This window comes from Larus michahellis, chromosome 21 (genome assembly GCF_964199755.1).
Source record: "Larus michahellis chromosome 21, bLarMic1.1, whole genome shotgun sequence".
Lineage (NCBI taxonomy): Eukaryota > Metazoa > Chordata > Aves > Charadriiformes > Laridae > Larus > Larus michahellis.
The window spans coordinates 2,201,943-2,324,422 of record NC_133916.1 but is presented as its reverse complement, the minus strand read 5'-3'; the positions used below and the strand labels follow the sequence as shown (position 1 = coordinate 2,324,422).

Sequence of the window (122,480 nt, the reverse complement as noted above, 5' to 3'; positions counted from 1 at the left end):
ATGGTGTCTGCACTGTCTCTCCCCCTGGCCCAGCACAGTGCTCTGGGCCCTGCCCACAGCCTGGCACATGGGACCCGTCCCCAGCTTGGTACACCAAGACAAACGCAATAGGCCATGGGATGCTCAGAGGGCTGTGTGGCCTCAAGGAGAGAGGCTGGGGAGATGCTGGGATCACGCGGTGTCTCCATCCATGGAGGGAAGGAAGAGGGAGGCGGACTGCAGCTCACTTTACAGAGAGACCATCCTGCACCGGGGTAGAGATGGACAACCCAACCTCTCCAGGTCCTTCCAGCCCAGCATCCCATCAATTAAAAAAAATACAAAAAAAACCCCAAAACTTCAACCTCAGCAACCATTAGATGCTCCAAAACAAGGTCTCTGCCCTCTTCCCTTCACGCTTTTGGTGTGACGGGTCTGGCTCCAGGCTGTGGGTGGTGGCACCCGCGGCACTGCAAGGCGCTGGTGCCGCAGAGCAGCTCCCCAGGGCACGAACCCCAGGCAGCCCTTCGGGACGCTCTCCTGGAGGTGGGTCTTCCCGAAGAAGCTGTCGCACGCCGTGGGCAAGGTCCATCTCTGCCGGGCCTGAATTTTTCAGCCGAAATGGCTCGTCGCCAGCCGAGCGGGGGATATTTGGGCTGCGCAGGTTGCGTGGACGGAGTTTGTGGCCCCGTCTTTCGGCCACCTCTGTCTGGAAGGGGAGCGAGCTCATCCCCTGACCCCCCCCCACCACCACCACCCCGTAGAGCCTGCACCCCAGATTTCTCCCGAGGACGCGGGTGGCGGAGTCCCCGTGCTGCTGTCACACAGTGCCATCTTGTGGGTCCTGCAACACCGGCTGCAGCCAAAAAAAATAAGGGGGGGGGGGGGGAGGAAAAAAAAAAACCAACCCAAAACCAACCAAGCGGCGGAGGGTGTCTGAGTCCAGGGGAGAATCTGGCTCCATCCACGGCATCGCTGATGCAATTTTGCTCCATAAAAGCAATTTAGGAGCGGGAGGAGGCTGGGCTGGAGCGGGGACGGCGGTGGTGATCGTCTGCCTTTGGAAGGACCAGGAGCTGTTCCTGAGCCGGTGCTGTGCCTCGGTTTCCCCGTCTTTAGGAGCCGGGATAACTGCTCTCTGGTTTTCTTTCTGAGGCGCTCGGGGAACCCCAGCAAGATGCCGCTGTTAGCAGCTCCACGGTGCACCCCAATCCAGAGCGGATTTGAGGTGGGACACCCAAAAACCACCCCCTCCCCCCCCCCATCTGACAGCACCAGCCTCTGCCTCCCACCAGGCTCCGAAGGCTCCCTGCCTCACTGGCATTGGAAATTCAAGATTATTTTTTTTTAAAGCACGTGTTTGGCTTTAATTTTACATCTGGGTTCTTTTCTCTGCGTCTTTTTTCTAGCCCCACAAGAGCCAGAATCAGCCTTTTCAGTTTGTTTTGCAGGGAGCCCCTGGCCCCGGAGCTGGGAGGTTTTCTGCCCCCTACCCCCCAGACCCACTCTCAGCCCCCTGTGGGGCAGATGGAGCCGAATCCTGCCCCTTTCTCAGCCTCCTGACCCGGGGCTTTTCCAGGCCAGCAGCTCGCCCGGCCCCGTGCGACACCTGCAGTCCCAAAGATGCGTCTGATGCTGCTGCTGCTGCCTGGGGGTTTTGCTGGTTTTGGGGGGAGGAAAAGGCCCCTCTGCACTTGGGGGTGGCCTGGGGGCAAGCTGGGCTCACAGCAGCCTGCCAGCACCTTGTCCTTGCCACAGTCCGGCAGTGGGGACACGTGTCCTCTCCCTGGGTTCGGGGTCTGAGCCTCTTCCCAAGCCCAGAGCCGCTCGGCACCGGGGTAAGCTGAGGCCAGGCAGCTCATCACAGCAGTGAGCACCACATGTGGGTACCGCAGATCCCTGGGTGTCACCCCGAGCCGGGCTCGGTGGGTGATGTTCCCAAAATCCTGCATCCCCCTCACTGAGGATGAGGAGAAGCACCTCCGTCCCTGCTGGGGTCAGAGCCGCCCTACGTGTCCCATTGTCCTGGTCATCGCCCCTGGGGGATGTTCCACCACCGCCCCCCCCTGCCCTCGAGCCAGGTCCTGGAGGGACTTTGGGCAAAGGTAACCCTTGTGCCACCTCCTGCCTCCAGCGTGGGCAGTGCTGCTCCTCCAGCCCCAGTCGCAGATGTTCTTCCACATCCTACACCAACATCTCCAGACGGTGCAGAGCTGCTCAGAAAAGCCGCCACCGCAGGGGGACGAGTTCATTCATGGCCAAGCGGTGCCCCGATGGCATCCCCCAAGCTGGCGGGTCTCGTCTGGTCCCATCCGTCCTGTTTTCCTTCCCCCCTTCCTCATGCTTCCTGGGGATGGATCGGCCCTGGAGAAGCCAAGCGAGCTAGAAAAGCCAGGAAGGAAGGGAAGCCACAACCCCGCTCCCCACCGGGCCCGCTGCTGAGCTAATACCCGCAGCTGGAGTCATCTGGGGCTGCTGGAAATCTCCAGAGAGGGTCTCCAGGCTCCCAGTACCCCCAGTGCTGGCCTCCAGGCTCCCAGTACCCGCAATGCTCAGGATAAGCCACCAGCAACGTTAGCAGGGCATTGCGCAGAGGAGCAGACGCTGCGTCTTACCAGTCCATACACCGTGTAAAGTCGGTGTCTACTGGACTGGTCGAACTGGTCCAGGATGGAAGATCATCTCCACGACGCTCCTGAAGCACCTGCGGGCAGCCAGGCCCCCAGCGAACCTCTTGCAGGGGCTGATGGTGGATGGAGGAAGGGAATGAGAGGGTGAGGGGAGACAGAAGGACGACGGTGGTGATGGGACGGGACGGGGAAGGACAGAAACATCGGTGCCCGTGGGTGCCACCAGCTCCGGCTGTCTGCAACCCCAAACCCCAGAGACAACCCCGAACCCCGAGTAAAGGGAAGGGAGGCAGAGAAGAGACTTGGCGAGAAGAGATTTGGTAAGAAGAGACTTTTAATGGGACTCCGTTACAGCTGTTAGAGGGTTTCTCTCGACTGCCGAGGAGTCCGGCCGGCACGGCACGCGTGGTAAATACACCGGTTACGAGGATACATGGGACGAGTTACTACGAGATCTGTGCTTTTACCTGTACAGGAGGGTTTCGCCAGCGCTGTGCTTGCCCGCAGGGGAAGCGGCCGCATCCTGCACGCTGCCTGGGCTGCGCCGTGTCCCCCCATGGCCACCGAGGCCGCCCGGCTCTGCCCCCCGGCTCCTGCCAGCGAGACCCGGGCTGGGGGAAGGACGGGGGACAAGAGGGAGGCAGTGGGAGCTGCTGGGGTTTAATGTCACCTGCCGGGGTCTGGGCGGGGGGGGCAGGAGGTGAAGCAGGAGGTGTTTTGGAGGGATCAAGGGGAAAGGGCCAAAGGACACCCGGGGAAGGTGCAAATCAGCAGAGTATCAGCAGATCCGGCCATCCCTTCTGCTTTGCACCAAGGTCAAGGGCAGATCCAGCCCCCGCCTGCAGCACCGGCTGCGGAGCCCGATGCTCCGGGATGGAACATCCCAGCTCCAGCCCAACGGGGACCACACGCACCCTTGAACCCGCAGCATCACCCTGAGGAGCTGGGCACCCTCCTGCCAAGCTCCTTTCTGCCCTCGGCGCCAGCTACCCCCCCCTCACCAGACCCACCACCGACCCCCTCCCCAGCTCTGTCCCCAGCGAGGGGACAGGGGTTTGACCCCTCCTGATCCACCCAGAGCCTCCTCGTCCCCCAGCCAGGGACACCATCCTGCTCCCAGCAGCAGGATAGAGCTGGGAACCCAGCGGGGAGCTGGTGGCGGGGGACAGGAATAGTGGCAGCAGTTCCCCCTCTCCTTCTCCCCTCCTACCGCCCGGAGGAAAACTGAAAAGTGCCTGTGCTCACAACTAGCAGCTATTCCCTGTGCCTCCGCTAAGAGGGGAAAAAAAAAAAAAAAAAAAAAGAGGGGGAAAAAAGTGATTTATAGGGCCAAAAAGCCACTGGGGGTTGACCCCATCCACAGCCCGGGAGGCCGAGAAGGTGCGTGGAGGGAGAACCTGCCCCAGCGAGCGGGAGAAAACCCCAGCGCAGGCTCCCAAAAGTGACCGAATCCGGCGAGAAAAGTGAATCTTGAACAAAACGCATCCGCCCGCACGCACGCACCCACCCGCCCCCACGCACGGCATCTACGGACGAACACGCGCACGCTCACACGGCGACGACACGGAGCACTTAACAATTTAACACGCCCTCCCCACCCTCCCCCCCCCAAACACACACGCACGCACACACACGCACCCCAACACCCTGTGTCTAACACCGAGCAAATGCCACGAAAGAAATACAGTATTTCCACAGATAAAAGTAAAGGCGTCGTCCCTCCTCCTCCTCCTCTTCCTCTCTGCTGGATCCCCAGGGGAGCTGGACACCCTGAGGCTCGGGGGGGGGCTGGGGGCCGGGGAGGGGGGGGGGAACGACAGCCGCCCACCACGCACGAGAAATAAAAAGGTAAAAATACGTCCCGATATACAATGAGAATTGATCTGTACAGCACTGGGAATGAAAATAGGTCACGGGCCACTTTGGAATACGTTTTGTCATTTAACAGCATTTACAGTGACATTTACAGAATAAATATACAATAGAAATAGAGAACCTCTAGGTTATTATTCCATCTCCTCTCTCTGTATATATTTTATATATATATAATATAGCTTTTTTTTTTTTTGTTACCTTCTTAGTGACTTTGCCTCTTATTGACGCTGCAAGAAGAGAGGAGGCAAGCAAACGCCTCCCTGGCTGGTTTGGGAATGGTGATGGGAGAGACGGAGGGCCAGATCCTTCCCCCCCACCCCCCCAGGGTTTGGGGAGCAGCACCCCACGGAAGTGGATGGGACCGAGCAATTTGGCCATGGAAAGTGTCCTGCTCCGGTAACTCCATGGGAGTTACGGTGGGAATCTGGCCCCCCGGGCTCAGGGGCATCGGGAAGGGGACGTTGGGCAACGATTTGGCTCATGCTCTGCTTTGCTGGTCGGGTGGAGGAAATTGGGGGCAGCGGGAGAAGTAAGAGGTGGGAAGGGAACGCCTTGCCTAACGGCGGGGAAATGCCCCAGGGTTTGTGCTTCTCCCATTCAGGGACGACGTGGCGGGGATATTTCCACGTCCCTCCGCGTGGGCAGGGGAAGGAGGAAGAGGATGGTGAAGGGGGGGGATCGCTGGAGGAGAGGCAAGAGCGTGGCTGGTCCCGACCACACGGGGCTGGTGCTTCTCAGAGCCAACAAACACTGAGCTGCTTTGGTTCAGTCCGTGCCTTCATTTTTCCTCCCAGAAAAATGGTTAACGAAGGGCCTGAGCTAATTGGCCAGGAAGTGTCTCCAGGTCACCAGGCAAGCCCATGGAAGAAGGACTATAAAGGATCACAACCCACAAGAGAAACGTCATGGCAGGGGATCTCCTGGACTCAGGGATGCTGAGAGAAGTCAAGGACGTGGCGAACGGACCAGGTACTTTCTGCCTTCGCCTCCCAGCCAAAAGGAGAATCAAGGTGGAAGAAACCCCCTTGATAGGAAAGCAGAGGAGAGAAGAGCTTTGTGGGCAAGCACCCACAAACCTGACCTTCAGACTGGCTCGAAATACCATCACACACGATCTAAGCCCAGCAGGACCAAGGATGAAGAGCTCCCTCAGCTTTTGGAGGCCATAAAAACGTGATGAGAGGGGGCAAGCAGGTCGCTGCTCCCACGTCCCCATAAGGAAAGGAGGAAGATGCCCCATAATACCAGAATCCTTGACAGAAATGCTCAGCTGCGAGTAGGATTCAGGGAAACGACCCCGAGTCCCAGTGGGAGAGACTCTGGGCTGGGAGATCCCAACCTTTCCTAGACGGCGCGGGGAGAAACAACATAAGGGCACATTAATCTGGTCCCCTGATAACGTGGATGGGGACGAGAGAGGGCCCTGCGCTCTAACAAGGGCTCACCAGCCTGGATCGAGAGCTAGCGGGGACACCGGGACCTGGCACTGACTCCCAATAACCGCTGCTCAGCAGAGCCCTGCTGTCCCCAAGAGCTGGTTACCCCCATCCGAAGGCTGGTGAGCCCCTGTGGAGACGTAACGGGAGGCAATGCAGACCCCCTGGCTCGCAGCTAGGAGAAATGAGGACGTATGTCCAGAGATAATCACTGCCCAGCTCACCTCAGCTGGTGGGTGCAAGGGAGGTAAGTCAGAGGGTGGTTTCCTGAGAGCTAAACCAGGACTGTGATGGGCCTGGACACCCCACAGCTTCTCTGCTTGTCCCTCTGGGACATCTAAAGAGAGTGGCAAGAGGAGACGATCACCATGCCAGGGATTTTGGTTCAGCAGAGCATCCCATGTGTCAGGAGTAACCCCGGGAGGGCGCTCCTGACCCCCATCATGGAAACCCTACCCAGACCCCACACGCACGCTCACACATCCAAACCACCCGCATTTCAGAGGTTCTTCTGCCACTCAGCACCGTAACTGCCCAACCACCGAGCATGCTGACCACATCGTCCCATGGACGTGACATCTCCGTGTCTCAGAACAACCCACAGACGCCATCCCCATGCTGGTGGTAACAAAACAGACACCAAGGATCCACCATCCACCGTCTCACACATTGCAACGTCTCAGCCAGCCCCGCGCTGCTCCCTGCCAATCCTGGTCAAAATTTTGGGGTTATTTGAGTGTGTCCACAGCTATAAAAACCTACAGGAGATAACGACAACAACAACGATGGTGACAACAACGGCACCCTTTTGTGCTATGAACATCGATGGTTAATTGTGCTCGTTGGAATAAGGCCATGACTCCTCCCCGCTAAAGGATGACAGGCTGGGAGGGAAGAGCGCCGGGTTACAGGAGGAAGCGTGGTTGGCTTTCCACCTGACGCCAGGTCCTTTTTCCAACCATCAGCTCCTTAGAAACGAGAGATTCTTTGCTTCAAATTGGAGCTGCATGAGAACAACTCTTGGGAAGATATGGCAGCGTCTCTTGTTCCTCCTCCCTTCCCCGAAGGCGAGCCCGGGGGATCCTGCCTTTCAGATGAGGGTTGTCGGAGGAGTCCTGCCCCTCCCTTAGTCCCTTCTTCCTGATGTCACCTTAGAAATGGCTGCTTTTGGTTACGATTTTAAGAGGGGTTTTCTTCTTCGTGAATTAATTTTCCTGTTGCCTGGACAGCCAGGATCCACTCCCCAGTGACTTCCTCTCCCGGTGGGGGTGGTGGGCAGGCAACCATCACAGTTCGGATTCAGGGGTGCTGGCCAGTAGGTACCCGCTCCCGTATCGTCCGTTGGGGGCAGTGCTCATTTCCATGGGGGAGTTGCTCCCAGGACCCAGGTAGGAACGGTGCGTGGGCATGGGGGAGGGGGTCTCACTGGGCACTTTGCTCAGGATGAAGCGGGTCTCATCGTTGTCTTCCAAATTGGAGATGTCCTTCATCATCCGGCCCTTCTTGTAGGTGACAGAGAGGGCGTTGGAGCCGTCCGACACAAGGTGGAACTGGCGGAGGATGAAGACCAGAGGCAGTGGGAGGGATGCCAGGATGATCAGAGAGATGAGAATAGCCATGGCCCAAGTTGGGTAAAAAAGGAACTTTTCTGCAGCCTGGAAGAGAGAGATATTAGCGTCAAGGGGCTGTTACACCAAAGGTGACGCATCAGGTACAACGTCTCCTAAGTGCTGGGCAATTGGACAATTCCTGCTGCCTCCTGCCAGACTTCATCCTCAGGGGCACCACATGAAGCTATCAGAAGGTGGGTTCAAATCAAGGAAAAGGACACGGTCCTGCACGCAGCATGTAGCTGTGAAAGCAAATCAAAATCTGAGCTCCAACTTCATCCCATGGTCGGAGCTGGCTGGAGACTTCTGGGCGGCGTGGACAAACCTGATTGCCTGCAGAGGACGAGCGGCCACAGGCAGGACATCTCCCAGCAGGAGCGGGGAGGAGAAACGAGCGGGACTGGGAAGAGCAGAGTGGTCCGCAGCTCTCAGCCGCCCCCTGCTCAGCCTGGACCTGGGGTGGAGGTGGCGGTGGGGAAGGGAGCTGTGCTCACCTCCTCTCTGATCCACGCACTGTAGCCCGGGGGGCTGACTCCCAGCTGGATGATGCTGGCGGTCATGAGCACGGCCATGCAGATGGGAGAGACGTACTTCCAGGTGTAGTAGTAGAACTGATAGGGCCGGAAACCCAGCATTTCCGTCAACTCCTGCATGAACCTGCCGAGAAGAAGAGATGGAACCGTGCCATTCCCCGCCTTCAAACGAGAAACTCCCTCCCAGGAGCCCCCGTTGTAAGTTATGCTCAAGGTAGGGACTGAAGAACCACCCAGCTGACCCAGGCAAGCATCTTGGTGTCCCTCGAGCCTGTAGGACTGGTTGGGAACCTCCTAAGGAAAAGGCCATTTGAGCATTAGCCAGAGCCTCCTTTCGTGTGGCCAACTTACGAACAACAAGAACAGGCACTGGGGGGAAGGTTCCCTTCCAGAAGGACCTGGAAACCTCGGACAAAAGGGCAACCACAAGTGATGGAGCACTATAACCAACAGAAGATACCCACTAGAAGGACCTACTCCTGGGGCTGGGTTACACCTAGGGCAGAGCAAGAGGATCAAGGTGAACTGAGTTCCTGCCTCTATAAGGTAGCTGCCCCTGGGGCATTTGCTCCATCAGAGCTGGCCTCCTGGGGAAAAAGTCATGGAAAAGAGCTGGAAGGAGGAGGGTTTTTTTAGCCAGACGTTACAGCACAGTTACTCTTTTTGTTCTACAAAGGCCTTACTTCTTGGTGCCATAAATCCAAGCAACAGCAATGTTCTCCAGGATGACCACCACCGTGAGTGGCAGCGTGGCTGAATAATCATCAAACATGGTGACAAAATAATTCCCAGAGCGCTGCACAAAGATCAGTCCCACCACGAAGGCAAAGATGCAGCAACCAACTGCGGGGAGCAAACAGGCATGGTCAGCAGAGCACCCCAAGGGGAACCAAGGCTTCCACCACAAGGTCCATTCCCTGCATTAACAAGGCCCAGTACACGTCCGCTATGTCCACACTCTTCTGGAGTGACTCCCCAGGGCAATGGGGACCCTCCACCCCTTCCCCAGGAGGTTGCAGGAGAAAAGACCTCACCTGTGAACACCTCCTTCCGCACCTTGAAGGTGTCGATGATGGGCGTAGTGATGCCTGACATGGTCCCGATCATGCTCCCCAGCCCCAGGTTTATCAGCATCAGGAAGAACATGACGGACCAAAACGGTGAGGCTGGGAAGTGGGTCATGGCTTCTGTGAAGGCAATGAAGGCCAGGCCAGTTCCTTGCACTGACTGTGCAGGGGGAGAAAAGACCAAAAGGTGAGGAGAAACACATCAGGGACACGTCCTACAAGCCCCTGGATGCCTCAGGTCTCTCCTGTCACACTAAACCTCTCTTCAAGGAAAGAGAAATCCCGTCTGGTACCCCAGCTTGGAAGCGGTGATGACCCTGCTAGACTTGCTATGGCGAAACCTTTCTCCCACCCCAGAAAGGACCACTGTGTGCTGGGGAAGACCACACGGACAGGCAATCCCTCTCCCTGGAGGGTCTCTAAAAATAGTTTTTCCAGATCCACGTGCCAGGAGTCACACAAGTCACAGGGCAAGGCAATGGGGTAGGTGACCTCCCCGTCCTACTAGGAGTGCCACCAGGTACCTTGTTGAGTTCGTCCTCCAACAGGCAGGCATCCAAGCCCAGCTCTTTGAAGTGCCCCTCTTTCACTGTCATGATCACCCTGTACATCTCATTGTAGTCCTTGGCTGTGAGGTGGGAGAAGTTCACGTGGGGTGGGATGAGGTCGTGGCTCAGCACGTTGGTGTTCAGGTAGCCCAAGATCTTCTCAGCGTTCCTACGGGAGAGCAGAGCCTGGTCACCCAGAGATGTCCCCTTCCTTCCAGGGTGGAAGATGGGCCCTGACCATGGAAGCCCTTTGCACCAGGCAGGGTGAACCTCCCTGGGTCACGTTACCCTGTTAGAGGATCTCTTTGCCATTTCCCGAGGTGTAAGTCAACATTGCATCAGGCCACATGCCAGAGGATGCAGATGGGGGACCACGAGAGAATGGGTTCTCTGTGCCGCCTTCTCAGCCACATGCTGCTGTGGCTTCTCTCCTGCTCTGGGACCCCACACTGCATGGCCACGGCTCGTATGGATTCAGCTCACTGTCTAAAGACAACACCGGGTGCACAAATTCCCCTTCCTCCAGCTGCTTCTAGGGTACAGCACAGAAGCTCCTTTAACCTTGCAGACGAGTGGACCCTACAATGAGCGGAAACTGGGGGAAACCCAACTAGAAATGTTGGATTTACCCTCAATTTGCAGACTAAGAGACCACCCTAGGGCTGGATTTTACGCTGGAGGAGCTGAATACCCAGCTCCCTCAGCTACAATGAGACATCTCTGGAGATCCAGGTCTTGACCATCAGGAACTCGGGTCCACCAAAACACAGGATCACTCAGCTCCAGAGCGCTTACTCCATTGCCTCCAGACCCACCACAATCATCAGCAGCAAAGACCTGCCCACCCCAAACAGAGAAAAAGCAAGTCTTACTCCACCACGCATTTCTCATTCATGATGTTGGCCTTGAAGCCCAGCACAGCAAACACAACCAGGGTGGCCAGGACGGACGTGAAGAAGTTGATGAAGGAGACAAGCGTGGCATCAAAGTGGCAGTTGTTGTCCTGCTTGTTGTAGCTGGAGAAGGCAATGACTCCCCCGAAGCCCAGGCCCAAGGCGAAGAAAACCTGCGTAGCTGCCTCTCGCCACACCTGGGGGTCCAGCATCTTGTCCAGCTTGGAAGGAAGACATAGTTAGGTGGCCCCACAACTCATCCCGGTGGAGCCAGAGCTAAATTAAAAGGCTGCTGTGCCTACAACCTGGGCTGGTTTTGGAGCAGCCATGGGCATGCTTTGATCTACCATGATCAGTCTTGCATTACCCAGCACTCGTAGGTCCTTTTTCTCTTTCCCACAGAGGGGGAAACTGAGGCATGGAGAAGGGCAGGCAAAGGTTTGACCTGACCATGTCCCTGGGTGCTCCATCTGCCCCAGAGCTCAAGCTGGGTGCCCAACCTCCCAGTGCAGAGCCCTACAGCTTCCCAGTGGACCACCCAGCTGCCCCAGGGAGCTGGTGTGCCCGTCCTCCCACCCATGTGCCACCCAGTGGTGGGTCTCCATCCTGCCCCGGCCATCTCCTGCCTCTGGAGCACCTGGAGCACTTGAAATCAAACGTCTCGGCTGGCGGGTCTGTTTAACCTCCCGTCCCCCCCACTGCACCCCCCTCTCCTGTGAGCCAGAGCTGCGGGCCGGAGGCCTCCAAGCGCCGTTCATCAAGAGATCATAATTAATATCCTCTAACAGCCTCGTCGGCTGAGCTGATTCATCTACATCTCTGCCTAATTAATTAATTAGCTGGTTAATTAATGGATGCATACCACCAGCGGAGGTTTCGCTGCCAGCCAGCATCTTCCCATGAAGTCTTTAAATAGATCTGCTTGGGCACCCCCAGTCCCCCACCCTGGTGTCTGGGCACCTAAAGGTGACGGGGGTGATGCTAAGGCTCAAAGCAGCTCCAGGGCGAGGAGTTTGTGAGACTTCTGGTGGTCCTGGCCACACCCCATATTTAGGGTGCTACTGGCACATCCTGATGATGTATCGGGAGTTCCAAAGCAGTTTGGGGTTGATACTCTGGTTTTTGGGGTGGGGACCATAAGGGAAAATAAGGCGCGACCAGCCGGGAGGAGAACCTCGTTGGGGTTCGGTGACTCTCACCTTGGGTGTGAACATGTGCATGATCCCATCCACCGCCCCGCGCAGGAGAAGCCCCCGCACCAAGAAGCAAACCAGCACCACGTAGGGGAAGAGCGAGCTGAAGTACATCACCTAGAGCAAGAGGGATCCAACGCGGGCACGATCGCACTTACTGTCCGCCGAGCTCAGCCACCCCCCCACCCAAACCCCACCCAAGGACAGCACCCCAGGGGTTCTCGTTGGGGGTTACCCTCCCCAAAACGCCGTCTGCTCCTCAGGCAGCGCAGGACGCTACGAGTGCTGAAGCTCAGGTGGATTTGCAAAGTGCCTGGACACGCTTAAGAGACAAAAATCTGCTGGGGCTGCTGAACGCGAAGACGCCGGCGTCGGCTCGGAAAATCCCTGAAACACAAACCGCTGGTACCCGGGGAGCCCCACGGAAGGACAGCTCTGCACCCCCCCACCCCATCGCCTTCCCCCAGCATCTGCCCCGGGGGCTGCGGGTGGCCTCAGCCGGTTCCTGCCATGGGGCGCGTTTCCAGCGCCCCAACGAGCAGATGTAGATGGGACTTCATCCTGGGCAGGGGAGACCTGCTGGGATGTTCACGTGTCCCAGGAGACCAGACCCTTCCCTGCAGCTGACCCCGCCGCTTACACAGCCTTGCTTGAAATGTCAACAGCCTCTGCGAGCTAACGGCATCCCTCTCCCAAGGCTTTCCGTTCCTCCCTGCCCTCCTTCTCCTGCGCAGAGTCCCAGCGAAGGAGGGCTCGGCTCTTGCCCCTGCATCCTACGAGCATCCATCGAGATGGTGTGCATCGGGGTATCGGAGAGTTGATGGCCCCCGAACGCAGGTGATTTGGCTAGCTCGATGCGGCTGAGCCCCGGCTGCAGGTGTCAGTTGGACTAAACCTCTTCCCTACGCCCTCTCTTTTGATCTTATTCTGGATCCCTCCAGAGATGGCTCCAATTCTGGAGCCGGCGTGAGCATCCCAGGGGACGCAGCATCCTCCAGCCACCCCAGATCAGGGCAGGAGAGCGTGGTCCAGGCAGGAGGTTTCTGCCTCGAGGACAGACCCCAGGCAGGCTCCCCAATACCCACCTTCCCAGAGGACTGGATGCCTTTGATCATGGCCAAGCCAACAAGGCTCCAGGCCACCAGCAGACACAAGGTCATCTTCCAGTTGAGCCCCCCGCTCTCTGAGATGGAGTTGGAAATGTCCAGGGTCTCCCGGTACCAGAAGTAGGTGGTGGCCGAGCTCCTCTCGCATTCGGTCTCCACAACTGCAAGTGAGCAGAGGCAGGAGAGCATGAGGGGGCTGGGGGAGAGTCACCCGCCATCTCTTAGGGGATGAACATCAATTTATGTCAAAGACCTGACAGAGCCAGCCAGGCACCCCTGGAAACTCCGAGACAGGAATTAATGGGGCTCATTTTCAGCAGGAAAAAGAAGAGACAGGATATAAAGACGTTGTCAGGTGAAAATAAGAGGTTAAATACGGGGAGTGACATTTGCATTTGCTATAAAACCTCCCAGAGTGTCCCAAGGAGGTTCTCAGATGCTACTGAGAACCTCAGCTCCATCAGGAGCTGAGAACCTAGCTCCATCAGTGTCTCAGTCGGGCACTGATGGAGCAGCCAGCTGAGCCCTGCCTGGCTCTCACTGCTTCCCTCCATGGTCCCGGGTCAGACCCTGGCCCTGAGCACTGAGACAGCCTGAAGACCCAAGCTCTGGATCCCCAAACTGGCATCAAATCCCACCAGTGGGGACAGACCCCAAGGAGACAGCATGGGAGAGACTCGTCCAACCCAAGGGAGACATCTCCATACGATCAAGGCAGCTGGAGCGGAGAGGACCCAACGCCTCAGGAGACAGCTCAACCTCCGGTGTCCCCCACCTGTGATAGCTACAGATGTTGGGGGACCCCAGTATCCCTCAGCCACCCCTTCCCCGGGAATTGCTCCCTCCCAGCTGAGCCTCCCCCCGGTGCCACCGTCCCTTACCGGCCACCGAGCCATTTTTCACGATGGGGCACTCGCTCCAGGGAAGAGGGTACTGGAAGGACTTAAAGAAGTAAAAGATGCTCCAGCCGATGATGACGTTGTAATAGAGACCGACAAAAAAACAGACCTGGGGGGAGGGAGGAGGACACGGTATTAAATCACAGGGCAGTGACACTGTCCCCAACACACCCCCCACTGGGCAGGGACCGGAGGGGAGCAGAGCTGCTGGGATCATGGGATGGGCCCATTCCCACCCGGCCTTAGACCCGTGAGTGGAGCTGGAAAAACACCCCTGGACCGCTCAAACCTCCGCATGGTGCCCCTCGAGGTTCGCTTCCAGGCCACCCCCGCACACCCCGAGGTGGGGACCGAGGGGACCCACGGGGGCACTCACGAGGCAGCTGGCATAGCCGATGCCCCCCAGGCGAGGACAGATGTAATTCCAGACGCCGATGCTGCCCCGGCGGATCCGCTGCCCCACCGCCAGCTCCAGGAAGAAGAGGGGGAGCCCGATGATGATGAGCAGGACCAGGTAGGGGACCAGGTAGGCACCTGGAAGGGGGAGAGAAAGCTCATGATGGACCCATCTCTGCCTGCTCTCGTGCAGCCGAGGAGGGATGGCGAGGCAGGGCAGAGCTGGGACAGGCTCCGCCTGGTCCATCGGTTCGTTTGCAACGGGTTTGGGGATGCAGGTCAGTGCGTGGGGAGCAGAGAAGACAGTCACGGAGAGGAGCAAACACACGCGCGTGGAAGGGAAGGGTGCCACATCCCCTGCCACCGCGAGTACACGTGGGACAGATGCCACCACACCTAAAGAGACGCTGCATCCATACAGGCGCATCGCCCTAGGCGCAAGGGGACACCTCCCGGCCTGGTCTGAGCGACATAGGACTGATCGTCCTGCACTTTTAGAAGACTCTGGCGTCTGAATTGGTGAAAACATTCGCTTTACAGCCAGCTCTGGGGCGCGGGTTTCAAGGTCTCAGTGTTTTCGGGCTCACCGGGTGCGGGGATGAGGAGGAGCGAGACCCGGGCACTCGACCCAAGCTGCCAACGGGGTTATTTCATACCATGAAATAGAAATTCGAAAGTTTGCTGAGGAGTTCCCTCTCTCTCTCCCGATGGCTGCCATCCTGAGCACTCCTCGCCCCGGTGCCGGAGCCCGGAGCCCTTCCCTTCCTCCCAAAGCCGCAGCGCTCGCAGGGTCCCACGTTGGCTGTCCCTGCGGAGAGCGCACAGCTCCTGCCGATGGAACGGGCTGGGTATAATCCTGGTATATTTTATATTGGTATCGGGATTAATATTGGCTCTTCAGTATTATTAATGTTAATTATCTAGTGTTATTCCATTGACGGTTGGACTAGATGATCTGAAACGTCCCTTCCAACCTAGGAAATTCTGTGATCCTATTCCATGATTCTATTAAATCTATTTGTATTTCAACCCTTGGCTTTCCTTGGTTTTTCCCCTGATTCCCCTTCCCGGGTGGGGAGGGGTCATCGGGCGATAGAATAATTGCCTAAACCACAATAAATTGCGGTGGGTTTCTCAAACCAAACCATAAGCCAACCATGAGGGACGTCTCAGACACGCAGAAGCCCACCCCCCCCTGCCCCTGGCTCACCCCGGTCCTGCCTGCGCACGCGTGTCCGAGCCCAGCCGAGCCCCCCTTGTGCCCACACGCTCCCCCCACGGACCCCCGCATCCCCGGCGCGGAGAGAGAGGTCCTCTGGTAGGGGGAGAAACCGCTCGGATTCGAAAGGCCGTTAATCTCTGCCTAATTGAGGAGGCCGGAGGGAAATTAGCAGCTCCTGAAGCATAACCGAATGACCGTAAAGGATGCAATGACTCACGCTGCAGCGCCCGGCTGAGGAATTACTCCAACCTCCTGCCAGGGGATGAGGAATGGGTTCGGGAGTACGCGGCTCGCTCCCGCGGAACGGCAGGCGAGCCAAAGGCAAACGCCGGACCCTGGTTGCGTTGGGCAAATTCCCAGCCGGATTTACAGCCGGGTGACAGCCAGCACCCCCCTGGCCCCCGGGCAGGACCTGGGGAGCCGATGCTGCCCCGAGCAGCGGCGCTGCGAAACCGTTCGGCCCGCCGTCGCGTCCTGAGACAAGCGCCCTGGCAGCAGGTTGGGGATCGATGGGTTAGAAACGCAGCGTGGGGGGGCGGGGGGGGGGAGATTAATTAAAGCGCAGCGGCCCAGGGTGATTAGGAGGACGGAAGGAGAGGCAGAGAGCTGGAGCTCGCCGCAATTCGGGAAGGACCCCGAGCATCCCACCCCTGCAACGCCCTCCTGGGCCATCCGCGCCTCGACCTGCGGACGGACGGGGGTGAGACAGACGGACAGATTCGGATGCAAATTTGTCCAATAGTGGAGATTTTCTTCCCGCCATCTCTAGAAAGACGGGCACCAGCTCGTGCCCGTGCAATCATCGCCGGCAGCGCCGGTGTGGAAGCGCGTCGGGCAGCGCTGCCAGCCCGCGCCGGCTGCCGGCACGCCGGGTCCTGGAAATTTGGCTCCGTCCCATCTTGCTACCAGCACGCAGCCGTTCTCCCCCCGCAGATGCCCGCTTGGGGAGCAGGAGAGAAAGAAGCAGCAGCCTCCGCCACCACGGCCCGGGGCTGCTCAGCACACCCAGAAGTGGTCTGTCCATCACTCCCCGGCTCCCGCATCCGTCCGTCTGGCACCAGCCTCACGGCCCGGTGGGAACCCCAGCTGGGGTCAAGCAGGTTAAACGCGGTGAGAACAAAAGGTAGAAAATCAGTGTCTACCCCACGGGACAGGGGAGATGACGCCACTTGGCCAACAGAAAGAGTGCAGGAAAGCTCAGCAACCTGCTGCTCAAGCCAGGTCCCAGCCCCGTGCCTCAGTTTCCCCATCTGTAAAATGGGCGCAATGGTTGGGGCGGCTTGTAAAGCCTTTTTCTGAGACCTGCTGCAGGAAGATGTCACACAACAGCAAGTTGCTCCTAAAACCAGCTGCTTGTCCCAGTCCCTGCCTGGCTCAGCACCCTGTGTCCCACCGCAGGATGGGGCCGAGCTGCCAGGTTCAAACCCAGCGCGCCCGTCTCCTCCGCTGCAGCGGGTCTCAGGGCTGTTGGAGGTTCAATTCCCCATCCCCACTTCACATCCCATCTTTTCTTTTGTCTAAAAACACTTGCTTAATGCTCCACACACACAGACAATAAATTCAGCCACGGATTTGCTGGATACACCAGGATGAATCCCAGCCTGGGAACACACGCGGCTCCTCCCGTTATCCAGCACCTGAGACAGCCAAGGGCAAAGCCCCACAAACACCCAGGACAGCAGAGACCTCAGAACAGACTGAGAATGTTTCGCTGATTGCACTAATTATGGTTAGTTATCGGCTGCTGTGCCTGTGGGGAAACTGAGGCACAGCTGGGTTAAGCGCAGTGAGAGAAGCGGGACTCTGGATCCCCAGCCTCTGGGTCTGGGCTGGTTCCCGATCTCATTAAATCGGGAAAACCTGCTTGGAAGTCAGAGGCTGGATGCGGGGAGAGCTGTGTAATGAACCCAGCAGGGCCGTATCGATCTATCCCGGCCCTCAATTTCCCCCAGGCTCCGTCTCCGACCTCCCTGGGGCCACCTACGACCCTCCCTGCCGCATCCCACGCGGAGGCGCAGCGGCGCGCGCACCGCAGCTAACACAGCCACGCCGAGCCCCGCAACGCCTGCGGATGCTCCGGCACCTCGACCGCGTCGAGACATCCCCTTGGCTTCGCGACGTCGCGAACGCGAAGCTGCGCTGCCCTGAAACCAAGCCTGCCCTGCAGCCCAAACTGGGACACCGGGAGCTAAGCGTGCCGGCGGCTGGGGAGATGCTGGGATGCAGGAGCCGGCCGCAGCGTGCTCCATCCCAGCCGGGAAGGCGACGGGGGTGCGAGCAGCCCCCGGGGTGGGAAGTGCTGACTGCACAGGTCTCTCGTTTGAGAGAATGACTCATCGCGAAGATGACACCGGAGATGTTTTAATTATTGAGAGCGCTGCAGGTTTGCCAGCTCCGGGGCCGGGGGCACGGCGAGGGATGCGGCAGCGGGAACACGGCGAGCGCTGCGAGGGGGGAGAGGGAAAAGCCGGGCTGAGCCCGGCTTCGTTCAGTGCCGCTCGGCGGGGGCTGCCAAGGTCAATGATGCGGGGAGAGGTGCTGGGTTGGGATCAATGACGAGCAACCCGCCCTCTCATCGGTGTCACGACGGGTGTCCGGTCTCAGCACAGCTGGAAGAGACCTGGCCCTCCGGGCCGCTCCTGGAATCCCAAGGAGGGGGTGTGGGGTGGGACGGGAAGACGGGTTGGCTGGAAGGAGGGTTTGGGAAGGGGACGGAACCTACACAACGGCGGCTTCAGGACTTAGGGAAATGGTAGGAGACACTCTCATTTTTTTTAACCCCTAGTTTCCAAATTGCCCCACCAGGAATTGGGGGCTGCAGTGAGAAATCCTGGCTCCCAGCCTGGGCTCTGCCTTGCCTTTGGAGCCGGCAGGAGGACACCCTTTAGGAAAAGGCCATCCTGGAGGTTCCTGCACCTCGGCACCGTTGCACGCGCAGTGGTGAGCGACTCCTGGCTGCCCCTTCCCACCTTCGGAGCCCAAATAACCCCCGTTCTGCCCCCCAGGATCCACACCCTGACGTGCAGCGAGGCAGGATTGGGCCGTACCCCCTTCCCAAAGGGCTGACCCCATCCCTGCCCCATCTCTCACCTCCTCCGTTCTTCTGGCAGAGGTAAGGGAAGCGCCAGACGTTGCCCAGCCCCACGGAGTAGCCGATTTGAGCCAGGATGTACTGCAGCTTGCTGTTCCACGCCGGCCGGTTCTCCGCATCCAGCTCCTCCTCTCCATCCTTCTGCTTGTCCCAGGTCTCCCCCGTCACGTTGAGGACGCTCCGTTTGTAGTCCACGGGTTCTTCGTGGGCCAGCAAGTCGGCCACCGACTCGGTGACATGCTCGCTGCTGTGCTCCCGCTGCGTCACTTTGCTGTTCTTCGGCATCGGGACGGCTCCGTGGGGCCCCCGAGTTGGGAGCAGGGGGATGGAATGGGAAGAGGGGAGAAGATGAGTGTCCCGCAGGGAACAGCACCCGTGTGAGCTACAGCTGGGGCCTCACCTCCTCTTCATCAGCAGGACCTGGGCAGGGAAGGGGTCAACAGAGGATGAGTTGGTTTTGCTTTACCCCAAGGGTGTCCTGGCGGGAGCGGCAGCACCAGGGGGAGAAGGGTGTCCGTCACCCCATGCCTTGGGGACCACCCTCTGGGCTGGGGGGACGCCCTTTCTCCATGAGTGATGGACCAGGAGCAACCCTCCTGGTTCAGTATTCACGGAGAGGAACCTCCCGCAACCCACGGGAGGGAAATTCCCTGGGCTGCAGGGGATGGTGACAAGCGATGGAGCCGGTCACATCGCCGTGACACCTCTTTTATCTTCCAACAACCCCGTTCCCGGGGCCAGAAGCGCTGACGAGGGCTGACACCACATCCAGCGCCGGCCGGGGCTCTGCCCCCCACTGCCCCGCTCCCTCCCTCCGGGGCCCCTCGGCTCAGCCCCGCGACAGCTCGAAAGCGCTCGGGGACGGTGACAAACGCCCGGGCTACCCCTCCATCCCTGGACGTTATCGGGAGTGACTTAAAAGCCTGGGAGCCTGCAGCTAAATCTTCCCAGGCAGCTTTACAACAGATAACGGCTGCGAAACAGCGGAAGCCAAGGCAAAGCCATCAATCGTCCCGGCCCCTCCACCTCCCCGGCCTTCATCGTGGGCCAGCCTTGGCCGGGGAGAGCCGTACCAGTCCCACAGCATCCCCGCGGTTACACCCGGTTTGCCCCCAGCACCTCATTTCCGAAACCCACGGCGCCGGATCCCACAGGTGAGGGGCCGGGATGGGCGCAGGCGGGGAGGACCGCGCTCCCTCCGTGGGTCCACCGCCAGCGCGGCGATGAGCGGGTGCGTGCGGTGGGTCACGTTTGCAAACAGGCGGCCACGTGTTTATACTGGGGACTCCTCCGGCTGCGGGAGCGATCCTGCATGGAGGCATTTCAGGGGGTGCCCGTGACCCGGCTCGGCCCCACAACGCTCGCCCCCCCCAAAAAAAAGCTTTGGAGCACCAGGGAAATCCGCTCTGCTAGGCTGGGGCTCCCCAAATTGGGAAAGCACCACGTCCCTCCCCTCCATACTGGGAGAACTGGGGTTTGTCTGGCAGCTCCCCGCAAGCTGGGATTGTGGAGCTTCACCAACTGGGGAGAAGACACAGAAAACCCATAAGAAACCTCATAATTTGGAAAAACGACCCTCCCAATGGACCACACTTGCTTCTTTTCTCTCCCCTCCATCCCTGCTTCCCAGAGGACACCAGGCTGGTCACCAGCTGCTGGAAGAGTGATGGTGCCGTGCCTGGGGACCTCTCCCACCCCGGCCTGGCCATAGCATCATCTCACCCCGATCCCGGGGGGTTTCTCATTCAGTTCACAGCTCGTACGAGACCCAGGTGGCATCTCACAGGTGACATTCCACAAACGTGCCCCATCAGCGCAGTCCTTGGGGCAGCCAACCCTCGGCACGGGTGGCCGGTCTCTACCAGGATGGATGATGCAGGATGGACCACCCACTGCCCCCGCTCCGGCGAGCCGAAGGAAAACTCTCCCGTGATTTTCCAGAGCCGTCCCCAGCTCTTCCCTTCCTTTGGACAAACATCCATCTTTTTTTGACCCAATTCTGCTCACAATCCCAAACCTTTTCACAGCAGCGGTTTCAGCCCGGGCAGCAGAGCCCATCACCCCCAAGCAGCGTGCCGAGGTCCCGACCCGGCGTGGGAGGGAAGCAAAGCATCGGCAGCAGGAAACCTCACCCTCCCTTGCCCTCACCTTGGTGTCTTTTCACCCTTGAAGAAAGTTCCCCCTTTGCCAGGCCCCGTTCCTATTAGAAAAGCTATTTTCAGCCCTCGGCTGCATCCGTTGCCAGGCAACCGTGTCGGCTCCGCATCTTTCCTGGATCCGGCTCCTCCGGAGAAGCCGTTTGAATTATTCTTTCAAGCCTGGCCCAGCAATGTTTAATTTCCTAACGAGGGCTCATTCACGTAAACCGCTCACGGCTCGATCGTGGCAATTACCGGCACGTGGCTGCCCCGGGGCTGGAGCATCCTCAGCCGGGATGGGGACAGGCACAGAGGGTAGGGAAGGGCTTCATCCAGCAGCCAGGAAATCACTGGGATTTCCATGGATTTTGGCTCAGGCCACGTATAGATTAGTGCAGACCTGGTTGAATCACCCATGAGTTGTTTGCCACTCCGGCTTCTCAGCAGCCGCTTCAGCTCCTTCTGAGCCAGGGTGACTCAGACCTTCAGGAGGACTCAGCCTCGGGGGCTAAAGACTCACTTTATATTAGGGGTAGAGCCTAGAAGACCTACAACCTGCTGGTCAAGCCCCCAAAATTCAGTGCCGGGTGGTGAGGGGATCCAAACTGCTCTCCTGGGGCAGCTCAACCCCTTGGAGCAAAGCCTGGGAGATGCCCAGCTCCAGGGAAGGTGGCGTCGAGCCAGGGCAGCGCAATGGGGTCAGGACAGACCCCACAGCATCTTTCTCCGCGTCTCTGTCTCTCCCCCTCCTCGGTTTAGGTCTTCCCCCGCCCAGTGTTACCCTTCGGAGCTGAGAGGCAGCAGGACACAGCTGAAGACTTGAAGACTTGACTTGAAGAGCAGGTTTCTTCAAGCACCTCCAAAGGCCCAGAAGCTCTCAGCTCCTTGGGGGATGCTCAAGACGGCGACATTCCCAAAAGATCTGGGCATCAAAAGGGGATCGTTTGATCTTTGACTGCCCTCCTGGGGTTGGGGCAAGGCCCTTCTAGGCACCAGGATGAGATGAGGGTGAAGGAGCAGAGGTACGAGTCTTCCTCCCCATGGGAGATGCGCCCAAATTGAACTAGAGCAGAGGAAAACCATGGTGGAGGTCCTAATCTTGATCCCGGCATGGCTCTGTCGCTGTGTCCCCATGGCTTGTTTGGGGAGCTCCTGCTGTCTCCCAGATGGCTCAGCCCCGGCCTGGTGATGGGGGTGTTGCCCGGACGAGATCCTGAAGGAGAGGGGACTGGTCCTGACAGCGATGCCATGAACGTACCCAACCTTTGCCGCCCACGTCCCTGCAGGTACCGTGAGATGAGCCCAGCCAGAGCCAGCCCAAAGCCACCGACCCACACGGGGACCCGTTCCAGGGAACGGCGGGGTCAACCAGACCCTCCCTATTAATTTCCCCGGCATTTTCCATCAGCCCGAAGGTCCGAACCCCTCAAATGAGAAAGCACAGTCCAAATCCATCCGAGAAAGGTATTTCCACGCATTTCTTTGATTGAAAAGGGAATTTAATCAAAAATTCATCTGCCAAAAATAACAACCACCCCGCGAGAAAGACGAGGCAGATCAGCTGACAACCAGGAGCTTTCTGGGCTGGAGAGAGATAGAAAACCCTTGTCACTGACAGATGGAGATTCAGCTTGTTTACTTAGCCCTCATGACCTTAATTTTCTTAAATGTGCATTTTTTCCTTCCTCTGGAGAAGACAGATTAGGGTCTTTCAGAGCCCATGGCTTCTAATCACCTCACTCGCTCTGCTGGACCAAGGGGTGCCACTGCACCCACCGCCTTGCCCAGGTAAAACCCCTGTTGATGCCACCCACGCGGGCGCCTGGAGAGGGACGACGGCTTTTCCCACAGCAGGACCAGGAAAAGGACCGCTTCATGGTGGGGTTGGTGCCGGTGTCTCTGGAGATGACTTGAGAGCATCCACCAACATCCCAGGGGGCGTTACAAAGGGAAGACTCCGGGGAAAACATCCTGGGGTGCCCCTGGGGATAACTTACCTCCTGCATCTCCCACCGCTCGCCGTCCCTAGGCGTCTCCTCGAACGAGCTTCCCGCTTTCGTGGTCTCTGGTGGGTACCTTCATGGCTCACCCCTTGCAGGACGTCAGCCCCCGTGCAGAGCAGCCGCCATCCCCTGGGCCCCACTCCCACCCCGGACTCACCGGCTGAGCCCAGGGCTCCTGCCAGCACCAAGGGGACAATCCCCCATGTCCCCTCTGCACAGGGGTGGCCTTGACCACCACATCCCTTTGCGCCGACAGCTCAGGAGCCACCACTGCAGCGGGTCGAAGACGCACGGCAACGGTTTGCCATGGTGCAAGCTGGATTCACCCCATCCGGGGAAGGGACAGAGCTGGAGAAGCTCCTGCTGGGCGACACCCAGGGGATTTAATCCCTGCCCAGAGGTTCCCATGGATCCCAGCTGGAGATGGAAACACCCGCTGGGGAAAAGCTGCTGTTTGGGATGAGTGAAGACCGCCGGGAGCCGAGGGCACCGCGTCCCCCAGCCCAGCCCTGCCCTGCCAGCAGCATCACGGATGGTTCAGAGGAGGACAGATGCTCCAAGCCACGTGTCCCGCCTCGGCCCGTCCTTGCTTTCTCGGGAAGGCGGCTGGGGAGCAATAAAGCAGGCTGGAAACGTGTCAGCAAAGCTTTCAGCTGGGCCTGGGAGCGCGGAGGCAGGCGGGGAGGAGACGGGGATTTACAGCAGCCTCCGAGGAGAGCAGCCACCAGCAGCAAACGTGCGCTGGGTCTGAAGGACAAGCACAGGGGGAGACTTCTCCCCTCCCGTGTCCAAATTCTACACTTGTACCCTGTTTGGGTCCATAAAGGGGAAACTGAGGCAGGAAGAAAACACAGGCTGGGGTTTGGTGAATTCAAAATTAACATTTAAACCACGGGGACTCTCTGCTGGTCCCTCCCCACTCCACCGCTTCTCCCTTCAGCTGGGATCACCACTGCGCTTCCAGGCAAATCCCCGGCAGCTCCTAAAGGAAAAGGAAAAGATGCTCCTCCTGGCGAAGCGTCCGGCTCTCCGGGCCCAGGAAGTTCGGCTCATCCCATCAAGGTCACAAAGCAGGGAAGTAGGGAAGAGCGACGGGGCCAGAGGCACAGAGGGATTTCGGGAGAGGTGGAAGGCCGCTCTTGGCTTCAGGCTGGAAGATCCGAGCATCAATTTGTAGCTCCCCACCCTCCCCGACACGCACGGGGTCAGGGAAACCTTCCACTGAGGTTTGGTGCAGATGGGGAGACGGAAGCAGGGAGGGGCAGGGATGGATCCAAGGTCACCCAGGAAGCGGAGAGCCCGGGGAGGAGAGGCGGAGGGAAGGAACGAGCCTCCCTCCCATCATCCCTCTGGACGCTGCAAAGCCAAGCAGCAAAGGGAAGGAGCCCTGGCTGCACATCCCGGCTTTGAGATCAAATCATGAGGAAAAACAGCCCTGGGCCCCTACCCGCTGCTTCCCGCTGGGAAAGGGGTCACCCTCGCTGAACGGGTCCTTTGGGAAGCATCCCACCCTAGGGAGGTATCCCACCCTTACGAGAAACCAAGGGCAGGACCCTCCCGGCAGCATCCAAACTCCGTTTCAACGCCCCAAGAAGAGACTTTTGCCCCACGCAGAAGCATTGTGGCTCTGATCCGCCCGCCCCAGCCCCGCTCCGAGGACCTTCCTGCAGCCTCCACCACACAAACCTCCCTTCCACAAGCCAAGGCCAGTCCAAGACGCCTCCATCTTAAATCCGTTCAGTGCCGGGGCTTGCTCCTCCCTGCTCATCCTCTCCGGCTTCACCGGGAAGGTTTTTGCCATCTGGGTTCATTAGGGCTTCTCCCTCTCTCCCCTTCATTAAGGAATCCCTGCTAATTAGCGCCAGGTTCTCACCGCCCGGCGGACACGACCCTCGTGACTCAGTCCCACCAGCCGAGCCGCATCCCGGCGCGCTCCCTCCCGTCCACCCACGCGCAGAGAGGCACAAACTTTGGACAGGGTGGGAGCGAGCAGATGGGAGAGCGTGGCGGGGGGTGGGCCGAGGACAAGGGCACCCGCAAGAAGCTTTGCTGGAAACCGAGATCCCCAACGTCAACCTCGACCCCAGTCCCGGGCGCGGGGTTGAGAGCAGCTCCTGGGGTCGGGAGCGTTTCCCCGCCGGAGGAGCTGGAGATGCTCCGTACCGCGTCCTTCCCGTGCAAACGCTCAGGCCCGGCTTTAGCATCGTGACACAGGAGCGGTTCACATCGGCTGATGAATCAGAGCTGCCTCCGCTTCTGTCTTACACCTACCCAAAGTGGCTTTCGCCAGCAAAAGCGCCCAGATGTTATAAATAACCCCCGCCCCCCCCCCCCCCGGCTCCTATAAAGGCAAGCGGAGGTGGGGCTACCCCAGCCACCGCCACCCCAGGGGTGGGTGCGTTTCCCAACGCCCCCAAGCTCAGGGTTTTTTACGCCCCCGTGGCAGGTTGAGACATTAGAGCCGCTCTTTTCTTCAGTAGGTACCAAGAAACCTTCGGCAAGGGCAGTTTTGCTGACGGGTCATGAGACAGACACAACGGCACCGGAGGAGGGGAAGCCTCGGCACTTGGGTTTGTCACAAAGTGTATGAGCCCATTGATTCATCGAATTTGGTCTCCTTTCATCTCTCATTTAGCATCATGCAAACATACGTCAGCTGCAGTAGCGTGACACCGTATCGAAGCCAACCGTCAGATGATTCCTTCAGGGCTCCGTTTGATTCACCGGATGATCTTTTTCCAGTTAGATCTCGGTGATCCCTCTCAACTCACCCACTGAAGGTTAGTGACTGAACCCCAAACTGGTCCGGTTTTACCGTAAAAAGCAGAGAACGGGCAGCATCCGAATCCCTCTGCGAGCTCCCTATTGTAATTCATGAAGCTGCTGCTACGTTTGTAAACAAACAAGCCCGAATGCAGCCCCAGGATGGGGTAAAATCAGAGCTTCTCCTCCCAAGGCAACGGTTCAGCCTGGATGCGCGTAGGTCAGCATCTGAGCTAGGCTAAATTCGATCCTCGTGACTCCGGCTCAGCTCCGGTATCACTCCAGATTCCCTGCTCTGTGCATGCCTGAAGTAGCAGCGGAGTCACTCCAGATTTAAACCAAACCCTTTTATTCCTATTGACTTCAGCGGAGCCGTCTCCGATTTATCCCAGAGGACAGCTCAGACCCACATTTTCTTTCCCTTCCAAGCAGCTGAGCTGCAGTCAAACCACCATCCAGGTTCCTTGACCTAGTCCCGACACCTCTAGAGACATATTCGCAAGAAACTCTACGCCCTGCCGAGAATAGCTCCGCTGCCGTGGCATTTCGGGTTTTTTTCCTACCGAGACCAGAAATAGTTGCATCAGCTCCTGACGGATTCAAACCTCAGGTGCCTCAGACGCGAGGCGTGATCCCAGACGCAGAAGGATTTCACCTTCTGGGTCCTTTACAAAGGGCTGGGACCGGATTTCTCAGCCGGTCTAAGCCCCACGTCCCCTCGAGCGACGCAAACGTGCACCTGGCCGTGATGCCGCCAGTCCAAAACACACGCCTTGGGGCACATCCAGCAAGGCAATAAACGGCACAGACGGGAATAAGGACTGCCCACACCCCGTACTGAGAATTGCACGAAACCAGGAGCCCGAGCCCCATTTTTCTGCCTCAAACCCAGCCATCCGCATTCAGGGAGCAGCATAAAAATAAAAGAAGGGGAAAATACCACCCCCCCCGCCTCCCCTAACACTTCGGGGGCCAGGAAGAAAATATTCATAGCAGCCCAATGCTTTCTCCTCTCCCAATGTTATTGTCAAGGTCAACCTGGAAGCTGCGTTTCTACCCACCCTCGGGCAGCACCTCGGAGGGGATGAGCCCCCCACCAACCTGAAGCCGGGTGGCCAGTGGCCCCCCACCTCGGCGGCCACCCCCAGCCTCTTCAGGGTGGCCGAAGCCATTCGCTGTCTCTGAATGTCCCGTCCCCCCCCCCGAGCCCCTGATGCCACCACCCTTAGGGCCACGCCTGGTGCCTCCAGACTTAGGTGTGTGTCCGTCCCCCCCCCATCACCCCCCACCCCCTCAAAAGCCACCTTCCCCCCAAAAGGCCCCGACAGCGGAGGTGGGGAGGGGGCGACCAAAGCGGGCAGCACCGGGGGAGACCCCCGGGAGTGGAGGGGGCTGGGGGGGGAGAAGCCTTACCTCGGCGCGGCGGCTCCCCGGGGAGGAGGGTGAAACCGCCCCGTTCCCGGGAGAAATCGACCAGGTTCCGGGCGAAACTGACCAGATCCCGGCAGGAGACGGAGCAAATTCCCGCTAGAAACGGACCAGGTTCCCCCCGCCCCGCTGCTGCTGGCGGGGGGGGGCGCCGACACCGAAACCGGGCGGCGGGGCCGGCTACCGGTGATACGTGGCTACCGGTGATACGCGGAACCGGGCAACCACCGGGAAAGGAGGAGCAGGCTCCGCACCCCGCGGCGGAGAAGCTGAGCGGGTACCGGTGGTTGCGGGTACCGGTGGCTGCCAACCGGGCGGACGCTTTTCCTTCTTCCCCCCCGCCGCCCTCCGCCCTCCGCCGCTTCCCCGCTCCGCCGCCGCCGCCGCTCGGCGGATGCGCGCTGGGTTCGGCCCGGCCCCGCTCTCCCCTTCGCCGGAGGGGAGGTAACTCCGGGAGAGAAGGTGGGAGGGGGGGAGGAAAAAAAAATAGAAAAAAAAAATGTAAAATAATAAATAAATAAGAAGGGACACGCAGCCCCTGACGCAGGCTTGAGTCACCAAGGCTGCGCGTCAAAGCTGGGGTGCCGGGCCAGCCTTCCCCCCCTCCCCATATACCTCTCCGAGGGGGTGGTGTCTTGCATTCAAATAAATTAAAAAAAAAAAAACAAACAACCAGCAGTGAGTTCTGGCAGAAGTTGGGGGGGGGGGATGTTCAGCTTTGCCCACCCTGGTGCTGTGGGGAAAGGCAAAAATCCCCTTTTTTATAATCGGCCCCCCCCCCCCAGCCAAAAAGAGCAGCCCCGGAGGTGCTCCCCTGGTCGCTACGGTGGCTCTGCCCTGGGGAAGGGGAGCGTTTCGGGGGGATTTGGTCGCCCCTTTCCCCCGAGGATAACAACACATTGGAGGAGTTGCTTTGTCTGACACCACCCGGGGATAGAGGGGGGCAGGAGGAGGAGCAGCCGGGACCCGAAATTCCGCTCCTCGTAACTCGGATGCCAACTTGGAGCCTGGCCTTTGAGTGGGAGCGATGCTCAGGGCTGGCCCGGTGACTCTCGGGGACCCCAGACCCAGCGCTGGGGTCAGAGGACACCACGTCTCCGGCTGCACCGGTTCCCTCTCATGCCAGAGCTGAGCCCAGGAGCAAGACGGGCTGGAGCGGGGCTGAGCAAGGGGTGGAAGCCAGCTTCAGAGAGGAGATATTTGCATTTATTGATCAACCTTTAATGCCAATGGCAAAATCCTGTGGGCAAAACGATCCCCATCCCACCAGGACACGGCAAGATATAGCAGCACCAGGTATTTTATCAGGAGGAAGGCAGAAATACGTGTGCAAAGGCAAGTCTTCAGGGCAAACTAACCCCAAATCCAGCTGCTTCGACCGGCTTCATTTATCACAGCCACTTAGGCTGCTTTGATGCAGTAACCATGGTGGGGCTAGCAGAGAGGCCGGGCACACCTGGAAGCATCAGCCTTCCCCTTTTATTCAGTGCTGCCCGGAGTCCTGCCCTCAGAAAACACCTAATTGGGATAATCAGGAAAGCCAGAGGGCTGTTAGGTTGGTTAACTGGTGGGGAAAAGGAGGTTTCAAAGGAGTTCACTGCTGGTTCAGCACCTGATGGAAACGATTAATGCCCCTGGGTCCTGAAACCCCAAATTCAGCCCATCCAAACCCCGGCAGTTCAGCTCGAATATATTTCTCCAACCAGTGTGTTACTGGTGCTGGGGATACTGGTAGCAGTATCCAGCTCCTCAGCCTGGGAGAAATGCTGACAGGAGGAAAAAACACATTTGGAAGAGACAAACCTCAGAGGATTCGGACCTCCAGCCCCAAGCCATGCTCCCTCCAGCTCCCATTTATGCACATTTCTGGCCTTTGGACCCGTTTCCCTTTTCCAGCCTATTAGGCACAAAACGATCAATTCTCCCAGGTACTTGGGAGCCGAGCCAGCGCCTGCACCGAGCTCCAGCGCCCGAGAGCGACGGTCGTAACTCTCCTTCCTTTTCCCTCCGGGAGAAATGAGGCCACACTCCATTAAATCTGCGCCTTTGCCCATCCCGGGCGGGGGTAAGGCAGCTCGACGTGGCGCTTGAAGGGGAAGAGGCACATCGCGCTTGTGATTTACTACCGTGCGAAATCCCCAGCGTCTGCTGGGCTTATTGCCACGTCTCCGCGCATCTCCCAGGGTCTGATGGACCTTGGCAGGGGCCGGAGGACGGGGAGGGGGGGGGCGGGTGGCGTCTGAGGCTGATGTAAACCAGCCTGGAAGAGAGGGGGTGCGGATCAAAGCCTGCCAGGTTCGCGGTCAGCCTTCGCGACCTCTCCAAAGATTTGATGCTTTCTGTGTTTTAAACGTGGCGTCTTGTCCCAGTCCTTCCGGCGGGGTCACGCTTTCTGGTTGATAGAAGCAAAGGTGGAGGGGAAGGAGGCGATGCCCGGGCTGGGACGGGGAGGCGAGACTCGGAGCCATCACAGCCGGGATGTCGATGGGGTCCCCTTCTCCCTCCTGTGGGGACAGGCAAGGGCAGGTATCAATGAGCAGGGAGAGAGAAATGTGCCCCACAGCATGTCACCTCCGTGGGGACCGAGAGCCCTCTGCGGGGATGCTCCCTGCTCCGCTTCCGCGCCGCTCCCCGGGGGCTCGGATGCAGTCTCCGGTCTGGGACAAAGCCACGGGGGAAAGGGGCCAGGAGACATCACGGGGCGTCGAGGAGCTTCTCCCTCCGTGAAATTCAACCCCCCGCAGGGTTGGTGCGAGACGGACTCTCCCCCGGCTGCAAGGGGACGGCCACCCCCGTGCAGAGCACCATCAGGCTCATCGCACGCACCGGGAAGAGCCCAGCGATGGGGAAAAAGGCCCCGCTGCCTGCAGGCACGAGAAAAACTTCCTGGTTTCCAAAGACGGCGAGTTGCGTTGCCTCCCGGCGCTGTCTCCGTGGGGAGATGGGCGCGAGGGCTGGGGAAGGGGAGCTGCGGAGCCCGCGGGCTGCAAATGCCGGCAGCATAAAGCTCTCTGCACGCCCGGAGATTAAACAAAAGAAGATCGGGTGACCTTATTAAGGGGGTCTTAAGCAAAGGGAAATCAAGCAACCTTATTAAGAGGGGCTGAACCAGCCATTCGGCTCCCCCTGCTCCCTGCACATCTCGGCAGGGAGCAGGGAAGAGCCTGCTCGGGCTGGGGAGAGAGCAGTTCCCGGGTCACGGCTGACTTGAGGACACCTTAGGAGGTGACGTAAATCCCCCCCCCCCGAGGATTTAAAGATCTCCCTTTGGCTGGCCACGCATCGCCGAAGTGCGTTGCTGGTGGGTAAATTGAGGCACAGAAAGATCCCCAGCTGGATCAGAGCCTAAAAAAAGGAAAAAAAAAAACAAAAAAACACCACAAAAAGACTAGTCGGGGCTGGATGAACGGGCACGAACAGGACCGAAAATTCAGATTATTGCTCAGACTGTCACGTTGCAGGCGGTGCCAGCGATCGGCGCAAGGAGATGCCACGGGCAGACGCGAGACGCTCTTGGTTACGGCCGCGTTTGGCTGAGGCTGATCCGGAGACTCAGGCTGGGAAAAAAAAAAAAAAAAAACAAAAAAAAAAACCCAAAAAAACCCCACACCCCAGCCCCAATACCCCAAACCCAGAGAACCCGGTACTTTTCCGACACCAGCCTGAGCAGCGGGAACAGTCTGGATTAAAGCAGAGCATGAGTAATGTCTCTCCTGGAAGAGCAGTGCCCTGGAGAGCCAGCGAAGGGCTGATACCGCGGTCGAAGATAGACGCATTTCCATAAACGCTGGAGCAGCAGCCTATAAATAACCGCCTGAATTTACCGCTGCTCTCATGTGACCCTGATCCCCGCATTTTCGGCTGCCATCTGTCACCATGGAAATGGCATCACAGGGCCACCAACCATCCATTCATAGGAACTGGTCCAGGGGAAAGGTGCGGGGGGAGGCGGGGGGGGAAGGCAGCGCGGGGGGGGAGGCATCGCCCAGGCTTTTTAAAAGGATGAAAGTTGCAATTTGGGGAGGAAAAATACAGCGGGGAGGTTTAGAGGGAGAGGGCGAGGGTGGAGCGGGCGAGGATGGAGCGGGCCTTCCCAGGAGGGATGCGGCAGAGCCTGCGTTTCCCAACGCGCCGCAGCCGGGCAGAGCTATGGGAAGGGAAGGACGGACAGAGAGACAGACAAGCCCGGATGGACGGACATCTTCAGGGAGCACAGGGATGAATGAATCCCTCCCTGCTGACTCCCCCCTGGTAGTTTGGAGCATCCCGAGGATGCTGCCAGCACGGGGAGATGCATTTACCACGCCGTCTCTCCCCCCCGCAAACCCCTCCCGGCCGCAGGGACCACCCTTGTGCCCTGTGCCTTTGGGAGGAGCTGGCCGCCTTAATGAAAAATTTACCTTATTGTCTCCTCCGCTGGTGAAATGGCTCCTAAACCCAGCTTTTCCCCCCCTACCAAAGCAGGGTGCGAACAGGGAGAGCTTAACAGGACGGTGAACACGGAGCTGCCGGTACGCTTAAAAGATGATTTTCCACCTAAGCTGTCAAGCCGACCTACATTCAAGTGATAATAATCGAAGGGGATAATGCCCTCCGGTTTCTAAATATGTATTTGCCTGCAAAGCCAGGGCCTGTCACGGCGCATTCGAGGCCGGGCTCCGCTAACGCGGAGGGAAAGGAGCAGAGCCTGGGAAAGGGGAGCCCGGCCTGACTCAGAGCAGAGGAATTTCTGGCTCTTACGGAGCATTTTTCCACCCAAGGATCCCAACTCGCCGTGCCAGGCTGCTTTCCCCCGTCCCGCAGAGTGAAGGGATGTGCCCAAGGCTGCAGCGGAGACGGTGGCACAGCCGGGATCCCGACCAGGACACTCCCCTTTGGAACGTCCTTTTGGATTTGCCCCAAATCCAAATCCCTTTTGGATTTGCCCTGCCCCATCCCAGAGATGCCCCATTCCTCATCGTCACGAGGGGGAACGGGGACACCTTGGGCCGGTGACCATCGAGCCCGCGCAGGACGCAGTGCCGCTTCCAAGGGCTCCAAAAAATCTCCTGGGTCGCCCAAGAGCAGGGTGACAACCCCGCAGGGTACCCTGTCCCCAGGAGAGGGACAAACGCCAGATAGCCCCGGCTGGAAACATCAAGAAACACCCCCAAAAAATGACCTTTAAAAGAAACATCTACCGTTAATTAGTGATCTTAATGAAACCAGCCCCGGTGCCCCTCCGTGCGCTCACCTGTTGGCTTTTTTTTTTTTCCTCCCGGGCTGCAAGGAGCAGAGACCATCTATTTTTGGCCTGGAGATCATGGCTGAAAAACAAAAGGGTGGTCGGGAGGAGGCAAAAAAGCCGCGTCTGAGCTCAAGAAGAAAACCACACTGCTTCGTTCAGCCCCGGGGGGACAAGCATGCAGGGAATAAAGGGGACGCTGCACAATGGAAGGAGGAATAATAAACCCCAGCGCAGGCGGAGGAATGAGAACCACGTCCCGTCGCCCCTGGGCGAGGGCTCCTACCAGCGGGACAACGGGGCTTTAAAGAGCTGCTGCTCCTGAGTTCTGGTCTTAATTTTCTTCACATGCCGAGCTGCCGGCGGCTCCGACGCGGCCGCGTCTGCGTTGTGCAACGGGGCGAATTCATGGGCTGGGTGGCACCACGCCGGCTCCGGCTGCCCTAGAGGAGCGGGCTCCCTTTCCAGGTGGTTTTGGTGACCTGGATGAGTCTTTCTGGAGGGGCTTCGAGTGATCCGAGAGGGTTTTTTGAAGGCTTTTTGCCTGTAGCTTGGCTGATAGTTCCCCCCTGCCCAGACCCCCGGGTCCTGCCCTCGCTGCCTGCGTTCCCCGGCTGAGCCACCTCCATCGCCCTGGGGGGTTTGCAGTGGGACAGACCCCCAAAAAGTCCCCCTTCGTGGCCAAATCCAGTCCCCCCTGCCCAGTACAGAGGCCTGAACTGGGGATCTGGGACAGTCTTGTTGGACCCGCTCCGGGAAGCCGCAGGGTCCTTGGACATTTTGTCCTTGCAAGTGAAAACAAAACCCCTTCAAAGGGCTGCTCAGCCTCAGATCTCCTTGCGCGGCGGCCGCCGCCGGCTGCGCCGGTTATTCCTGGAGGAATAAAGAGAGATCTCAGCCTGCCTTCGGGCCAGCTCCTTTGGGAAGGGACATGTGTCCCCTTTCTGAGTCCCAAAGGGAGGACGGGGCCCGGTGGGGAGGGAGTTCGCTGTGGCTTTGTCTGGCGCTGCCTAAACGCGGCTTGTTCCCCCGATGCTCATCCCGACCGCCCGCGCAACCTGCCTGGCAGGCTCACCAGGACTCAAATTACCAAAAGCGGAGGGTTTTTCACCCCAACCTGCATCCCCTGGGGAGGACAAAAGAAAAAAAAAAAAAACACATCTTGGGCTCTTGAGCCAATCTCATTGAGCTGCTCATCATCCCTCCCCCGGGGAGATAACCCCCAGCGACTTGGCACCCGGCGTCGTTCTCTACCCAGCTAACGAGAAGCAGCCAAACGCCGTCCAGCCGGGCCCCCACCAGTAGCTGCTTTCAACAGAAGTCACCCAGGAACCTCCCCGGGGCCGTGCAGACGCAGCCCCGGCTGGCGGGGAGCAGATGGGAGCCAGCCGGCCACCTGCGGTCCCCACACAGCCACCGGCCAGCCCTCCCCACTGTCCCCAGCCTGGCAACGCCGCTCCCGGCTGGTGGCAAGGGCCAGGGAGCTGCTGGAATAAGGGGACGGAGAAAGCAAAGCTGCCGGCTCCAGCTGGGGGACGCTTCCCAACGGATCCCCAAGGCTCCTGCGGGATTCGGTGCGTGGAGCCCGTCGGCTCCTGTTTCACCAGCTGCCATGTGATTTTGCCCTGGGTATATTTTAAGCGCTGCCTTTGACGTCACACCTTCTTCCCCAGGATGCTGCTTTTCTACACGTTCCCAGGCAAAACGGTCCCCAAAAATCTCCCCTTCTGCTTCCCCCCCGCCATCAGGCACTGAGGTCCCCTGGCCCAAATTTCCCCCATCCCCTGCGGTCCCCACAGCCAGGTCACCCCTGAGCAGCTGAACTGAGCTGAGGATGAGGGAGGTGATATTTCATAACCCTCTTTGGCAGAAACAAGGAAAAGGTGGAAAAAACCCAAGCTGTGAGATGCCCGGCTCTCCCGGCAATGGGATTCGGGGCAGGACCAGTCCACCAGTCCCACAGGGATGCGGGAAGTGAGGCATCGGGAGATGGAGCCACCCAGGGTGGCGGGTTCATCCTGCTCCCTTCCTTCCTTTCGGAGCTGGGCGCAAGTGAAAAATCCTTCGCGTGCCCCAACTGCCCGCCCTGACGAGCCCCACCGGGGTCGGCATCAAACTGGGAGCCAGACCCCGTCCCATCCCCTCCATCCCAGCCGCTCTCCTGGGTCAGTCCCAGCCCCAGACGAATCGCTGCATCCCGCCCCCAGACCGGGACCAAGCCCCCGCATCCCTCACCTCCCAGGCCTGAGCTCCTCCGGGAGCAGGATACGGCCGTTTGGGGAGGAGGACGCGGGCAGGGACGGAGCAGCACGGCTTGTTCCAGCGGCTGGGGAGGGTTTTGCAGCACTGCAGCACAAACACACACTGAGCTCTTCGCTCGCGCGTCTCGTCCCAGAAACAGCCGCTGTCTGTCCCCGGAGACCTTCACCTGAGCCTCCCTTCACCTCCCATCGAGCTGCTGGGGCTGACCCGTGACCGATGGAGAGCAGCAGAGGGCAAAGATCCGACCCGTTTTTTTTCCCCTTCCTCCCAGGAATTTTCAACCTGCAGCTCCGTCTCTGCACATCCCGCTGGATCTCGGTGCCGACGGCAGACACACAAGCGCCTCCGTGTCCTTCCTCACAGGTCCCCGAAGTCGAGCTGCCCCTTGGAGATGCTGTGGAGGTACCCACTGCCCCGCACACAGCACGAACCCACCCTTCGATGTCCTGTGAGCACCCCCAGCCCGAAAGAAACCCAAAACATCTGGCTGAGGGAGGTGTTTCCTTACCCCGGGCCCTGGGCACAGACGGATTTTGCTCTTTGAATCCCCTGACCATTGCCCAGCTCAGCATTTCCACGGGCTCTCCTGCATCTCACCGGCCGGTGGGATGTCGCCGGCTGCGGTTCAGCCCCCATCGGAGCCGTACCGATGGAGGGGGGACAAACGCAGGAGGTCTGGGGGCTGGGAGAGGTCACTCGGGAGGACTGAAGCAGCTGATAAAAAAAAAAAAATAAAAAAAAAATAAAAAAATCCCATCCCAGCAGTTCAGCTGCAAACAATCATCCACGTGAAGACAAGCGGGTTGGGATGAGCCGCCCTCCCCTCCTTTGTGCCCCCCCCCCCCCCCGGCCCCAACCCTCCCAGCTCCCCGCATGAGGGGGGTTTCACCGCGCTTTAAGGACAGAGCAAGCCCCAAGGTATGTGAAACGCTGCTGGAGAGGAGAGCCTGGATGCCATCCATCCCTCGCCCGCCCCGCTGAGCTCCCATCCACCCAGCGAGACGACGGCCGCCCGCGGGGCCGCCTCTCCCCCACCTCGCTGCAGAGAAGCCGCTGACGCTCGGCCCCTCTGGAGCCTTCTCCCATCGGGAAGAGCCCGGCTGCCCCTCTATAGCTGGCACAAACGAAGGCATCTCCCCCTCCACCACCACCATTATCCCCCTGGGGTTGCTTCTTCTTCTCTCCCATCCGACAGCACAGACCCAGCCCGGCCGCAAGTGGGGCCAGGAGGAGGAATGGGGCTCAGGAGAGGTTTTTGAGGAGCGTTTCTGCCTGGGCAATGTCTCCTGGGCTGAGATGTGCGGGTCCGAGGTAGCCACGCTGCCCCGTCCCGCTCACCGCAGGGATGCGGGCTCATCCGGCACCGAGGCAGGGCTTGCTGCGGCTTCGCGAGGTGTTGGGAGAGGGGGATTTTTTTCAGCCAAGGCGAGGTTTGCTGCGGCTTCGCAAGGTGTTGGAAGAGGGGGATTTCCCTCCCCGAGTCTCCTTACCTGGACAGGGGGTGACGGCAGGAGGTGGCTCTGCCGAGGGGAGATGTGCCGGCCACGCAGCGTGACGGGGGGTAGCCCTGACCGGAGCAAAGCTAGCCATGATTTGGGGTCTGGCTTTGTACCTGTTCAATCCTTCCGTGTTCCTGGTTTCTCCTCCATTTCCTCAGAGCTTTCTGTGCCGGCTGCGAAGTCGGGGGTTCCCCTGCCGCGCCCCCCATCCCTTCCCCTGAGGCTCCGGCACCGCCCGGAGCCAAGCGATGCCGGAGACAGCACTGAGATCAAGCGATGCTTGATGGATTCAGGGAAGGATTTACTCAGGCCTCAGCAAACAGGACTTTTCTCCCCGTTAACAGCACTCAGAGCTTCACCAAAGGCACGGCGGGATCCCAGCTGGGACACCCCCCGGGGCATCCCCCCACGACAGCACCCCAAAACCAGCATTTCAGGGACCTCCTGGGGCATCTTCCAGTGGCAACACCCACCCGGCTCAGCCTTCACATGGGAAAGCATCCAGGCACCAACCGCCTGCCGGTCCCCATCCCATCTTTCCCCCCCCTTCCCAGCATCCCCACGGCTGTCGGCACGCGGAGCTGCTGCCAAGACAGCAGCGCGCTCCCATTGTCCGGGTCAGGCTTTAACCGCTGCCACCCGAGAGGAGGTTTGGACACCCAACAAAACTGGCAAAGCCAAAGAGACCCCGGAGGAGGTGAAGAGACAAACAAGCGGAGAAATCAACACACACACCACACCACACCCCCACACCCCCCCCAAAAAAAATACAATGCGTCTTTTTGAGGCCGGGATAAAGCCCATGGTCCCCGCTGCAGGGCTCGACCTCGGCTGAATGACACGGCCACCGCTGCTGAGAAAGGGACCGCGGAGGAATGCGGCCGCGCGGGGGTGTGGGACACATGGTGGTGGTGGAGGGGGGGGGTGTTCATGTTTGGGAGAGGGGATTGCAAAGCCCCGTGGCCTTTCGAGCCACGGCTCCATCAGAGGCGACTGCTTTGCAGCTCCATTTCGGCTGTCACCATCTGGAAACTCAACCCCTGGGCAGAGCTGGGGGCCGGGGGTGGGGGGGGGGGCGCTGAGCACGACCCAGGAGCTGGGGAGGGGGCTGAGAATCAAGGGGAAGGCGGGAGGATGCAAGAAGGAGCCTGGGTAAAATAGGAACCGTTCAACCAGGCTGATTTCACAGACATTTTAACTTTCCCTTCTCTTTGTGACCTAGAATTCACAGCCCCTTCAAGAAGACGCTCCAAGCTTGGAGCCAAGGGCACGAAATACGCAGCACGGTCTCCACAGCCGGGGAATATCGGGTGGACCCAGCAGGTCCCGACCCCCAGCGTGCCTTAGTTTCCCCGCGTATGAAGATGTCTCCTCACCGAAACGCCCGAGCTCAGCAGATGAAGCGTTCAAGGCCAGGTTGGATGGAGCTTTGAGCAACCTGGTCTAGCGGGAGGTGTCCCTGGCCAGGGCCGGGGCGGGGGGGGTTGGACTGGACAGCCTTTAAGGTCCCTTCCAACCTAAACCATCCTACGAGGCTCCGGGTTTGCACCGTGCGCCTCCATTCGGGGTGGAAATAAAGGCTGGGGGTTCAGGGGAAGGTGGGGATCCTGCTTTGGGGAAGGGTTGGGAGCTCCTGAGGGGGATAAGTCAGCAAAAACAAGAATAAGAGGAGTCGGGAGAGAGGATGAGGAAAGGGAAGAGCGAGGAGGCGGCGGTGGCGGGGAGAGAGACTGCACCGACCATCTGCTGCGGGTGCTTTTAATTGCTTGGGCTCGTTTCAGCTCCGCTGCCTCGGCTTTGCTGCAAGAGCTGCCGGCGATGGGAGCCGGTCCCCAGCACCAGCCTGGCCCACAGGGACCCTCGGGGAGGAGGGGGCAGGATGAGACCCAGCCCAGGAGCAGCGGGGGGAAGAAAGGAGCCGGGTTTTGCAGGGCTGAGCTGGGGAAAAGCGGCGTCCGTGCCAAGGATGGGACCAGCCAGGGTTCCATCACCAACCCACCCACGGGGGCCAGGGATCTCCGGCAACCGGCTCTGGCAGAGCCAGGCTGGAGCAGGGGAAGGAAAAGCTGCTCGGAGCAGCCGCGGATGCTTTACAGAAGCGGGGAGATGCCCCAGTCCCCCGCGGGTTTTTAAAGATGCTTTGATTCAAGCACTCAAGCTCCAGAAGGGGACACGCACCTGGGGCTGCCGAGCTCTGCTCCTGACTATAATTATCCCCCCCCCCCCGCCCCCTTCTCCCCCAGCAGCTCCTCCTGGACCATCTGCACCTCCTGACGCCTCCCTCACTCTTCCCATCGCTGCCCTCCTGCCTGTTCCTCCCTCCCTCCCCACCCCAAAACCCCCACCCGGGGGTCCCCATCCCTGCAGGGTTCCTTTCCCCGCACCCCCAAATCACCTCTGCCAACCCGATGCCAACTGGCCGGAGCAGGCACAAAAACCACCAGCCATAAATTTGGGCACCCTCTGCCCTCCTCAGCGTGGGAGCTCTCTCACCTGACCGGGAACACCCATCAGGGGACCAGCACCCTGCTGGTGGCCAAGGCCACCAGCCCCTGCCACTCTGCAGCCCGCTCTGGGTGGCCCTCGCCATCACAAGGGCTGTAGCCCACGAGGTCTTTGTCTTGGCCTTCCCAAAACACAAAGAATAACAAGAAGCCACTGTGCTCCCCACCGCCCTTTTATCCCCGGTTTGGGAGGTCAGGGTGGGAGGGGAAACCCAGCTGTTAATTATCCCTTCATCACGTATGCAAAAAGCCGGCTGCCCATTGGCTGCACTGCAGGAATCTACTCACACGATGGAGCATCCCCTCTCCCATTGGCTTAGTGGCTGGCAGTGATTTATGGGCTGGGCATCGCCTGCCCTTTGGGGGGTCTCCAGGCTCCCAAAAGTCCCCAAATCCCCCAGATCTGCCCCCCACCCCTCCACAGATCCCGTTAACCGAGGCCCCGGGGCGGGGGGGGGAAATGAGGGGACGATGCTGCAGCAGGAGCCACACATGTCCGGGCACACTGGGAAAAACCAGCAGGAGCTGTTGCTCCTGGCGGCACGGGGTTTTGCAGGGGGATCCCATGGGGGGATCCCAGCATCTCCCTACCGGGAGCACTGGGAACGCTGAGCTCTCCGTATTGTCTCATCACAGGGATCACCTGCATCCTGCAAAACTGCTGGGGTTTAGGATTCAGAGGGGAAAAGGCAGCCCGTCTCCCCACGGCGGTGGTGTGTACTGGCAGGAGGGATCGGGGGGGGGGGTCCGGTCGGGAAGCCAAGGGGCTCAGCCAAGTCCCGGAGCTGAGCAGCCCTTGCCTGAGTGTTTACAACAGGATTAGCGCTGCCAGCAGGTTAAATGGGTTGTTTCTGGGGTTTAATTTCCTTCCTTGGGAAGGTTTGATATCGAAATCCAATGCTACGGCGAGCTGCAGCGTCCAAGTGCTGGCTGCCAGCTGTGATGAGCTTGTCAGGTCTCTGCTAGAGCCTTCGCCAGCCCCGGTGGGTGAAATCATCCCGGTAAAGCTGAAAGTTGGGAACGGCCCCAGGGACAACGGTGGAGGTGAGAGGCTGAGGGCAGCGGAGGGGATTTGGGAGCCGAATCAGTGTCCTGTGTTTGGGGGGGAGCCAGCAGGTCCCCGCCAGACCCTGAGCCCTGACAGCTCCTTTCCAAAAAAACCTGCCCCAAAAGGGACCGCCCAGGCAAAATTGGGAAGATACATCCAAAGCGATCACTCACCAAGCAGCTTAACGCAATCAGCTTGGAGCAGCACCGAGAAAAAGGCACGGCTGAAAGAAGTCGCATCCTTAATCTTGGAGCAAATCCCGCTCTGAGCCCTCCCTTCCCTGCCCCATCCATCCCCTTGGGACTTCACCCTCCTTCTTCCAGCATCCCAGGAGGGTTTATCTATCCATGGGGACGGCAGGGAGCAGGGTCAGGGTGGGGATGGGACAAGCGCTGGGGACATCCATCTGCAAATACACGGAGAAAGGCAAAAGAGAGCCCATGGGAGACGCTTTGTGTCCCTGCCACGGGGAATCTTGCAGGAAAGGTGGCGGCTGGCAGGTGTGGGGCTGGGGAACGGGGCTGCTATTTGGGGGGAGCCACCACCGCTGGAATAAACCCGGAGAGTCTGGAGTTTGAGCATCAAAAGGGGAAAAAAGGGTGATTGGAAAGGGGTACCTTCAGCTGCCGCGTGAGCAGGATGCGGCCGTATTGCAAACACAGGGGTGCCCTCCCCGGGTAGGGACCCTACTCCTGATTTACCCCAGGACCAGCCGGGAAGGGATCCCACAAGCTGATAGGGCAAGCCAAGATCCTCTTCCTATCTCATTCCACCAGGTAATTGCCTTTCCCAATTACACAATTAGCGTGAGCAAAGGTAATTACAGACCGGAGGTGTATAATCGAGCGGCGAGCGCCGTGATTTCGGGTGGCAAACGGAGGAGCCAGATGATGCCGGGAGGGAAATCACCCCCCCAAAAAATGAGGGGGGGGGACGGACGGGGACAACGCAGCAGCCTTGCACACGCGTGTGCGCACTTACGCCCCCCCCCGCTGTGGGCACATTAACAGCTTGGTGGAAGGATGAATGACGGAATCCCAAGCCATTTGGGATTGCGGTGGGTTAATTATATTAATGCACACGGGTCCTCTGCCCCGTTTCTTCCTTTTCCTCCAGTACAGGGCTCGGATTCGCAGCATTTTTCCGCTTTATATTCGCCCCGGGGGGAGGCATTAATAGCCGGGTGGAAGGATAAATTGCAGGGCCGGGCAGCTGCTGGCAGTTTAGGGACGCAACATTATGTAAATTGCGTTAAAGGCACTGAATAATTTCACTGCGCCGACGAGGGAAGGGAGGGAAAGTGGGAGCAAGGAGGTGGCGGAGGGATGCTCCGGAGGCCGGGGCACGTGGGAGGCGCTGGAGGGAATGGGGTACCTACAGCCAAAGAAGCACAAGCACCTTGTTCCCATCAGCTCCTTCGGAAAAGGCAAGTTTTTAAGGCGTAATAGCCTGTTCTAGAGATGTTTAGAGCCCGAGCGATGCCGGGTTGTCCCAGGCAGGTGCCCGCAGTGGGTTCCATGGGGGAGGACACTCCGTCCTCGCAGGGAAGAAATCAGCCGCCATGGAGAATCCTCTTTTCCACCGGGGAAAAGGTTCAGCTCCACACCCGGACCCTCGACCGGGCTCAGCCGGGGCCACTGACCTTCCCTCTCGGGGGTCCCGTTGTCACTAGGTGGCAGTGGAGCATCTCCGTGAGGCTCTGGGGGAGAGACACCCCCCACCATCACCCCCCCCGAGCCTCTCCCATCCCCTGCGGGCAGCCCCCGGAGCGATGCCCGGTGTCATCCTCCCCCTCTGCTGGTCCAAAGGGATCCCAGATTGGATCTCAGCAAACCCAAGCCGCCAGGCATCGGCGTTGCCCTGGATACAGCCCGTTTTCTGGCTGAGGATTTATTTGGGTGGAAAAAAATGCGGATCTTGGCTGCTTAAGCGGGGATTTCTTCTGCAATGGGCTCGGTTCTGGACTCACGTGCGCTGCCCACGTTTCTGCCCGACGGAGCCCAGGCGGGAGCGTGTGATGCAGATCCCAAATTTCCCGCTTGGTCCCGGTGCCGCAAATAAACCCCCAGCCCTTAAGCAGACCCCGGCTGCCCCCTCGGAGGGAGCCCCGGTTATAAACAGGGGAGGCAAGACAAGCCCTGGAGCTGCCATCCCCATCCCGGGCTACCATCTTTGGGCCCTTCAACCCAGGCACAATCCCATGGGAACAACCAGCCTCGAGGAATTAAACTGCCCAGCCGGACCGACAGCAGAGCGGCCGATGCCAGCGCTCCCAAGCGAGGAATCCCACAAGAAAATCAGTTTAATTCAATCGCTGCAGCGGTCGGCACATGGCTCCAAACGAATCTAGAAACCAGCTCCATTAAATCAGTGTAATTTCTGGGCACGCACCGGCTCTGGTGTTACAGTCCTTCACGCAGGGCTCTCCATCTACAGCGGAGAGGACTTATTTTTGGAGGCGTTTGGTTTTCCTACCTCAGCATCACACCTTCCCTCCACCCTCCAGGACCGGCAGCCGGGATGGAGCAGTCCCGGAGCTGAATCGATTCCTGCTTGGAAAAGGGATAGCGAAACCTGGAAGGTGGTCTCTCGCCAACGTGGTCAGGTCTGGGAGGTGCAGCTCCAGGCTGAAACATCTGGTCAAAACGCACAGAAAAACCTGAAAAGGGAGAAATTTGCCCGAAATACAAGACTAGCAGGGAGGACAAAGCCCCCGGACTCAGCAGAGCGGAGGGATGTCACTGCACAGGCAGGGGACACGGCAGCACCGGGGTGCAGGGATGGGGTGAGGTCGGGGAATGGACGTATCCTGAGCCCCGGCACAGGGTTGGATGGGATGGGAATAAACAAGCCAGAATTTCCCAGCTCTTCTGGTCCATGTTGTGTGGAGAGCATCAAGACACAGGGCTGGGGTGATATGAGACATCCCCTCTGAGCCCAGCAAAACCAGTATCCCACCAGCACCTTCATCTGGCAAAATCCACAGCACCCACCACCTGCCCGGTAGGGGCTCCCAGACCAGATTGAAAGAGAGATTTTAGGTTTTCTCCGTCCTTTTGGGCATGGCCAGGGCGGACCCCAACTGAGGGGAGGTGAATAGGGACAGGAAAACCAGAGAGAGCCTTGGTTTGTAATCCTGGACCCAAATCTTACCAGAGATCCTTTAGGTGGGATCCGCTAGTCCCTGGGGCTTCAGTGATCGCGGAAAAAGCCTAAAAAAAAGGGATGAAATTAAATCACGATGAACACCCGGTTGTTTATTGGGTGCTTCAGCGGGTGCAGGTGTGCCTGGCAGCTTTTAACCACGCAGAACCCACCACCAGCGGCAGAAATCAGGGCAATGCCGTCCGGCCGCAATGCCGGAGAGCGGCACTAAGACCACATCCATCTTCCAAAGGGATTTCTTTCTTTGGCAAGAGGCAAAGCAGCAAGATCTGCTCATTCTCAGCTGCGTTTCCAGACCCCCCCCGGGATGCCCGTTCCCTGACATTGGGGCATCGGGTTTCCACGGCTGAGGATCAGCCTCTTATCACCGGGGGCTGCAGGAAATTGGGGCTGATGGGAGGCCCTGGGAGCCGGGATGGGGTTTGGAGGCTGGTGCCTTGAGACCGGCTGCTGCTGGGACAGGCCCAGAGCCCAGGTCCCTTCGGGGCACCAACCCTACGGGGTGGGTAAAACACATGGGGGTGCACCCCGGGGTGTGGGGGGGTGGCATTTGGGATTGACCCTGGGGATTTTCACAAGGGCATGTAGCGATAGGATGAGGTTTAATGGCTTCAAACTGGAAGAGGGGAGATTGAGATGAGATCCGGGGAAGAAATTCTTGGCTGTGGGGGCGGTGAGCCCCTGGCCCAGGTTGCCCAGAGAAGCTGTGGCTGCCCCATCCCTGGAGGGGTTCAAGGCCAGGTTGGACGGGGCTTGGAGCAACCTGGGCTGGTGGGAGGTGTCCCTGCCCAGGGCAGGGGGTGCCACTGCCTGGGCTTTAAGGTCCCTTCCCACCCAAACCATTCCATGATTTCTTTTTTGGGGAGGGCACAGCCCTCACCTCCTGCCTTCTTGCATCACCGCGCAGGCCCTGGGATGAGTACGTGAAACAGGGGAGCGGGGGGAACGTGAGCCTGCGCTGGGCTCTGCAGCCAGCATGGCAGGGAGCCCTCATCGTCATCACCATCGTTGTCATCATCCTCCTCCTCCTCCTCTTCTACAGGCTGCAGGGGAAGGAAGGAAAGACGTTTGCAGCGAGCCCCCGAGAAAAGAAACCCCCAGGGCTCGACCCCACGGCCTGTCACCCCTCAACCTCTCGCCTGAACCAAGAAGAAAATAGGAGACAGGAGCCATTGCAGAGGAGCCCCTCCACCTGCTGCCCATCACCCTGCCTCGGGTCAGGATGGGGCTGAGCCCCTCCGCCGGGGTCTTCCCCTCCCTCCCTCCCTCCCTCCTTCCCAGCCCTTCGGAGGAGAGCTTCCCCGCGCCGGATCTGTCTGCTCCCTATTTATTAAAACAACAAACAGGGGCTCTGCCTCCCGGTGCCCTCGCGCATTCCTGCGGGGTCGGCAGCAGCCGGAGCCGGCGGCGGGTGCCTTGGAAAAAAAAAAAAAAAAAAGCCTTATCCCAAATCCAGCTGCTCCGTGTCCTATCGAGCCGCCCCATGGGGTGGGGGGTCCCCATGGGAAGGGGGCTTGTGGCAGCACGCCGGGTCCCACCGAGGCAGAGGTGTCCCAGCAGGAAGCCAAGGGGTGCTGGGATGATGGATCTCGTGGCCATGCACGACTCCTGCACCTGATTCCTGCAGAAAGATGCATTTTTCTTCCTATGGCAAATGCTCTTCCTGCCCCATTTCCACCCTGGGTGGGGATTTTTGCTGCCCTTTGGTCCCTTTTGGGGCTGGATACAACCCTTCACTCCTTCCTGGGATAAACCTCGAGCAGCCGGTAAAAGGTTGCTGCGCCCTCACCCAGAAGCGATTGCATTAACGGGTGAAAGCTGGGGGGGGGATTAATCTTCCGCGCACAGCCAAGGGGAATCGGCCGGGCCAGGAGATGGCCCTGCTGGAATCAATGAAAGGATGGATTTCAGCCTGCAAGACATCGCAGCCTCCCCAGGGTCAGCGCGTCCCGGGCTGCCGGGGTCTGGCCTCCTTTGAATGAAAGAAAGAAGTTAATGAAATTACCGCGAGTCGGAGGAAACACAGAGGAGGCTCTGTGCCTTCCTCCACGGAAAAGCATTCCGGCATTCAAGCTCACCAACATCACCTCCGTGCCAGGGACCCGTGGGGGATGCTGTAAAATCCACCCCCAACCCCGGCCCCGAGCAGCCGTTCTCGGTGCCCTGCTTTTGCCCCGGCTGGTGGGTGCTGCTGGATGGGCTGGTCCGACAGGCAGAGATGATGCCGTGCCGGAGGGATGGAGAGCAAAGACGCAGAGAAGATGCCGTGCCGGAGGGATGGAGGGCAAAGACGCAGAGAAGATGCCATGATGGAGGGATGGAGGGCAAACCCACAGAGAAGATGCCGTGCCGGAGGGATGGAGGGCAAACCCGCAGAGCTGCAGCAAAACAGGCAGCAAAAAAAAAAAAAAAAAAAAAAAAAACCAAAAAAAACCCCCCAAAAAAATGCTCCAATGACCTTATGTCTCCCTGCTGCCAATTAACCTTCCCATGCGATTTTCTCCCCTGCCCGGATCAACAGGTCCCCAGGCGTGGGTTGGGTTGGGTTGAGAGGATGGGGCAACCCCTCCCGGGCTCCCCGGGGAGCGGAGGCACAGAGAGGGATATTCTGCTTTCCCCCTGCCCCGGCCACCGCCGGCCCCCCCCCGGGCTAACAACCGTGACTCCTCCGTGCGGCAGAGGAAGCGGGGTTAATGCTGAGGAAAGCCTCGTCCGGCTCCGCTGGGCTCATGCCCTCGATGAAGTTATTGGATTTACTTCCCAGGGAAGAGCAGGGGCCTGGGAGCCAGGTGGGACCCATTAAACCTGGGGACGAGGCAGTGCTGTCCCACCACCCGTCACCACCCCAGCAATGTCCTCCCAAAAATGGGGTGGGGGAGAAAACCCCAAGAGCAGGGGAGGATGGAGGGACAGACGGAGACGCTGGTGGGAGGGAAGGAGGGGAGCAACGGGGTGTGGGTCAGACCCTGCTCATGGGGTAACTCCATCGGCCTGAGAGCGGACGTGCTGGGGTCTCTTTTACCCCAATGAGCAGCTTTAGACCCAAAAAGTCCCTCAAGCTGCTAAAATTTAGCCTATGGGAGCACCTCTGTGATGGGAGAAACTTTGCCCCCGTGAAACCCCCTCCTACAAAGCCCTCCCCACCGCAGGGTCCCTTGAGACCCCAGCACCCTCCCAAGGGGCTCCATTCCCAGCCCCCTTCTACCACACGGGTCCCCTCTCAGCCCCTTCAGGGTGTCTGGGGACACCACGAGGTGGGGAATCACCCCACATCTCCTGGCAGCAGCAAAAGGTCCTCCCAGGAGCGGAACAGTCACATCCCCCCCCCTTCTCCCTCCTGCCTGGATCCAGCTTTTGGGGGTCTGCAGAGGTGTGTGGGGGGGTTGTGGGGACACATCCCCTCCCCCTCCCCCAAAGATGCTCAGAAGAAGCAGCATCAACAAAAAGAGATAATCACAAATCAACACTTTCCCCCCCACGCACCCATCAGAAGGGCCCATTCTACCGATTGCAAACGAGGAACGCGGTGCCCAGATCCCATCATCGTTTTTCCCCTGACCTGACCCTTTAAAACTCTCGCTTTCCCCCAAATTACCTGGATTCGTTGACTTTCCCACAGGTTCAGGTCTCGATTCTCTGGGGGTTCCCTCCCTGGGAGCATCCTCTGCCGGGCGCTGGACCGCGGGCTCGGCTCCTGAGCCCTTTACCCCTTGCTCCGGGAAGGCAACAGCCCTTTTTACCCTCGGCTCCATACAGAAAGGGCTAATCCCGGCTCTTTCTTCCTCCCCACCTATTCTGGGCACGGAGTTTTAATGTGAAAATGCTGTGGGCTGTTTGGGGAGCAGGAGGAAGACATCTTTTACTCCAATTTGGCAGAGGTCGCCTCTGCTTATTGCTCTGAGCCTCCTCCCCTGCTGCTCCGAAGGCTTTGAACCCGCTCAGATCCCGTTAATGGGGTTAAGGAACAGCAGGGAAAACGTAGGGTCAGTATCGGAGGAAATACAGGGAGCCTGCTGGTGTTTAGGGCCTGATCCTGCGGGATGCTCAGGCTCTCCATCACCTGGGATGGCCCCCTGGAGCTGCTCTCCATAAACCCCCGATGCAGGGAAAAACGCCGGCGTGGAAAAGCTCCAGTCGTGGAAACCAAGCGGGGATGCGTTCGGGGGAAGCAGCGCCATGGCACGCTGCTCTCCTCCTCCACCCCGTGGGCTCGCAGGCGGCGAGACGCAGCCCATGGCCACGCTGCAGCGAGGGGAACGCGGTCCCGAGAGCCTTAATTAACCCGGTGATCGGGGTCCGATCGTCCCCTGAAACCAGGACCTTTGCCCGATCTCCCCTCGGAGCCGAGCACATTCCCTTTGCAGAGCCGCCACGTCTCCCGCTGTTGTGTTTATACCAATTAACTTGCTCAAAGCGATTAATGAGCTCCAACACCTCCAGCCGTCACTTTCCTATAATACTGGCGGCCCAGAGGGTGCGAGTAAAGAGGAGGGCACGTCACCGAGCTGGACCGCCCCACTTCGGGATGGGAAAGAAAGCAAGGCTGGAGATCTGCTTCTCCAAGCGCATCGCGTATCCTCTGAAACCCCTTCCCAAGGAGCCTCTCGTGCAAATTTGCACCATCGCTTCTCATCCACGATGGCCCGTCCGTCTGTCCCCAGCCCTCCTGGGGCCGGCAGAGGTAAAGGTCTCAGCGTAATCAGGGTCTCGCACTCTCAGAGGAGAGGAAAGGAGGTGCCAGGTTCCCCCAAAGCCTTTGCACCCCATCAGTGGGTCTCCACAGGCGAGTGCAGCAGCCAAAAGGGAAGGAAAGAGCAGATGACCAACGCTTCAGACCAACCCATCAACCCGAGACACCTCTTACATGAGTTGCACATGCTGGCCCGGTGCCTCAGTGGAGTTAAAACCACCCGGTGCTCTTCAAGCAAGCTTTTTTTGGGTGCCTGAGAGGTTTTTTCGGGGTGAAATTGCTTAAAAGTTCAATGGCACGGGTTTTGTTTCCTATCAAGGGACCTTTGAGATATGGAACAGCTTGCGGCTCCTAGCGAGGAGATTTGCAGTTGAAAGGTCAAAGCTGTTTCTGGTTCTCTTTATCAGCGTTGGCCGAGTAAGAGGGAAACCTTTCGCCGTCTGGGTCGGGAAGGGGAGGTCACGCCGGGGACAGAGCACCAGGGATCCGGAGATGAGACACTGATGGCAGAAGGTGGGAAGAAACCCAGGAGACAGGAATTAGGCCCTATCTCCAGACCAGCAAGGCCATGGAGGGGAAGGTTACCCTTCCCACCACCCTTGCAGGCCCCATGGTCCCGTCTTGCTGGAGAACTAAAGGCAGTGGGACGCAATGGTTTGGGGGATACCATTGCCCAAAGTGGATTTGGCCACTGCCATCAGTGGGGTTGGCCCCACTGGTGGCCACTCAGCTCCCTGGACCTTTTCTGTGTCCCTCCCAGCACTGCCGGGTTTGCTTTGGCTCGCGCCGTTGACATGGATGAGGACCCACGTTGGGTTTGGGTGCTGGGACGCCTCCAGGGCTCTGCAGGAACATGGTGGTGGCCAGGCACAAAACCCCAGAGAAAGCCAGAAGCAGCGTTTGCTTTACAAGCCCAGGGTCTCCTGAGCCTAAACGGAGTCCTGGGCCTGATGGACAAGTTTCTCCACAGCCAAGCTCCACGCAACATGATGTGCGTCCCATCCCATCACCTTTGCCTTCAACCCAAATAACAGGTGCTAAAAGCGTCCTCCAACAATAGCAAAGCTTAAATGCTTCTGGGGTCAGCTTTTACGCAGCCCTGCCTTGTTCTCAGCCTTCATTCCCCTCTTTCCATCCATCCATCCATCCATCCATCCATCCATCCATCCATCCATCCGCCCATCCTGGACCATAGCGCCATGGTGCCCATCCCAACCAGAGCTCCGAGCTGTGGGGCACTTTGATCTTCCCCTTTCCCTGCTCCTTCCCCTTCCCTGCACGAACTGGTCCTTGCACACCTTAAATCAGCCGACAAAACCAGGCTGGGAGCCGGGGCAGGCGAAACAAGTCGGTAGGAAGCAAGAAGCCTTGACAGCCCATCTGGTTTTCGCACGACTCCCCCGGCACTCTCGGCGTTGTCACCTTTCATTCATCCTGACAGGTACAGGGATCGCCACCAACCCGAGCTCTTGAAGTTCTTGACATGCACAATCCCATTACGGAAATACAAGGGCTCCCGCTGATGTGCCTTTGGGGAAAGCAAAACCCTCTGCAAAGCCCTCGGAAAGCGGAAAACACATGGGGAGGAGGGGAAAAAACACCCGCTGAGGTGCATGAAGGTGGCTCCTTGGGGTCAAGCTCAGCTCCTCCGGCTTCCTCTGGTTGTAAAGACATCACCAACCCATCAATCATAGAATCACGGAATGGTTGGGGTTGGAAGGGACCTTAAAGACCGACCAGTTCCAACCCTCCTGCCATGGGCAGGGACGTCTTCCATGGGCAGGGACGTCTTCCATGGGCAGGGACACCTCCTGCTAGACCAGGTTGCTCAATAAACCATCCAAGGAAGAGCTGGGGAGGTATTTGCAACCCTTTTCCCCTAGACCAGCGTCGCCTGCCTCGGTTTCCCCATCTGAAAGACGAGCTTTTTGTCCCTTTGATGGGGAACCGCCAAGGTAAGGACATTTCCAGCACCCACCACCATAAAACACCGAGGAGCCAGAGCATCCTAGGTCCATCCAGCTCCATATACGCCACCGTATCCCATCCGTCCCGGGGGGGGGGGTCTCACCCGGCGGCGGGGCTCACACGTATGTGTGAGCCCCGCCGCCGGGTGAGACCCCCCCGCCCCGGGACGGACGGATGGGGTACGGGAGCGACAGCAGTGAGAAAATACATCTCTCCATCCCACGGAGCCCCCGGGGACGGCTCCTTTCACCCCCCGGCCCCGGCTCTCCGCCACCAAAGGAAAAAAAAAAAGAAAAAAAAAAAAAGAAGCCGATTACTTTCAGGTGTCGGGGCCAGTTAATAAAATAAATCTTCCCCTTAAGGAAAGAGGAGGTTTGCGAGGAGGGAATTTTTTTTTTTTTTTTTTTTCTTTTTCTTTTTTTCCCCAAAAGGCTAAACGCAAACCAGAAGGTGACGGACTCCGGCACGTTGGCTCCTCTGTCCTTTCGGGATGCAGTCGGAGACACTTGGCTTTATTTTTTATTTTTTTTCCCCCCCCTCCTTGTTTCATCCCCCCCACACCTCTTCCCCCCCCCCCAGAAAATAAAAATCTCCCCCCAATTTTTAGGGGCCGCTATGAATTTATCCCGGCAATCGCACAGCGATGCCATCCCAGCAGCTCGGCCCTGGGGAGTTACTTCCATCTTTGTTTGTTACGGATTCTCCAGAGAAAACTTTTCCTTTCCCTGCAATAAATTTTCTACTTACATTTTAAGGCAAGAAAATGTTTTCCGGTGGTTTTTTTTCTGTTGTTTTTTTTTGGTGGTTTTTTTTTTTTTTTTTTTTTTTTTTCCCCTGGCGCTCTGTCGGGAATGATTACTCCCAGATTTATTGGGGATTTGCAAAAGGAGGCGGCGATACCTGGGATCTCCGAAACTCGCCGGGATAATGATGCAGGCAGCACTTGTCAGCCTCAGATCTGATTTATGGAGCAAGATTTCATCCGTCCCGGTGCGTATAATTTACCGGGATCTGGAAGTGGCTCATTAGGGGATGAGACGAATAAATCCATCAATCCCTCGGGGAGGGGAAGAGCTTTGTCCAGCTCCGTGGTCGGCTCGCAAATCCCAAAACTGGGGGGGGCGGAGGGATATGGGGGGGTTTCTCCCCTCCGGATGGGGAGAAAGGCCCTTGCCGGGGTAATTCGGCATCGCCGGGATGGCTGAGCCCCGGCTGAGGCGGGGGGGTGGAAAAAAGAGGCCCCAAGGTTGGGGGGAGCATCCCGGGGCATCCCCAGGGAGCGGTGCGGGTCCTGCTCCCCCGTGATGGTTCCGTGTGACCTGGGGGATGCTGAGCCCCCCCCTCTCCCCCCGGCTCCGCAGACTCCGGACGAGCAGGAGACGCTGGAACCAAACGCATTTGCTCTTATAAAACTGATTTCTAAGGGCTGAGATTTATTCCCGATCCCCCCCCCACCCCCCGCATCAGAGAGTCGGTTCAGCCCTTTCTCACTGCCCAGACAGAAGCTGGGCTAACACCCCTCACCCCCCCACCCCCCCCCCGCAGCACCCCAAAAACATGCCCCACGCGCCCCCCTTTTGCTTCCCCCCTCCCCCTTCCCTCCCCATTTCCACCCTTTTTTTCAGCCATTTTCCAGATAAAGACCAAACTCTGCCCGGGGTCACCCCACGGAAACCCGGAATAAATGCAAAAGGCTCCTGGGGAATAACCCCCCCCCCCCGCCCAGGGAATTAATTCCCCCCGGCCGCGGGGGGATGTTACATCCTACGGGCAAATAAATCCGCGATAACCCCCAGCACCGAGTTACTCTGATTTACACCCATTTAACCAGCTGCTGCGGTAACGCAGGGGCCGGATCCAGCTCCGTATATGTTAAATCCATAGGGAACCTTTTTTTTAATATATATATATGTTTTTACATATTTTTTAATATATATTTTTTTATATATATATAAAAACTGAAATAACTGCTGTTATTTCCGATTCACGCCACGTAACGGCGTCATTCAAAAATGAGAAACTCAAAGCGGCTGGAAATCCTCCCACTTCCCGGCCGAGCAAACCTGGAAGGAATTCCCTTGAATCCCGAGACGTTTTCCCCGTTTCGCCACGGCGATGAGATTTTTTTTCGGAGCCCGGAGTCCCGTTCCGCTCCCGGTTACCGCGTCTTTTATTGGGACGAACGCCGTAAGCACGCATCCAGCCCAGCATCTCCCGCAAATCCCCGCTGGCGACTCGCTGCCGCTTCCGAGCTTCGTTTCAGCCCCTTTTCTTCTTATTATTATTTTTTATATATAACAGAGATATTTGGAGCAGCTGGAAGGAAAAACAAGCCTGAACTTGGCATCCTCAAGCACTTTCCAAAGCAGCCTGAAAATCCCCCGCACGGACAAAGGACAAATCTTTCCTTATTAAAGCAGAAATCCGCCCGGGCGTAAGGGGACGGGGCTGGGAGAAGGGATCCATCCCTCATCCCTCTCCTTCCCAGTGTAAAATTGAGTTTATAGAGACCAAATTAACCAGCGGTGGAAATCCACCCCCGACTGCAAGGACGGGGCCGGATCCTCCTTTCAAGCAGCCCGAGGGAATTAAACCGATTTATTCCTGCAGCTCCTCTAAAAGCCACCACGTCCCCAAAGCACTTTATAAACACTTCGCTTTTTTTTTTTTCCTTCATTCAGCAGCTGAAAAAAAAAAAAACAACCAAAAAACAACAAAAAACCTGCTAGTTTTCGCGTGGGTTTGAATCCAGCCAAAATAACGGCGATTTTTTTTAATTCCTTTTTTTTTTTTTTTTTTAAAAAATTCTTCTTGCTCCCCCCCCACCCCCCGATCTATCCCGGCGAAAAGCAAATGGAAAACAAAAAGCGCTGGGGCTCGGCTTTCCCGGCGGGTTTCGTCCCCTCCGCAAGCCCCCGGGGTTTTTTTGGCCCGGCGTTTTTGTCCCCCTCGCCGGTTATTGCTACCGTTAATTTACGGCACGCTCCCATCCCACACCAAAGGCTGCTCCGCGGCCAGCGCAGGACACCAACGGTAACTCAAGAGATTTCAATCACACACCCCCCCCCCAAAAAAAAAAAAAAAAAGCCAAAAAGAAAAAAAAAAATTAAAAAAAAAAAATCGCAATTTCAATAAATTCATTATTTTCCGGAAAAAAAAAAAAAAATCCGCCCCCCCCGCCCCGTTACCAGCACCGAGCGTGTCCGTGTGTTATTCCAGCAGACGCCCGTCCCTCCTCGCCTCATCCCCAGGGCTCTGCGCCCGTAGACGTGACAACCCTAAATAACATTTGTACAAATTGAGAGATTTCTGCAGTTTACGCCGGCGCCTGGCTGCCATTCCCACCCGCTCTTTCGTACCTCCCCGCCATGGAGACGCACCAACTTCCCCGATTTTAGCGCCCGTGCGCCGGCAACGGGATGGAGAAACGCGCCGCCGTTGTGTTTTAACCATAAGAGACATTCGCTTGGGGTTAAATTATCCAGAAATACGTCCGGACGGCTATAAAGAGGTGTACGTATGTAAATAGGCACGCGCGTATAAATATACGCATGGGTATATAAGCGTGCACGGGTATAGAAATGCGCATTCATATAGAAAAACGCATGCGTGTATAAAAATGCACGGAGAAAAATGCACGTATAGAAGCGCACGGAGAAAAACGCACGGAGAAAAACGCATGGAGAAAAAAGCACGGAGAAAAATACATCGGCCTGTATAAATATATATCTACGCGTGTATAAATATATATATATATATATGCGCACCTGTAAAGCACGGGGGTGACGCGGAGGTTGTCGCCTGCCTTCGGGCATGGTTCTTACGCGGGGGGCGAGGTGGGCGGGGGGGGGGGGGGGTGGATGTTTGCGCGGGTGCTTTGCCTTTTGCCAGACCTGGGAACGGGGAAACCGTTTGTTTTCTCCGTCGTCAGCCTCGTTAATTAACGAACCCGGCCCCGGCTCGGGTGGGTTGGTGGCAGGGTCAGAGCGAGGGGCTCCGTCTCCCCACCCGCGAAGGCGGCAGGGGGCTGCCATCAGCGGGGGACGTTTCCCCCGGTCGATGAATAAAGTCATTTTTCCTGCCATCGACGAGGCCGATGCTGAGGGAGACGGAAGCGGGGCTCGGGATGAAGCTGGGCGCTGAGGCGGGCAGGGGGGAATTGGAGGATTTTCGGGGATGTTTGGGAGGCAGAGAGGGACGTGCAGACGGACGAGGGCTGAGGATTGACGCCGCGATGGCTCCGCGGCTTTAGCAAAAAAAATAAAAAAAAAAAATAACGTCAAGCACGGGGACAGAGTCCCTTCGCTGATTGTTGTCCCTGCGTGACAGAGAGATGCAGGGACGTGCCCAAGACAAACTAGAAGACCATGTTGGCACCCAACAAGGGGCGTAAACCCCCCAGGGCTGAGTCTCCCCTGGGGAGAAGGTCTCCCTGGAGAAGGTCCTCGCCGTGGGGCGCAGAGCCCGGAGGAGCCCAGGCTGGGGACACAAGCAGAAGAGCCACCAGCGTGGCCAACCGAGTCCCTCGCCTTCCTCGGGCATGGGAAGAAACCTCACGGGCTCCGCCAAAACGCATGTCCTTGCAAGGGACAGAAGGAACGGCCTTCGTTGGGTTGTCCTTTTGTCCACCCGTGGTGTTTCTCCGGGCTGAGGACCTGGCCTGGGCATGGAGAGGAGCAGCAGAGCTGGGGCCTCCAAGCCCTGGTCCGAGCTTGGTCAGCCGTCACAGCTGGGGATGCCACGGGCTGGAGGGGGCTTTGGTGTCCAACAGTGTCGTTAGGAGGACAGTTGTCCCCAGATTCTGTCCCTTCTGCCTTAACCCTGAAGCCACGTTGGGCTGAGCTGCCTCCCCCCTTCCCCGAGGAAGCCGTAGCTTTGTCTCAGCAGGCTCCTGGCAGCGTTTTTTTTTTCTCCCTCAAACTACAGATTGCAGAGGCAAAAAAAACCCAAACCAAACTTAAAATCAACCCCCCCCACCCTTGAGAAAAAAAGCCCACGGGCTGGACCATCACTGCTGGTCCTCATCTGGGCTGCTCGACCTTCGGGCTGGAGGGAAAGCGTGTCCTTGGAGGAGGAGGAGGAGGAGAAGCCCGTTCCCTTGCGTTAGCCATTGCTCCTCGCCGGCATTTTCCAAGGCTCTGGGTAACGTTGGGAAGCCTCGGCCGCGTGGGGACGTTCCTACAAACCACAGAGCTATGCAAACCCTCCCGGCCTCCTGCCGAGCTCTTCAGTGACATCTCGTGATCCCAGGGGAGGCGAGGCAGCTCTCCGGGATGGTTGGAGATGGTCGGGAAAGCCAATGGGATGCAAAGAGAGGGGGGGGGAAAAAATTCCTCCTCCCAGCAAGCGAGAGAGAAACCGAAAACAGAAAAGCTTTGCCCACAGAGCGTCCCGCTGGAGTCCTCCCGCGGCACTCGGTGGCTCTCTTGCCACGGCTCGTTTGGTGGCAGATGCAATTGAAATGGGGCCACAAAAGGTCATCTCAATCCCAAAGGCGACCCAGCGGCGCTTCCCCTTGCAGAGACGTCGGAGTGGGACGTCGGGACACGGTGAAAAGTTTCCCCTGGAAGCTTTTCAGCCGAGGAGTTTGTTGGGATTGTCCTTTGCCTACAAATAATCTGGTTTACGGTAAATAAACCCCAATAAGACCCGGGGGCACCCCGGGGACCTCTCCGCCCTGGTCAGTCCCCTACTGGCACCCATCCATGATGCTCTGAGAGAGGCGCCCACCTTGGTCTCCCCCCGGCAGCCTTTGTCCCCGATCTCAAGGCACCCAAACGCATCCGTCCACCAAGCCGGGAGGAGGAGGAGGCACCCTGGTGTGGCTCTACGCGCAAGAAAACACAGGGCGGAGGGTTGGTGGCAGGTCCAGAAGGAGACCCCAGGAGCTCTGGTCCTCAGCCCTGCTTCCCTGGAGGGACCAAACCCCTCGGCAGCTCCCCCAACGCACGCCGACGCCGCTAACACCCAGAAGAGCTCACAAACCTCTCCTCAGGCTGCCTTCAGCTCCCGAATACCCCAAATCCCGCACACCAAACACCTTCCCGAGACCTCTTCCACCTGCCCGGCAGTGGCTCCAGACGGGAAAACCAGTACATCCCAAACCAGCCCCCTCCGCGCCACCGGCACACGTGGACGGGCTCATCCCTCTGCTCTTAAAATCCTTTTAAATGCCAGCAGTAAAACTGGGAGAGGTTCATTGAAACTAATAAGCCTTTGCAGGAGTTATGCGACGTTTAATAATATTTAATGACTTGTTGCGTGCCAGAGGACTTACAGTCCCCCTTCAGCAATAATTTACAACACGCAGCGAGCCGCGGACAGTCCAACAGGGAAAATCTCGGCAGCTGCTGCGAAGGGAAAGCGTCGGGAAGGCTGCGGGATGCGGAGGGAGCCGTCGTGGGCATCGAAAGGGTGGGCGAGGAGGGGGCACCCCACAGACCCCCCCCTTTGCAGGGCCGGGACTCCCCGCCAGGAGAAGTTTGAGCCCAGGATCGCGACCCAGCCACTATTTTTCTTGCAAATCCCGGTTCCCCCGACCAGGGGAGGCTGGAAAATCCAGCCGGGATTTCTGCCACGCGCCACAGACCCGGCGCTCCGTCGATAACACCGGTTTTTGCGACGACCCGGCGACGCGGTATCGATCCCGCAACCGCTGCCAAGACACGGCGACGGGGGGTGTGTGGTGTGTGGGGGGGTCACATTATATTTTGATCATAAGCTCTTCAAAACAAGATCGACTTGCGATTCCGGATTTGCAGCGTGCCTGGGATAACAAAGTACTGCCCCAGCACCGCCAATAAAAGCCGTATCACGCTAAATAACGTTATTTAATGGTCAGTGTTACCCCGTTGTGCTATTTAACATCACGTGTGGGATCCGCCTGGTCCTTCTCCACCTCTTTTTGCTGCTCCCGCGCAGTTCATCCCCTGCCCTGCAGCCCCCCGATACCCACAGGTTATTTTTTCCTGGACCCAGAGCGCGGAGCGATGCCCCGGGGCCAGCCGAAAGCCACGGTCCGTGTTCTGCGTGAGGGAAAACAGCAAACGGAGGCGTAAAACATCACCCCTCGGCCCAAATACCTGCTCATTTCTCCGTGCCTGTTACTCAGTCCCCTCTCTCTTTGTCACCCGGCCTTCGAATCGCCAAACCCGCCCCATCATTTTGTGCACAAACCCCCCCGCAAAGTGCTATACCCCCCACCCCGCCTCCTCCATCCAGCCAAACGCTCGGCCCCTGGGGGGAGCAGCAGAAGCACCTCCGGATGGAGGCAGAGGACAAAAAAAGGGAGGAGAGAGGGTTAAAAAAAAAAAAAAAAAAAAAAAAAGTCCAGGAAAGCTCTGATCCACTCTGCCCGCTGGAAAAGCCAAAGCCGGGCTGCTGGGATGGGGGGACCCAAATCCTGGGGCGTGGGGCCAGCGGCAGGGACACGTGGGGAGTAGGATGGGACCAAGTCGGGGCCGGGAGCAAATGCCACCCATGCCAGCAGAGCCCAAGGGCGGACATGGCACCGTGGGATCCTGGATCCCGTATCCCAGGGTCACCATCATCCCTGGATCCCGTGTCCCAGGGTCATGACCATCCCTGGATCCCTTGTCCTAGCGTCACCATCATCCCTGGATCCCATGTCCCAGGGTGAAGGTCTTCCCTGGATCCCAGCGTCACCATCATCCCTGGATCCCATGTCCCAGGGTCATGATCTTCCCTGGATCCCAAGTCCCAGGGTCACCATTATGCCTAGATCCTGTGTCCCAGGGTCACCACCATCCCTGGATCCCGGGGTCACCATCACCCCTGGATCCCGAGTCCCAGGGTCACCATTATCCCTAGATCCCGTGTCTCAGAGTCACCATCATCCCTGAACCGACCTGCCCAGGCCTCAGCCCCGGCCTTGGGGAGGAAAAGGCTACAAATGGGTTCGGTACAGCTTGGGAAGGGGGGAAAAAAAAAAAAAAACCCGAGGGTGTCTGAAAAATGGAAGTTTCTCCCCCTGCCCGGGATTTTGAGCTGCTCGAAGCAGTCGGGGATGAAGCTTTAAATCAAGGAAGGGCCCTGGGCATTTCCTGTAGCTGGGAGACACTGGGAGCGCTGGGAGGGGAAGAGCAGGGCCCCTGCCTTGAGGATGGAGGAGGTGCGACCCACTCGGGAAAGGGACCTTGGGGCTGGGGGGGGTGGTGGTGGTGAGGGGGGGGGTGTTGGAAATTGGGATTAGAGGGTTAACGAAGTGGCTGGGAGGACGCACGTGACTGGCTGTGGAGTGGGGGGAAGCGGGCTGTGGGTGTGTATGGGGGGGGTTGGGGGGGGGGGGGTGTTTGCTTGGCGATCCCTCCCTTCCCATCCCCACCATCCCCCTCCTCCCCCCGGCCCCCCGCACAAAATCCGCTCCCCTCCGGCCGCCCCCCCCGCCGTTGCCTCCAACCTGCGGCATGGAGGCACCGGGCTGCCCGGCTTTTCCCCCTCCACCTCGTCGGGCCGGACCCCCCCCGGGGCTCCCCCGGCCTCCCATCGCCTTCACGGTCGCTCCGCCACCGGGAACCCCCCGGCAACCGCCGCCGCTCAGCCCCCGCCCGGCCCGCTGTCCGCCGGCCAAGGCCGAGCCCCGGTACCTGGGGGTCGCCAACCCGGGCCCCCTCGCCGTGGCCGTCAATGGGAAGCCCTTCTACCCGGCCGGGGCTGCAGGTACCGGGGCGAGCGGCGGGTGGATGGGGCGAGCCGGGGTCGCCAACCCCCTCCCCGGCCCCTTCTGCTTCTCTTTCCTCCTCTCTACCCCCGCCCGGCGGGCCCGATCCTGCCCTCGGTCTCTGCCGGCACCCCCAGCCCTCGCTCCCCCACCCCTCAAAAGCGGCCTGTCGCCGACACGCTCTCCCTCGGCTTCACCGAGGCGGCCGCTGTCGCGATATGGCCCCGTCGGAGCGGAGACCGCCCGGACCGACAGGAGCCGGCGAGGGCCGGGCCGGTGTTCCTGTGCGTCGGGCGACCGGGACTGTGTCGCGACAGAGACCGAGGTCTCCGGGATCGTTCCCGCCTTCCAGAAAGGGGGAGAGGGAGGAAAAAGGGAGAAGAGGCGGTGGGAGAGACCCGGCCCCGCTGCCGCGACGGCGGGGACCGGCCCGGCCGGAGGATCGGCGGGTCCCGATGGGGACGGAGCCCTTTAAGGGGGTCGGGGACCGGGACCGACCCCGTCCCTCCGGAGGAAGCTGGAAAGGGGCGACCGGCCGCTGCCTCCCGTGCCCGGGACTCACCGGGCAGGACCGGCGGCAGCAACGGGCCGCACGGACGGAGCCGGGGCTCCGGGGCTGGCAGAGCACAGGGTTGCCCGGCTCCGGGACTCCCGATTCCCGGCTCCGGGGCTCCCGGTAGACATCGCTCCCCGGTGCCCGGCTCCCGGGCGCTACCCGCCGGGGCTCCGCACCCCTCTCCCGGGGCAGGACAAGGCGCTTCCCCGGGGCTTTCCCCATCGCTTCCACCGACCGAACAACAACCCGCCGCTCCCTCGCACTATTCCCTCCCGGCCGGCACCGTCGGGGACTCCATCCGGGGCCGACTGAGCTCGTCGCATCCCTCCGGGGCTCCCCGGTCCCACGGGCCTTTTATCCCCCCCCCGCCCCGTTCGCTTTAATATAAGAAGAAAAAAGGCAGCGCCGCGGGTGTAATGGGAACCAGGTGGGGCCTGGCAAAGCCGCCCCGCTCCCGACCGGGGTGATGGTGTGTTGGGGGGGGTGGGGGAACAGGTAGGGAAAAAACCCCGGGGACACCGGACCGCTCCCCTCCACCGCGCTTACCTGCTCCCGGTGCGGCGGGAGGGATGCTGCCGTCCCCGGGGGTGGCTGTCGCTGGCGGTCACTGTGTCTTCCCCCCCCCCCAACACACACCCCCCGGTTCCTGGGAGCCCTTTCCGTGCCCCCGTCCCTTCGCTAATGATCCCTTTGAGTTCTCCTTTCCCCTCCTGGTTAACCCAAGTATGGTACAGCTGTTCCCCAGCTGCCGACTTCCCCAGCGCCGCCAAATCTTTCAGGGGGTGTCAGTTTAGGAAGGGGGGGGGGTGGGGGGTGGAGGGAGCTTGGAAATATCTATATCTTCTCTTTTTCCCATCCTCTTTGTCCCCCTGCGACGCCCTGTTTATTTAGCTACGTGCCCGTATCCTGCTCCCTTCCTGCCTTCGCCTTCTTTCTGGCCATTTATTTATTTGTCTCCAACGCCGAAACCCGGCGGGTCGCTCGGAAACGCGGCGCGTTGCCTCTGAAAAGGGGGAAAAACCCCAAATCCGATGCATTTATGGGGCCACTTTGCAGCGGGATTTTTTTTTATTTCGGTCATTTTTCTTCATTTTCGGTCACTTGGGGGATTTTTGCCTTCTCTCCGCTCCTTGGCGGGGCTTATTTTTTATCATTAATCCCCCCCCGGCCTGGAGGCTGAGCCCTTTGGAGGACAAAGCGGGGAGGAAACGGTAATTTGGACTCATCCCTTCGCCGTTACCTACCACCGGGCACGTAGACAGGTCGGTACTGGGAGGGACGGGGAGCAATCACCCCCCCAAACCCCCCCCCAGATAACATTTTCCCCCTTAATTCAAAGCAGCTGGACCTGGGCTCTCGGCTGCAAGCCGTAACCCCCAAATTGCCTTAATTAGGAAACAACTGAAAAATCAAAAACGAAAGTCCGGAAAAGGCCGCGGCGGGGGCTGGTTTGGGTGGGGTGTGGAGCCCCTGGTGGGTCCGCAGGGATGGGGACCCCCTTCCCCGGCTCCACCGGGAGGTGATGGTTAACGGGCCGGGAAGGAGGATCCATCCCGAAGGAGGCGATTTTCCCCCCCCCCTCGCCGGCCCTGAGCGCTGTGCTGTGCTCGAGGCCTGGCCGTGGGCCTGATCCTGCCCCTCTGAGGGGGCCAGTGGTCTCCACCTGCAGCAAGCCCGAGTCTCTGGAGCTGGTGCTTGGGGTGGGGGTGAGACTGGGGCAAAACCCGGCATTTTCAGGTTGTTTCCTTCCCAGGTGACGTCCCTGTGTCCCCTCAGCTGCCGGGGGACCCCAAGCCGTCCCCCCCATCCGTTAAGTTCCCCCTGGGTTTTTCCTTCACCAGTTCAGCTCCTCGGGGTCCCAGTAGCACCCGGCATCGGCCGGAGCCGCTGAGCTCCACGTGTCCCTGCGTGGGGACAAACAACCCTCCCGGGGGACAAAGGTGACCTCGGAAACGCGTGGCAGCGACTTATCTCCTTGAACCCATTTCATCAGACGCCCCAGAGACGCAGCAGCAGCGAGGGGAAGGCGGGGGGGGGGGGGGGAACGGACCCCTAAATGTCTTGCTCTGGCCCCCCCAGCCCCCCAGGAGGGTGGGGAAGGGGAGCTCTGCTGGAGCAAAAAGCCTGGGGAGAGGGGGGGTGGGGGGGTATTTTTCACTCCTTTCCAAGTGGTTTCCTGAGAGTTACAGCCACAGGGAAATGCTGGCCCTGGCGGGGGGGCGGGGGGGTGCGGTCAGAGGCTCCCCTTGAACCGAGCTCCAGCGTGGGGGTCTGGATACGGCCCAGCGCCGGGGAGGGCTGGGGTTACTGGTGGATCCGATGTCTCCGCCCCGGGCGCAGCCGAGCAGGGCAGAGATGCCAGCCCGTGCTGGAAGGGAGCGGGAGGAGAGGGATGAGGAGAGTCGAGTCCCCCCCCCCCCTCACCCATCCCTTAGTAGCTACATCCAAGAGGGTCCCCAAGTGGGGACCCTCATCTGCGTGTCCCCAAGCACCCGCAGCTCCAGCCAGGCTTCCCCCCCTCCCCCCAACACCCTCGGTGAGCGTTGCCCTCCCCGGTGATGGATTTGACCCGCTGCGCGCCTCTGCTGAGCCCCTTTTTCCTGGGACTGTACCCCAGCATCCCCCCGGAGAGGACTGGGACCGTGCTGGGGTGGGCTGGGGCTGCGGGCACGGAGAGCTCTTGGCTTCATTAGCACCGTTAACACCACCCCGCCTCGCGCCTCTCCCCCTGCCAGGCGGCGAGAAGGGATGCAAAGGCGGGTACCAGGTGATGCCCGCAGCCTGCCGGGCCCCCCTCAAAGCCTCGGGGGAGCTGGGGTGCCCGCTGGCAGCACCCCTGGGCAACCTGCGGGAACACGAGGTCGCCGAACTCCCCGAGCCCCTGGGCAAGAGCAAGAGCAAGAAGCGGAGGAACAGGACGACCTTCAGCACATTCCAGCTGGAGGAGCTGGAGAAGGTCTTCCAGAAGACGCATTACCCCGACGTCTACGCCCGGGAGCAGCTGGCGCTACGGACCGACCTGACTGAAGCCAGGGTGCAGGTATGGACACGGGTCCCTGTCTCTCCTTGGGATGGGCAGGGGTCCCTGGTTCCCGTTGGGATGGGCAGGGGTCCCTGGCTCCCGTCAGGATGAGCACGGGTCCCTGGCTCCCTTCAGAATGGACACGGGTCCCTGGCTCCCGTTGGGATGGGCAGGTGTCCCTGGTTCCCGTTGGGATGTGCAGGGGTCCTTGGTTCCCGTCGGGATGGGTATGGGTCCCTGGTTCCTGTTGGGATGAGCACGGGTCCCTGGTTCCTGTTAGGATGAGCACGGGTCCCTGGTTCCCGTCGGGATGAGCGTGGGTCCCTGGTTCCCGTCGGGATGGGCGCAGCTGCCCCGGGTGGTGCCAGGCAGAGCTGGAGGATGCTTTTCCCTCCTCCGATGCTGAGTTAGAAGCTGTTTTCCCAGGAGGATTTTGCTCAGCCCCAGAGGGGAAATCCCAAGCCCAAGGGCTCGCTTCACCCACTACCAAAGGGTTCAGGTGCCGGCTGCCTCTCCGAGCTCTCTCCAGTTGTTCCCTCTCTGCAGCACCCAAGGGAGAGGAGGAGCCAAAATTTGGGAAGTCATTGCCAACCTTCCCCTCCAGCATTCCCTAACGTGATCCCCCTCCATGCACCCTCATCCCCAGCCTCCCCCAGCTCAGCTCCCTCCAGCCCAGCACCAGCAGCGATGGAGCTGCCATCCCAGGAGAGGGATGCCCGGGGGCTCGGCCTGGATGGGGCTGGGGGTGGCATGTCCCGGGATGCGGGGCAGGATGTTCAGCCTGGAGAAGAGAAGGCTCCAGGGAGACCTTCCAGCCCCTTCCAGTCCCTAAAGGGGCTCCAGGAAAGCTGGGGAGGGACCCGGGATCAGGGAGGGGAGCCATGGGACGAGGGGAGATGGATTTACACTGAAAGAGGGGAGATTTTGATGAGATCCGAGGGAGAAATTCTTGGCTGTGAGGGTGGTGAGCCCCTGGCCCAGGTTGCCCAGAGAAGCTGTGGCTGCCCCATCCCTGGAGGGGTTCAAGGCCAGGTTGGACGGGGCTTGGAGCAACCTGGGCTGGTGGGAGGTGTCCCTGCCCAGGGCAGGGGGTGGCACTGGCTGGGCTTTAAGGTCCCTTCCCACCCAAACCATTCCATGAATCTATGAGACCCTCCCTCACCGCCCCGGCTCCACCGGCATCACGCTTGCGTCAAGCCAGGGAGCTCCTTCCAGAGGCGGCTCCGTGTGGTTTGAGGCTCCTGGTGGGAAGAGGCGGCTGGAAGGGGGCACCCGGTGGGGGGGGAAGAGAAGGCGGGTGGGTAACAAAGAGAGCAGGGAGCACCCATGGGGTGCGGGGCGCCTCGAGCCACCGAGTCCTGGGCGCTGCCCTCCCCGTGGGGCGGGACCTGGGGACGAGGCGTGGGCAGGGGACCCGCTGTGGCCTCCGAGCCATCTCCGAGCCGTGGTTTGGGGTGGATTTAGATGAAATTACCTGTGAGAGCCCCACGGTGAGCATCCCGGTACCGCGTCCTCCTCTTCGGTACCGCGTCCTCCTCTCTGGGAGATGCTGCTGGAGCCGTGACCCACCCAGCTCCGGTCCCCGGCCCCATCCAGCAGCTCAGAGGGGAGGTGCAGGTGGGTCATCGTGACCGCGCAGGACCCAAAAAACCTCATTCTGCACCAAAAACCTGAATTAAACGAAGCCCAGAAGCGCAAGGGAGAGAAAAGGGCCGCACCCGGAGCAGGGCTGCTCATTTTCCAAGGGGGATAGGAGATATTCCTGCTCTTGGTAGAGAAAAAGCCTGGCGAGCTCAAACAGGGCTGCTCAGGGGCGGTTTTCTCCCGTCATCTCCCATCCACGGGGATGCTGGGATTGGGATCGGTCCCAGCGGGGCTCTTTTCCTGCTGGGAAGATGAGCGGGGACCCGGGCAGAGGGCTGCCCATCTCACCCCAGGGCTGGAGGTGGGAGGGGAAGAACGGGGGTCCCTGCGCCTCAGCCCCCTCCTCCATCCCCCCAGGTCTGGTTCCAGAACCGACGGGCCAAGTGGCGGAAACGGGAACGGTACGGGAAGATCCAGGAGGTGAGAGACGCCGCGGCGCCTTGCCCCTGCCCCACCGTGTCCCATTCCCCGCCCAGGGTAGGGGTCCCGTCCCGTTGCATCCAGGGTCCCCACGGGGTTGCCCCCCATCACCTATTTTTGCCCTTTCTCCACCCTCGGGAAAAGCGCGTGGCCCCGGATGGAAAAGGGGGACGGAGGCAGCACCACGTTTTGCCACACGCGGGAAGATGCTGCGTCACTGTCCCCCTCCGCCTCCCGTGGCAACATGCCCTTAGGGGCAGGTTTTGGGGTGGGCCCCCCCAAGCTGCCCCACATCCATCAGTGCTTCCTGCCCCACTTTTCTGCAAAACCGCGTTATTTTTTTTTTTTTTTATTTTTTTTTTTTTTTTTTTTCCTCCCAACGTGGAAAAGCATAAAAAATAAATTTAAAACCCGGCTCCGCGCGCATCCCCGATGCCGAACTCTCCCATGGCTGCCCTCCACGGGGTAGGGAGGAAGATTTCAACCGGGATTCAACCCCCCCCGCCCCCCCCCCCAAGCAATTACATTAAAGCAAAGGCATCCTCCATTTGCACCCTGGGGGTGGGGGGATTGAAGGGGGGTGATGTGGTTCCCCCCCCAACGCTTTACTTTGGGATTTTTTTTTTTATTTTTTTTTTTTTTTGGTTCTTTCTTCCAGCTGCAGAACAACCTGTGGCCGAGCTCCGGCCCCGGGAGTCCCGCGGGGCTCCTGCCCCCCGAGAGCATCCCGTCCCCCTGCATGTCTCCGTACCCCCACCCTCACGGCAACATCGCCGGCTTCGTGGGCATCCCCGCTTCTCCCGCCCCCCACCCCGCCATCAACGGCCTCTACTCCCTGCACGGCCTCCCCCCGGCCTCGGCCCTGGGCACCCACCCCTTCGAGCCGGCACCCGAACACGACTACAAGTCGCCCACCCTGGTGCCGCTGAGGGTGAAGAGCAAAGAGGCGACCAGTAGCCTGCTGAACTGGGCTACGTGATCCTCCCCCCCCCCACCCCGCCACCAACACCCCCCCAGAGAGGGACACAGACCGTTTCCACGCATCCCCCCCCCCCCCGCGGCGGAGTGTGTCCTCCTCACCCCCCCCCCCCCCAACCAAGCACCAGGGTTTGGGAGCAGGTTGGTGGGGGTCACCCTCACCCCCCCCCCCATCTCCGAGCGCTCTCCTGCATCCCAGCCCGCTCCATCGCTCTGCCATCGCCTCCCCCCCCCCACCTCAACGTGGGTGATGAGGGGAGGGGGCAAAGCAAGGCCCCTGGGGGAGGGAAAAGGGTCACCCCCAAACCCCGTCCGCCCCCAGCGGGGCTGGAACTGGCAGCTCAGGACCCCGAAAGCGGCTCCTGAAAAACCTGAGCCCCCCCCCCCCCCGAGCACATTCGGTGAGTGGGATTTGATGGAGGTACCCGGTGGTTTGCAGCAGGGTCGCAGCCCGTTGGCCCCCCCCCAACCCCATCTGCATCCCCCCGCTGCCTGCATTTCGCCCCCCCCGCCCCAATCCGGGAGGTCACCAGCCCTGGGAATGTCCAGGGAGGGGACTGTGCTGGGGGGGGGGAGTGCCAGGGGACCACCGTGGCAGGGGGCACCACGTCATTTTGGGGGTAGCGCTCCCCTCCCCAGCTGAAATTGGGCTGCTGACCCACCCCCCCCCCCGCCCCCAGTGCAGCCCAGCAATGGCAGAAACTGGGGTCTCCCCAGAAGACCCACACAAGCTGGGACAGCAGCGGGTGCTCGAGGCAGGGGGGGTTACTGGGGGCAGAAAAAAAGCCCCCAACCATGTTCACGGAGCCCCCAGAGCCCCCCCAAACCACCCCATCAGCCCTTTCTGCTCCCCCTTGGAGGGGGAATAAGGTACAGGGTGACGACACACCCCCCCCCAGCTCCTGCAATGCATGGACCCCCCCCCCCCCCCCAAGATGGGCAATAAACCAGTATGGAGTGGGGGCTGCGGGGATAAAGCCCATTTCCCTGTGGGGTCACCTGTAGCCACCCCGTTGCCCCTCAGATCGATGGGGGGGGGGGTGCTTCAATCCCAGGGGGTGAGACCCCCCATCCCTGGTACCACCCCGCGTGCCCCAGTTTGGGTATTTGAGGAAAAAGTGGTGATTTTGGAGGGTTTTCCCCATTTTGGGGGGCCCGGAGGAAGCCCCTTAGCGGTGGTACCTGTATGACCGGTCTTGGGTGTCTGGGGCGGGGGGGGGACATCACCTCATGGCATCCGACTGCTTCACCCCCGCTGTCACCGCGAGTCCCTCCAAGCGCCAGGTCACGGTGGCACCGTCCCATCCCGTCCTCCAGCCAGTGTGACCCCCCCCCCCCCCACACACACACACCCCCCCACAGGCAAACGGCCCCAGCCGAGGCCGAGTCACGAAGGGGACGTCCCCTTGCTCCCGCTTGCCCTGTCGCCAGGAGATGCTGTTACCACACACCCCCCCCGCCCAGCACCCCCTCGTACCAAAAAAAACCCCCCCAAAACCGCCGTGTCCCCAGTTCTTGGTCTCCTGCAGCCTGATGGTGGCAGGGGGGGGAACCTCAGTTGGGCACCACGGACCCCCTCGGGAAGGCACCCGAACCACCCGTCCAGCCCGATTTGGGCCAAAAACCCCAAGGTTTCCAAGGTTTCCAGCCAAAAAAGAAGGTTTCCAGCCAAAAAAACCCAAGGTTTCTGGCCCAAGGGAGCCCAAATGCTCCAAGACCTGTGCGGATGGTGCTCCTCACCCCCGGGGCTTGGCACCCCTGGCACAGCCCGGCCACGGTGGGTGCCCCCCCTCGGCCTTGGGACATCTTCCACCCCGGCTCTCGCAGCACCCCCCCCCCCCACCCCCACCCCGCCCCCCAACCTGCGGGGATTTTGTTATTCATTTATAAACAATAAAACACATTTTTAATAAGTTATTTATGGCTCCGGCAGCGCTATAAAAGCCGCGGGTCTGTGATTTCCCGGCGCAGCTGGGGAACATTCTGGCACAGGCCGGGGGGGACAAGGTGTGATGGAGAGCTGGGATCCGCTTGCGCCTCATCCGCCAGCACAACCCCCCCCCCCGCGCCACCTCCCGCACTGGGACCAGGGTGGGTGCTGGGGGCACCCAGGAAGAGGAAGAGCACCCTGGGGGGGCTCAGAAATACGTGTTTTCACCCATCGCAAGGCGACAGCGGTGGTTGTGCCCCCCCCCCCCAGCTGGATGCTGCTGAGGATATTCCCCCCCCCAGCCCCAATCTGCGCTGTTCATGGGGGGGGACGACAAGGTCAGGGTGCAGCACTGGGGACCTTGGAGGGGTCACTGGGCTCCGGCTCCGCGTCACCACCCGTCCCTTGCCTGTGGCTATGAGGGAGGAGGACAGGATGGGTCCCACGGCCCGTCTCATGGCCACGCCGCTCCGGGGACTTACCAAATGCACGTCACCCCCGGGGCTGAGCCGGTGTGGCTTCTCCGATGTCTACGAAGGGTTGGGTTTGCCGCCTCCTGCCTTCAGAGCCTGCGGGGTGGGCTCCAGGGCAGGGGCCGAGCATCCCTCGCTCCTGGAGCGCCACGGGCTCGGCCCCGAAGCATCCCAGCAGGTGACGGGGAGTAAATCCCGGCTGTCCCAGTCTCCCTCTGCCCACCGCCACCCTCGGGCAGGGAAGCAAACAGCCTCCTCTGCCCCTGCCCTGCCTCTCCCCCCTCAAACAGGGGTGAATCTCCCGGGATTTCACCCACACGAGGTGGCCAGGGCCGCCGCTGCCCTTCTGCCAGGGAAACTGAGGCACGGCAAGGCGTAAGGGCGAGCTCTGTCAAGGGTAGGCTCTGGGGATGGTGGGGTCGATGCCCAGCTCCTCTGTGAGGAGCACGGGCCAAAGAAAATCCCAGTAACACCACCACACCGGTGTCAGAAATCCCAAGGCAGAAGGCAGGACGGTTGAAGGAAGGGGACAGGCAAATGCCTGCTTGAACCTGCCACCTCCCGCCCGCGCCCCCCCCGAGGTCACCAGCTCCCCCCCCTCCCCAAGCCAACCGATCTGGTTGCAAGGTAAGTAAATATTAAATTGTTCGGCGACAGGTAACCCCCCCCCCCCGCCTTGGGACCCGAGTGCGTGGGGAGGAGGAGGACACGAGACAACAAACCTCGTGCACCACACGTCAGCCCCATCGCTGGGTCCCATCATGGACCTGGGTGGGGGGGGCAGGAGATACGGGGACAGAGACAGAGCCCAGACACGCTCGGGTCAGAGAGATCGCGAAATATATATATATATATATATATGTACAGCTCATCCACCCCACCCAGCGGGGCGAGGGAAGACTGCAGCCCGCAGCCCTCCCCAGCCCGTTGGGGAGAGCTTAGCCCCTCAATCCCCCACCCTCCCCAACCACGCCGCCATCGCCCTCCCAGCGCCCCCGACCCCGCCGCCGTGTCCCCAGGCAGGCTCTGGGCAGGGGGACAGCAGCCTCTGCCCCCCCCCACGCCCCGATCCCACAGCAGCGGCGAAGGGGCCCTCACCCCGCTTTGCCCCACTCCCCGCACCGCTGCCTGCTCCCCCTTCTCGGCCCCAGCTGGTAGCGGGGGGGCAGGAGGAGGGTGATGGGGCTGCTGCCTCCGAAAGCATCGACCGGGGGGGCGCCACAGGCCCCCCCACCCAACGGGAGACTCCCAAGGCACCGTGGCCTCCACCAAGCCTTCACCCTCAGCTCGGGGCTGAGCCAGGCACAGCCTGGAAGGAGGCAGAGGGGCAGGATGGCATCTTAGGGAGGACCCCCCCAGCTCCAGCCTCTTCCCAAGGGGTCCAGGCACACACAGACCCCCCAAAGCCTTGCTCCTCCTGCCCCTCGGCAGCGGGCCAGCCTCGAAATCTCCCCAAAGCACCCCCCTCCTGCCTCCCCATCGTCCGTCACTGCAGCAGCTCCTCCCAGGAGATGGGTCGGGAGAAAACCTCCCGCTCCAGCCACAGGTCGTAGTTGACCTGGAAATCCTCGGGCAGGTCCACGCGCTGGCCCAGCACGCTCTGCAGGCAGTTGTCCACAGGGAGAAAATCGGGGTTGCTGTGCGCCCGGTCGTAACGACGCGAGTTGAAACGCTCGATGCTGGCGCGCAGGGCACACTCCTCCGCCTGGAAGTCCCAGGGCCGGGCATCCAGGTCTGGGCAGAGGGAAAAGGGGCGTCAGAGGGGAGCTGGGAGCCCTTCAGCCAGCCCAAATCCCTCAGGAAAGGGCTTTCCACGTCCTTACGAAGACCAACACGCAGGGTGGGGAGCAGGCAGCCACCAACCGCTCCAACACCAGCCATTGCCAGCCCTCTCCCTCTTCCCCGTGATGCCACCACCCCAAATCCCTCCCCACACCCCAGATTTAAGGGCTGCACAAGCCCCAAGCAGCAAAGGGACACATCTAGGCACAGACATGTCACCGCAGGGAGCAGGCAGGACAGCGGCTAACAGGATGCTCTGCAGCCGCTGCGAAGGACGTACCGTTACCGTAAGCCCAGTCGTCGTTGAGACGGTGTCGCACTTTCTGGTAGATGGCTGACATGGTCTTCATGTTGCTCTTCCTCCACTGCCGGCCCAGGTATTTGGTCTGTACCTTGAGCAGCTTCAGCACGTAGAGCTGCATCATGGCCTGCTTCACCTTCAGCGCCCGCTTCAGGATGGGTGCCGACTTGAACACCACCAGCATCTGCAGGGAACAGCCCCCCCAACACACGCTCCCCGACAGCCGGGGACAGAGGGGTGACACGGATATGTGGGTACTTCCCATTGCGCGCGTGCCAACCACCTCCTCCAGCGTGCACCCTCCCTCTCTGCCTTCCACCCACCCTCTCTCGCCTCCAGCTCCCCAGCAAGGTCTGGGGGACACCATGAAGGGCACCCCGAGGTATCCAGAGCCCCCCCTCACCCAGTCCAAGCACCCCACGACAGCCCAGTCCGGCTGGGCTGAGCCCCAGCACCTTCCCCAGCCCTCACCATGGTGCGGGAATGCTTCCACTTGGTCAGCTTGTTCAGGATGCGCAGGAGGTTTATGCAGGAGAAGAGGTTCCTCCAACAAAACTGGTTGTTGTCTCCGGCTTCCTGCGGGAAAGCGGAGACAGGGGGTCAGGCAAGGATCGGAGCGGGGACGAGGAGAGGCTGTTGTGGTCTGAGGACCCTTGCCCAAGGGGACACAGCACACAGGCAGGAGACATCTCACAGCCACCCATCAAAGTCCCAGCAGCGCCGGGGCAAAGCACAAGAGTGCTGAGGGTGCCAGGGCTGGGTGCCGATGCCCTGCTGCCTCCCTGCACCCATGAAACCCTTTGGGGAGCACCTTGGGGTGGCTGGGACCTGGCAGAGAAGGGAGCGACTCACCAGGCTCTCTGCCGTCAGCTCCGGCAGCTCGTGCACCACGCAGTACGGGTAGTCCAGGACAGAAATGCTGCAGGAGGGAGAGGGGGTGTCATGCTGCTCCCCCAGATCTTACCTGGCCTGGGGGCAACGCAGCCCCACACCTCCCACCCACCCATCGCCTGCAGCGGGCACTTCCCTGGGCCTGCGAGGGCCGGAGCCACGGCCAGGGAGGGACCACGGAGGGGCAAAACAAGCAGGGACCCCCCCTCCCCACACCAGGCAGGGATGCGCGCGGACGCTCCCCTCCACTACCTGTTCTTGGCAGTGATGTAGGACATGATGTTCTGGTTGAAGAACTTCAGGATGAGCGGGATGCAGTTGGCGAAGACCAGATGCTGGGCCATGTACTCAAACTGGGGAGAAAGGTGGGTGAACGAGGACCCATCCTGGGTCCTGCCCATCCCCAAAGCCCCGTGCACGGCGGCCGGACCCTGGCCCCCCTCACCTGGTAGATGTGATTCAGCTTGAAGTGCTTGAGCAGGAGGAGCAGCACGGCAGAAATGGCTTTGACGATGATCTCCTTGTGCCGATTGACATCCACCCCCAGCTTCATGCTCTGCAGCACTGTGGTCCTGGGAGACACAGAGGGATCCTTGGGCTGGGGCACTGTCCGTACCCCGCCAGCCCCAGAGGTGTCAAGAGGACAGTCCTGCCAGCCCCTGGGCTCTCAGCAGCCACCTGCAGCCAGCTCCTGCAGCAACACAAAATTCCTGGCACACCACTGAGCAGAAGACCAGGATCAGCCAGGAGGCCTCAGAACAGCCCCAGCCCAAACCGCACCACTCTGCCTGGCTCCCATCATCACCCGCTGCCTCTCGTCCCCCTCCACGGTCACTCACGGCATCTCCTCCGGCAAGACGTCTGCCAGGATATTGATGGAGTCCGTCTTGGCTTTGGAGGTGGGGGCTGCGGCAAGGAGGATCTTCAGCAGAGCGATCTGGGGAGAAGGGAGAGACGGAAAAGCGGATGGGAACAGGGGGACCAGCCACAGGCCCCCCTCCCCACCATAGGAGGGAGTAACAGGGCTGCATATGTGCGGAAGGAAGAAAACCCAGGGGGCACCATTGGACAGGGACGGAGCAGTGAAGGGAGGCCCCAGGGTGAGGCCCCCCCAGATCAGCTCCAGAAGGACAGAGCAAGGCCCGGGGGAACCCCAGCACTCCCCAGCTCACCATGTACTGCGGCAGGCTTGGCAGGAGGCCCTGGTACAGGATCTCCGCAGGGACTTGCTCCACTTCTTCTTCTCCCTGGTGCCAGGGGAGACCAGAAAACCTCATACCAGGAGCTGCCACCGGTGCCACGGTGCTGGCTAAGCCTCAGGCTCTCCAACCCCAAGGGCACAATACGCCTTGTCTCCTGCCCAAAGCCTCCCCACACACCCCACCCTCTGCCCCACAGAAGTTGCTCCTCCCTCCCCAGCAGAGCAAACCCCTCAGCCCTGCAAAAGGGACTGCAAATCAGGACCAAGTGCCCCCAGCTCCCAGCCAGGAGCTTTTGTCCCAACCTCAGCCCCACACTCACCCCAGAGAGCGGGGAGCGCAGGTACTCGTCCTCCATATGCACTTGCACCTCTGCGATCGATGTGTACTTGTGCTGCACAGGGAGAGAGCAGGGGTTGACACCACTCCTCCCCCCCACCGTCAACGCCACCAGCCCCAGCCTGGTCCCATCATCTTTTTAAGTCCCTCCAGGGACCTCTGTTACTCCTGTCTCAGTGGTGAACAACGTTGACGGGCAGGGTGGTGGCTGCTGGCATCACCCCGGGACAACCCCGGTAAGAAAGGAATGAAGCCCGTGAGGAAAGCGATTCAGCCAGGCTGGGAGACCAAGGACGGGATGAAAATTTGAGGCCTCTCCCATTACCGGGCTGAGCAAGTGGGAGAGGGGTCAGGCAAACGCACCACTGGCCCTGACCTGTGCAGGGGGACGGGGAAGGGGCACCCACACAACAGCAGGGGCTGGAGGAATTTGTCAATGTACTCACCAGCTTCAGGGTTCGGATGCTCTCATGGATGGGCCTGGGTAAGCCCACCACGGTGTTGGTGTCACTAGAGAGAAGGGAAAGAGCCAGGCTGGGTGCAGGCAGGAGCAAAACTGGACAGGAGCCACCCCAAGAAGGAGCCAGTGAGCTCAGGACTTCTCTGCTGCCAAGCAGAGGCCAACAGAACGCCCACGCTAGCAGCCTCTGTCACAACCCCCCTCAAATCAGCAGCCCCCCAGGCTGGCTCTGCAGAAACCCACCTGCCCAGCGTGTAGCCGATGAACTTGCTGCGGCTGGACTCCAGGAACATCTCAATGTCCTTTTCTCTGCAGCAAAGGGACAAGGGGAAGAGTCACATCTTCCTGCCCGCCTGGATACACCACAGCCCCAGGCCATCAGGAAAAGCCTCGCGGTCAGATACAGGAGATGGTGCAGAGCCCACCCCACCAAGAGAACAGCCACTGAAGTGACCACCAGATCAACCACACTATCCTCAAGATCTCCTCCACGCCCCTGCTGAAGTTCTCAATATTTAACAGCCTCCGTTTTCCTCAACCCGCTCCAGCTCTCCCCACAGCCTGGCCCAAGACCAGCCCCACAGACTCACCGGACTTTGGGGGCCCAGGGCAGCCCCTTGGGGCAGGTGATGCGGTCGCTGGGGGGATGCTGGGTGGGGGGAGGCATCACTTCATCCCGTTCGAGGGGGAAGGTCTCTCCCTCCAGGCTGTTGTCATCATCATTTTCCTCCTCTTCCTCACGGGAGTCGTCAGCTTTGTAAGGGTCCCGCTCATTAAAGGCATCGAGGTTATCCTGCTTAATCAGGGCCTGGAGATAGAGCAGGCAGGTGAATATCCTGGGGAAAAGCTGCTCCGAGGTCAGTGCCCAGACCCCAGCCGGCCCCTTGTTAATGTTACTGTCCCCAGTCCCCTGCACCAGCCTCACCTTGTGCTCCCGCCGGCCTCGCTTCTGCTGCTGCTCGATGAGATCGGAGGCGGAGGCGGGCGGGGAGGCAGCTCGCATGTTGCGGATGACTTTAATGCTGTCCTCCGGCAGCGGCGGGAGGCCCAGGATCTCCCTCTTCTCTGCCTTCATGCTCTGGAGCTCCTCAAAGCCCCCCAGGGTGCACTGCAAGGGAAACCACGGCACCCTTGGCACGGGGGGCTCCTCGACACACAGTACTGAGGGCTTCTCCATCTGCCCTCCCCAAATCTGCTCTCCAGGAATCCCAAATCCCTCCCAGGGTGTAAAATAGGAGCTGCCTGTCCCCATGCTGCTCTCGTCATTGTGAAAGGCAAAAGGGACAGTGTGAGGGTGTTCAGGCATCCACAACTGAAGTGTCTGGACCTTTTCTTTCATGCAGACCCCAGCTGGTGACCTTACTTTGGGTCTGTCCTTGGTATCCAGCTCCAGACACCAATACCTGATGTTCCCCTACAGGGTGCAACCTGAGAATGGGTTTAATAGGGCACAAACTACTCAGCTGAATGCCAGAAAAAGAGGATGGAGCAATTACAGCCAGCTACGAGTGCAGAACTTCCTTCCTCCGCTGTACAAAAAAACCACAGGACGCGTGTCGGCGCACGCCGCAGCCTTTCCTTACCAGCACAGTCTTCCAGAGCAAGAGCAGCACCTTCTTCATGGGGAAGTGCGGAGCATGGCCACTGCAGAATTTGGTCACCATCCCGAAGAGCATGACGGAGAAGGGCTCGTTGTTGTACAGGGGGGCTCCTGGAACCACATGGCAGCGATAGCCAAGCATTCCTCGTCCCTGTCCTCACCCCAACCGCCAACACCACCAGCCCCTGCACCCTCACACGGCTTCTGCAATCTCGCACCTCCCCATCACCAAGATCCTTGTCTCATCCCAGACAGCTCCTCTCTTCCTTTCCAAGACCTTGTAGCCTCCATGATTTCTTACCTCTGTGTTGAGAGGAAATGATAGCCCCAAGAGTCAATTTTTTTCCCCAGGGAGAGAGCACCAAGACAGCAGAAAAGGCTGGCTGCCTTTGCTCATCCTCCTTTGCCCCACCAGCAAGGTTCAGCCTGGAAAAAACCAACCCAGTGCTGCCAGTCCCTATTAACTGAGGCCTAGAGCAAAACCCCATCTCACTCTCTCGCTATTCAGCCCTGGAAACCTCCATCCCATCAACCCCCAAGCGCCTGGTCCTCACCCAGCTCTGCTCGGAAGGTCTGTCTCATGCTCTTCCACTCGGGCTTGTCCCCCTCGGCCTCCTGCCGAACAGTCTCCACGATCAGGTACATGATGTTCAGCAGCACCCTGCAAAAAGCAGAAGGTCAGGCCAATCACCAGAGGTTTGGGATGAGTTATGGAGGCACCACCAGCACCCAGGGCTCTGGGGGGAGGCTGGATCAGCCCCAGACCACAGCCAGTTTCTATGCACCCGCTCCACACTCAGACGCTGGGGAAAAAGGTCTCTACAAGTCAAAGCAGGGGAAAAAAAATAAAACTGCTTTCCCATACTTTATTGCTCTTGCGTCCCCAACCAGCCACGTGCCTGCTGTGCAGGTTGAGCACAAGGGACATCTGCGGACTGAGCAGACCCGAGTGCAGCTGATGATGCTCACGGAGCCAGGGCAGAAGGTGGGACAGGCCTGGGACACCCTCCGGTGCCCGCTGGCCTGTCTCAGCTTGCCAAAGAAACCAAGCAAACCCTGTTTCCCCCTCTCCTCGCCCCCCCAAGCATCCCTTCCTCCCAGGCCCTGCTGCCTACCTCAGGTCCGTGCTGTCAGCCAGGGAGATGGCAGGCTTTCTCACGGCACTGCTGCAAGCTGCGCTGTTACTGCGGAGGGAAAACAGCCTCAGAGGGGCCTTGGGAGACATTTTAATTCCGCCACAAGGAGCCCACAGGCCAGAGCCAACCCCTGGAATAGATATCGCTGCAACGAGTCCCCTTGTTCACAGTGCAATCAACAGAGCAACAGACCCGTCTCTATTCATTGCCAGGCAGCACAACTCACAGTGAATTTCTGTATAAATCAGGTATAATCCTACATCACATATCCACCCAGAACAACAGGAATCACTCCAGTGGCTGCAGGAATTAGGGGCAGACAGACTAAGAACGGGACTGCTTCAAACTGGAAAAAAAACTCCTGCCAAGGAGCTCCAGAGCCATTTCTGAAGTGCTTTCCCCCAGGTACTCACTCAATCTCCATGTTCAGCAGCTCCACCAAAGCGTTGAACGTCCCCACTTCCAGCAAGAGGAAGATGTTATACCTCATCCAAGCCTGCACCTCGGCCTCGGAGCCGCACTCCCCAAACGTACCTGCAACGATACCTTCGCTGGATCCCACCTCCGCAGGGGATCCCGAGGCCCTCCCACACCGCCAGAGCATTTTGCAGGGGGAAGGAAAAACACCGCCCTAATTTTAAGGCAAAAAGTCGGATGCAGAGGACTGAACTGTCCTCCTGCGGGTAACGCAGCCCAGGTCTGGCAGAGCTGGGATTGCACAGGGAAATCTGCCAGATTTTGGACCAAACTCCTATAAGCTGTCTGGCTGCCACAAGAATTAGGTTAATTCCAGACATCCCAGGTGAAATCAAAGATGCAAGGAAAAAAATTATTTAAAATCTTTTAAATCAACGGTCTCCAATCCACTACTCGGATTTAGCAAAGGGGAAACTAAGGGGGCAGAGGCCTGGTGTCACCTTGGGCAACGTAAAGGATGGCTCGGGCAACCCTCAGCCTCTTCTCCCGTGCGGTGACCTCCAGCCCGTCGAGAAGTCGCATGGCGTGAGTGCGGTGCTGGTTCTTGTCCAGCTCAGTCCATTTCTTGTCCCGCACTGAAAAGCCAAAGCGGGCAGGCTGAGGGCACGGGGCACCTCTGCTTGCCCTGGACACAAACATCGCAGGAACAGCTCGAAACGATTCAGCGTGACGGAAAACAGGGGTGCCGCAGGGAAAACTGCGCTCCTGGGAGTAACGCCCAGGCGTGCGTGATCGGCCTAGAGGGACCGTCTCCTGCCTCCCATCAGACGACAAGATGAATCACATCCATCTGAACCGGCGCAGGCAGCTGATGGGAAATGAGCTGGATGCTCTTGCTGCTGCCAGTATGTTCCAGCACAGCTGTCCTGGCGCTGATGAACCATCTCAGACATCGACATCAGCAAACGCCGAACGCGTTGGAGGCAGCGAGCTGCGCTCCGGGGCCAGCCCACGCACACTAATGAGGTCTCCAGCACAAACCGCGTGAAGATTATCAGCGCACAGCTCGAGCTTTCTGACGCAGCGCTAATACATCAAGCCCTGTCCCCCCCCGCCAAGAGCTGCGAGATGTCCAAGAGAAGGGTCTTACCGTGGATCCTGAAGTCCTCCTCGAAGCACTTGCGGTTGAGCAGGAACTCTGGCCCTTCCGTGTAGCTGTACAGCTCTGCCGAAAGAGCACAGAGGAAAATCTCCAACGACCTGCACTGAGCCATCGGACAAAGCTGCAATTCAGCCACGTTAATTGCAGTTTTATCCAAGATGAGGGAAATGCAAAAAATACACCCAGCGTAAGGCTATAAAAATTAATTGCATGGTATCACTTCTCTTTTAACATGAATGATGCGTTTAAAGACAACAGCGGAGCAATACTGCAGTTGAAAGAGCTCCTATAATCATTACCAAGAAAGAAAATTGTGGCTGATTAATTGATCCATCAGGACGAGTCCCTTACCAGACAGCTCTGCCGCCCATTTGTCGGTATCTGCATATTCAAACTCCAGGTCTGGGGACTCTGAATAGCCCTAAAAGCAGAGGAAGAATTCCGTTAAATTACAGCGTTTTTCAGGAAAACCAAAATCCCCGAGACATTCAACAATTCACCTCATCCTCCCGCAAATCCAGGATTGTATCTTCCGTTCAAGAGACCAAAAATGTACCCGCAGCAGCGTAAACGTTACCAAGGCAACTCCTACCCACCTCCTGCATCTCCATCCCAGCTCTCCCCAGCTCCGCCGCAGTGAGCCACGCTGCGCTTCACCGACGGGCAGCCCCTGCCACTGCACCACCTCTAAAACACTCCGGGAGCCCCAAAAGGCCAAAAAATAAAGCACGAGACGGGGCGCGTTTAATCTTGGGGCAGGGAAAGGGGGTTATGGGGGACATGGGAGGTCTCGGAGCTCTCAGAGCTCAGCCATTTTGCACAGGTGTGTGAAAATTTAGGCTATCCCCCCCACAAATGAACAGTGAGAACGAAACAACTCCAAGCAGCTTTGGGGAGGCTGGAAAAACACGCAGGAGAAGCCTCAGAGCACAAACCGTCTGCCCCCTTTCAGTAAGTCATCAACGTGGACCACAACAAAACCCACCCAAATCTCAGGGCACCCCCGCCCCGCCGTGAGCGAGGGGCTGATCCAAGCCCCCCGTCTGCTCAAAGAGCAGTGGGTCTATGTGGGTCTGAGCCGCTCTGTGGGGCTGGGAGCCGTTCCCCAGCCCCCAGGCCTCCCGCAGACCTCCTCACAGCCCTCTCCTGTCCTTTCAGGGAGTGTCATCCCCTCCCAGTTGAGGGCACCCATGGAGATGGATGGCTCCAGAGCCATCCCAGGAATGAAACCGGATTTGGGGGACACCACGGAAAAGCTGTGGGATAAATCAGCTCCATCCAGACCCACATGACCCTCCTGGTTCCCACCAGGACCTCGGTGTCTCCTTGGAGGGGTCGGTCACCTCTTGGCAGGGCCACCCCTGGTCTGACCTGATGCCCAGGGACCCGACAACCCAGCCCTCACCACACCGGGCCGGTACTGGCTGGGAGAAGCCCCGGGCCGGGGCAGTGAGAGCCCAGAGCAGCCCTGGAAGGAGGGTGGCCGGTGCCAGGTCCCTTTGGGGACCCAGGACCGAGCCACCCTCACACCACAAACACCTCAAACCGATCCAGACACGACAAAGAGCTGGATGACGAGGAAACCAGCACCCACCCGAGCCCGGTACCGACCCAGGCGGGCTCTGGGCTGACCCGGTACCAAACGGGCCTGGCAGAGAGAGGCCTCCCGGCCCTACAGGCCAAGGCTTCGGCGCCCAGGGGAACCGGCACCGAAGCACCGGCCCGGGGGATGGCGGAGGGTGGGAAGCACCGCGCGGGTTAGGCCTGAAGCGGCCCAGCACCTCACAGGCAGGCCCCGGGCCCACGGCGGGGAGAACGACGCGGCCCGGCCGGGAACACCCCCCCACCCACCCGCGGAGCCGGGCCCGGCAGCGGCGGCGCTGACCTCGGAGTCCTTGCGCGGCGGGCGGCCCAGGTCCCGGGCCTTGCCGGGCGGCACCGCTCCGCCGCGGGCCTTGTTGTTACCCGGGAGCGGCCCCGAGCCCCCAACGCCAACGCCAACGCCGCCGCCCGGCTCCATGTCGGCCGCCCTCCACCGCGCCGAGCTCTCGCGAGGACTCACCCCTCCCTCTCGCGGGAGCGGCAGGGAGAGCCGGGGCAGCGCCGCCGCCATGTTGGGAGTGGCACCGGGAGGTAGAAAAATGGCTCCGGTCGTTCCGGTGGCCGCGATGTGGCTCCGCCCGCCCGTCCCGCCGCCCCGGCCGCGTCACTGCCCGCCCTCGGTGGCCACGGCCGGTGTGGCAGCCGGCCGGGTGGCGAGCACCGCCCCCGCGAGGCCATCTTAGGTGTGGCATCCCCTCACACACACCCCCCCCCCCCTCCGCTGGCCGCAGCCATCTTGGGAGCGGCACTTCCGCCCTCCCTTGGCCCGGCTTGAGGCCGCCATGTTGGGAGTGGCGGGAAGAGGCGGAGCGGCTTTTTGGGGCCCAGACCCCAACCTGAGGGGCCTAGAACAAGTAAATCTTCAAATCAAGGGGCTCGGGGAGCTCACACACCAAGGAAATAAGGTTGAGAGGGGAGCCAGACCCCAACAGAGGGGCCTCATGGGGTTTAAACCCCAAGTGAAAGGGCCGAGAGGGGCTTGGATGAGGGTCAGAGCTCAGAGGGTCCCGGGGGGACCCAAAACCCCTCTTGAGGTGGCAAAAGGCCGATCCCAGCCCTGGGGTCCCCAATGGATTGCAGTTGCTCGCTCTTCCAAAGAAACTGCCCACAAGCTAAAGCGCTTCGGTTTTTCCTAATAGTTTAATTAGACTTTAATGATTTATTGCTCATCTGCAAGGATTAATATTGCATTCATTAAAAATCATTCATATACAAAATAAACCTCTCCCTCACGGCCCGACGCTGCCACCGCCATCCCCGGGCTCCCCACCCCCACCCCCCCCCAACCCCGACATGGCTTATACAGAGATGGAGCCCTTACGCCGAGGTTCGACCCTAAGGAGGGTGGGAAAGGGGGGGGACCGCGACCCCCAAGTGCAGGGGACGGAGCGTAGGTCCCCCCCTGGGGAAGGGGGGACACCCTGGCTGCCTCCCCACAGGCGTCCATCCTGCCTTGAGTCCCCCCCTGGGGAAAGGGGGACACCCTCGGTGCCTCCCCCCAGGCATCCATCCCGCCTTGAGTGTCCCCCCACCCCGTGAAGTTTGGGGGATGGTGGAGGGGACGCTGCGAGGCAGGCGATCCCCAAAAATCTGTGGGGAGAGCGGGAGAGCCAGCGACAGCCCAGGAGGAGAGTGAGAAAGAGCGATAGACAAGGGAGAAGGAGGGGAAAACAGGGAGGGGGGGGAATCAAAGCCATGAGCATCCCTCCCACCTTCCTCCCGTCCCTAGGAAGGAGCTTTGCAACCCCCCCGGAGGAAGCGGCGGCACCCCCAGCCCTGCAAAGCCCCCGGGGAGGGACTAAAAAGGCATTCCCGGGATGCGGGGGGTTGGAGAAGAAGGAGCAGCCCCGGTGACGGGTACCACAGCATCTCCATTATCCCTGTACCGGGAGATGCAGGCAGCGGGGGTCCTCCTTCCCTCCCTGCTCCGGGCCTTGGCTGGGGGAAGAAAGAGGCAATTTGGGGAAGATAAAAAAAGCAAGGAGCTTCCCCCATCCCAGGACAAGCTGCAAGAGATGGAAAAAAAAAAGAGAAACACGTCACAGGGAAAGGGGGATGAACGAGGCGATGAGAGCGGCCGAAACGCACTGCGAGAGGGGCAGGGAAGAGCTGAGAGAGCCCCGGGGCAGCGATGGGGAGCTGGGGGCTTTGCGCAGGGGTCCGTGGTGCAGAGGGCCCAGGCTGGGGTAGGGGGGAAGGCTCATCTCTGCATCCATCTCAAAACAAGTGAAACACCCCCAAAAAAATGCCCCAGACACCCTTAAAACCACCCCGCGCTTCTCGGTGGGAGATGGGGCCGCTCGGACGCAGCCAGCGCCCAGACTCGACAGGCAGCCGCATCATCCCCCCCCTTTAAAACATCTCTTTAAGGATCAAAAAGGAAAAGAGGAAAAAAAAATAAAATAGACAAAAAAAAAATGTTTTAAAACTCAATTAAGGTGCAGTTTGGCTAAAAAAACCTAGGAGAGATGAGGATAATGCTGGGTAAGCGACCCCCGTCCGAATTCAGATTAGCACCCTGAAACAGTGAACTCTCCCCCCCGTACCCAGCCGGCCACCAAACCTGGGCCAGCGGCCACCAAGCCTGGGCCACCTCGGCGCAGGGACGTTGGCCGGGCTTGGGGACAGTCACCTATTCGCGAGGTGGCCAGCAGGCGCCACTCTGCTCCCAGGCAGCGCTAGGAGCGGTGATCTAGCAGCTAAAACTGGGCTCTTTAAGGCAATTTAGAAGTTGCAGATAATCCACACAAAGAAAGAAACGTAAGATAAGGTAGAACAGCATCTCCGTATCTGCAGGGATCCCGGCCGAGACTAACGCGGGCTGGAAAGGTTGGGGGGGGGGGGAAAAAATAAAATAAAATCAAAAAAAAAATCGCTGCAGGAACGAACTGCCCTTGGCACATCGGGAAAGGGACGCCCTCTCCGGGAGCCAGGGCTGGGAGCCACCAGCGGCTTCAGCCACATGAAAGCAAGAAGCGAATCCCAGCTTGTCTGCCAAGATCAGACAGAGATGTGATCACGTTAAAAGGGTGAAACCGAAGGTGGGGGGGAAAAGGGGGAGAGAAAAAAAAAAAAAAAGGGTGACCTTAAAATCACACTGATAAATGTAAAAACAGGTTGGTTGGTTGGTTTAAAAAAGAAAAAGGTAAACGAAAATAAAAACGATCTTTAAAAATAATCTCTCTAATGTTGCCTTGTGTGGTCTGGTCCTTCATGGGTATGGTCCGTCAGTATCTAGAAGAGAAGGGAGGGGACAGTGAGGCCGTGGGCGCTCGGGGACACGGCTCCTGGGAGCTGAGGCTGTCCCAGTGCAAGGAGATGCCCCCGCCAGCACCCACTGGGTGGGGAGACGGCAAATCCCTGCCCCGGCCAGCACTAACCTGTAGTAATTGGGTTTGAAAGGCCCGTTTTTGTTGAGTCCCAGGTATTTCGCCTGATCGTCCGTCAGTTCCGTCAGGTGGGCGTCAAACGAAGGCAGATGCAAGCTGGCGACGTACTCGTCTGGGAAGGGGGAGAGGAAAAAGGGGATCAGGGGTGCACGTCCCCCCCTACACTGCCGGGCAGATGATGTACGGACTCATCGTATGGCACAAAAACGGCGGGGGACCACCTCGCTGGGTCTGGCTGGGCAGCCCTTGCCATCGAGCACCCTGGGTTCACCGGCACGTAAGCCTACAGCAGAGCTGAGCAGGGCTGGATGTGCACCAAAAGGCACGAGGGTCGCAGGAAAAACCTCCGAACAGGAAGGCTGCAGGACAAGGGACGCCTGTCACGCAGCAGAACATCAAGGAAAATAAAATGAACTGAATAACCTGCATGTATTTTAAGGCTGCTGTCTCTGCTGGCTTCCCTCAACTCATTTTCTCTCTGGAAGTTTTTTCCAGCCCAGGTTTGGCTTTCTCCTGACATCCAAAACCGCTGGCCCACGGCAGCCCGGGGGATAAGTCAGTCCGGGTTCCCTTCACTCACCCATCTTCTTCGGCAGCAGGTACACGTCCTGTTTGTAACGGCCCTCGGGAGCGTTGTAAAGCTCTATCAGCGCCAGAGCCTGCAGAGATCACAGGGGACAGCCCGGGGACAGTCAGGGACGGCCACCAAAGCGGGCAGCGCTGGACACAAAGCTCTTGGCAGCGGAGATAAGGGTTTGGGGAGCCTGAGGCAGGGGGCGACCATCTCCAAAATGCCCTGAAGGAAAGGCTTCCACCTAAGGGTACATCCCTCTCTGGGTCTCCATAGTCCCACCGCCACTGGGGGAGGACCGGAGAGATGAGAGATGAGATGCCACCCAGCTCCTTTGCAGCTCAACGCCCCGGGGAAAAGCAGAACACGGACAGAGGAGAGGGGAGCAGCCCTAATTCTTTTAAACCGTACGGCTGCTGCGTCATGCAGAAACGAAGGGATTGCTCGTTTTAAGCTGGTGGCATCGCTCCAAAAACCACGGCCGCCCCTCCAGCAGAAATAAAACTGCACCTCCCTCAAGTGAGGGCCAGGGCCAACTCACAGCCCCGCTCCCCATCGGTTTGGACCGACAAGGGCGAGGATAAGGAAACTCCCCACCCTTAGCGTGGCTGTCCTCCCCCCTCACCACAGTCCCCAGCCATCAGTGTCGTCCCCCCCCCCCGCCGGTGTTTCCAGCCCAGTGGGTTTCTTCCATCGCTCGCAGACCAGGGGCCAACGCCGACTGCAGATCGCAGCGCGGAGCCAGATATAATCATCGTTTTCTTTGGGCCAGGCAGAGCCACGACAAACGGCGCAAGACACAAGCCGCGTCCACGCAGCTGAGCCAGAAATACTCGGGAGCATTTTAACCACCGACCTCCAGATGCCCAAAACTCACCCCAGCGTGGGTTTTTTTGGTGATGTAGAAATCAAGAGTCCAAAGACAAAGCAAAGCCACGCTTTGAGGTAAGCTTAAACCTGCGCTAGGGGAGCTCTCTGGTGGCTTATGGCACAGCAGGAGCTCTGCCACGAAGCCTGGCTCATCTAAAAGCTCTCTCCCAGCTGTAATCATCATTAACTGCATCCCAGCCAGGAGGTGGTGGCTATCGTATCTCTGGCACCGGTGCCATCCCAAGGACCCATCCAACTGCGTGTTTCCAGTTTCTTCCAAACCACCCCCACCCCGAGACTCATGCGATGCCCCAGAGCATCCTCCACCCCTCGCAGCCCTGCAGCGTACGGACCTGAGTGGTGGCCGTGATGGAGAGCACGAAGGTGGGAACCGTGGAGCAGCTCAGGTTGAGAAGACGGCCCTAGGAGACAGGAGGAGGAGTTTGCAGAGAGCTGAACTTGTCCCCAAAGCCAAACCGAATCGAGTCTCGAGAGAGGATTCACCTCTGCCCCCTCCCTGGCGCAGCGGGCAACCACAGCGCAGTGATGCGACGGCCACGCGCGTGACCAGAGCATTCACACTCTGCCTCAGTTCCCACCCCAACCCTTAGCTTAAAGGCAGGGAAATGTTGTGGTCCCTAGAAAGGACCAGTCCCTCCTGCCAGGAGAGCTCAACCAGGAAGAGGAGAAACCCAGCTGGTTTGCTGCACGGAAACCCTGCCAAAGCCAGCAGCAGCCGGCGTTTGGCTGATAGGGATGGCTCAGGGCTCAAAAGAACGGAGCCAGATGGCACCTCTGGGGCTGCATGTGGTATGTGATACCTCCCCCGCCTCAAGGGAAAAAAAAACCGAAAAATTAAAATCAAGAAACCCTTTCTTGAGCTCTGAACCTCCTCCTAGCACCCTTCCACCTGGTTATATCTCTGTTACAAACTCTGGCACGCAGTGATTTCCCGGTAGAGGCCCAAAGCAATGTTATGGCACGGTTCTCAGCCCACCTCGGCCAGCAGCACCACCCGCTTCCCGTCCGGCCAGATGACGTGGTCCACTTGGGAGCGCACCCGCTCCCAGGTCAGCTCCGGGGTCCGGAGGCTGGTCTGCAAGAGGAGGAGGAAGAGGATGGAGTCATCGCAGGGGGACAGTGGGGTGGACACAGCCGTCAAGGTCACAGGCAGACTCACCACATCGATCTCGGTGTTGGAGTGGCCCATGTTGCAGACGATGCAGCTGTTCTTCATCCGATCCAGGTGTTCTCTGGTCACAACGTTCTTGTTTCCTGCAGAGAAAGCACAGATGAAGCCAAGGCAGTGGAAATATAAACCCTCTGGTTTCTCCTTCCCTGCACTTGGCTCAGAGAAACTCAGCTTGGGGCAACATCACATGAACTTCCACCAGGATGAGAGCCCTCCTGGCCGTGACAACAGGTACACACACGGGATGAGCGCTGATCTTTGGTCCCATGAATAAACCAGGCTCTAGGAGACCCCAAAACATCTCTGGGAACACATGGCTGTGACGTCCCTCCTCCCAGGGGCTGAGGAGGACTGCGGCCAAACAGCAGACTGGGAGGGTAAAAGGAAAAGCTCTTGCCAGAGCGCAGCTACTGCTCTTGTAAAATTAGCAGCACACGGCAGCAAAGTGTCCTCTGTCCCCAGCTCCCCCAGAGCCCTCAAGACACCCGCTTGGGAATGACTGCTCCTTCTCAGCCTGCTCCAAGGCTCATCCATGACCTTCTCCGTCCCTACCTGTGCAGGTGATGACGACATCCACCTGACGGATTACTTCACTCAGCTTCACCACCCGAAATCCGTCCATGCTGGCAAAAAAGGGGGAGAGGGACCACGATGAGGAGGAGAAGCCTGGGCCCTCTCTGCCCCAGGCCAGGAGGGATCTCAGGGCTGTTTTGCTGCAGCAGCTCCGACCCGCTCGGGCAGCAGCCAGGCTATCCTTCCACACCCCCCGGGACGCCAGATGCAAGAGGAAAGGCTACGCAAAGGATGCAGCGTCAAACCTGCTCTCGCCAATGGCTGGAGGAGCCGGGGGACGTGTGGAGCATTCAGCCAGCCCTGCATGAACCCTCGAGCAGCCTTCCCAAGCCAGGTGGTGCAGGTGCCTACCGCCTGGTACCCCACGGCCCTCAAAGCTGCCCCAGCCCTTCCCCATCGCACCCCAACAAGATGTATAGTCTCCAAGGTGATCTACAGATCCTCCTGGCTCTGCTTCAGCCTCTCTCAGGGTTTAAAGGAAGCCAGAGAGCAGACAAAGAGATGCTCACCAGCAGCACGTAACGTCTTACCAAGCTTGGAGAGCACAGATGGGGTCGATCTCCGTGACGTAGACGATCGCTCCCAGGGCTTTCAGAGCGGCGCAGCATCCCTTGCCGACCTGCCGAGGCAAAGCGTCAGCGTGAAGCTGAACACGGGACATGCCAAGCACTACAATCCCTTCCCTAAAACAGCTCGAGCGTGTCCCAGGCTGAGATGCTCATCTCGGCCATCTGCCTGACACCAGGAGCAACTCATCGATGTACCTGGCGAGTGGCACTTCTGCCGCAAGCCCAGCTCCCCCTCCAAGGCCACCAGCCCTCCAGCACGGCCACCAGCTGGCAGGAGCTCCCCAAAAGCAACACACTCGCAGCCTGCACAGCCCCCAGCATCCCAGGAGCCCTTCCGAGCTCTCCTCCAAGAGGAGATTAAACCCAGTCTGGACAAGCATGCACTTCCCCCGCTTGCTTTTAAGCCAAAGGGGTTTTTTGGCATTCAGAGCTGTTCTGCACTCATCGGGGGACAGATCCTCCGTCCCACGCTCCCCGCATCAGCATAGGGGAGAGCAGAGCTCCTGGAACAGCATCTCTGACTCTACCCGTCTCCTCTCTACAAAATTAAACAGCCGTTCAGTTCTCCACGCTGCTCACCCACACTAACACCTGGATAATCTGCATGTACCCAGACTCGGCCCCGTTTTCTGACCAGCAGGATGCTGCCGGACAAGAAACATCTCCAGAGACACCCTCAACTTATCATCCAGCTCCAACCACAGGTCTACTGAAAACAGCCGGGCAGGGCGAACTGGGACTCCAACCCACATCCAAAGGGGAAACCAGTGAAGGTGGAGGGACTCCCTTGTTTTGAAGAAGTCCAGTAAAACTCAAGACGGGCCCTGGAGACTACAACTCCCAGCACAACTCATGGCCGGAGAATGAGACGCCACCCCGGAGCGCCTGGGCGAGAGCCAGCGTAGCCTCTTGGTCGAGCAGAGCTGGGCTCCACTGGTGTCTAAATAAATTAGTAAGCGTGTTCCTGCCGGGAAGAGCATTTGCAGCTACTGCCAGGCCCTTTGCAGCGCGGGAAGATAAACACCCACGCAGACAGCGCACAGATGGAGGGAAGGTGTCAGCTCTCGGCTCCGTACTCTTCCAGGGCAGAATCATTTACAAGTTCGTGATACGATTCCCCTCCGCCAGAACATTATCCACCAGCAAGACGCAGCCTGCCCCTCCGCCTCCTCTGTCACAGGCTTGGTGACAGCCGGGCTGGATGCTGAACTCGGTCCAGGGACAGCAGATGGAAGCACCCATGGGTAGTTATAATTCAGGCCAGCGTTCCCAGCAACTGTCGTATTTGCAGCCCAGCTAATCTGCAGGCAAACTGGGAAATCTGACGCTTGTTCTCCAGCCTCCCAGCAGGTTCTAGCAAGACTCCCCTGGTAATCGCTCACCAGGTTTGATCTACTCCTATATCAAGGGCACGTGGTCTTTGCCCAGGGAAGAAGCAGGATGCTTCTGAATTCTGAATTCCCCTTCCCCTGAATTCAATGCAGGGGAAGGATGGCTCGGGGGGAGGCTGACTCACAGCTCCACCGACGGCCGCTTAGGAAACTCACCTCCCCATAACCACAAACCACCACTTGCTTCCCTCCAAACATCACATCCGTGGTCCTCTTCAGGCTGGGGGACAGAGAGAGACCTGTGTTGGGATTAGTCAAGCGCACACCGCTGACGGCACAGGGCAGCGCTCCTCTGCGAGAGCCCCCAAAACCAGGTCCTGCAAACACACAGCAAGGGCAAAGCAGCGAAGAGCCAGATGTCTGCCCAGGAGGAGCCGGAGCCCAATCCACCGGTGTGAGAGTGACAGTGGGGATGGGGAGAAGGGTTTTACTCACCCGTCCAGGATGGACTCCCGGCAGCAATACAGGTTGTCGAATTTCTGTTTGGTGACGGAGTCGTTCACATTCATGGCTGGGACACACAGCTTCCCAGCCTTGGAGAGCTGGTACAGCCTGGAGGAGGACAGAGGCAGGTCAGAGCAGAGAGCAGCAACCCGATAAGAGACCTCCGGATCAGCCTTCCCAAACCTTCTACCTGTGCACGCCGGTCACACTCTCCTCCACAATCCCTCGGATCTTCTTGAATACGTTGGGGTATTTCTTATAAACCCAATGGGTCAGGTCCCCGCCGTCGTCTAGGATCTAGAGAACAGGCAAGGAAGAGCATGGAGCAGTCAAGCTTTCCACTGGGAATAGCACTCGCTGGGGACAGGACGGAGCTGGAGAGCATCTTCAGGCACTGATGGAGGGCTGTTTGGGCAGAGGCCTGGGGGCCAGGATGCCTGGGTTCCCCTAGTTGCCAGCAACTGAGGGCCTGCTCTGAAACGCAGGGGATTTCTTACCCCCTGCATGGAGCTGCTGGATCCTAACAGGCTTTTCTGCCCCTGCTATTGCTCTGCAGCCTGGAAACGTGACCACAGGCAGCGCTAACTAAACAGATTGAGATCAGAAGGACGCCACAACATTCATGCCCTGAAAGCAAACAGTCGAGAGGAAGGGCTGCGGGAGCTGTCATGGCCCACTGACACACGCTGTCGCATCGTTAGTGATCACGGACCAGGCATCAAGGCAGTGAGAGGCGTCATCTGCTTTCAGCAAGGGAAAGGTTCCCCGCAGACACCCCTCTCTCTTTGGGAGAAGTAAGATGGGATCTGTGTCGGTTGGGGCAGCTCCCACAGGGCTGACCCTGCGGGGAAAGAGGTCCCGTGGTTTCTCGACTTGTTGGCAGCTCTGGCAGGAGGTGCTCCCGTGCCACTGGGCTGTACCAACTCAGGACACTGTCCCTGCACCTCCCACAGCCCCCACGGCCGCCCCCAACCCAGCTCTAGCTGCCGTTCTCTGGGACCCCCACTTTAACGGGGGCTCAGAGGCCTTTACACCACCAGCAGGCGCCCAGGCAGCCCCAGCAGGCTCCCAGGAACAGCCCCAGGGAGGGAAGGGTGAGGAGCACCCAGTGACCACTCCACGGAGGAAGAGGAAGGGCTGGAAGAAGGCTCATTACCATGTTGGCCTGCCAGCCATCTACGTTAACACAGCGGTCAATGCACCACCAGAAGTCATCCTCCGACTCCCCCTTCCAGGCAAACACGGCAACACCTAAAAGAAGAGGAGCACCCTTGGCATCTGCTGAGTTTGGCAGAGCTCTCTCCTGCTTGGCCAAGGCAGGAAAGCCACGGGCAGGAGGGCCGGGGGGCCACGCAGAGATCAAACCACAGCCCACAACAGAATCACACCTATTTATCCCTCCCTAAAAGATATTTGGTCCAAACCATCCCTCCGACCAGCCGTCCGGGATGCAGCTGAAGAGCCAGGAGGGGCTGGAAGGGCTCAGCCGTACTCACCAGCTTCTGCCAAGGCAGCCGCCACTTCATTCTGGGTGGAATAGATGTTACAGGCAGACCAGCGGCACTGTGCTCCCAGCGCACACAGCGTCTCGATCAGCACCTGCGAAGAGAGCGGGGTGAGCGGCAGGCCCAGGGGAGCGGCGATGGGCACAAGCACGGCGCAGGGTCCCCAGCACAGCCTTGTGCAAGGGGGCAACAAGGAACCCATGAGAAATCAGCTCCAGCAAACATCGCCCCGGGGCAACACGGGCGGCAGAACCTCTCTAAGATGTTTCCAGAAAAGCGAAGGTGCCTCCTCCCACTGCCCGTGGCTGGGAAACTTAAGACTTTCTTCCTCAGGGAAAAAAAAATGGTCTCTCCTACCCCAGATGCCCCAAATAAGCAGCCGCTCACCGCAGTCTGTGCTGTAATGTGGGTACAGCCCACGATTTTAGCTCCAGCCAAAGGCTTCTCCCCTTGAGCTCGTTTCCTGAGTGAAATCAGAGCAGACATGTCTGCAAAAGGAAGAGAGAGGGGTTTTAATGAGGGCTTGGTCCAGAAAGGCCCCTCTCTGCCAGACCTGCTCTCCTTTCTGGGGTCTCCCAGGCTATGTCCAGCCCCATGGTTTTTGCCAGGGTGAAAAATCCTCATCCCTGGCCTGGAAGGTCTAAACACCAGTGTCATTTGGCCATGTAACAAGTAAGGTCTGGGACAGGCAATGCCCAAGGCAGGCAGCTAAGGACAGTCGCCAGCCCTGCAGCAGAACAGCATCAAGGAGAAGCACCTAAAGAGGATGAAAACGGTGCTGCCGCATCTCAGAAAAGCTGCTCTAAGTGTGCCTGGATCATCTTCCCCTTCTACAGCTTTGGCAGCATGGGTCTAAAAGGAGCCCCAAAGCAAAGTTACCCAATCACACCCCACTGGAAATGGTAACTCGGCTTCCCACAAGCCCCAGGGGAAGGGGTTGGGACTCTCAGTTTTCATGTCTCCGAAGGTGTTGCAAGATCCTTGCCCACTGAGGTTTCTCATCCCAAGCCACCAGAACATTAAACCCTGCAAGAGCTCGGCTGCTGTTAGAAAATGGATGCCACACGTCGTCAATGCTTGCTGTCGCGTCTAGCTCTTCCTCAAATAATCTGCTGATTTGGGAGGGGGGTAAGATGGTGTATTCAAGGCTGTAACAAGGGTTGTGGGGACTGCCATGGCTCCGCTCCTGGTCTCCGGGGAGCACAGCACCCGGCCACAAGCCCCGCGAACCCCAGGCTCCACTTTTACCTTGTTCAGCGATCTCGATCTCCCGGCGCCCGAACTCTGCCTGCTTGATGTTCTTCACACAGAAATTGCTGCTGCCTTTGGAGTTGATTTGCTGTTTCTCGCGGGGGGACACCTCGTCATCAGAGCTGTCGGTGTAGGAGGCAGCTAAAGCCAGGAGAGGAACCCATGTTACCCCAGGTCTCGGAGTCTGGGGACCTCCCACCCTCTGGGCAGGTTTCAGCTACGTTTTGCTTCCCAGCTTTCATGCACACAAACACTCGTGGCTCAAACTACAAATCTCCTAAGGAAAGCCAACATCCGGAAGGAAACTGGCACTCTTGTTCCCTAAAATAACCCAGAGATAACTGGGTTATTGGCTGGTAATCAATGCCTGAGCCTCAGGAACCCCCAGAATTATCCTCTCCACAGCCAAGTACAACACACAGCACGGAGCATCCTGAGATGTGGTGTGAGTAGTGTGTTCATAATGGTACCAACATTGGATTTGGGAGAGGACCACGCACGGACAAGGAGCTCGGCACCTACCGGAGCTGTAGCTATCGGTGGAAGACTGCGAGATGGAGCGGGACAGGGACCGACGGCCCGTCTTGGTTGGGAACTTGGTGAACTCCTGCATGTCATCTGCAAATTGGATTTGCTGAAAGTGCGGAGAAAGAGAAGCGCTAAATCAGCAGGTGCTCCTTAGGGCACATCATCTTCCCAGGTTATACGGGCCCGTGGCTCCCTTCAGTCCACTGTAACTACTGTAGTCGCAGAAATGAGCATCACCAAATGCGTCAAGGAACAGATTTGAGGCTACAGATGCCAAAAATTCAACCCCTTCCTCTGCCTGATCATCTGTCACCAGAAGGTTAAAGCACATCTTATGCCTAAAACCTGAAGATTATTTAAAAAAAAAAGCACCCAGTGAGGCTTGAAACATCCCCTTTAGCCCATCCCTGGCTCCCTGAGGCTCCTCCAAGAAAGTCAGACTCCTCGTACAACACAAATACGGTGCAGCCCTCCAGAAAAGCCCTGTGCAGGCAAGAGACCCTGCTCCGACCCCAACCGGTCCCGCCGGATTTCTGCCCTAAACGTGTGGCAGCCAGAAAGCTGGGGTGGTCCCAGCTGAAACCCGGATCCCTGCTGCTTCCGGGCTCTTCCCCAGGAGCAGAGCGTCCCGCAGGTTAAAAAACACGGCGCATCCTTCCAAAACCGACACTAAAAGCGGAGGGGAAAAAAAACTCGGCAAGAGAGAACGTTTCAACAAAACGCAGTTGACATTGCATTGGCTTTCAGGCTCCTCCGCGTTACAGATGTTTCCCTTGTAAGAGAAGCCCTAAAACAGCCACCCCTCCTTCTTCTCTCGGCCAGAGGCAACTCAAGGCTCCGGCACCTACCACCGGCTCATCAAATTCAAGTGCGTTGGGCCGAAAGGAGGGGAAAAAATAGCCCCAAACTGCTCAGCCGCTGCACTCATCCCCTGTGATTAGCCCGCAAAAAGCCTTATTGCTGCTTCTGCAAGAGAAAGATGACGGAGATGAAAGGGAATTAGGAAAAGCGGCAGTAAATCCAGCCTGATGCCCCCCTCCCCAGCACACTGCCACGCAGGAGACCCTGACAAAGAACCCCGGCGCAGCCTCTTCCCTCTGATCACGGCACTGCAGGATTTAATTTTGCCACTTAACAGGGATGAGATGTCATGGCAGGGAGTGGGATTAACAAAGCATCCCCACGGACCCAGGAGACCTCGAGAAGAGTCCTGAAGAAATCAAGACGATGGAGACAGACAGGCCTCAGTGGCCTCAAGGAGGGGTTTTCCTTGCCACAACCACCCCAAAAGCTCCCCCAAAGCTTTGATGCGGGAAATAGCCTTCAAGGGGAGAAGAATTAAACTATTTAGTTGAGATGATCCATTCCAGAAAGGAGGAATCTGCATAGTCTGGGATGTCTGCAGCACCAGGATGGCTATTTGGGCTGGGAAATGGAGCCGCGGTTCCTGGAGAAACCCAGCTGATGGGCCAAACGCAGCTCAGGAGGGGAAACAGGGACGTGAAACCCACCGTTCAGTCTAAGGGAGGACATGTGGGGTGATGTGGGGCGATGGAGGTGGCTCCGGCATCCCCTCCGGGAGCTAGCACCAGCTCAAGTCCATCCTCATACCCAGGCAGGCATCCCGGGCATTTCTGTGGGTTTTTAGCCAGCTCCTCCGTACTGGGTACGTTACAGCCTGGCATCTGCTTCCCAGACCAGACTTCCCAGCAGACGGCCTACAATTCTGACGCAAATTGCACAAATTTGCATTAGTGGAAGGAACAGGGAAGGGGGGGGGGTTTGGTTTTGCAACTGGTTTAGGGCGCAGAGGGAGGAACTGGAGGGCATCGTAACCTACAGCAGCGCTGGGAGAGCTGGGATGGAGAGATAAGAGGCGCGGGAGCACTTCTAGCAACATCAAATCAGGCAGGTAACGGCAGTGTCCTCGGGGCGCGGGGCCGGAGCTGGCAAGCCCAGCAGTTTCCCAACCAAGGAATGACATTGCTGGAATTTGTTCAAGGTCTGTTGCTCGGATCAATCTTCCCCGGACAGCCCGAGAAAGGTTTGTGCCACCTCCCTGCTGGCATATTGCTCAGGGGCATTTCCAGAGGCGGGGAGGGTTGCGGGGGAAAGGGATCAGTAATTTCAGAACAGCAAGGTTTCCACCCCTTCGCACCCATCTCTTCCTCTGGCAACTCATCGAACCAGGGGGTGTAAACACATCCCGTAAAACAGCTGCTGGCGTTAAAACAGCTTGAAGTGTTGGCCGAGGAATTTTCTCCACCTCGGGGAAAGGTTTCCAGGGAAGAGGTGAATGCAGGAGGGGAGGCAAAAAAAACCCCAGATAACCCAGGTTTTGCTGCTCCAGCCCAAGGTGTGGATGGGTGTCCGTCCTTGCTTCCAGCATCCAGAACGTGGGAACCCAGGGCAAGGCACTCCCCGGCAGTGAAACGCGCTGCCTCCATGGTCTCATGGAGGAAAGCTCATTTGGGATGCGATGGGAAGGAGAGGGTGGGGATGGAGAGCTGCGCTTCCCCAGCTCCACGCCATCCCCACGCCACCAGGACAACCGAGATCTACCGGACACCATCAGCCCCTCCGGGAGACCGGCCGCCGGTGTTGAACCAGCCCCAAGGCACAGTCCCACTTTTCAGGAGAAACAGCAGTTCTAGAAACGCAGGATTTGAATCCAAAGGGGGGTGGGGGGAAATCACTGCTAAAGAAACCAAGTGCTGAATTAACCACAGTAATCCCTGCCGTGGCTTTACCAGAGCTCATCTGAACTCCACAGCTTAGCAAAATCTGCCCTGTCTAAAATTATCATCAAACATTGCAAGCAGCTTCCGAATCCCATGAACTCTTCGCACATCAAACCCCCTCCGAGCCCGGCAAATTAACGCAGCGTCCGGCGACCAGCCGAGAGAAAGATGAGGGCGGACGGCGGGTGCCGCGGTCAAGGCAAAGCGACCGAGCCGACCCGCGACGTGCGTGACCATCGGCCGCGTTACCTTCCACGTGCCGGGCTCTCTAGCTGCATTAAGGCGACGGAGAAAATCTCGTAATCCCTCAGCTTGTCATGGGAATTTGAATGAACGGCATTCCCGGCCGAGGGCTGCGGATGAATCGGCTGCGGCGAGGTGGGACCGGGATGGGGACCGTCCGGCTGCGGAGAGCATGAGCGCAAAACACATCCCAAACTTCCTCCTTGCTGAAAGCGGCTTTTCCAACCGGGTGGAGCACAAGGGTTTAAGAGCAAGGAAAATATTTTTTCATCCCGGCAATTCATGTCCAAGGAGACAAAACAACACAGCACTGATTTCTCTGCGCGGAAACAGAGCCGGGGTGTTTTCCAGCATCACCTTACAGGAAGAGAAAAGGGCTGGGGTCCTGATGGAGCCCTGTGCCAGGAACGGCACAGCAGGGATTTTTTTGGGAGATGTCCTATAGGAAAACACCAGGATCCAACATCTCCTGCCAAGTTTTTCCACAAAGCAACGCCGAACGCAGCCTGCTCCCCGTCACACCTGCCAAGCCAGAAGTACGTTTGCTCCCCTTGCGAAACCTGGCGCGACCGTGCCCATTCCCACGGAGATCCCACACTCCCCAACAACGGCCATCGCTCCTTTCCAGCTCAAACCACCCCTCTGGATGCTGGGTCTGGCTGGGCAGGAGGTGAGGGAGGACTGGCCTTGCTGATACACCACTGCATCCCAAAAAATGGGTCAAAAGAGGGTCCCCTGAGCTCTCCCAAAGCAAACACCGACCACCTTGTTTGGCTGCACTGCCCGGTGCTTCCCGAAACCACCACAATCAGCTTCAACGAACCTCTCCTTACGTTAGAAGGTACCTGCCCGTACGTGGGCACATCGGCTGGGCAGTCCCCAACCCAGCAGCACACGTGCCCCCAGCTCATACAGCCTCGTTTGTTTAATTATTACAACATAGCAAGGGCAAACAGATGCCAGATCTGGACTGATACCATCTAAACGCACCGGCAGTTCGTGACTGCTGGGTGTGCCATCCTCGGTGGTTTATCTTGCATTTTTCCCCAGCAGTCAGGCTGGAGAGCAGCTTTTTGAGCTTACCGAGCAAGAGAAGTTCCCCCAGCCCCCGCCTCCGAGCTGCAGCGGACTTTGTAAATCCAGCTGGATTTCCCTCCGGCACAGATAAGCCAGGCACGTCCCTCTCACACAAGACGACCCCACTTTTTATTTTAAAACTCTTTGCATCCCCAGAAAGGCTGCGGAGATGAAGCTCGAGCTCCTCCGCCGTGCTACGCATCCGCGATTGCATCCTGCGCAGCCTCGGGGAACAGCGGCGGAGCAGGTTGAGGAAGGAGAAGGAGGAGGAGGAGGAGGAGGATTTGGAAAGCATCCACCAACCCACAGCCACCCCCGGGGCCGCACGCTGACCCCGTTCACCGAGGCACAGGCTCCACGGGGGAAAGGACACGTGCCGGGGAACGGCTCCAGGCTCCCATCTTCCCACCACCAGGTTTGCCTCAGCAACCTTTTTTTTTTTTTTTCCCAAATTATTATTTTCCATTAGAGACAACGGGAGTGACGGCACATCCACGGTGGTGTAAAAGAGAAGTGCCCTTACAGCCACCTCTGCCCCAGAGTAACTGGGCTGGGGGTACGGGGGTACGAGAGGAGGCTCTGCACATCGCCCAAGATGAGAAGGAAGCGGTGAACCACCCAAAACCCTCCAGCCTCCTAAATTTCCTCCACCACGTCTGTGGACGTGACAACGCAGCGCAGTCGCCCAGGGACAAACGGTAAAATCGCAGCAGAGCATGTTCTCGCAGCAACACAACCAGCCGGAAAGCAAAAAAACCTCTGTAACCCATTTCTGCCCTCCCAGGAGAAAGCCTGAAAGGATCCAGGGTCCTGGGACCTTTCCTTTGACTGCAGAAAGCCAGCAGCCGCAGAGACCAGGACTATTCAAGGCAGCCAATTCCCCTTATTTTATCTCTTCTCCCCAGTAAAAACTCTCCGGCAGAGGCAGGGAGGGCACTGCCAGTTGCCCATGCTGCTAAGGCAGCCCTGATGCGACCTGTCTTTTAAGTTCATCTTTTCTTTGTCGTTCCTGGAAAATTCAGCCAGACTGGAAATGCTTTACAGCTCAAATCAGCACTCATCCTCCTCACCGGCCCCGCTGGCACATCGGACGCGATCAGCAGCTTGGACCAGGGCTGGGTTTGACAGACCTGGAGATGGACACCTTCAAACGCCCAGGATTCGTTATCTGCAGAAGCACCGTTTCCTCCCGGGTAGCTGCGACTGGTTTTTCCACGAGGAGCTGGGTCCTGCCACACTGACAAGTTGTTTTAATCCACTTATTTGCAGAAGCGAGTCACCGTGTTCAATCGACGCAGCAGCCAGGGAGGGAAGAGGCACCCCCAGGGGCTGAGGTCTCTTCAGCCACGCATCAGTGGAAGGAAAAAAAAAAAAAATAAAATAAAATAACCAGCATGAGGCTTTTCTTCTCTTCTAGGTCAAAAAGAAGAGCCGAGCAGCAGGTTTACTTGTGCCACCTCCCCGGAGAGGGGCCAGCACTTTTCTGCGCCCTGCTCCAGCCACCCAGGTCCCAAAGGGGACCCCAGGCTTCCTGACCAGGGGGAAAGTGCCTTCCCCAAAGCCACCCACAGCCTCCTGCCATGTTTGGCCACCTTGGGATGAGGGGCTGAAGCCATCCCAAGCCCGCTGGCCACAGGTTCCCAGTTCCTCCACCCCTGTGCTGGCCCCAGGGCTGGCGACAGTCCCACCGCGGCCAGGGGAATTGGTGAGCGCGGCCGCGCCAGGGCGCTCGGTTTGTTTAGAGGACTTGGCTGCCGCTGTCCTCGGAGCCCCCCTGCCCTGCTTCCAGGCTGGGAGAGCAAGTCCCTGCTCCCGCAGGAAAGCGTCTGGACACAAGGCAGGGAACCTGTCACAGCCCCCAGCCCTCCGGGCACACAGGGGGAACAACGCTCCCGCTCCACTACCCAGCAGGACACAGGGATTTTGGGGGTGAAAAATCATTAAGGCAGACATGGATGTTTTATGGTGAGGTTACCCAGCCCTGGAGGGGCATTTCTGGACCAAAGCATCCCATAAAGACGGAAGGAAAGGAAAAATCAGGTACTCGGAGCAGAGGGATGGGGGCACTGGGATCAGTAAGGCTCTCCCCGACCGCGTACCATCCTCACCCCCAAACCAACAGCAAGGTGAGGTTTTTTGGGGGGGATTTGGCTACGTGATTCATAAACCACCCTGTTTTACCACCTCCAAGCTGCGGCCAAGGGAGCCGGCACGCACCTGGACGACAGGCAGCTGCACGAATTCACAGGAGGTTGCGGCCAAGCTCAGGGGACAGCCAGATTCCCCATTCAAACCAGCTCAGCAGCAAAAGATACCCCAGCCCAGCACACCAGCCGGGCGCAGGCCGGGGAGGGGGGCTGGGATTGCATTAGCAATGCCCCACCGTGCTGCAGGGATGCTGGAGGAGCCCATCGTCAGCCGGGTGCTCCGCAGGGCATCTCCTGATCCTCCACACCCGCTGGTGGAGCACCCAGGGCCCTGGGGAGAGCTAGAAGTGGCACAGCCCCGACTAGAGAAGTTACATGGAGGAGCAGGACCTGCTTCTGCTCCAGGTGTGGCCTTTGCAACAGGAGGACTTTCTCCTGATGGTTCCCCAAACCTTTAGAAGAAACCCTCAGAGTGCTTTGTTCGGACAACACAGCTGGGAAGAGCTGCCCGAGGGTGCTGCGTCGCTTTGGGGATGGAAGCGGGATCAGTGTGGAATCCAGCGCCACTTGGAGCTGTACCTGGAGCTCCCTCAGGGTTCACAGGGCAGGTTTTTTTTCCTCTCCGGAGAGGCAGAGACCTGCCTGGCAATCTCCCCGCCGCCTCCCCGAACAGGAACCGCAGCCAGATCTCTGCCTGGAAACCTTTACACCATTCCCAACAAGGAAATAAAGGGCACTGAGGACCTGGCAAAGTAAACCGGCCAAGCCCTGATGGGCCAAGCCCTCCATCCTTCCCTGGCAGAGAAGGGCTGGTTGGGTAAAGCATTGCGGGGGCAGGGGGGGGGAGTTTCCACGAGTACAAGAGGAGAATTGAGGACTTTCACACGAATCCCAAAGCTCGTCAGAGAAGAAGAAACACCAGGCAAGAAACGGGCCCATTCCAAAGATTAATAGGCTGTAAACCACCCGCAAGATTTCAGTCATCACGGGCATCACTGTAAAGGCTAGTTAAAGGAAAAATAAACAGAAGGCGGGATTAAATAAAATAAATGTGATTTTGAGTGCCCAGCTGTTAAATAGTAACCGGGAGTGACTGCCGCCTTACAAACACCTTGAGGTCAAAGGTGCGCTGCCTCCAGCAAGAGCAGAGGGAAAGCTCCCCACCAGCAGATAAGGCATCGAGTCCTTGGACTCCAGGAATGGAGGCAAAGGCTCGCTCCCGGCTTTGCCGCAGAGGGATATCTCCTTCACAGCAGGAACTGCAAAAGTCCCAGACTGGGATCTTTCAGGGCAGTGAACTCCCGCGGCGTTCCGCAGGTTAACGTTAGGAACCCAGCACGGCTACCGGGACGGGCAAACATCGTTTCTCTGCAGCGCAAAATGCCATGGGTTTAAAGACATCTCAGATTTTTCAACCTATGGATTCATCTGCGGCGCCCACGCAGCCGCGTGCCCGGGGCACAAAAAGTGTTTGGGCAACTGGATAACTGGTATTAATTGGGAGTTACCCGGCCGGGAGCACTGCGTGGACAGGACTGCGGGTTAAATCGTTTGCAGCGACAAACCGAGGACTAACGGCCTCAAACAGGCTGGCTGGCCGCTTCGGGGCTGCAAGTCCATGGAACTACACGTGTGCGCGTGTTAGAGCTGATAGGGAATCATCTTTAATTAGCATCGATTTTTAAATTAATTTGAAAACTCCTCTACAACCACAGCTGTGCAAGACCAAAGGAAGGCTTGGAAGTGCTGTCAGAGGGCTCGGGCAGCTCCACCACACGCATCTGAAGAGAGGGTTAGCCACCAAAAAAAAAAAATAATAACCAAACAAACAAATGGAAAACCCCAAACCTCTCCTCCGTGATACTTAAGCGGCCCGTATTTTGGGGAAGGAAACGGCCTACCTGGCAGCCCCCCTGCCTCCTTTTCTCCCCCAGAACCAGCTTGCGGAATCCCAGCATTTCAAGAGCTCTTTTGGTCTTTCAAGAGACCAACGCGGCGAACGCCAGGCAGGCGAGGCTCCAGCTACTCTCAGCTGCACTTCGAAGACCCTCCATCCCTGCGCCACGGCTCTAAGGGAGAATGTCCGGCAGCATCAGCGTGGAAAGGGGAGCAACCTGTTTGCAACACGTGCCAGAGAGTCAGGAAATACAGCTGTGCAATCGGAAAATTGGAAATACATCCTCCCCCTGCCCTGCCTGATCCCCAAAAGCCCCTCGCAGTGCATCACCTAGAGCTGCCCATTTCTCACTTACCAAAATACTCTTATTTTTCAGCCCTTCAAAAGACTTTGATTTTGATGCCTCTGGTTAGAAGCAAGGCAGGAGAGAAGCCCCAGGCTTCAGCTTAGGCTGTTCACCGCTCAGGACCCAGAGGAATCACTACCAGGATGGACAAATATCACGCTCCCGGACACCGACTCCTCGTGTCGGAGCAAAGCCAACCCCTTTCTGCAAACAAATTGAGCCCCTTTCTCTTAAGTGGGGCAAAAGGGATAAGAAGTGACATCCTTGGGATGGCGAGCTTGGAGAATATTTGGAGATGGGGCCAGTTAACGCGGGGAGATGCAGGCTGCGCTGCCTGCAAGAGGCTGACGGCTCCAAGGTCAACAGGGATCGGCCAGATGTTCTCGCTCCAAAAAAACATGCCCAGGTTGGATGCGAGCCTCTCCCCACGGTGCAAGAATGTACGAGCTTCGGGGCTCCCTGCAGGGAGGCGAAAGGAGGAGACAGAAAACAGTAGACGCAGGTTGAATCTCGCACCCCAGGCCAGCTGGAAGGAGGAAACCAAAACATGAATTTCGGCAAGGCAAAGCCCTGAGGAACCTCCGTTCCAGGCTGCCTACCTTCTCCCTCCCTCCATAGAAGCCTGGAAGGAGCTATTCCCTACGCCCACACCTTGTAGATAAACCAGGCTCCCGCAGCCCCCACCCAAATCACGGCTCCTGAATTAAGGCGGCTCCTCCGTCGGGCACCAACGGGTCCTGCCAGCCAGCTCCGGGTCCGCGGGAGGCAGCCAAGGGGAAACTGTACCCATGAAGCCACCTCCGAGGACGGCGGGAGCCTCACCCGAATTACAATGCAGGCTGTTTGACGAGCTGGAACATCATGTCCTCGGCCACCTAAGTTCTTTGGCTGTCACCAACCTGAAGTAAACAGAATTCTGCAGCAGCAATAAGCTCGTTACCAAGGCCACCGTATTGATCCCGAAGTGTAATTAAAATTCACAGTTCCAGCAGCCCAATGCAACAGGGCAACCGGGGCAGCCTCCGAAAGGCATGAATAGCTCCAGCTTCCGCATCCCGCTTTCTCGGAGGCAGGGAGCCCACGGGGCAAGATCGGCTGCTCAAAATACAGCCCCAAGTGGCAAAGCTTTCTCTTTGGACCGTCGACCAAGACGCCCCAGAGCACCCGTTCCCCATGTCGTGCCCTGCCGAGGATTAACCACACCGAGGAATGGTTAAACCACGAGAGGTGATGCTTAGCCCAAGGCGACAAGGGTACGGTGCAGACCAGGTTTGGGCACTGCTGAGGGTGGCCAAGTCCCCGTGGCCTTGACAAGGGGCTCCAGCGTACCCTGCTGAGATGGTAACAAGATGCACCTCCTTGGTGGGACTCCCTGACCTTCCTACAGCAGCCCCCAGCCCCCCATTGATCCAACCCAGGGTCCCATTGAGAAAGAGCGGGGTCCCGCTCGACAGAAGTGTTAGCACAAGGTCCTTTGCGCCGGCAGCAGGCCCCGGGGACAGTCACCTCAAGTGTCACCACCATCTGCTCAGTGAAGGTGAGTCAGAGTCCCCAGATAAGCAGCCCTGATCAAAGGGCTCAGCAGGAAACGCAACAAGCCCTCTGCAAACGCGGACGTCGCCCGCAGGAAGCTCCTGATGATAAAAGACGCGGCCAGGCACAAGCAAATCTCTTCAGCCGAGTGCTGCTCCGAGCGGGAGAGTCCCACACCTTCCCCTGCTCACGCACCTGGGATGAAGCGCTCACCAGCTCCTCGGAGGAACGATGAGGACACAATCCTCACCGGCAAAGCCCCGCATCCAGGCAGTTGGTTATCCAAAAGGATCAACTCCAACCTGGCCTTGAAGAGTGTAGTTTCCAGAGCAAAAAAAAAAAATCCCAGCCTCAACCTCTAGCAAGGTGCAGAGGAACAGGCTCCAACATTTGCACGGGCTGGAAAACACGGTGAAAACTGTTCAGGTCCCAAAGAAAGTATTGTGATAGGCTGGTCCTTAGCAGAAGATAATCTCGCATTTTGGGAAAGGCTTAAAGAAAACACGGCGCTTCTGCTGCCAGCAGACTTCCCGCACTCCGGAGCTGGTTGCCCACGTGGGAAGGAGCCTCCCACCAGCACAGCGGGACTCGCAGGAGAAGCAGCGCTGCTCAGATGGGTGGTCCCCACACCCACACTGTCAAAAGATGACAAGAGATGCTTCCAAAGACTGCGGAGAACGAACACCCAGCTCCTTTCCTATCTCCAAAGGCCAGCCATCAGAGTGGAAACCCAGCCTACCTCATGGGACTGCAGGAGAACGGAGAAGCAAGAGCCCCGCGCCCTGGCACATCGTTTTGAAGATGGCTTGTGTCTGTCAGACCTCAAAAAATCTCCCTTCTTCCCAGCTTTCCCGTTCAATAACTTAATGAAGCATCTTCTGACGTTGCAGTAGTGCTGGGTCACAAGGACAGGCCTCCCTTCTGGATAGTAAGAAGCTCCAAAAAGCCAAAGTGAGGAGGAGGACCAAAGAGCACCTTATTACAGAAATAATTACGATCCTGTCATTTAATATAGCACCGCCAGTGACCTGCCTGCTCCCAGCCCTCAGTAAATCATCTCCATTCAAAACAGCCTCGTGGTTTGCTCTCACCGTGGGTCAGGGTATGGCCAGCTCAGCCTGTGACCATCTAACCACAGCAACGTCTTCACTTCCCAGGGTTTTTCCACACTCCAAGGAAGGCCAGACCCATCCCAGCTGGTCCACACAGAGCAGGATGAGCCTTTCAACTCATCCCAGCCCAGGCATCTCGTTAGGAGAAGGAAAAACTGCAGGGAGAGGAGTGCGAGAAAGCAAAAGATCAGCGGATTTGGGGAAGGAAGCAAAGACAGTCAAGTGCACGCCGTCTGGCTAAACAATCAGGAGAGGAGATGGTGGCCGCTGCCCTGGACAAGCGGACAAAGGCAGTGGATTTATGAGCAGCCAGTCAAAGGGATGAAATTAAAGAAAGAGGAAAAACGGGCGGCTCCAGGCGCTCTGTCAGTACAAACAAGGACAGTCTCGTCCCCCTGACAAGACTGAAGGGCAAGGTGGTTTATTAGCACCCGGCCTGGCAGAGCTGCAGGGACCTGAGGTGACTCGGGACTGAGAAAAATGGGGCAGAAAACCCGGCTCTGGGAAGGGGCTGTGCGCAGGGCAGGGAAACAGCAGACTGCAGCAAGGTCAGACACCGCTCAGGCAGGGGGAGAGCGGCTCCGCAGGCAACAGCAAAAAAGCAGCAGGAGAAACGATGCTCCAGAGAAAGCGTCCAGCCCTCCCTAGGGAAGGGCAGCTCCCCATGGACTCCGTCCCCCTCTCCCCAGCCTCCCCCAGCTCCCATCTCCTGCCACCCCCGTGCCAGGGCTCGGGATCGCTCTCCCTGCAAAGCGGCAGCGCTGGGCATTAGCATTCCCCGCCGCACAGCCTCAGCGGGATTCCTCCGGCGCCGGCATCCGCAGGGGCACAGCACCAACCCAAACACACGGGCCGCGGGCTCGCCGGCTTCTTAGGGCACGGGGAGGGGGGCTGCGCAGCTCACCTCCCCGAAAGCACATCGGAGGCTTTAACCCACTTCACGCTCCAGGCGTGCTGCATGAGTAAGCAGATCTGGCTGCGGGGCGTCCGTCTGTCTGCCTGCCGGCACCTAGGCGTGAAGAAGCCCCCCCAGGACGGCAACCTCCACGCGACACGGACGCAACAGGGAAGTGACAGACAGGGACAGCACTTGCCAAGCCCCGCTCCGTCTCATCACCCATCCCTAAGCACGGCGATGTGTCCTGCCCGCTCGAGGGCACCCACGGCTCAGCTCGGCCGGGAGTTTAAGGCTCCGCCGACTGACTGACGTGGATTTGGAAAGCAACTGCTGTCAAGGGCACCTACGGTCTCCCGGGAGGCAGAAGAGCAGATGCCCGGATGCCACGGTGATGGCACACAGGGATCTGGAAGAGCACAACCTGCCCTTGAGCTCTCCCTTCAGCCCCATGCTCATATTCACTTCACCACAAGCCTCAGCGTCTCCAACCCGCCCCCGGCAACATCAAGGCACCCACTGGAGAAAGTAGAAAGCTCAGCACCGTTCACCTCTGCCTTCAAACCACTCCCCGCCAAAGAACCGCTTTGCTCTGGCCAAAGCTGGTGTTATTTTGCTGACAGCCCCATTTCCCACAAACTGCAGCAAAAAAGGAACTTCGGCAGAGCCAGGCAACCCCAGCTCTTGGGGGGAAACCACCCCATTTCTGCAGAAAGGCTACAGCTCCGCTCACCTCGAGTGTGACGGCTCCTACTTAAATCCAGACTTGATCATATTTCATCTCTTAGTCTCTTACCTCCCGCTGTTTCACTTTTTCACCTTAAACAAGTCACTGACAAGAGAGGAAACAAAAGACGTCAGCGATCCCCCAGGCTGGCTGCGCAGCTCGGGTGCCCCCGACGCAGCCTGCCAACGGCAAGGACGACGCTGACTTCTTCTCACCACCCGTGGGGCCGACGTGCCTCCAGTGATGCTCCCCCAGCTCCAAACTGGCCACGGGACGCCAGCAGGCTCACGCCGGCTCTTCCGCTGCACACTGGCACCTTCCCCGAGCGCCAGCACAAGTTAAGGCTCCTCTTTGAAAAGCTATTCAGTGGCAGGTCACACGGAGGAGAGGGAGCCTGCACTAAAGCTTGGCCACATTCCCACCCTCCCCATCTCCAAACGCCTTACGTAAACGGCATCGGCAAAGTTCAAGGAGCCTAAAAACCCAGGGAGGGAGCTGCTTCAGCAGCACGCCACGATTTCTCCCGACCTCAATGCTGGTAAATCATCTCTCCCAACCATCATCTTCGCTGGCCTCTGACCACGCTGAGAGCTCTGGGGGCAGCGAGCGCAAAAGTCACTTCGACTTGCGTTGAAACAAAAAGGCGTTTTAATGGTTTAATTGCGATCCTGCTTCGAAGGCATCTGAGCTGGGGCCACTCCACATCTTATCTCAGGAGTGCAATTCTCCCTTCCTCGTCCTTTTATCCTTCTGCCAACGCCTCCGCTATTACCGAGCGCCATTCGCGGTAACTAGCCAGGCAAGGAAAACAGTGGCCCGAAGCATTTTGTTCCTTGACCTCAGCCACATCGCACGCTCCCCAAGATCTCGCTGGCTGCTGATGTTATCAGCCTCAAATGTCGTGTGTCGCTCTGGGCACCCTTAATATCATCACCCAGCCAGGAAAGGCTGCAGCAACCGCCGAGTCTGACGGCGGCTCCTCATGCTGTGCGTACAGCAGCGAATTCAAGGTGATACAACATCCCACCCCCCCCCGAGACATGAGAAAACTTTGCCTCCGAGGATGCTGGATCGATTCCCCCCTACACATACATCGCGTTTCTTTTTATGACGCATATTTTGCCCCCATAGGATATTTCAGGATTAGTAGTTTGCTCCCCCCTCTCTCAGATCAGCCGGCCGCAGCCTCGCACTGTTAACTCCCCGGCTTTCTGGAAGACGACGGTAACGGAAAGGTAAAAACAATCCCTGAGTCTGAGCTGTGGTGAGCCACCGCTGGAAGAGGCAGTTCCCAGCTCCGCATTCCTCCGCTCCTTCCTCCAGGCTATGTCCACAGCCCGGATAAACAGGGTCGGGGTGCAGGGAGACGCTCCAGACCCCTGCTCCCCAAAGGCAGCCGTGAGCCTGGGTGAGGAGAGACGCCTGGAACGCAGCCGATGGACAGCAGCCCCTCCAGGAGGGTCGAACACTGCCCTAATCCCACCACCAAACGGAGGAGGCAAAAAAGGAGGAGAACGTTCCCATTTACTGCGACTGCTCTGCCTTTGCTTCCAGCGCGGAGGCAGGCAGCTGCAGCCCCGGGGGGAACACCACGTTCAGCACAGCGGGGACCTCCGGCCGCGGCTGCGCGAATCCGTGCAGCGCTGGGAGCACAAATCCTGCCTCACTGGTAGGACCAGGACTTCAGTGGCACGTTACCAAGCCCAGCAGATCCGCACCAAGCCAGGAGTGCAGGTCTCCATGCGCTCACCCATCTAAAAGCCGGTTACCCATGTTAGTGGAGGTCCTGTACCCTGCCAGGGCGGCATGGCCAGTGCTCGCCCACCCGCGGTGCCACCCGTACGCCCCGTAAGGGCGTACAAGCACCCACGAGCACGACGGATGGTGGGGAGCAGCACCGGGAGATCTCAGGAGCTCCTGCGAGAAGGCCTTCAAGAACGAGAGGGTAAAGAGGTGACTCGGGAGAGCTCGGCACCGGGGGCTGCTTGGCAGCCTCTTCCCCAAGCCCAAAGGTGCTCCCACTCGCACCTCCAACACCCCCCCACCCCCCCCCCGCCCCAAAAATTCCAAATTTCCTCCTGCCGCCCTTCAGAGTGACCTACAGCAGGATCTCCAAGTGACTGCTGCCAGTTCATCTTATTTAATGGGCCCCCCTCCTCCCGTCCCCACCACTGTCACCTCCACGCACGCAGCACCCACAAGTGCTCCCATCACACAGGGTCCCCAGACCCGCTCCCCCGACCTTACCTGTCCCCTTGCCCGGGGTCACCCTGTCCCCCAGGCACCCCTGTGCCACAGCCAAGCCCCCCACTCCGCTCCCCACCTTCCCCCCCCCCAGAGCTGGACCAGGCCTGGCCCCCACCCCCCTGAACCGGGCCACATCCCCCCCCTATCGGTACCAGCCCCCCACCAGCACCCCTTCACCCCCAGCGAGGCCTCAGTACAGACCCCTCTCTCCCCGGTACCCAACCCCTCCCCATTCCATCCCAAAATGGGCCAGTATCCCTCATCCGACACCCCCACCCCCGACTCGGCACCAACCCCCCCCCCCCCCCCGCCGTACCAACAGCCCCCCCTCACCGGTACCAGCTCCCTCCCCCCGCCGGTACCAGCATCCCGCCTCCTCCCCGTCCTCGCCGGTATCAGGCTCCCCCCTCACCGGTACCGACGTCCCCCTCCTCCGCTGAATGGGGACAGGCCCCCCCCTTCCCAGTCACCCGCCAAACTGGCCCAGTTCCCGCTCTCCCAGCGCCCCCACACCCGTGCGGGTGCTCCTCCCGAAGCCGGGCCTTTCCGCCCCCACCCCCGCCGAACAGGGGGCTGCTCCCCCCGAACCGGGCCGGCCCCCGCCGGTACCGCTACCTTCTTGGGGGCCTTTGTGACGGTGGCCATGAAGGAATACTTCTCGGCGTCCTCCACCTCCTTGGCCTGCTTCACCTCCTCACCGCCGGCGGGCTCCGGCACCGACATCCTGAAGAGAAGGTGGCGGGGCGGGCCGCCAGCGGTACCGGGCGGGGGGCGGGCAGGCGGGAGCGCCCCCGGTTGGGCTCGGTTTAGGCCGGTTGGGCTCGGCTGGGCCCAGCCGGTGCCGCGGCGGAGACTCCGGTGCCGCCGGCGGGCAGCGCGCTGCGGATGGGACTGCGGCCGCCGCGCTCGGCGCCAGGGGCGGCCCTGCCCGTGACGTCAGCGCGTACTGACGTCAGCGCGCACCCGCCGGGCAAGTGAGGCTGGGCGGTGGCGCCGGGAGGAACGGGGGGGCGATGGGGCGGCGCCCCCTGGCGGCGGAGAGCGGGGGCGGAGTCGGGGGCGAGGGGGCGGAGCCATGGCGGGGGGCGTCTGGAGGAGGGGGCGGGGTCTTTGGGGCGGGGTCTTTAGGGGGCGTGGTCAATGCTGAGGGGGCGGAGCCGGGGGCGGGTCAAGGGAAAGTAATCACGGAACAAACGCTAATTAAATCATTAAAAAAACATAAAAGATAAAACAAAAGGAGGAGTTTTGTTTCTTCTTTTTTTTCTTTTTTCAAGAAAAAGAAATTTGAGTTTATTCGGGGGGAGGGAAATGTTAAATGGGGGGGGGGATTAAAAATAAACCGGGGGAAAAAAATTAATCACGGGGGGATAAAATAAATGGGGGCGGGGGATTGAAAATTCGAGAAAAATGGAGAAATCGCGGGGGAAAGTCGAACGGGGCGGGATGGCGGCGGGAGGGGGGGCAGGCGGCCCGTGGGAGCGGGGGGGGGGGCTGTGGGTGGGGTGGGCGCCCACGGGCCCCCTCGCCCGGCCCGGCCCGATCCTGCCCCGCTGTCGCCTCCGGGCCCGGGATGGGAGAGGGAGCCCGGGGATATCGGGGGGTGGGGTGCGTGGTCCCGAGTGGGTACGCGGTTCCGGGGGGGTGTGCATGGTCCCGAGGGGGTGCATAGTCCTATGGGGGTGCCCAACCCCGGGGGGGTGCGTGGTCCCATGGGGGTGCACAGCCCCCAGTGGATGTTCAGCCCCGGGTGGGGGCTCAGTTCAGAGTGGGTGCACGGTGCCGGGGGGGTGCATGGTCCCATGGGGGTGCACAGCCCTGAGTGGGTGCCCGGTCCCACGGGGGGTGCACGGTCCCGGAGGGTGTGCATGGTCCCATGGGGGTGTCCAGCCCCGGGTAGGTGCATCGTCCCGGGGGGGGTGCGTGGTCCCATGGGGGTGCACAGCCCCGGGGGGCTTCATCGTCCCGGAGGGGGTGCATGGTCCCGTGGGGGTGTCCAGCCCCGGGTGCGTGCATCGTCCCGGGAGGTACATGGTCCCGGGGGGGGGTGCATGGTCCCATAGGGGTGCACAGCCCCCAGTGGGTGTCCAGCCCCGGGGGCGGGGAGGGGGGGAATGTTCTCAGCTCAGGGTGGGTGCCCATCCCTGAGTGGGTGCCCGGCCCTGGGGGTGTGTGAGCACCCCTGGGCGCTGGGCAGGGTCAGACAGCCCCCCCCCCCAAACCCGCATTGTGGCAGCCCCCGGCTCAGCACCAGCGCAGGGTCTGGTCCATGACCTCCCCAGCCCTCGTTACCCATTAACGAGCTGATCAGGGCACCCAGATCCCCGGGAACCAGCCGCTGCCTCCCCAGCCCGGGGGTGGGGGGTGCTGAGCCCTGTTTCGGGGTGCTGGGCCTGGGCAGGGCTGCCTTCCCCCCTCCCCCCCCCCCCATCTTGCCCCCAGGCACCAGGGTCCCCCCCACCGTGGAGTCCACACTGGCCCCTTCATTTCAGGGGGCCACGGGACTGGGGACGCTGGGGGGCCGTATCCAGCACCCACTGGAGCACCCACCCGGGACGCTCGAGAGCACCCGCACCCCTCTGGCAGCGCTCAAGGGGGGGTCCGGGGGTGAAGGTGCAGGCAGGGGCCCTGTCCCCCCACCCATGGGTGTCCGTCTGTCCTGCCAGGCGTCACCCCACCCCACCGATGGGTGCTCGCCCACCCTGCCCGAGCATCACCCCCAGGTCCATAGTGTCCCCGAGCAGGGTCTGGGGACAGGCTTGTCCCTCCGCCCCAGGACAGGCAGGAAGGCAGCGGTTCTGCCCGAGGGCCACCCTGACCCCCGTCCCCAACCCCCCCACGGGAAACTGGGGTGTGGGGAGGGGGGAGTCGGCTCCGAGCCCCGCTCCAGCTTTGCTTTCCCAGGGGCATTCCCTTAAAACACAAGCTTAAAACATCAGCGTTTGGGTTAAAACCCCGGGGCTGGGGAGGTTGGCGGGGGGGGAGTGTACAGATAACATTTTTTAACCAAAATCGCTGCGTCTGGCCACAAAATGGCTTCTGGCCACCAAAAGCTTTCAGCAGCTCCTTGGCCAAAACCCTGTCCCAGACCCGCTGTGCCCTCCGGGAACCGCGGCCCCGGGGCCTTTTCCGGGCGCCTCTGCCCCGTCAGCAGCTCTGCGGTGCCCGCGGCGGTGCTGGGGGAGGTTTCCCAGGGTGGGCAGAGGCCTCTCGGGGGGCCTTGGTGGGGGGGGTCTCGATATGCCTGGGGGGGGGCTGTCTCGGGGTGCTTGGGGATGTCTCGGGACAACCTGGGAGGTCCCAGTCCCCCTGATGCCACAAGCACTGGGGATGCGAGTGACACCCCAGGTTCGGGGCTGGCAGGGTGCCCCCCCTCTGTGCCACCCTGTGCCAGCCCCTGCGGTGCCACTACCCAGGGGCCACTCAGTGATGCCTTCCCCTCTGCCAGCCGTCTTCTCCCCCCAAAATCACTTTTTTCCCCCTCCTTCCAGGCAGCTTTTTAAGGCACAAACCCCCATTTTGCACCCTGGGGGTGCCACCGCCCGCCGTGCCCCACTCAGCCCCAGGGAGGGGGATTTCTTTTCCACCCTCCCCTACAAGCCTGGAAAGACAGGAATATGGCTCCATGTCCCCTCCAGGCATGGGAGTCCTGATGGGGGGGGGATGCTGAGAGCAGGTTTTGCCCCCCAGATTATGGGGGGCTGGGGGTGTGGGCGGGGGGAATTGCCTCTCTGCTCCCAGCTGGGTCAGTAATAGGGTGGGGAAGAGGCCACTGGTTGGGGTCATGAGAAGCAGAGGGACCCTCCTGGCCCGAACCCTGCGGTGGGGAGATGGGTTTTCCCTTTTTCTCCTGCATTTTCCACATGCCGTCATAAATTTGGACTGCTCGGGGGGGCAGGGATGAGGGTTTACGGGGTGCAAATTCGGAGGGGGCAGGTATCGGTGCTCCTCACATCCCCCCGCCGTGGCAGCCGGGGACGTTCCCACCTCTGCTCCTCCGAGCTCTACCAAAAGCTGCCTTCACAGCCCTGCCATCATTCAGCTCCAGAGTTAACACCCTCCCCTGCGCAACTGGCTCCCACCTGGAGCTGCCTGCGGGGCAGGGGCTTGCTGCCCCTAGCGACCCTAAGCCCGGGCACCCTGCCCACCCCTCAGAGCAATTTCTGACCTTAAATAACATTCCCCTCCCGCTCCCCCCCCCCAGAAAAAAAAAAAATAAAAAAAATCCGACCATAATGATTGCGGCCTGAATCCGGCGGGATATATATAGGTCCCACTTCCCCGGGAAGGGGATGTGGACCTGGGAAACCCCCGGCTACTGCTGGGGGGGGGCGGGGGGGAGAAGGAAAGGCTGGGCTGAGTCAGCTCCCCTCGAGGAATCCTGTTTTGTCAGCAAAGGCTCAGCCCCGATACCCGCAAAAGGCCCCCCCCGGGCCCCATCCTGCCCTTTCCAACCCCCTTGGGTGAGCGTTGGGCGGGGGGGGCGCTTAACCCTGCACCCCCCTCAACCCCACACAAGCACGCGGGGAGGGGCTCAGCGTGGTGTCGAAGCCCCTTCGTGCCCTGGGTACCCCCCCCGCGCCCTCCGGAGATGCTGGATGCGGGCAAGGGGAGCGGGATGCGGGGCTCCCCCGTTCCTGGAAGGCAAGGGGAGGCGGGGGGGGGGGGGCGGGGGGGGGGGGAAGGAAATGCCTCTTTGAGCGCTGCCTCTCCAAGCCAAGCGCTGGCAGGAGTGTGTTTGCGTTAAACAGCTGCTTCCCGACCCTCCGCAGGGATTTGCGGGGGGGGGCCCTGTCAGTGGGGAAGGGGTCCCTGCGCCTGGAGCCCCCGACCCAAGCAATGTTGGGGGAGACGGGGGGGGGGAATGGGGGGGCTGGGGGCAGGAAGGCCAAATCCGCCCCCCCCCCCGCCCTGCTGCCGGTGACCGTGACCTCCCCCCCGCATCAACAGGAAAGCGGGAGCATCCTGGAGCCGGGACTGCGGGGGGGGGGGCGGAAAAGGGGACACGACACACAACACGCTCCATCCCCCCCTCCCCACATATCCCGTGGGATGGGAGCAGCTGCCCTCCCAATACCCCCCCCCCCCCCATCAGGGACCCCGGGGTGGGTACGGGCTGCGTCCCCCCCGTCACCCCCCTCCCTGTACCCCCCCCCCCCAGCTCCCACACTTAACACAGCGCTACACGTCTCTGTTTATTAATAATATTAAATATACAAGCTGTTTTCTATTATTTTCTTTAAATAGATTTCTTTAAATGACTTTGTATAAAATATTCCAACATTTCACTGTATCAAAAAAAAAAAAAAAGAGAAGAAAAAATAAAAACCAACCAAAAGAAAAAAAAAAAAAAAAACCAGAGGCAAGATAAATCTGACGCAGCTTAAAGGCGAGATTTCTCCTCCCCCCCCACCCCACCCCCGAAACGGGGCCAGATTCTCCTCCATGGTGCAAATCAGTGGCTTACACCAGCAGCGAGTTTGGCCCCAGCCTCCCTGCTACGGTCAGGGCTCTCCTCCCGCTTTACACCCATCCCTTGCACTGGAACCCCCTCCTTTTTGGCAGTCATAAATACACATATAAAATAATAACAACAATAATAATAATTAAAAAAAAATTAATAGTAATGGCTTTCTTTAAAAACAGTTTGGTTTGTCCACGTTTTCTTCCACTGTATAAAAAAATAACACTTCAAGATGCAAGAGCAGCGCGGGGCCACGCTTCACACGGGGGGCCGGAGGGATGCTGCGGGGGTCGGGGGCGGGGGGGGCAGTATGCGGCCCCGGGGTAGCGCTGGGGCTGCTGCATCCCCCAGCCAGGCTCTTCCCAAAAACCGGGGAGGGGGTTGAGCCGAAAAGCATCCCCACCCCACCCCCCCCTCCCCGGGTACCAGGCTGGGGCATCTTCATCCTTTACACCCACGTCCATCCAGTCCTTCTCCAGCCCCGTTTCCCTTCTCTAAAGCGTAGTTATAAAAAAAAAAAATTAATAATAATAATAATAATCCAGTCGCGGGCGAGGCCAGCTCGCAGCAATAACCCTGTGAGGGGGGCAGGATGGGTGTCCATGTCCTCCCGTCCCCCCCACCACCACCCCGTAAAATACTTCTGCGGGATAAAGACTTTCATCCGCTATATTAAAAATAAAACCTTAACGGCGCGACAGCGAGCCGAGGCCAGCTCGGGCGCAGAAGCGGAGCCAGATCTCCGGTGGCAGGAGGACGGGGACCGGGACGGTGCTGAGGGTCACCCCCCCTGGCGCCCTCCGAGCCCGGCCCCGGGGTGGGGACACGGGCACCGGTGGGCTTTAAATATTCACAGTGTGAGGGTTGAAGTTGCAAGTCGGGGCTGGGGTGCCGGCGACTAACACACACACAGACAGACACACACACACACACACACACACCCCGCTCCGGCATCTGGGATGCTCCGGTTGAAGCCTCTCCGGAAAGGCAGGGTGAAGGCGGGGGGCGATGGGTGCTGCTCCAAACCCCGCCGTGCTGGGGTGGGAGAAGAGCCAGGGCGGGCGGGCGGGGGGAGGAGGATTCGGGGAGCTGATCCCCCTCCATCTTCAGCCACCGCTGGCCGTGTCCGAGCGGGATCCGTCATCCCGCACCCAACACCAGCGTCTCCATCGTCCCGCTCAGCACCGTGGTGTCACATCAGCCATCCCGGCAAAGCCTTTCGGTGACGCTCCGACGCCTTCCAGCCCTTCGCGTCCCAGTGCCCGGGGGGTCCCCCCTCAGGGCGCATCCCCCCCCCATCCTTCCATCCCTGTCTGGGAGGGGTGGGTTTGTGGTTTGGTTTTGTTTTTTTTTCTTTTTTTCCTGCAGTCTCTGGCCGGCGGCGCGGGGCGAGGGAGGAGGGAGCGTGAGCGTCATGGCAGGACCGCGGAGGGGTCGGCGCGCACCGACCCTCCTTCGCACGGCGAGGAGCATCCGCATCCATCCCCCGAGCGGCTTCACATCCCGCCTGGGGCCCTGGGGAAAGGAGGAGAAGGATGAGTGGGAGCTGAGGCTCTGCCAGGGAAGGGGACGGGGAGGAGAAAGGCATAAAAACCACAGGAAAAAATACTATATGTATTAAGAAAGTGCCGGTAATGGATTAATGGGCTGCGAAACCGCATGCTGGCAGCGCTGGGGCGCAGACCTGCTCCTCTCCCTGGCTTCCCACCCCCATCCACCCCCTGCCAACAGCCCGATTTCCCCGCCTGTGGCTGAGGTCAGGGCTGGTGGGGACAGTCCGGGGACACAACGTTGTCCCCACGGTCCTGGACCAGAGCCCTGTGCCAGGTCCCATCCAGCCCCTGCTCACCTTAGAGGTCCTGAGTCTCCAGCTCTGGACATTCCCTCGCTCCCTGCAGCGCCCTGCGAAGGAAAACAGGGTGGGTTTAGGGCAGGGTGGCCCAGGTGGGGGTCCCCAATGTCCCCCCCCCCCCCGCCCCAAAAAGCAGGATGGAATTGCACCCACCTCCTCTCCGGCTCCTCGGGGTCGCAGCCTCCGTCTTCCAGCGGCCGCTCCAGGACCTGCGCGGAGGGAGAGGGGACGGGGAGATGAGCCCTGGGGAAGGGGAGGGGGGGCGAATCTCCCAAATATCCTCCCCCCACCGCACTCAGCGCCACCACTTGTGTGTCCCGTCCCGTCCCCGTCCCCCCCCATCTCAAAACGATGGGAAAGTGGGGCTCAGCCCATAAGGACTGAGAGATGAGTGGGGAAACTGAGGCAGGAGAGGATGCTTGCACCCGGGGAGGGGGCAGGACGGGCTGGGGCGGGGGGGACAGGCTTACCCTGGATTTATACTTGTAGAAGAGCAGCCCTCCCATGGCCAGCAAGACGGCCACCACGCTGGCCACCGTGATGTATATCAGGGGCTCCCGGCCGCCCTCCTTGATGGCTGGCTCCTTCCTGCGCTGCTCTGCGCCCAGAACAAAGCCAGAGTCAAAGCTGGGGCCGGCCCCGCCGTCCTCGGGCTCCCGCAGCCGGCTCAGCCCCCAGCCTCGCACCCCGACCCCAGTCCCGGGGCCGCCCGGCGCTCGGCCCCGTATCCCCGGGGCCATCCTGGAGAAACGGAGCTGCGTGACGGGCTGGGATGTCTCGGCAGGACGGCTCCTGGCTCCGCCGCCCGCCAAGCCGGCGCTGGGAGATGCTGCTGGCGCGGTGGTCCTGAGCCCGCCGGCACGGTCCGGGAGGATGGAGGCTCCCTGCTTCTGGGCCGGATCCTGCGGCGGGTGGCCGGCCACCACTTCGGTGCCCCCCTCCACCAGCTCTCCATCCCCGCGCAGGATGGGGAAGTCCAGGGCCACCAGGCTCAGGGTCCTGGCTGGATCCAGGGGGGGTTCGGCGCCATCGGCTGGAGCTGTCGGCTGCATCGCGGGGGACGGCACCGATGCCGTGTCACCTACCCCGGCACCCAGGACCTCCTCGGTCCCCGAGCCACCGTCCGTGCTACTGGGGGGCTGAGACGGGGCGTCTAAGTCAGCGAGGGTGGCATGGAGGAGGCTGTAAGGGACACGGGTGCTAGCGGGTGCCACCTCCCCGCCGGCATGGGTGGCAGCGGAGAGGGAGGGCTGGGTGGCAGAAGGGAGGGCAGGGGACAGGCAATTGCAGTCAGGATCTGTCCCCACACCTGAAAGAAGCAGAGAGAAGAGACGGCCGTGGGGTCACCAGCCTCCGAGAGGGGCACAGCCAGCAGATCCGAGGTCGGGGGCAGCGTCCCCCGTCCCTCCCCGCAGCCCCAGGCAAGAGGGTGCCCCCCCAAAAAAATAAGGGAGGGTGAAGGTGAGGCAGGGAGCAGGCAGGGAGCAGGCAGGGAGCAGGCAGGGACAGACGCGGCAGCACAGAGATGACAAGCAGCGCGCAGGATCCCCTGAGCCGATGGCAGCAGGTTATCCACGACTGGCAGGACCCGGACTGTCACGTTTAACGTCCCCCACGGCACAGGGACAGGACACAGTTCCGACACACAGATGGCAGCGAGACCTCTCCTCCACGGGCATGCAAACACGCAGCGCGGACGCTCGCGAAAGCACAGACAGGCTCTTCCACCCCAGGGAAACTGAGGCACGGGGCAGCTAAGTGATGCAGCCGAGGTCATGCGGCACGTCGGTGGCGGAAGGGTCCCAGCACCTCAATTTCTCCGTGTTACGCTCAACCCGGGCGCTGCGGCTTTGAGACGGAGCCGAGCCCGATGCCTCCAGCCAGGCCGCCAGAGATGCCTCCTTATTCCCCCTCAGCATCTCTCTCTGCTCTTGTTTCCAGCAGGATTCAGCCCAAATCCCACCTCCAAAGGGCGGCCAGCTCCATCTCTCCCAAGCCCAGCTCTCCCCGGACACAGACGCAGAGCTCGCCGACACACCGCCAAGGCCACCCCGCGGGGACGGCCACCAGCCGAGCGACAGAGACGGGGACCAAGGCAGCCACGTGCCGTGCCCACGGCGCCCGCGTGTGCCCAGGGTCGGGCACGCACGGCTGGCAAGCGGCTCCATGCAGGCGAGCCCAAGCTCCCCGAGCCCGGCAGGGATCCGCCGGGCCGAGGCAAAGCCTCGGCGTCTCACCTGGGGAGGATCCCGAATTCTTGGGCTCCAAGCAGGTCCTGCGGTAGACCTGGCTGCAGTCCTTCTCGAAGGTCTCCCGGTTCTGCAGCAGCTGGTTGATGTCCTGGAAGAACTGTTTCACCAGCACCAGCATCTCGTAGGGGGAGGTGGTGAACTCCTCGAAGCACGTTTGCGAGAGCTGGAGGAAGAACCAGGCTCAGCATCGCCTCCACGACCGCCCCGGGCACCCGATGTCACCGTCACAGGGTGCCACGCTGCACCCAGGGCAGGGTTTGACCCCTCCATGGCTCTCTGTGCCCACGCAATCCCCATCTCTGCTCCACTCCAAGGCCCTGCCCACCCACCCACCCCAGGATGCTCCGGACAACCCCATTTCACCCAAGGCTGAGGACTCAGACCCTCAGATCTGGCCCCACCACGAGGCAGGGGACACCGTACCTCCCTCTCCTCGTCATCCTCCTCCCTGATGCAGGGGTCGATGTTCTCGTCGATGCGGCTGTACATCTTGCGCACCATCTGCATCTTCTTGGCGTTGGACGAGTTCTCCTTGAACTCCGTCCGCTCCAGGATCTTGCCCAGCAGAGGAAAGGCGGCTTTCACGTAGCAGACGGAGTCGTTCTGTGAGGACGCGGACCCCCCACCCCAAAAAAAAAAAAAAAAAAAGCGAGCCTGGTTACGAGATGGGGCAGCGGCACCACCACCCATCCCGCTCTGCCTGGGGGAAACTGAGGCACAGAGCCACAAAATGCCTTTCTGCGGTCCCACAGGCTGCCCAAGCTGGGACTTGGCCACCCGGACAAGCAGGATGGGTCCCTCCTGGGCTGCCTCCCGCCAAGGGGGATCGGAGAGGGGAGATGGGGGCTCAGGACAATGGGATATACCCCAATACGGACAGCCCAAAGCATCCAGGGACAACCCCCCCCCCACCCCGGCCATGCACCAGCCAGCCCTGGTCCCTGTCCCCTTCTGTCCCCCCGGTGCCCAGCAAGGAGCCACTCACCAACTTCATCTTATCGATGAACTTGAAGGAGACCCTGCCCGGGTGCTGCATCTGCGTGTCAGCCTGGAAGGAGAGAGCGGGACGTCACCCCACGGCGGAAAACACAACGGGAAGGGGCAGCGGAGCCGAGACGGGCACCCCGAGGGCATGAGGGGGTGCCTGAGCGCCCCCCCACCCACCCCCCCAAATCCTCAGGGCTGGGGGGGTTTTGTGGGATGCCACAGCATCCTCCTCCTCGCAGATGGTTTCCAAAGGTCAAACCTCCAGCAGGGATGAGCCCAGGATCCCTGCTCCCACCAAGATGGCACGAAGGGGTGCCTGAACCCCCCCCGAATCTGCTCCCACCCCTCCTTCATCCCACACCATCCTCCTCCTCACAGACACTTCCCAAAGGTCCAACCTCCGGCAGGGATGATCCCAGTATCCCCGCTCCCACCAGGATGGCAGAAGGAGCGCCTGAGCCCCCCCAAATCCTTAGGGCCGGGGCCGTTCTGCTCCCCCCCTGCTTCATCCCACACCATCCTCCTCCTCACAGATGCTTCCCAAATGTCCAACCTCCGGCAGGGATGATCCCAGTATCCCCACTCCCACCAGGATGGCAGAAGGAGCGCCTGAGCCCCCCCCAAATCCTTAGGGCCAGGGCCGTTCTGCTCCCCCCCTGCTTCATCCCACACCATCCTCCTCCTCACAGTTGCTTCCCAAAGGTCCAGCCTCCGGCAGGGATGAGCACAGGATCCCCGCTCCCACAGGACAACGCGCTCCCCATACCCGGGACGCCTGCCTCCCCCTGCCTGCTCCCTCCCCGCCTCCCTTCCTCCTCCTCCTCCTCCTCCTCTTCTTCCTCCCAGCGCCACGGCAGCCCCGCTTCATTCTCCCAGGGTCTCCCGCGCAGCTGCAAAAGAGCATCCCCGCCATGCGGGGGTGGTGGGGGGGGTGGCCGTGACACCGAGGTCACATATTGCGCACCCCCCCCCCCCCCCCGCCAACGCTGGGGTCCCTACACCGCGGACCCTTTCCGATGGGGGTGAAAACTCATCCCAAACAAGCCCCCTGCCTCCGGGCCGGCATCCCAGGCTGGGAGGGCGAGGGCTGCCAGAATTGCCTGCCGGCAATTCTGGCAGCCCTCGCCCTCCCAGCCTGGGATGCCGGCCCGGAAACAATTGCTCCATTATCCCGCAGGGGCTGGAGCGAGGGAAGAGGAGAGGGCTGCGATCCCCGGCAAGAAAACCCCACGATTTCCCATTCAAACCTGCTCCCATCCCCTTTTTTTCCCCACCCCCCCCCCCAAAGGCCGCGCACCCACTTTTAATCTCCCGGGGGTTTAATCCCCAGGGACGGCTCGGGGCGGATGAAATTGGGCTCGTAAATGTGATTATCTGCCAAGCTCGGTGCTTAAAAGAGGAAGAGGTAAAGCCAGCTTCCCCCCCCCCCCCCCCCCCCCCCGAGAACGGCGGTTACACACTGCAAACCGAAGAGCTCGGAGCAAAGCAAGCGAAGCCGGCGGCGGGGATTCGGAAGGAGGCGTCGCTATCGCTTTCTCGCCCCGGCAGAATTTAAGCCGGGGCGACGACGGCGCAAACAAATCCCTGCGTGGCCCCGATTCCCATTTTCAACCCCCACCCCCCCCCCCTCCTCAAACATCCGCGTGATTTCCCTGCTCGGAGGTGAGCCAAGGGCCAGGGCGAGATACGGCCCCGGCAACCGGGATGAAGCCAGGAGTTGCCGCCTCGTGGGGTGGGTGCGAGCACCCGCAGCGGCCCACGGGATGAAGGCACCCATCGCCCCAGCCTGGCTGGCTCCGTCGCCCAGCTAGCCTGGCCGGCGGCCCCCCTCGCTGCCTGCCACCCACCCACAAGCCCCATTGCCAGCCCAGCTTCCAGGCAAGCAGCTGGACTCAGGAATGCAGCCGGATTCCTTGGCTTAACCCCTGCGCAGCCGCCTGGAAAACGGCGGCGGCGTCACCGGTCCCCTCCACCGCTCCCCCCTCGCCCCTGCACCCACCCAGCCCCACTCGCGTCCCCCCTTCCCCGCCACGCTCCCGCTTCCCCTCTTCTCCCATTTCTCCCATCAACACTTTTCGGCAGCCACACTTGCTAAAAGCACGACAGCACGTCACACACACACACACACACACACACACACACACACACACACCCTGCCCTCAACGGTGCCCACTTGTCCCCCCGTGCCCACCGGTGCTCAGCTCCTGGGTACCATCACTTTGCCGGCGGAGCTGAAAAGAAGCCGAGTTGCTGATTTTCACCTTAAAAAGGAGCTGATTTCTGCCTGCCTGGCCCCGAATGAGCCCCCGTCCCGCGGCAGAGCCCGGGGAGGGCACTCACCAGTTCCTCCAGCTCGGCCAGGTGCTTCTCCGTGATGATCTGCTGGCAGTAACTGTTCTGCTCCGTCTCATGGATGCTGCAGAGCAGGAGGAGGAGGAGGGATGACAGCAGGGTACAGCGGAGGAGGCACACCTGGGCACGGCAGAGCAAAGGCTTAGAGCAGGAGTAACCCCCCATCCCGAGCCCCCTGCCCTTCCCCACCACCAGGGCTTGACCCTACTCCGGCGGGATAACCCCGCTGTGGCCCTCCAACCCCCGCGCCCGTCCCCATCCCGCTATTTTTAGGAGCGCTGGGTCAGCGGGGAATTTCCCAGTGCCCGGCGCGGGGGCTGCGTGGCCAGAACCTGGCCAGCACCAGCCTGGACACGGCTCTCGGCCACCTCCACGTTCCCCAGCAAGCCCTCGTCCCTTCTCCCGCACCATTTCTCCGGCTCTCCTGCAAATGTTCTCCTCCGCCCCGGCTCTGGGGAGCCGACTGACGCACTGACCCACCCATCCCCAAAAATCCTCTTCCCACCCTCCGGACCCCCCCCAGCCTCCACTGCCTGCACCCGCCGGGCTCTTTCCATCCAGCGGCTCTGGCGTCGCCCCAAATTCCCCTCCCAATCCCCCTTCAAAGAAGCGGGGAGGCCCCGAACGGTGGCGGGACCCCCCCGATGGGCAACGGCGCTCATCCCAGGGCCAAGACCCCCGAGGTGGGGGATGGAGCGGACCCTCCGGGGTGGGTGGGTGGGTGGGTGTGCCCCCCTCTACCCCCGGTGCACCGGCACGGAGAGGGTGCCTGGGTGATGGGTGTGTGTGTGTATGGGGAGGTGGTGATGGGGCGGGGGGAATTTCCCTTGGAGGTTATCCAGAAATCCTTCCCTCTTGTGAAACTGCAAGATGCCGCCCGGGCCACCACCGAGACACGGCCACGGCTGGCCGGAGCCTCACCCCGCCGGGGACGGGCTGGGGACGGGGACGGGACGGGGCTGGGGCTGGAGCCTCTCCCCACCGTGTCCGGGAACTGGGACGGGGCTGGAACCGAGAACCGGGACCGGGCTTCACCCCGCGGCTGCAGGAGCCGCGATGGGGCTGGAACCGAGAACCGGGGATCCGGCTACCGGCATGGGGCTGGAACATCACCCGGCGGGTCCGGGCACCGGGACGGGGCTGGAACATCGCCCCGCCGCGACCCCCGCCGAGGGGGATTTGCCACGTCCCCCCGAGCGTGACGGAGGGAGGGGGTACGAGGAGAACCGGGGCTAACGGAGCGGCGGGGAGAGGAGGGGGGGGGGGGGGCTGCACCCTACCGGGGACCCCGCACAGGTGGCACCGGGGTGGGGGGAGAGGGGAAAACCCCACGGGGACAAGAGCGGGGCGGGGGGGGGGGGGAAATCACGGGAGAGGGGCCGCCGTACCTTGGCTCCGAGGCGGGGCATGGGGGCTGCCGTGGGGCCGGGGCGGCTGCGGCGGGGCCGGGCGGTGCGGTGCGGTGAGGGCGGCGGCGGCGGGACCGAGCGGGGCCGGGCTGAGCCGCCGCCGCCGCCGCGCTCCCCCTTTATAGCGTGGCGGCAGCATGTGGTTTATGAGAAAGGGCTGGCGGGCGGCCAGGCCCCGGCGCGATCGGCCGCGGTCGGGAGCGATCGGCACCGTTCGGCTCCCACACCCCCCCCCCCCCACCTCCTCGGGACGGGTCGGGTCGGGGCCCGTCGGGTGGGATCGGAGCGGGCCGGGCCGGGCCGGGTGGGATCGACGGGGGGAGGCGCGGAGGCGGGGGCGGTGCGCGACCCCCCTGCAGCATCGCACACGCCTGGCACACACATGCACACACACACACATGCACACACACACATGCACAGACATGCACACACACACACATGCACAGACGTGCACAGACGTGCACACACACACATGCGCACACACACACGCACACACACACATGCACAGACATGCACACACACACATGCACACACATGCACAGATGTGCACACACACATGCGCGCACACACACGCACACACACACATACACACACATGCACACACACACATGCACACACACACATGCACACACATGCACAGACGTGCACAGACGTGCACATACACACATGCACAGACGTGCACACACACACATGCACGCACACAGAGACACGCACAGACGTGCACACACACACATATGCACACACGCACATGCACACACACACAGACATGCACAGACACGCACAGACTGGCCCATGCATGGCACACACAAACACACACACATGCACACACAGACACACACATGCACAGACGTGCACAGGCATGTATAGATGTGCACACACATATGCATACACGCACATGCACACACACACACACAGACATGCACAGACGCACACACACATGTACACACACATGCACAGACTGGCACATGCATGGCACACACACGCACACACACGCACACACACATGCATACACACACGCATACACACATGCACAGACGTGCACACACATACATACACACGCACACACACAGAGACATGCACAGATGCACACACACATGCACACACACATGCACACACACATGCACAGATGTGCACACGCATGGCACACACATGCACACACACGCATACACACATGCACACGCACAGACGTACACAGACATGCACAGATGTGCATACACATGCATAGATGTGCACACACGCACATGCATACACGCAGACGTGCACACACACAGACATGCACAGACATGGCACACACATATGCACACACACACACATGCACACGCACATGCACAGACGTGCACAGACATGCACACATGCACAGACACGCACAGGCACGCACAGACACGCACACACATGCACACACACACGACACACACATGCACATACACACACACACGTACATACAAACACACATGCACATACACAACACATGGATGCACAGACACACACACACACACACGACACATGCACGCACATGCAAACACACACGACACACACGCGCACATCAACATGCACATGCACGCCACATGCGTGCACACTCAGACATACGCACACATGCATGCACACGCGTACACACACGTGCACACACACATACTCATGCGCACACCTGCACAGACACGCATGACACACGCACACACAGGCGCGACTACACACGGACATATGCACGCACTTGTGCACGCATATAGGCACACACACGTATGTGCACACCCACATAGGAACACACGTGCACACACGCATGCACAGACACACACATAAGTGCCTGCACACCCCTTGGCACACACGCGTATGTCCGCGCGTGCCCCTGCGCGCACACACATATACGCACGTGTATGTACGTGCCAGGGACGGACACATATGCACACGGTATGTGCGTGCACGGGCCTTGGGACACGTGCACATGCACACACATGTACACACGCACACACGTACAAGCATGCACACCCCATAACACACACACCTGCATGCCCACGCATGTCCCCGGGCCGATGCGCACGCACACGTGTGCACATGCGTGCACATGCCAGGGCTGGTGCGCGCACACCCCTTGGAACACGCGCGCGTGTGCACGGACACGCGGACACAGCGCTGGTGCCTGCACACGCGTACGTGCATGCTCAGCCCCGGGGCACGCGTGCCCACCTGCACTCGCGCGGCGCACACGCAGCCCTGGGGCACGCACAACACGTGTATACACATGTCACTTCCGGGCACAGGCACCCCCTGCACACGCGCGCAGCCCCGGGGCTTGCACGCGTGCATATATGCGTGCACGCACACGTGGCACTACATGCGCACGCGTGCACGGCCCCCACACGTGCACACACACCATGCGTGCACACCCCCCCACCCCCCCGACGTGCACGCGTGCATAAACTCCTACACGCGCACGCACGCACACACACACACGTGTGCACACTTGTGTAAGCGTGCAGCTGTGCGTGCACAGCCCCCCCCCCCCCCACGGGGTTACGCGTTTATACACGCGCACAAACCACAGATCCCCCCACCCCCGACACGCGCGGGTGTGCGCCCACAACCCCGCGTGCAGCACGCGCCAACACGTTTGCGTGCACACATGTGTTCTCACGCACACGCCAACACACGCACACGCTTTTTGCCTTGCTCCTGTCCCGCGCCGGAGGTTCTCCTGCAGCAAATCCTGTGGTGGGGGGCGACAACCTCCCCCTGGGAGCACGGGGCGGGGGTGGATCCGTGTGCGTGGGACGCACGGATGGATCCTTGCCTGCAGGGACGGATCCGTTTGCACGGCTGTGCGTGGACGAGTCCGTGTGCATGGATGGATCCGTGTCCGCACGGGCAGAGCCACGTGGGCACAAGCAGATCCGTTTGCATGGGCGTGCGTGGATGGATCCGTGTGCACACGTGTGCATGGATGGAGCCACGTGTGCATGGATGGAGCCACGTGTGCATGGATGGATCCCTGTGCGCACAAGCAGATCCATTTGCCTGGACATGCATGGATGGATCCCTGCGTGCAGGGACAGATCCATGTGCACGGATGGATCGTGTGTGCATGGACCGATCCACGTGTGCACCCACGTGCATGGATGGAGCCACATGCGCGTGGATGGAGCCCCGTGTGCACAAGCAGATCCAT

At 59.8% G+C, this 122,480-nt stretch overlaps 5 protein-coding genes and 1 long non-coding RNA gene across 20 annotated transcripts; 1 reads left to right on the top strand and 5 right to left on the bottom strand.

The window, feature by feature from the left end:
- Window positions 1–4,680: 4,680 nt before the first annotated feature.
- SLC6A17 (solute carrier family 6 member 17) lies at window positions 4,681–27,236 on the bottom strand. Of its 2 annotated transcripts, XR_012584343.1 has the most exons (13): window positions 26,796–27,236; window positions 18,478–18,898; window positions 14,146–14,303; window positions 13,752–13,878; window positions 12,850–13,031; window positions 11,771–11,881; window positions 10,551–10,792; window positions 9,655–9,847; window positions 9,098–9,290; window positions 8,747–8,906; window positions 8,025–8,187; window positions 6,609–7,575; window positions 4,681–5,933 (listed from the first exon to the last, which is right to left on the bottom strand). XR_012584343.1 is itself a non-coding variant. In XM_074564105.1 (12 exons), the coding sequence occupies exons 2-12, from the start codon at window positions 18,761–18,763 to the stop codon at window positions 7,207–7,209; spliced, it is 2,184 nt and encodes a 727-aa protein (XP_074420206.1). In that variant the 5' UTR covers window positions 18,764–18,898; window positions 26,796–27,236; the 3' UTR covers window positions 4,681–7,206. The 2 variants fall into 2 exon arrangements, 1 of the variants encoding a protein (XP_074420206.1); XM_074564105.1 differs by having other exon boundaries at window positions 4,681–7,575.
- Window positions 27,237–41,677: 14,441 nt separating this feature from the next.
- On the bottom strand, window positions 41,678–44,279 carry LOC141733596 (uncharacterized). The gene is made up of 3 exons (XR_012584347.1): window positions 43,393–44,279; window positions 42,501–42,559; window positions 41,678–42,006 (listed from the first exon to the last, which is right to left on the bottom strand). It is a non-coding gene; the product is annotated as an uncharacterized LOC141733596 (long non-coding RNA).
- Window positions 44,280–57,581: 13,302 nt separating this feature from the next.
- On the top strand, window positions 57,582–64,471 carry ALX3 (ALX homeobox 3). Its single transcript, XM_074564166.1, has 4 exons — window positions 57,582–57,849; window positions 61,142–61,446; window positions 63,430–63,492; window positions 64,151–64,471. Exons 1-4 carry the CDS (start codon window positions 57,597–57,599, stop codon window positions 64,469–64,471), a joined length of 942 nt encoding a protein of 313 aa, XP_074420267.1. The 5' UTR covers window positions 57,582–57,596.
- A 3,231-nt stretch (window positions 64,472–67,702) lies between these two features.
- On the bottom strand, window positions 67,703–78,365 carry STRIP1 (striatin interacting protein 1). Of its 3 annotated transcripts, none has more exons than XM_074564476.1 (21): window positions 78,223–78,365; window positions 76,512–76,581; window positions 76,149–76,223; window positions 75,499–75,633; window positions 74,995–75,115; window positions 74,561–74,629; window positions 74,000–74,106; window positions 73,429–73,556; window positions 72,771–72,953; window positions 72,436–72,653; window positions 72,089–72,154; window positions 71,832–71,895; window positions 71,369–71,440; window positions 71,020–71,094; window positions 70,687–70,784; window positions 70,293–70,419; window positions 70,100–70,200; window positions 69,809–69,875; window positions 69,428–69,532; window positions 68,936–69,140; window positions 67,703–68,607 (listed from the first exon to the last, which is right to left on the bottom strand). In XM_074564476.1, the coding sequence occupies exons 1-21, from the start codon at window positions 78,271–78,273 to the stop codon at window positions 68,360–68,362; spliced, it is 2,385 nt and encodes a 794-aa protein (XP_074420577.1). In that variant the 5' UTR covers window positions 78,274–78,365; the 3' UTR covers window positions 67,703–68,359. The 3 variants fall into 3 exon arrangements, with proteins under 3 accessions (XP_074420577.1, XP_074420576.1, XP_074420578.1); XM_074564475.1 differs by lacking the exon at window positions 78,223–78,365 and adding an exon at window positions 78,046–78,207; XM_074564477.1 differs by lacking the exon at window positions 78,223–78,365 and adding an exon at window positions 76,661–76,724.
- A 518-nt stretch (window positions 78,366–78,883) lies between these two features.
- AHCYL1 (adenosylhomocysteinase like 1) lies at window positions 78,884–105,935 on the bottom strand. Of its 10 annotated transcripts, none has more exons than XM_074564117.1 (18): window positions 105,626–105,746; window positions 98,155–98,367; window positions 90,040–90,151; window positions 89,515–89,658; window positions 88,654–88,754; window positions 88,258–88,360; window positions 87,918–88,012; window positions 86,952–87,058; window positions 86,753–86,869; window positions 86,474–86,537; window positions 84,888–84,976; window positions 84,337–84,407; window positions 83,773–83,867; window positions 83,590–83,688; window positions 82,946–83,014; window positions 81,732–81,810; window positions 81,143–81,263; window positions 78,884–80,996 (listed from the first exon to the last, which is right to left on the bottom strand). In XM_074564117.1, exons 2-18 carry the CDS (start codon window positions 98,209–98,211, stop codon window positions 80,990–80,992), a joined length of 1,530 nt encoding a protein of 509 aa, XP_074420218.1. In that variant the 5' UTR covers window positions 98,212–98,367; window positions 105,626–105,746; the 3' UTR covers window positions 78,884–80,989. The 10 variants fall into 10 exon arrangements, 9 of the variants coding, with proteins under 9 accessions (XP_074420218.1, XP_074420223.1, XP_074420217.1 ...); XM_074564122.1 differs by lacking the exons at window positions 98,155–98,367; window positions 105,626–105,746 and adding exons at window positions 101,121–101,296; window positions 102,833–102,942; XM_074564116.1 differs by lacking the exon at window positions 105,626–105,746 and adding an exon at window positions 98,506–101,086.
- A 4,254-nt stretch (window positions 105,936–110,189) lies between these two features.
- Window positions 110,190–119,404, bottom strand: CSF1 (colony stimulating factor 1). 3 transcript variants are annotated; one of them, XM_074564527.1, is made up of 9 exons: window positions 119,303–119,404; window positions 117,903–118,034; window positions 115,561–115,623; window positions 114,999–115,178; window positions 114,561–114,738; window positions 112,794–113,632; window positions 112,477–112,532; window positions 112,321–112,373; window positions 110,190–111,986 (listed from the first exon to the last, which is right to left on the bottom strand). In XM_074564527.1, exons 1-8 carry the CDS (start codon window positions 119,321–119,323, stop codon window positions 112,322–112,324), a joined length of 1,521 nt encoding a protein of 506 aa, XP_074420628.1. In that variant the 5' UTR covers window positions 119,324–119,404; the 3' UTR covers window positions 110,190–111,986; window position 112,321. The 3 variants fall into 3 exon arrangements, with proteins under 3 accessions (XP_074420628.1, XP_074420630.1, XP_074420629.1); XM_074564529.1 differs by having other exon boundaries at window positions 112,794–112,921; XM_074564528.1 differs by lacking the exons at window positions 117,903–118,034; window positions 119,303–119,404 and adding an exon at window positions 117,754–117,780.
- Between the last annotated feature and the right edge of the window lie 3,076 nt (window positions 119,405–122,480).

Excerpts from the sequence above, each read along its gene's own strand:
- SLC6A17 (XM_074564105.1), bottom strand. The coding sequence starts at position 18,763 with ATGCCGAAGAACAGCAAAGTGACGCAGCGGGAGCACAGCAGCGAGCAT. Across the intron at positions 13,032-13,751 it reads GAAAAATGGCTCGGTGGCCG|TTGTGGAGACCGAATGCGAG; the intron begins GTAAGGGACGGT and ends GCTCACTTGCAG. Across the intron at positions 7,576-8,024 it reads GTGCGTGGATCAGAGAGGAG|GCTGCAGAAAAGTTCCTTTT; the intron begins GTGAGCACAGCT and ends TCTCTCTTCCAG.
- ALX3 (XM_074564166.1), top strand. The coding sequence starts at position 57,597 with ATGGAGGCACCGGGCTGCCCGGCTTTTCCCCCTCCACCTCGTCGGGCC. Across the intron at positions 57,850-61,141 it reads CTACCCGGCCGGGGCTGCAG|GCGGCGAGAAGGGATGCAAA; the intron begins GTACCGGGGCGA and ends TCCCCCTGCCAG. Across the intron at positions 61,447-63,429 it reads TGACTGAAGCCAGGGTGCAG|GTCTGGTTCCAGAACCGACG; the intron begins GTATGGACACGG and ends CCATCCCCCCAG.
- STRIP1 (XM_074564475.1), bottom strand. The coding sequence starts at position 78,180 with ATGGAGCCGGGCGGCGGCGTTGGCGTTGGCGTTGGGGGCTCGGGGCCG. Across the intron at positions 75,634-76,148 it reads GGAGGACTTCAGGATCCACG|TGCGGGACAAGAAATGGACT; the intron begins GTAAGACCCTTC and ends TTGGCTTTTCAG. Across the intron at positions 69,533-69,808 it reads AGCTGACGGCAGAGAGCCTG|GAAGCCGGAGACAACAACCA; the intron begins GTGAGTCGCTCC and ends GCTTTCCCGCAG.
- AHCYL1 (XM_074564115.1), bottom strand. The coding sequence starts at position 105,733 with ATGTCGGTGCCGGAGCCCGCCGGCGGTGAGGAGGTGAAGCAGGCCAAG. Across the intron at positions 86,870-86,951 it reads AGTGTGACCGGCGTGCACAG|GCTGTACCAGCTCTCCAAGG; the intron begins GTAGAAGGTTTG and ends GTCCTCCTCCAG. Across the intron at positions 83,689-83,772 it reads CCAACACCGAGATCGATGTG|ACCAGCCTCCGGACCCCGGA; the intron begins GTGAGTCTGCCT and ends CTCCTCTTGCAG.
- CSF1 (XM_074564527.1), bottom strand. The coding sequence starts at position 119,323 with ATGCCCCGCCTCGGAGCCAAG. Across the intron at positions 115,179-115,560 it reads TCATCGATAAGATGAAGTTG|AACGACTCCGTCTGCTACGT; the intron begins GTGAGTGGCTCC and ends GCGTCCTCACAG. Across the intron at positions 113,633-114,560 it reads GAATTCGGGATCCTCCCCAG|GTGTGGGGACAGATCCTGAC; the intron begins GTGAGACGCCGA and ends TGCTTCTTTCAG.